The sequence below is a fragment of the Halichoerus grypus genome, chromosome 14 (genome assembly GCF_964656455.1).
Source record: "Halichoerus grypus chromosome 14, mHalGry1.hap1.1, whole genome shotgun sequence".
Lineage (NCBI taxonomy): Eukaryota > Metazoa > Chordata > Mammalia > Carnivora > Phocidae > Halichoerus > Halichoerus grypus.
This window is the reverse complement of record NC_135725.1, coordinates 25,733,417-25,855,312: the sequence shown is the minus strand read 5'-3', so window position 1 is coordinate 25,855,312 and position 121,896 is coordinate 25,733,417. Positions and strand designations below refer to the sequence as shown.

Here is a 121,896-nt window from a genome sequence, read left to right as displayed (position 1 = left end):
AATTCTCTCTCCTCACAAAGCTCAACTACCTGGATGACTTACTTAGGAGTCTCAAACCCTTATTTCAGATGTACAATATGTTCGGGTTTTAACACTTATGTGATGCTCACCCCCATCTAAGTAACTTCATGGGGGAGCTTCCAGCCTCCCTTTGCCCACTCAGTTTCCATTTCCTTGTCTGCAGCCTCAGGGACCACTTCAAATTTCCCTTGTCCCAGTATTCTCCCAAAGTTACAGATTTGCTGAAGAGCAGCTCCATCACCCATCTACATTTGAGCATTTTCCTTCTGTAAATTTCCCCTGGAACTACTATTGTTGAGATGTTTTTCTCCCTGCATTGGAAGTTCTTGGGAGCTCTTCTGTGAAAAAGAATGTTCTTTTCATGGTTGGGAGGGCGATGAATTAGCTGACAAGGCCCCACAGGGTGGGGTTAGGGGAGAGGATGTCAACTTATGCTGAGATTAGAATCTTAAATATTTACCAAATCTTTCCCAGAGGCAATGTCTTTGCTGGTGATTTCTTCTTTTTTTTTTTTTTCTTCTCTCTGGTGAAACTATAAATTCTGAACTGCCAATGCTGGATGTATCTGATGTTTCTACCTCCAAAATGGAAGAAACCTTTGTTTTACAAGAACATTTACAAAGCTTGTCATTCTGAGCATCAGCAACACTTGGGGCATTTGGTGGATTTTCTGACCAAGACTCTTCCAGCCACTTGCTTAACTCTGTAACAAAAGCAATGTGAAAAGAAAGGTAGAAGAGAATCAGACCAGAAAGGATAAGGTAAGTTGATAACTGAATGGTGAGGTCCATAATTTAATGATGTCCTACATTCATTTGTTCACAGGAGGTTTATAGCAGCTTTATTTATTTATAGCTATAGTTAATACACAATGTTATATTAGTTTCAGATGTACAACCAATTGATTCAACTTTTAACATACTGATTCAAGAATTCTGTACATTACTCAGTGCTCACCACGGTAAGTACAGTCACTGTCACCAATGTTATTACAATATTATTGACTATATTCCCTATGCTGCACTTTTCATCTGTGTGACTTATTTATAACTGGAAATTTGTACCCCTTAATCACCTTCATCCATTTCACCCATCCCCCCACCCAACTTACCTCTGGCAACCAAATGGATGAAGGTGTGTGTGTATGAAATATATACGAAATAGAATATTACTAGGCCGTAAAAAGGATGAGATCTTGCCATCTGCGACAACATGGATGGACCTCAGAGTATTATGCTAAGCGAAATAAGTCAGATAAAGATAAATACCATATGATTTCACTTATATGTGAAATCTAAAATACAAAACAAATGAACAAACAAAACAAACAAAAAACCAGAAAGACTCTTAACTCTCAGCAACTTGGCTTTAAACTTTCAAAAGATTGCATGTCCCAGGACAGAGAGGAGGTGAGAAGGTGCAGATGAATGTGCAGATGAATGGGGACTGTCAGGGACCACTCCAAACACTGGGGAAATGGTGTCCCAAGGGCTCTGCCCCGGGAGACCAGGAGAAATTAGGAGATTAGACTAGCCTAGCAAACCTCAGCCTGGTCTCTCTACAGTGTAATCCTCTCCTGAGGGGCCTGTCCTTGGTGACCACCTCCCTTGCTTCCCCACTCCCTAGGCTGGCAGGCTCCTCCACAGATGTGTATACTTTGCACTGATTGCCCAACCCTGGAATTTCCTCATCTCTGTTATTCATTTTTAAATGCTGCTATTTGATATGTTAAAACTCACATTACTTGGGGCACCTGGGTGGTTCACTCGGTTAAGCATTGAACTCTTGATTTTGGCTCACGTCATGATCTCAGAGTTGTGAGACTGAGCCCCAGGTGGGCTCTGTGCTGGGTGAGGAGCCTGCTTGAGAGTCTTTCTCTCTCCATCTCCCTCTGCCCCTCCGTCCCCTTAAAAAAAATCATATGTTACTTAAATCACTGGTTTTCTCCTTTACAACTGATTTTGATTACTTTTTTCTTATGTTCATTAGCAATTTATATTTCTTTGTTTCTGAAGTGTCTATTCTCTTTTGCTCATATTTCTGTTGGGGTCTATTTTGCTTTTTGGTTTGTAAGAGCTATTTACAGGTCAGTGATCTTAACATTGTCATTTTGGGGACAGTTTTTCTGTTGCTTCTCTTTTAAGTTTATTAATTAATAGTAAAAATATTGATCTGTTATGTGCTGATAAGCCTTTGATGGCTGTTATTTGAGGAAAATGACTCAGGAAAATGGCACACAAGGACTGGATCTAGAATTGAAACTGGGAAAATGGCAAAGACTGAACAGCACCCAGGAATCAGTTACTCCATTTCATGAGCAACATGTTCCCTCTCAAGATCCTTGTAGCCTTCTGCGTGTCCTGCTTTATTCCACAGCATTTGTGGGCAGGGTTGGTCTACCTACACACAGTTTACACTTCCTCAATTACTTTAATTTTCATGTGACTATCATTATCTCTGATTTTCCCAATTTGAATTAGAGAGAGAGAAAGTCTGCTCAGTCTGGTTCCTCTTAGGATAGGCCATGTCATATTTGCTGGCAAGTTTATGGATTGGGTGCCCTTGGGTTAAGTGTTTATTTCTAATCCAATCTGCAAAGATTAGGTGGTGAAGTGGCCAAATGCTCTAAAATTAGGCTGATGTGGCTGTGGATAGAGGGATTTTCCATAGGAAGGCTTTGGGTGAATAGATACCAAATGACATGGAATAACGGTTAATCAAGAGCATGGATCAATGAAGAAAGGAAAAAAAAATGTATGTATTATGTATACATTTGTAAAGATAAAAGGTAAAGTAAGCTTTAAGAAATCAAATAAAAACATGAAAATCGTATGTCTTAAAATGTATAACCTCTTCAGGTACAACTTGGAAGAATAATGTAATTTCTAATTTCTAATCTTAGGCCTGGAGCAAACATTTCAAGAAACAGAACAGCTGACACAGAGCAGGGCTAGCTAAGAGAATGTGATGTCAACAGTGCTTTGTTTCGGTTTATTGCTTAACTAAAAACCAGTCCTCTCTTTACCACCAGAAGCAGACTTACTAATGCCTTTAAATCTAATTAGACCAGAGAACTAAAGATCAGAAGAAACTCTAGAACCTTTGACATCAGTTTTGTCAATGATTTTTAGGATTTGACATTAAAAGCAAAGGCAACAAGGGCAAAAACAAACAAGGGACTACATTAAAAAAAAAAAAACAAAACTAACAAACTATACCCAAAACTTCTGCACAGCAAAGGTAACTATCAAAACATTGAAAAGGCAACCTAAGGAATGGGAAAAAATATCTGCAAATCATACCTGATTATAGGTTAATATCAAAAATATATAAAGAAGACAAACAGCTTATAGAAAAGAAACAATCAAATTTAAAAATGGGAAGCAATGTTGAATACACATTTTTTCCAAAGACATACAAATAGCCAACAGGTACATGGAAAGAGGCACAACATCACTAACCATCAGGGAAATACAAATCAAAACCACAATGAGATAGCACCTCGTACCTTTTAGAATTGCTATTATCAAAAAGATGAGAAATAACAAGTGTCAGCAAAGATATGGAGAAAAGTCAATCCTTGTGTGCTGTTGGTGGGGATATAAATTGGTGCAGCCACTACAGAAAACGGTATGGAGGTTTCCCCCCAAATTAAAAAATAGAACTACTATATGATCCAGCAATTCCACTTTTGGGTATTTATCTGAAAGAAACTAAATCACTATCTCAAAAAGATATCTGCACCCCCATGTTTACTGCAGCATTGTTTACATAGCCAAGATATGTAAACAACGTAAGTGTCCATTAAACTATGTATGGATAAAGATGCAGTATATATACACACAGTGGAATAGTATTCAGTCATAAAAGGAAGGCAATCCTACCATTTGCAACAACATGGATGGACCTTATGCTAAGTGAAATAAATCAGATGAGAAAGGCAAATACTGTATGATATCACTTAGACACAGGGAACAGATTGGCGGTTGTGGGGGGTTTGGGTGGGTGAAAGGTACAAACTTCCAGTTATAAGATGAGTAAGTCCAGGGATATAATGTACAGCATGGTGACCACAGTTAACACTGCTACAGGGTATATTTGAAAGTTGCTAAGGGAGAACTTAAAAGTTTTCATCACAAGGAAAGAAAAATTGTAATTGTGTGGTGATGGATGTTAAGTAGACTTATTGTGGAGATCATACCAAATCATTATGTTATACACCTAAAACGAATATATGTTATATGCTCATTGTATTTCAATTAAAAATTAAAATAATAATAATTAAAAAAAGAAAGCCCAGAACCAATTCGGGGAACCCATCCTTGAGGTTCTGTTCCTCTCAGGATCAGGCAGGGTTCCGCTAGGAGTCCTTAGAGGATTCGATGTGATGCAGCGGCCACTGTGCACGCAGGCTGGTCAGGATCGCTCTCTGCGTCTGACGCTGGAGCCGGAAGTCCTGCAGGCCAGTCAGGAAGACAACAGGAGCATAGAGCAGGGAAAAGAAGGGCAAGCTCGAACTCAGACCAGAACCTCCCATGAGGACACGCGGGGACCCTTGTCCCTTTGGGTTACCTTTGATATTGGTGGCCCTTTGTCAGGAAGCTAAACACACATGTGGCCCCGGAGTCAGAGAAGCTGAAGGAGGCTCCGGAGGAAGGAGGGGCCGCTGTAGGCCGGTCAGTGGCCTGCGGGCAGCGAGGTAACCCAGCAGGTAAGTGGGTGGGCACGTGGGCGAGCCACAACAAAGCACGACTTCTCTCCCTTCCTCCAAACCTCCCACAAGTCTCTTGTCTTCCGCCCTAACCGGAAATACCTGAGGAAGGGAATTCTGGGACTTGTGGTCCGGCCTAGCCAGCCAACACATTGCCAAGCCACCGCAGTCAGCATGGGATTTTCTTCTCAGATTCCTGTGAGAACAGGTCTGTGCTTACAGTATCTCAAGGAACTGATGACTGTTAATTTTTCTGCCGGAAGCTCGTAGAAGCAGGTAGGTTCCCTAATGGGTTCCCTTTGATTCTGGTCAATTTCCCCTTGCCCGCTTTTTCATTGAGCCACGTCAGGTGTCCTGGCTTTTTGCAAGGGTCTCATTTTCAGTGGATTCAAGGCCTTGTTCCCTTGCAGGTGGCTGTGATTCCCTGAGGCTCTGGGACCCTGACATCGGCATTTGCTCCCATTCCGGTGTAGCCTCACCTACCAAATTTGCTCTATTTTAAGCTTACAGGTGTTTTTTTTTGGGGGGGGGAGGCGGTGGTGGGGGTAGGTGGGGTGGAGATAAACAAAACTGGTATACTCTTTGCCCTCCTGGAGATTATATTCCAGTGTGGTATGGAGGGAGAGTAAATAAATTGGCAGGTAAATGAAATAATTGCTAATGGGATATGTGTCGTGAAGGAATTGAATGAGAGACTGAGTCAGCAAATCAGAGATACACCAATATATACATATTTATAGCAATATGGATGAAGATATAAAAAATATAAATATATGGCAATCCTTCCTTCCGTCCTTCTAATGAGCGGACAGAGGTGCAAAGAAAAGTAACACAGGAGAGAGAATGGATGAGAACAGCTTGGAAGAATAGACTAGGTCACTCTTATCTCCCTGGTTCTAAAGAGCCTGAGTCCTAACCCATTAGTTTGGCAGGAAGTTTAATCTTTTCTTGAGGCCACTTCTCCCCTGATTTTCTCAGAATCCCGCATCATGTTCCTGTCTCCAGATTTTCTAAGAATCACATTTGCTGGTGGATCAGGTGCCCCATGTTCCTCTGGAGGCCCGAGTCTCTGGTGCTGGTTGTTCAGGGTTTTTTGCTGCGACTGGTACGGCTGAGGATTGGCAGGCCCAGAAGTGGTGGGATTAAGAGGTTGTAGCTCTTCCCCAGTTCTACTGTGCTACAGTAAAGAGGGTATGCCTCCTCCTGTGGTTCGTTCGACCTTTAAACAGTGCGTGAGTGTGTGTGTGTGTGTGTGTGTGTGCGTGCGTGTGTGGGGGGGTGGTGGGGGTGGGAAGAGAGAGTGAGAGTGTGAGGGAGCTCGCTGCTCAGTCTTGCTGGTGATTTGCTTGTCTCCGTGATTTGCTTGTCTCCGTGGTTGTGCTCAGCGAAGTGGGAGGCTGGGCTTGGTGCTGGGGTCAGTGATACCCTGACAGGGCTGCTGGTGCCCAGAGCCTCTCTCTGACCATCTCTCTCTCAGTGAACCAGCAGAAATCTGGTGTCCTGACCAGCCTCAGTCATTCCTCAGAAAACGGGAGAACATTCCCATTCCTTCCCTCTGCGTTATGTTTAAGGGCAAGTAGTCTAGATCTCCAGGATTTCAGCTCCTTGGTCTAATGATTGTTGTTCTCCACAAGTGAAACATGCCCATTATAAAAAATTAACGTTTTTTTAAAACTACAAAATGAAGGTGACAAAGCACACTAAATCCAACTATCCCCAGCACACCTGTGTTAATATTTTCTAAACACCAAAATAGATACATTTCTGTGCATCTACAGGGGTGTGCACACACACACACATAAAGAAACAGTTTCAGAAGAGTGGGATTATACCATATGTATTTTTAAAAACAATATTTCTTAAGTTTAATATTATTTGAAATTATTGTAAAAGGCAGCTGAAATGAAACTGAGGGAAATACTCAGATAAGTATTTTTCTATCACAAGAGTTCTTTAAAACTTGTAAACAATTCTTTGAAAGTTGCAGTTCTTTAAAAATGATGAAGTATTTACACATGCAAGAAGTATAAATAATGTAACAATAACTGTTTCCACCACCACGCTCAGCTAGAAAGTGGAATGTTACTGTGGTTTGAATTCACCCTCTGCTCACCTGCTGGACTCCTTGGGCTGGGGAAGGTTCTGGCATCAGCTGGTTTGTGGACCTGGAGGGCATGAGCCCCTCCAAAGGGCCACAGTGCGGGTCCCAGAGCCTCACCCCTCATGGTGCATGGCCTTCTTTTAGCCAGGTGCATGGCTAGACAGGTGTGCTGGTAACTTGTCTTCTGGGTTCCAAGAGCACTGCCTGTTCCTTATAAACGTCAGCTTTGGTGGCCCCACCAACCACCCTGGGTCGCTGCCACATCAGAAGTGCATTTTCAGAAAGCTCTAGCCAATGATCAGATTTTAGCTTCTCAACAGCTCTTTCTCCAGGCCCTTGTTGCTGGCTTGGGTTTATTCAGAGGTTCTGAATAGTGATCCTCACTATTATTGGATGGCCCCTCTCTGTTGACTTTGGGTTTATGAGCTCTTCAGGTCCATTGAGTTTGGCATCTACTGTTTCCCTTCTGCTTTATCTCTAAATTTGTCGTTGTCTGGTCTTCTGGTGGCATTGCCCTGGTTTATGGGAATTGCTATGGATTTATTTTAATTACTACTTCTTTTATTGTTTCAGTGGGATTTGATTGACAGAAAAAGTAAATATTGGTATTGGTATTGGTGCCCAGAGTGGTTGTTTATTTTGAATGTAAAGTCTTATTCTATTATTTTAGAATAAGTATCTATAGATATAGATAGAACAATATAGATTATATAGAACAATGAGAAGAAAAAGTAGCAGAAGCTTTTTCAGTTTTTACTGGTGCTGCTCCATTTACTAATCATGCTTTTGACCCTGCATCTTAAATACATTTATTAAATTGTTACCAGTATCTTTATCTTTTCAGATGCCTTATTATTATTTTTCTATCTTTAAAAAATTATTATTCCTTTCAGCTTTATTGAGGCATACTTAAACAAATTGTAAGATATTTAGAGTATACAACATGAGATTTGATAGACATGCATTGTGAAAGTGTTTCCCACATGGAGTTAATGAACACATTCAGGTGACTTACTAAGGATGTCCATTGGCATTTGATGATACATGGCTAGAAAAAGGTCAGGGTGGGTCAGAAGGATGGTCCAGTTTGGACTGAGAATTTGCTACATCTGTTTTCTAATCACCTAGGGTGGACTGAGTTAATTTTAAAGTTGTTTGGGGGAACTCTTGGGAACTGGATGTCAGTTGTAGACCTTGGGTTCTGGGCTAGATGTTTTCTTTGCCCATATATGTCTACTCTACCTTGCTCTCCTCCTCTTGGTGATAATCCTGATGGAACCAATGGGCTTCCTTGCCCTTCAGCTCCACTTGGGGAAGGAGGGAGGGAGTAAAGGAGGGAGGTGGGGCTGGGGTCTTTGTTCTCCTGGATCTCTGCTCCCTGGGAGCTGGGCTTGGATGGCTGTGCCCTTTCACAGGAGGTCACAGCTCCTCATCAAATGGTATCCTCTGCATGACTTATACCTTCTTGTAGGTGACCACTCCTTCCCTCCCACTTTGAGTCTCAAGTGTCTAGTACCAATTCCACTAGTCTAGGGGACTGTACCCTTCCTTGTGATTTCCCTATGCAACTTAAAATTGTTCTTTTATTTAATATTTCTTGAAGTAGTCTCATTTCAATGTGTCATGTCTTTTCTGCTAGAATCCTAACTGATATAGGACCTATGAAAAATGATCATTAATTAAGCATGATAATAATGACCTAATTCTACGAGGACTAAGAAGCGTAGATCATATAATAGGTAATATAACATTTTCACATTTCAGTGGGTGTAGTCTTGATTTTACACTTGCTCTGACTCTTACAAACCTTGTAATCCTGGACGGGCAAGGTAAGTCTTGATTATAGCTGCAGAAGAGACAGAGCGGCATTGAATTTTCCAATTTGGGGTCACATTCCCTCCCTATGTTACTCCTAAGTCATTCCTAACATATAGTATAATTGAAGGAACTTCTAGGACGCTTAAAAAACCCCTCTTTGCTTCCATGCTGGCTGGCTAATAGAGAGCCAAGGGATCTTCTCGGGGAGGGCACAGATTCCAGGTGTTCAGTGATTTGGGCTAAATTACAGCCACACTTACACAGGCAGGTGAGTCTGAGAGATGCTCAGATCAGCAGGACTTTAAGGGAGTGACTTCCCCTTACCTGTTGGACAAACTGAGCTGTTTCAGGATTGTGCAAGCTGGAGTCCACCGGCAGATCGCGAGCTGCTGAGGGCAAGGATTTTAGTTGATTTACTCTGTACTCCTCATCTCATCAGTGTCTGGCAAATAGAGACACCCAATTAGTGCTTGTTGAATGAGCAGCGTAGACTTCGAGCTCCAGGGAGCTCAGGAGGCCATCTCTTCATCCCCCTGCCTCCAGTGGGTTTACAACAAAGCCAAAAGCTCTCCTGTGTGAGTGAGGAGGGGCTTCCAGAGCTTATTCATCCGCATATTTAAAATCTTTCTCTAACCCAATGCTGTTTAATTGCAACTTAAGCTAATTTTATTGGACATAAATATAAATGGATGGTAAGACTCTTACAGTAACTCTTTTTATATCTGAAGGTATTCATACCTTCCGTGGCTAATTTCTCTTTTTTCCTTTCTAGCCTAAGCTAACCCAATTTCTTAAAATTTCCCCAGGACTCAAACTCAGTAGATTATGATGAGATTGGCTAAAGACATTTGAATTTATACTATACGTGGTTTAGAGACAAATGTTTCCTACAGTTCAGCATGTTTAAGAACCAAAATAATTCGGAAGCTAGTCATTGAGATTGGGTTGTCTGCTTGAAGGCGCCTCATTTCCCTTTACTAGTGTTAGGGAAGATGGAAGGCAAGAAAGAGATTCACTGAAGATAAATCTTTTAATCCAACCTGGGATTATGGGTTTTAGAGAGTAATATAGAGAATTGGTGGCATCAAGCCATGCACGTGGGTAAAAGGGATTGGGCCACTCTACATTCTCAAATCATAGGCCGGTTCATTCAATTTCTCACAAAGAGAAAGAGGTGAGTTAGGCCCGGAAAGAATGAAGCTTTTCTTCTGCAGATATGTATCCAATCCCTTGAGTAAACCAGAAAAAGGCAGAGGAAAATAAGTAAGGCTTGCCTTTTAATCAGCTGAGCTGAATCAGGCAGGGGCTCTGTGCAAACATCAGCAAAACCAGCCTAGATTCCTAAGAGAAGCGAAGAAAGCACACTCATTGCTTTTCTGTCTGGTCCCTGGTTGAGGTGAGCCCTTGAAGATGATCCGACTGGGCGTGGCAAATACTGACTCCTAAGCCAGCTGTGTTCCTGGTCCTAGGGGTGGAGCTGGGAGAGCCTCGGAACAAGATTCTGCTATGGGAACCCCGCTCCAGACCCCCTTGACCTGGTGCAGAGGGCCTTAAATTAAAAGACATACTGAATTGTGGCTTATATCTATATTGAGGTAGAAAATAATTTATTTTATTAACAACAGGCTCTGGATTTACATCTTAGTTTTGGATAGAGGTCTGGATAGATGGTGAATTTCTAAGGGTCTTGTTTGGTGAAACCAAGGCCTTGGCTCTGCAAAAGAAGGGGGTGGTAGGTTGGAGGGGAGAGGCGCTCTTCAACAAGAGGCCAAGAGAGAAAGAAAAGGATGGAAAGAAGGGGATAGAGAGGAGCTAGCAGTTGGATCGGTTGAGGGGCCAGGGTCTACAAGGCCTGGGGTGGTCAACAGATATTTTAGGAATGACAACACCCAAAGTATGAGTTGTACAGGTTGTGCACAGAACAAATTACACATCTCAGGAGGGCAATTCACTTTGCAGGTAAGAGTATTTGAACTTGAGTATTTATTATGATGTTTATCCACCAGATGTCAGTAAAGTGTCTCATTCTAACAACATAAGTGTTAGAGGCAATTTTCCAACAGATGAAAGTATCATGAGGAAGGGGTGCTTTAAAAAAATTTGCACAAAGGAAAGCGTGTGCTAGCAAAGCCTTGATTTTTGGCCTTCTTCCACTTATTATTTAAAATGTCTTCCTCTTCCATGTCCCCCTTACCCCAAAAAAAGAATAAAAAGAGAAAAGAAAGAAGACACTGCCAAGATTTTTACCCTCTGTGAAGCCATCGTACCCCAAATCTACAACAAAACAACCTAACTGAATTGAACACAACTTTTATTACACTCAAGTGTGTTTGATTCTTTTAAGAACTTTTTCTGTGGTTTACTCATAACACATCATGCTTCACTTTGGGTTTTTATAGTATGTATTCTATAATTGTCTATGTTCTATCTACTTACTATCTACTTCTAGAAGCTTAGAAATCTCTTTTAAATCAATAATTTATATTTTTATTTAAATGATGCAAAAATATAGTTAAAAGGTAGGTATTACTTTTAGGCTTATAATGAAAACCAGCAGTCACCTACCCCACCCCACCCTAGTTCCACTCCTTGGATGGATCACTTTCACCTCTTTTACCTTTTTTTTTTTTTTTTTTTTTGCTATATACATCCATATATCTAAGTAATTTCTTCAATGTCTGTTTCTTGATTTATCGGATTTTTCATTGCCTTCCTATTACAGTGGTTGAGAATATTAGTCAGGCTAAGTAATGGTAACTCCTGTAATAAACAACCTCCCCATCATGCTGGCTTGACACAATTAAGATTTATTTCTTTCCCAGTGTAGGTCGTCAGGGACATAAAAGGTTGTTCTCTACACCTTCAAGGAACTCAGGCTCCTTCCATCTCTTGATGCCACCAACTTCAACATGTGGCATCCGAGTTGCCCCTGGAACAGGCAGAGAGAACAGAGGGTTAATGTGAGGGATGGGACCAGTAAGGTGGGAAAGTCAGAAGAGTGTGTTGTTAGAGAAGCAAAGGGAGAGAAGTGTATCAAGTCAGAGGGAGTGATAAATTGTGCCAGGTAAGGAAAGGAGAGAGTTGACTGTTGGAATAAGTAATGTGGACATCATTGGTGGCGTGCTAAGATTGTGGAGTGGGAAACTTGATTGGGGTGGTCCTAAATAGGGAAAGGAATTGGAATAAAATAGTGTGTAAGATGGCTTTGCAGACCTTTTGTATGGAGAAGTATGGAGGGAGCTGAAGGAGGAAGGAGAATTCCAGCTAGTTTGTATACAGACAGGATGGCCCAGGAGAGAGGGAACATGGTGGCGTGGGACACGGAGAATGTTGGAGTGGTTCCCTGAACTAGCTGGCAGCATGGGGAGCTTTACAACTGCAATGCAGTTGTTCATGCTTAGCTCGTTTTCAGGAAGAGGAAGGAAGAACACATGGGTGCAGATGCTGTGGCAGCTGGAGGGGGGTAGATGCGTTGAGCACTGGGGGCATTTTTTCTAATTGTTTCAGGTTTTTCATGGAACGTGTGGTGAGGTCATTAGCTGAGAGTGAGGATGAGGGTAAGCTGAGGCAGTGAGCTTAAACTGCATTTCTTCTTTTTGAGAAATTCTTTGAGTCATTTTAGAGGGGTTTGGGGAGAGAACACAGGTGTTCAGCCTGCCATGTGTAATAGGAAGCCCAATTATAAACTGTAAAATTCCAGTCCCACACTCGTTTGCATCTGCCAGGGCCTGAGCAAGCAGACTCCCAATAAATATTTGCTCAGCTGAAGTGAATTTTCTTCGTGGTCACAGTCAGCTTTCTGAATGCTTTTTTGATGTTTCTTCCTTACCCCTTTCACGAGCCTGAGAAAATTACAGTTTAGCATGTTAAATACAAACTTCTCCATCCTTTCTTGCGAGATTTTTTTTTTTTTTAAAGATTTTATTTATTTATGTGACAGAGAGAGACACAGCGAGAGAGGGAACACAAGCAGGGGGAGAGGGAGAGGGAGAAACACACTTCCCGCAGAGCAGGGAGCCCAATGCGGGGCTCGATCCCAGGACCCTGGGATCATGACCCGAGCCAAAGGCAGACGCTTAACGACTGAGCCACCCAGGCGCCCCGAGATTTTTTGTTTTGTTTTGTTTTTGGATGTTTTCAGGCATGTGCTCTGTAGACTCACATCTTCACAGAATATGGAGGGATGCGAAGCAATCAGGAAGCCAGGGGTTTCGGACCTGGCCGGTCCGTCCTCTTGGCGGTGTGCCCTGCAGCATCCAGCCTGCATTTCAGAACCGGGCCTCTGGGCTCCATGGTTCCCTGCAGTGTATAAAAGTGATGGGCATGGAATGCCAAGTGTGGGGGCTTGTTCTGTGATCTGGATGCAGTGGATTGAAGTATCACACACATTGCTGCTTTTGAATTGAGACTTAAAGCATTTACAGGATAATGAATTCAGAAGGTGGAGGGAGCTGGTTACTGCCATGAGAGAAAACAAGTATCCACTCAGTGAGCTTGTGAAATTTACTTAAAAACAGGAATAACATACATTTTTAAAAAAGATTTTATTTATTTATTTGAGAAAGAGAGAGAGAGAGAGAGAAGAGTAAGCAGGAGGGAGAGAGAATCTGAAGCAGACTCTGCACTGAGCACAGAGCCTGACGCCGGGCTCGAACTTACAACCCTGAGATCATGACCTGAGCTGAAATCAAGAGTCCGACACTCAACGGACTGAGCCTGAGCCACCCAGGCGCTCCTCGAAATAACATACATTTTTTGAGGCTGAATTAATCATGACAGCTTCTCTTTGAGGATTATTGTCCCCATTTAATGGATAAAGACACTGAGGCACAGAGAAGCCCAGGGACTTGCTAGGTCACACAGAAGGGAGAGGCAGGATTTAAACTGAAGCACATTGGTTCTGGAGCTCTGAGCTCCTAATCCTGTGCTAACTCCCTGAGCCTTTATTTTCCTATCTTCCGTACGGGAATAAGAGCATATACCTCATATACTTTGCAGGGTCCCACTGAGAATGAAATGAATGTATACAAAGTACTTGGCATATCACACAAACTCAGTAAGAGTGTTCTTAGCATTTAATTTAAACATTTTTTTTTTAACACAAGAAATATACTGTTAATATTATTTGAGCCATTTAGTCAGCAATACGTGAAAAAGCCCACTGATCTGCATAGTGACAGTTCTTACAGTTCTTTCCATTGTATAGTTTCAAGAATTGGTTTTTGGAGCGTAATGTATAATTGTAATTTATCTTATATATTTTATCATTTGCATGAAAGCTCACAATGCAATGTTTTTTAAAGAGAAGAAAAACTAGTCATATTCAGAGTAAAGTACCCCCTCATTTCTTTTACAGTTTTCATAAGGCATTTATTTTCCTGCTACAAGTCCCTCATTTTTTCATTAATAATTGACAAGACTATTGACAAGACTAGACTCATTTTCAACTGAAAAATCACAAAACAAGGAGAATGCATTTTAAATGAGAATTGGAAGGTTTCTTCTTCACTGGGCTTCTTTATTATTAACCATAAAGCGAGTGATGGAGAAATTATCATGGGAAGACCATGGATGTGGGTCAGAAGACTCGTTCTGCCTCTTACCACTGTGAAATCTTGCACAGGTTTTCCAGCTTCTCCATGGTCAACTTCATCATTGGAAACTGAAGATAAAGCTTCTCTAGTGTAGTCCCAGGAACACTAGTTCCATGAGATATTAGTAGGTGGCAAACAAACAAACAAAAAAAGGGTTTCATGGTCAAATACATTTGGGAAGTTCTATGTTAGGCAATTCTAATTTAGACAAAGTATTTACCTTGGACCTTCTCAGAACCTTTGATATGTTAAAGACATTGAATTTCCAAGAAAGATGTAGTATTTCCTAAGCTTACTTCATCACAGAACTGCTTTGTCGAAGAGTATCTCTCATGCTTTTATTATTTTTTTAATCTAAAATTCTAGTATAATTAATGTACAGTGTTATATTAGTTTCAGGTGTACAATATAGTGATTCAGCAATTCTATACATGACCCAGTGCTCATCACAGTAAGTGTACTCTTAATTTCCTTTACTTATTTCACCCATCCCCCCACCTACCTCCTCTCTGGTAACTACCAGTTTGTTCTCTGTATTTAAGAGCCTGCTTTTTTTGTTTGTCTCTTTTATTTTGTTCATTTGTTTTGTTTCTTAAATTCTACATATGAGAGAAATTATGTGATATTTGTCTTTTTCTGACTGACTTATCTCACTTAGCATTATACTCTCTAGATCCATCCATGTTGTTACAAATGCTAAGAGTTCATTCTTTTTTATGGCTGAGTAATATTCCATTGTGCATATATACAAATATATACAATATACATCTTCTTTATCCATTCACCTATTGATGGACACTTGGGCTGCTTCCATAGTTTGGCTGTTGTAAATAATGCTGCAGTAAACACAGGGGTGCATATATCTTTTTGAATTAGTGTTTCCTTTTCTTTAGGGAAATACCCAGTAGTAGAATTACTACATCATATGGTAACTCTATTTTTAATTTTTTGAGGAACCGCCATGCTGCTTTCCAGAGTGGTTGCACTGGTTTGCATTCCCACCAACTGTGCACGAGTGTTCCTTTTTCTCCTCATCCTCGTCAACACTTGTTGTTTCTTGTGTGTTTGATTTTAGCCATTCTGACCGGTGTGAGGTGATATCTCATTGTGGTTTTGATTTGCTTTCCCCTGATGATGAGTGATCTTGAACATCTTTTCATGTGTCTGTTGGCCATCTGTAGGTCTTCTTTGGAGAAATGTCTTCTCCCCATTTTGAATGAGATTATTTGTTTTTTGGGTGTTGATTTGTATAAGTTCTTTATATATTTTGGATACTAACCCTTTATCTGATATGTCATTGGCAAATATCTTCTCCCACTCCATAGGTTGCCTCCTTGCCCTGTTGATGATTTCCTTTGCTGTGTAAAAGCTTTTTATTTTGATGTAGTCCCAGTAGTTTATTTTTGCTTTTGTTTTCCTTGCTTTAGGGGACATCTCTTTAAAAATTGCTACAGCCTATGTCGGAGGAATTACTGCCTGTGCTCTCTTCTAGGGGTTTTATTCAGGACTCATATTTAGGTCCTTAATCCATTTCAAGTTTATTTTTGTGTATAGTGTAAGAAATGTTTCAGCTTCATTCTTTTGCATGTGGCTTACCAGTTTTCTCAGCATCATTTGTTGAAGAGACTGTCTTTTTCCAATTGCAGAGTCTTCCCTCCTCCCTCCTTTGTTATAGATTAATTAATAATATAATTGTGGTTTTGTTTCTGAGCTCTCTGTCCTGTTCCATTGATCTGTGTGTCTATTTTTGTGACAGTACCATACTGTTTTGATTATTATAGCTTTGTAGTATATCTTGAAATTTAGGATTGTGATACCTCCAGTTTTGTTCTTCTTTTTCAAGATTGCTTTGGCTATTCGGGGTCTTTTGTGGTTCCAACAAAATTTTAGGAATATTTGTTCTAGTTCTGTGAAAAATGCTGTTGGTATTTTGATAGGGATTGTGTTAAATCTGTAGATTGCTTTGGGAGTATGGACATTTTAACAATATTTGTTCTCCCAACCCATGAGCATGGAATATCTTTCCATTTGTTTGTGTCATCTTCAATTTCTTTCATCATTGTTTTATAGTTTTCAGAGTGCAGGTCTTTCACCTCCTTGGCTAAGTTTATTGTTTGATATTTTATTATTTTTGGTGCAATTGTAAATGGGATTGTTTTCTTAATTTCTCTTTCTGCTACTTCATTTATTAGTGTACAGAAATGCAACGGATTTCTGCATATTGATTTTGTATCCTGTGACTTTACTGAATTTATTTATCCATTCTGATAGTTTTTTGATGGAATCTTTAGGGGTTTCTATATATAGTATGTCATCTGCAAATAGTGAAAGTTTTACTTTCTTCTTACCAATTTGGATGCCTTTTATTTGTTTTTCTTGTCTGATTGCTGTAGCTAGGACTTCTGGTACTATGTTGAATAAAAGTGGTGAGAGAGGACATTTTTATCTTTTTCCTGATCTTTGGGGAAAAGCTTTCAGTTTTTCACTATTGAATATGATGTTAGCTGTAGGTTTTTCTTCTATGGCCTTTATTATATAGAGGTATGCTCCCTCTAAACCTATGTTTTTGAGAGTTTTTATCATGAATGGATGTTGTACTTTGTCAAATGCTTTTTCTGTGTCTATTGAAATGATCATATGGTTTTTATCCTTTCTCTTACTGATGTGATGTAGCACATTGATTGATTTGTGAATATTAAAGCATCCTTGCATTCCAGGAATAAATCCCACATGATCATGGTGAATGATTTCTTTAATGTATTGTTGGATTTTGTTTGCTAATATTTTGTTGAAGATTTTTGCATCAGTATTCATCAGAGATATTGGCCTGTAGTCCTCTTTTTTTGTAATGTCTTTATCTGTTTTGGAATCAGGGTAATGCTGGCCTCACAGAATGAATTTGGGAGTTTTCCTTCCTCTTCTGTTTTTTTTTTTTTTTGGAAAAGTTTGAGAAGAATAGGTATTAACTCCTCTTTAAATGTCTGGTAGAATTCACCTGTGAAACTGTCTGGTCCTGGACTTACGTTTATTGGGAGTTTTTTGATTACTGATTCAATTTCATTGCTGGTAATCAGTCTGTTCGGATTTTCTACTTTTTCCTGATTCAGTTTTGAGAGTTTATGTTTCTAGGAATTAATCCATTTCTTCTAGGTTGTCCAGTTTGCTGGCATATAATCTTTCATAATATTCTCTTACAATTATTTGTATTTCCGTGGTGTTAGTTGTTATTTCTCCTTTTTCATTTCTGATTTTGTTTGAATCATCATTGTCGTCTTCTCTTTCTTTCTTTCTTTTTTTTTTGGTGAATCTGGCTAAATCATTTGTAGATCTTTTCAAAGAACCAGGTTTCCTTGATCTGTTGTTGTTCTTTTAATTTCTTTTTCCTTTATTTCTCCTTTAATCTTTTATTATTTCCTTCCTTATTCTGGTTTAAGGTTCTAGCTCCTTTGGGTGTAATCTTATGTTGTTTATTTGCGATTTTTCTTGGTTCTTGAGGTAGGCCTGTATTGCTATAAACTTCCCTCTTAGAACAGCTTTTGCCACACCCCAAAGATTTGAACCAGTGTGTTTTCAGTTTCATTTGTCTCCATGTGTTTTTTGATTTCCTCCTTGTTTGCTTGATTGACTCATTCATTGTTTATTAGCATGTTATTTAACCTCCATATGGTTGATTTCTAGTTTTATAGTGTTGTGGTCAAAAAAGATGCCTTGTAGGACTTCAGTCTTTTTGAAGTTGTTGAGATTTGTTTTGTGGCATATGGAGTATGTTCCCTGTGCACTTGAAAAGAATGTGTATTCTGTTCTAGGATGGAATCTTCTGAATATATCTGTTAGATCCATCTGGTCCAATGTGTCATTCAGAGCCACTGTTTCCTTGATGATATTCTGTTTGGATGGTTTATTCATTGATGTAAGGGGGGTGTTAAAGTCCCCTGCTATTATTATATTACTATTGATTACTTCATTTATGTTTGTTAGTAGTTGCTTTATATATTTGGGTACTCCCATGTTGGGTGCATAAATATTTACAGTTGTTATATCTTCTTGTTGGATTGTTCCCTTTGTGATTATATAGTTTCCTTCCTTGTCTCTTGTAACACTCTTTGTTTTAAAGTCTATTTTTTCTAATATAAGTATTGCTACCCAGCTTTCTTTTCACTTCCTTTTGCATGATAAATACCTTTTCCATCCCTTCACTTTGATCTGCATATGTCTTTAGGTCTGGAATGAGACTCTTGTAGGCAGCATCCAGGTGGATCTTGCTTTTAATCCATTCTGTCACCCTCAATCTTTTGCTAGGAGCATTTAGTCCATTTACATTCAAAGTAACAATTGATAGGTGTGTACTTACTGCCGTTTTGTTACTTGTTTTATACTTGTTTTTGTAGTCCTTCTCTGTTCCTTTCTTCTTTTGCTCTCCTCTCGCAGTGCTTGCTGGCTTTCTTTAGTGATATACTTGTATTCCTTTCTCTGTATTTTGCATATCTATTACTGGTTTTGATTTGTGGTTACCATTGGGTTTACATATAACATCTTCTGCGTATAGCAGTTTATATTAAAATTGATGGTTGCTTAAGTTTGAACTCATTCTAAAAGTACTAAATTTTTACTCCCTCCCCCCACATTTTATATATATGGTGTCATACTTTACATTCTTTTTATTTTGTGAATCCCTTAACTGATTTTTATAGATATACTTAATTTTATTTCTTTTGTGCTTCCTACCTTTCTTATTCCTGCTTATAATCTTTCCTTTCCACTCAGAGAATCCCCTTTAACATTTCTTGTAAGGCTGATATAGGGTGATGAATTCCTTTAACTTTTGTTTCTCTGAGAAACTCTTTGTCTCTCCTTCTATTCTGAATGATAGTCTTGCTGAATAGAGTAATCTTGGTTGCAGGTTTTTTCTTTCAGCCCTTTGAATATATGATGCCACTCCCTCTGGCCTGCAAAGTTACTGCTAAAAAATCAGCTGATAGGCTCATCAGGTTTCCCTTTTATGTAATTGTTTTCTTTTCTCTTGCTGCTTTTGAAATTCTCTCTTTATCCCTACTTTTTGCCATTTTTTAAAAATTTTTTTATTGTTATGTTAATCCCCATACCTTACATCATTAGTTTTAGATATAGTGTTCCATGATTCATTGTGCATAACACCCAGTGCTCCATGCAGAACGTGCCCTCCTCAATACCCATCACCAGGCTAACCCATCCTCCCACCCCCCTCCCCTCTAGAACCCTCAGTTTGTTTTTCAGAGTCCATCATCTCTCATGGTTCTTCTCCCTCTCCGATTCCCCCCCTTCATTCTTCCCCTCCTGCTACATTCTTCTTCTTCTTTTTTTCTTTCTTAACATATATTGCATTATTTGTTTCAGAGGTACAGATCTGAGATTCAACAGTCTTGCACAATTCACAGCGCTTACCAGAGCACATACCCTCCCCAGTGTCCATCACCCAGTCACCCCATCCCTCCCACCCCACCCCCCACTCCAGCAACCCTCAGTTTGTTTCCTGAGATTAAGAATTCCTCATATCAGTGAGGTCATATGATACATGTCTTTCTCTGTTTGACTTATTTCGCTCAGCATAATACCCTCCAGTTCCATCCACGTCGTTGCAAATGGCAAGATCTCATTCCTTTTGATGGCTGCATAATATTCCATTGTATATATATACCACTTCTTCTTTATCCATTCATCTGTTGATGGACATCTTGGCTCTTTCCACAGTTTGGCTATTGTGGACATTGCTGCTATAAACATCGGGGTGCACGTACCCTTTCGGGTCCCTACTTTTGTATCTTTGGGGTAAATACCCAGGAGTGCAATTGCTGGATCATATGGTAGCTCTATTTTCAACTTTTTGAGGAACCTCCATACTGTTTTCCAGAGTGGCTGCACCAGCTTGCGTTCCCACCAACAGTGTAGGAGGGTTCCCCTTTTTCCGCATCCCCGCCAACATCTGTCATTTCCTGACTTGTTAATTTTAGCCATTCTGACTGGTGTGAGGTGGTATCTCATTGAGGTTTTGATTTGGATTTCCCTGATGCCGAGCGATATTGAACACTTTTTCATGTGTCTGTTGGCCGTTTGGATGTCTTCTTTGGAAAAATGTCTGTTCATGTCTTCTGCCCATTTCTTGATTGGATTCTTTGTTCTTTTGGTGTTGAGTTTGATGAGTTCTTTATAGATTTTGGCTACTAGCCCTTTATCTGATATGTCATTTGCAAATATCTTCTCCCATTCTGTCAGTTGTCTTCTGGTTTTGTTGACTATTTCCTTTGCTTTGCAAAAGCTTTTTATCTTGATGAAGTCCCAATAGTTCATTTTTGCCCTTGCTTCCCTTGCCTTTGGCGATGTTTCTAGGAAGAAGTTGCTGCGGCTGAGGTCGAAGAGGTTGCTGCCTGTGTTCTCCTTTAGGATTTTGATGGACTCCTGTCTCACATTGAGGTCTTTCAACCATTTGGAGTCTATTTTTGTGTGTGGTATAAGGAAATGGTCCAGTTTCATTCTTCTGCATGTGGCTGTCCAATTTTCCCAACACCATTTGTTGAAGAGACTGTCTTTTTTCCATTGGACATTCTTTCCTGCTTTGTCAAAGATTAGTTGACCATAGAGTTGAGGGTCCATTTCTGGGCTCTCTATTCTGTTCCATTGATCGCTGTGTCTGTTTTTGTGCCAGTACCATACTGTCTTGATGATGACAGCTTTGTAGTAGAGCTGGAAGTCTGGAATTGTGATGCCGCCAGCTTTGCTTTTCTTTTTCAACATTCCTCTGGCTATGCGGGGTCTTTTCTGGTTCTATACAAATTTTAGGATTATTTGTTCCATTTCTTTGAAAAAAGTGGATGGTATTTTGATGGGGATTGCATTGAATGTGTAGATTGCTCTAGGTAGGATTGACATCTTCCCAATATTTGTTCTTCCAATCCATGAGCATGGAACGTTTTTCCATTTCTTTGTGTCTTCCTCAATTTCTTTCATGAGTATTTTATAGTTTTCTGAGTACAGATCCTTTGCCTCTTTGGTTAGATTTATTCCTAGGTATCTTATGGTTTTGGGTACAATTGTAAATGGGATCGACTCCTTAATTTCTCTTTCTTCTGACTTGTTGTTGGTGTATAGGAATGCCACTGACTTCTGTGCATTGATTTTATATCCTGCCACTTTACTGAATTCCTATATGAGTTCTAGCAGTTTTGGGGTGGAGTCTTTGGGATTTTCCACATAAAGTATCATATCATCTGCAAAGAGTGAGAGTTTGACTTCTTCTTTGCCAATTTGGATGCCTTTGATTTCTTTTTGTTGTCTGATTGCTGTGGCTAGGACTTCCAATACTATGTTGAATAGCAGTGGTGATAGTGGACATCCCTGCCGCATTCCTGATCTTAGGGGGAAAGCTCTCAGTTTTTCCCCATTGAGAATGATATTCGCTGTAGGTTTTTCATAGATGGCTTTTATGATATTGAGGTATGTACCCTCTATCCCTATACTCTGAAGAGTTTTGATCAAGAAAGGATGCTGTACTTTGTCAAATGCTTTTTCTGCATCTATTGAGAGGATCATATGATTCTTGTTCTTTCTTTTGTTAATGTATTGTATCATGTTGATTGATTTGCGGATGTTGAACCAACCTTGCAGCCCAGGGATAAATCTGACTTGGTTGTGGTGAATAATCCTTTTAATGTACTGTTGGATCCTATTGGCTAGTATTTTGGTGAGAATTTTTGCATCCATGTTCATCAGGGATATTGGTCTGTAATTCTCCTTTTAGATGGGGTCTTTGTCTGGTTTTGGGATCAAGGTAATGCTGGCCTCATAAAATGAGTTTGCAAGTTTTCCTTCCATTTCTATTTTTTGGAACAGTTTCAGAAGGATAGGTATTAATTCTTCTTTAAATGTTTGGTAGAATTCCCCTGGGAAGCCATCTGGCCCTGGGCTTTTGTGTTTTGGGAGATTTTTGATGACTGCTTCAATTTCCTTAGTGGTTATAGGTCTGTTCAGGTTTTCTATTTCTTCCTGGTTCAGTTTTGGTAGTTGATACATCTCTAGGAATGCATCCATTACTTCCAGGTTATCTAATTTGCTGGCATAGAGTTGCTCATAATATGTTCTTATAATTGTTTGTATTTCTTTGGTGTTGGTTGTGATTTCTCCTCTTTCATTCATGATTTTGTTGATTTGGGTCATTTCTCTTTTCTTTTTGATGAGTCTGGCCAGGGGCTTATCAATCTTGTTAATTCTTTCAAAGAACCAGCTCCTAGTTTTGTTGATCTGTTCTCCTGTTCTTTTAGTGTCTGTTTCATTGATTTCTGCTCTGATGTTTATTATTTCTCTTCTCCTGCTGGGTTTAGGCTTTATTTGCTGTTCTTTCTCCAGCTCCTTTAGGTGTAGGGTTAGGTTGTGTACTTGAGACCTTTCTGGTTTCTTGAGAAAGGCTTGTATTGCTATATACTTTCCTCTTAGGACTGCCTTTGCTGTATCCCAAAGATTTTGAATAGTTGTGTTTTCATTTTCATTGGTTTCCATGAATTTTTTTAATTCTTCTTTAATTTCCTGGTTGACCCATTCATTCTTCAGTAGGATGCTCTTAAGCCTCCATGTATTTGAGTTCTTCCGACTTTCCTCTTGTGATTGAGTTCTAGTTTCAAAGCATTGTGGTCTGAAAATATGCAGGGGATGATCCCAATCTTCTGGTACCGGTTGAGACCTGATTTATGACCTAGGATGTGATCTATTCTGGAGAATGTTCCATGGGCACTAGAGAAGAATATGTATTCTGTTGCTTTGGGATGGAATGTTCTGAATATGTCTGTGAAGTCCATTTGGTCCAGTGTGTCATTTAAAGTCTTTATTTCCTTGTTGATCTTTTGCTTAGACGATCTATCCATTTCAGTGAGGGGGGTGTTAAAGTCCCCCACTATTATTGTATTGTTGTCAATGTGTTTCTTTGCTTTTGTTATTAATTGCCTTATATAATTGGCTGCTCCCATGTTAGGGGCATAGATATTTACAATTGTTAGATCTTCTTGTTGGATAGACCCTTTAAGTAGGATATAGTGTCCTTCCTCATCTCTTATTACAGTCTTTGGTTTAAAATCTAATTTGTCTGATATAAGGATTGCCACCCCAGCTTTCTTTTGGTGTCCATTAGCATGGTAAATGGTTTTCCACCCCCTCACTTTCAATCTGGGGGTGTCTTTGGGTCTAAAATGAGTCTTTTGCAGACAGCATATCTATGGGTCTTGTTTTTTAATCCAATCTGATAGCCTGTGTCTTTTGATTGGGGCATTTAGCCCATTTACATTCAGGGTAACTATTGAAAGATAGGAATTTAGTGCCATTGTATTGCCTGTAAAGTGACTGTTACTGTATATTGTTTGTGTTCCTTTCTGGTCTATGTTGCTTTTAGGCTCTCTCTTTGCTTAGAGGACCCCTTTCAATATTTGTTGTAGGGCTGGTTTCGTGTTTGCAAATTCCTTTAGTTTTTGTTTGTCCTGGAAGCTTTTTATCTCTCCTTCAATTTTCAATGACAGCCTAGCTGGATATAGTATTCTTGGCTGCATATTTTTCTCATTTAGTGCTCTGAATATGTCCTGCCAGTCCTTTCTGGCCTGCCAGGTCTCTGTGGATAAGTCTGTTGCCAATCTAATGTTTCTACCATTGTAGGTTACATATCTCTTCTCCCGAGCTGCTTTCAGGATTTTCTCTTTGTCTCTGAGACTCGTAAGTTTTACTGTTAGATGTCGGGGTGTTGACCTATTTTTATTGATTTTGAGAGGGGTTCTCTGTGCTTCCTGGATTTTGATGCCTGTTTCCTTCCCCAAATTAGGGAAGTTCTCTGCTATAATTTGCTCCATTATACCTTCTGCCCCTCTCTCTCTTTCTTCTTCTTCTGGGATCCCAATTATTCTAATGTTGTTTCGTCTTATGGTATCGTTTATCTCTCGAATTCTGCCCTCGTGATCCAGTAGTTGTTTATCTCTCTTTTTCTCAGCTTCTTTATTTTCCATCATTTGGTCTTCTATCTCACTGATTCTTTCTTCTGCCTCATTTATCCTAGCAGTTAGCGCCCCCATATTTGATTGCACCTCATTAATAGCCTTTTTGATTTCGACTTGGTTAGATTTTAGTTCTTTTACTTCTCCAGAAAGGGTTTCTCTAATAACTTCCATGCTTTTTTCAAGCCCAGCTAGTATCTTTAAAGTGATGATTCTGAACTCTAGATCTGACATTGTACTAATGTCCGTATTGAGTAGGTCCCTGGCAGTCGGTACTACCTCTTCTTCTTTTTGTTGAGGTGATTTTTTCTGTCTTGTCATTTTGTGCAGAGGAGAATAGATTAATGAGAGAACAAAATGCTAGCAGGGTAACAACGTCCCCAGAAAATATACTCTAAACAAATCAGAAAAGACCTGAAGCAGTGGGAAAAGAAAGGGAAAGAGAGAAAAAAGAAAAAGAAAGAAAAAAAGAAAAAAGATAAAGATAAAGATAAAAACAAACAAAAGCAGAACAAAACAAAACAAAACAAAACAAAAACAGAATGTGATCAAATATGATCAGGCTGGTTTATAGATCAGTGCCACACACTAGATTTTGGGTGTATTTGGTCTGTTAAAAGAAAGTCCCTCCCAAAATTTTAAAGAAAGAAAAACTTATATATGTACAAAAATAAGGGTTGATATGATGAAGGGATGGAATATGACTGTAAAGATGGAAATTATAAAAAATTTTATAAAAGGATTTGATAAGTTGTTTGAAAAAAGAAAGAAGAGGATTTAAAAAAAAAAGAAAGAAAAAAGGGAGAGAATGTGATCAGGTAGGGGAGTAGAAAAAAACCATACACTAGAGATTTAGAGTATATTTTGATCTGTTAGAAGAAACTATCTCAAAATTTTAAAGAGAGAACAACTTATATATATATGCCAGAAATACAGGTAACTACTATGAAGGGATAGAATATGACTTTAAAAATGAAAAATAAAAATGTTTTTTTTTAAAAAAAGGGATTGATAAGATGTTGGTTGAAAAAGGAAAAAAGAAAAATTCAAAAAAAAAGAAAAAAAGAAAAAGAAAAAGACAGTTAAAAAAAATAATTTACTTTGAAAGACTAAAGAATCATGGGGAAAAAAAGCAATGAATTCTGTGCCGTATCCCCCTAGCGCTGGAGTTCTGCCGTTCTCATTGATCGGTGAACCTGGTCTTGGCTGGCTGTTCTCGCTGATCTTCTGGGGGAGGGGCCTGTTGCGGTGGTTCCCAAATGTCTTTGCCGGAGGCAGAATTGCCCCGCCCTTGCCGGTCCGGGCTAAGTAATCTGCTCGGGTTTGCTCTCCGGAGCTTTTGTTCCCTGCAAGCTTTCCGTACAGCTTTGGAGGCGGAGAGTGAAAATGGCGGCCTCCCAGTCTCCACCCCGGAGGAGCCGAGAACTCAGGGTCCCGCTCCTCAGTGCGCCCCCAGAGAAAAGCAGTCAGTCACTCCCGTCTCCCCGGTCTCCGGCCACACTCCGCGCTCACCCGGCCTGTGACTGTGCCTTTCTATCTGGCACCCGACCCCGGGTGGAGTCTCCAAACCCAGCAGATCCCCGCGGTGCGCTCCCGCACCTCTCCTCCCGGGGGAAGAAGGTGAGTCTCCCCGGATCTGCCGCTTGTTGGGTCCCTGCTGGAGGAACAGGGGCCCGACTGTGCCGCGGATCACGGTTTATGGCAACCCCGAGCTGAGAGCCCGCGCCTGGGCTCCGTCTCTGCAGCCGGCTTCCCTGCTCCGATACCTGGGAGCTCTGCCGCACTCAGGCACCCCTGGTCTTTCTGTGACCCCGAGGGTCCTGAGACCACACTGTCCCGCGAGGGTTCCACCCCCCACTTAGCCACCGGAGTGACCTCCCTCAGCGGAGCCGACTTCTCAAAGTTCCGATTTTGTGCTCCCTGGCTCTATCACTTGCCAGAAGCTGCCGACGGAGACCCCTCCCCCGCCATCTATCCTCCCGAATATCGCCTCAGATTCACTTCTCCGCACGTCCTACCTTCCAGAAAGTGGTCGCTTTTCTGTTCAGAGAGTTGTTGCTATTCTTTTCTTGGATCTCCTGTTGAGTTTGTAGGTGTTCAGAATGGTTTGATCCCTATCCAGCTGAATTCCTGAGAGGAGACGATATCCAGGTCTCCTACTCCTCCGCCATCTTGCTCCGTCCCGGCACTTTTTGCCATTTTAATTTCTATGTGTCTTGGTGTGGATCACCTTGGATTGATTTTGTTGGAGGCTGTCTGTGCCTCCTGGATCTGGATTTCTGTTTCCTTCCCCAGATTCAGCAAGTTTTCTGCTATTATTTCTTCAAATAAATTTTCTGCCCCCTTTTCTCTCTCTTCTCTTTCTGGGATCCCTATAATGTGATTGTTGTTATGCTTGATGGTGTTGCTGAGTTCCCTTAATCTAGTCTCTTTTTTTATTATTCTTTTTTCTTTCTCCTGTTTGCCTGATTCCTTTCCATTACTCTGTCCTCCTGGTCATTGATCTGTTCTGCGTCCTCTTGTTTACTATTTATTCCCTCTAGTGTATTTTAAATCTCAGTTATTGAGTTCTTCATCTCTGATGGGTTCTTTTTTGTTTTTGATCTCTTTGTTGAGGATTTCACTGAGATCTTCCACTCTTTTCTCAAGTCCACTTAGTATATTTTTGACCATTACTTTAAATTCTCTATTAGGCATGTTACTTATCTCTGTTTCATTTAACTCTTTTGCTGTGATTTTGTCCTGTTCTTTCATTTGGGACATATTTCTCTGTCTCCCAATTTTGTCTAACTCCCTATGTATGTTAGGAAAGTCAGCTATGTCTCCTGCTCTTTGAAAGTAGTGGCCTTGTGAAGAGGAGGTCCTGTAGTGCCCTGCAGTGCAATGTCCCCTGTTTACCAGAATCTGGTGCTTCAGGGGTGTCTCCTGTGTATGTTGCATGTGCCCTACTGTTGTGGCTAAGCCTCGGTTGCCTTCATTCCAGTCATCTGCCATGGCTCTTTTTGCTTGTTGCATCTCTCATGCTTTTGGAAACAGTGGGATAATATACATAAAATGTAAAAGTTTTTACAAATATTAGTAAATGATAATCATTAACTATTCAGCCATTCATGTAATATTTTAAAAATTAGGCAAATATCTCTTAACTGGATACTTTTCCCCATAATTTCCGAGCTACTGTTGGGAAAAACACTGTTGGAAGTTATTAGTGCAATTCTTTTTTTTTTTTTCTTAAGATTTTATTTATTTATTTGATAGAGAGAGAGAGAGAGAGCACAAGCAGGGGGAGTGGCAGGCAGAGGGAGAAGCAGGCTCCCCGCTGAGCAGGGAGCCTGACATGGGGCTCGATGCCAGGACCCTGGGATCATGACCTGAACCAAAGGCAGACGCTTAACTGACTGAGCCACCCAGGTGCCCCTATTAGTGTAATTCTTATTCATAAGTCATCTTTGCCCATAATCCTTTCTAAATGTAACTGCCCTTACCATGTAATATAGGACTCACATATTAGCATAACTCACTATATGTAGATAGATAGATCTGTATATATGATTATTATTGTTATGATTACAAAATTGCTTTCCTTTGTCTCAAATCCTAGGTGCTTACGTTGAGAAAAATTTGTGACTTATAGAAGACATGAGCAGAAAGAAGTAAAGATCCTTCCACCCTATTATGTAAAGTGTAACATAATAGGTATTATGAAGATGATCTATTTTGCTTTATATTTTTCATAAGAGATAGGGAGCCTGTCAGGTAAAGAGGTGCTTCATTATGTATCAAAATGTTGCCTGATTTAATCATCCAATAGTGTTAGACTAGGGATATAGTTTGTTCTACTGACCTATTATAAGATTGCCAGGAGAATCATAAGGTGACAGATAATTTAACTACTGAGCAGGTGGTGTTTTCTACTTCTTCTCTTTTTAATAGGGAAATTCTCAGTAAAAATGTGAATAGAATGATTCTCTGAATTTATCTTGTGTTTTAATAAAGTGTTCAGTAATAAAAAGAGTGAATAAAAACATAGATTAATTTGCTGAATTTTGAACTGAATCATTGCACAAGATGATCCATTTATGGTGTAAGACAAACATTTCAAACTCTGATCCTTCAAAAATTATATTTTTTATTTATATTTCTCTATACATATGGTAGTACAATATTAACTTATTAAAATAAATATTTGTTAAACATTCAAAAGAATTATAAAACTCCTTATCTAACTTTTGTAACTCTGCTCATTTCTATGAAATTTTATAACTTGAGGGTTTTTAATAGAGAAGTGTTGCATAGAAAAGTTTTTGATGACTTGACTCGCATTCTGGATGTGAGTATGGATTGCGTTAATTCACTATTGCCCTCAAATCTATAGGATTCTACGTCCTGTGACTAAACAACCCTGGATTATGACAATGCCTACTATTACTTTTTCTTTTCCTTTCTTTCACTTTTACATTAATTGTTATGTCTCTTGACAACTGCATTCCTCTGCCTGCCTCCATCAGTATTTGTAATTTATTTTGGGCAAGGAAATAAGAGGAGCAGGTGTAATAGGACTGCATTTAAATGAACCCAGTAGACTCTAAATAACAGGCCATCCTTCAATTACGGTGAGTACAGGGCTGCAAAGCAGGCCTGGGGCACTTTCTGTGCTTCTCTGTAGAATTAGCATTTTGCTTTGGTGTGGATGTTTGCTGTCTGGATTAAGTGTCTGTGACTGCAGTGATTTAAAAAGTGACTTTCTAAAAATTACAGAATATGTAATACTCATTTTACAGAATTTAGAAAATGCAGAGAGGTATAAAAAGACAATTAAAAAATAACAATTTCTCATTTAGGAATAACTGCTATAAACATTTACATGTATTTCTCCCTTTTTTATTTGCATGTATATTTATTTTATGCATATTTTACAAAATTTGGTTTATACTGCATTTAGTTTTGTATTGCACATTTTCATTTGACAGTGTTAATAAGCATCTCCTATGTCATCACATTTTCTTCAAAATCCACATCCATTCATTGTATGAATGTGCAGTAATTTATCTAACTATTCGTGTATTACTGGAACTGTTTGATACTTCACAAAACACTATGATGAACACTTTGTAAATAAACATTTGTCGATATCTCTAATCATTTGTAGGCTAAATTCTCAGAAATGAAAATACTGGGTGGAAGATATGAATATGATGAGTATTCTAATAGCTAATTTGTACACATCCTTCATTATTTCTGTACACAAATTCTGTGAAGCACAATTGCTGTTCAAAGCATATGGAGGTTTGGTTTTATGTGCATGTGTTCGTAAAGTGATGGTAGGTCTTTTTCTTCTGATTGTAAAAGAAATAACGTGCTCATTGGAAAAAGTCTTCAGACACAGAAAAGCATAGAGAAGAAAATGAAAGCTACCTGTCTTTTGATAATTCCTATTGACATTTAGATTCTATACCTACATTCACAAACGTGCGAACAAATGGGAGAATACGTGCACACCTGCACCCAGTTACAAAAAATGGCATCCGTGCTCTATACACTGTTCTCTGCTGATATTTCAAGACACTTACATTAAAGCCTGGCACACTTAGTGAAATGTGCACAAAACCTAAGTGTACAGATGGGTGAATGTTCACAAATAAACACCTGGATTAAGAAATAGAAAGACTGTGGAACACTTCATGAGGTTGCATGTTGCCCTTATGCAGGTGGTATACTAACTCTGGATCATTCTGATTTTAGCATGTGTGCTGCTGAAAGGAAAACTTACAGTGTACAAGGATATCTTTCATGTCAACAAAGAAACTATATTTCATTGAATGTAAGATATCATTGATTGTTAGTGTCTATTTTATGTACTGCTGAGAAAGAAAGGAAACAAATCTGCCAATTAAACTATGGGACAATGCTTCATTGGTGGTCCTGTGTCATAACCAGGTTCTTTTTTTTTTCTTTTTTTTTTTTTAATTGAGGTGTAGAGGTGCCTGGGTGGCTCAGTCGGTTAGGGTCTGCCTTAAGCTCAGGTCGTGATCCCAGGGTCCTGGAATCGAGCCCCACGCCGGGCTCCCTGCTCATTGGGGAGTCTGCTTCTCCCTCTCCCTCTGCCCTTCTCCCCCCCACTCATGTTCTCGCTCGTTCTGCTTTCTCTCTCAAATAAATAAATAAAAAATCTTTATGAAAAATTGAGGTGTAATTGACATCAAACATTTTATTAGTTTCAGGTGTACAGTATAATGAGTTGATATTTGTATATATTGTGAGATGATCATCATGATAAGTCCCGTTAACATTCATCAGCACACATAGTTATACATGTTTTTTCTTGTGATGAGAACTTTTTAAGATCTAATCTCAGTAACTTTCAAATATATAATACAGTATTATTAACTGTAGTCACCATGCTGTACATTATATCCCCAGGACTTACTTGTTTTATAACTGGAAGTTTGTACCTTTTGACCCTGTTCACTCATTCTGTCTACTCCTCAGCCCCTGCCCCTGGCAACCACCTGTCTGTTCTCTGTATCCATGAGTTGTTTTTTTTTTTTAATTCCGCCTATAAGTGAGATCAATGTGGTATTTGTCTTTCTCTGTCTGTCAGAACCAGCTTCTTGATGCTTTAAAATTTCCTTCATCTCTTCTGAGTTTTGCATTTCTCCACCCTTCAGCTGGATTGCATGGTGTGTGATGGAAGTCTTTTTGTATTTTCTTATCTTCAGCAACTTCTGCGTATTTTCTTTCTTCGGACCCATTAAGCATTTGGTTGTGTCTTCTCCAGAAAAAATATGAAACTGTGTTCATTCTTCCAATGAAGATTATTTGCTTCAGTAATATTAAATTTGTTCCTTGCTTTTTTGTTTCCTTATCTTTCTGTATACATTATATAAGTTTGTTCTAATGAAGTTATAGTGAAATCTTTTGATGATATTTTAAATAACAAACTCAGTGGATCTGCTACCAATAAAGTGCGTAACTCAATTTGAAATGATAACTATATGGAAATTTTGCTGGAGTTTGTGCATGTCCAAGCAGTTAGGAGGACAGCGGGACCTATGTGAAAAATGTAGGTGTTTGAGTCAATAAAATGCAGTATATATGCACCATCTTTTTTTTTTTTTTTTTTTTTGAGAGAGAGAGAGTGAGCAAGTGCAAGGGGTGGTGGGGGAGGAGCAGAAGGAGAGGGAGAGAATCTTGACATGGGGCTTGATCTCAGCATCCTGAGATCATGACCTGAGCTGAAACCACGTTGGACACTTAACCGACTGAGCCACCCAGGTGCCCCTTTTTTTAAAAAAGATTTGTTTATTTGAGAGACAGGGAGAGAGAGAGAGCGAGAGCACGTGAGCGGGGGGAGGAGCAGAAGGAGAGGGAGAGAGAGAATCCTCAAGCAGAGCAGACTCCCTGGTGATTGAGGAGCCCAATGCAGGGCTCGATCTCAGGACCCTGAGATCATGACCTGAGCCAAAATCAAGAGTTGGCCACTTAACTGACTGAGCCACCAAGGAGCCCCTCCCTTTTTTTTTGTAATAATTGAGATATTAAGGCTTCTGCCTGATTTGTTCACAGACAGTATAAACAATCTATATACAATTCTTACATATAAGAATCTATATGCGTAAGAATCTATACATAATCCCTATGCAAGTATTAACAATCTAAAAAAAGAATGGTTGCAATCCTTTTCTAAAAAATTGCCCAGTCACTTCAGTGAAAGTCTAAAATTCCACTAATCCATGACTTAATATCATACTTGTAACATTCTAAAAAAAGTCCCATCTTTAGCAGTGTATTAGCAAAACTGTAAGATGAACTGGACTGCTGCTACTGGGAACGTCACAGGTGGCGCTCAGGTCTAACTGGGAGAGCCAAAGTCAGGGAGCAGGTGCCGTGAAAAAACTGGTCTACCAAAGAACATGGGGATAGAAGATTCGCAGTTTGAAATGTTGGAGACATGCTACATGCATGATTATGAGTGTGCATTGCACTTAATTATGCTTTGTATTATAGGCTCTAACCCTCCCCACCTCCCGCCTGTGGGATGGTAAATCGGTGCACATGATGTCAAAGACTTCTTTACTCCAATATTCCTGTAATTCCTGGTTGTGCAGAAACACCAGACAACAGGGCCTAATTTAACCTTTGAAGAAAAAGCATTTACACTTACCTAAATATGTAAAAAAGAAAAAACACCTCTTAATAATTATTTCCAGAGTTTCTAAAAATCTTGTCTTTACAAGACAGTTGAACAATATGGGAGGGATGGGAGGGGTGGGGATCATGGAGAAAACTTGGGATAGGATATTCATCACCATACTCAGCTTCTTTTGCTCCTGCTTCATCCGGGGCTGGGTGCTCCTGTTTGTCCTGTTTTCTGCAGATCAGTCTATGGTTTTTTTTTTGTGACCCACTTCAGCCTCTTCTTTTGCTCCTTTTTCTCCTTTATTTGTTTGTATTCTGAAGATTGAGTGTTCCCTGTTGCCTTTTGTGAGGGTGGAGGGCTGGTTTCAACTTTTGCAGAAACAGGTTTGGTGGACCATTTTGCTGATAGCTTGGGGTTGCTTTACTGCCTTTGGGCCGAATCACCCTTACTCATGGGCATCTTGGCAGTGCTTGTGGGGAGGGCAGGTGCCAGGCTGCTTCTGCTCCTGCTGCTAAATTCCTGGAGCCTGTAACATCATTTTTCACGACTGTCCATTAGTCCACCCTGCGATGCTTTATTTTAGCAGGCTGGGGCAGATGATGGACATTCAAGTTTTTTCTAAATTTTCACTTTTCATAAAGGTCAAGACAATCATTCTTTTGCTCAGATAATTAGACCCTTTGTATAACTATCTCCATGGAATAAATTCCTGAAAGAAAGACTATTAAGTCAAATGTTATGCATGTTTTATGGATTTATGTTTACTGCCAAAGCACTTTTCAAGTTATACAGGTTTATACCCATGATAGTGTATGAGAATGTGCCATTCCTGAATCCTTAAGAATACTTATAAAAAAATCTTTGGTGATCAAGGATAATTATCTTATTTTAAGAACACTTGCATCTTTGGTTACTATTGATGTTGGACAGTACATTTTTATTGGCCATTTGTGACCTGTTAATGTTCTTCACTTGTTTCTTTATTTCTACTTACATAATATTTTATTGATTAAAAATACCTCTTCCGAATATGTCAACTTTCTTCTGTTTTATATGTTGTAAATTTATTTTAGCTTGTCATCTGCCTTTTCATTTTCTTTTTCATAGCTTTTTTTTTTTTCCATGCAGAAATTCTAAATTTTTATGTGTGCAGTCTATTGAGAGAGACTTTCGGATTTTTGATTTTATTCTATGCTTCTGAGGCCTTCTTCCCTGCAAGATAATGTACATCTTTTATTATTCTATTTATTTTTATTGTTTAAAATAAAAAAACACAATTGAGAATTTTATTGGAATTGCATTCCATTAGATGCTAATTTGGTGATAATTGTCATCTTTACAATATAGAAGCTTATAGTCTGGACTACAGTGTATCCCTCTACTTTTGTAGCTTTCAGGTACCTCAATAAAAGTTTCCAATTCTTTTCATATAAATCCTGCACATGTTTTGTTGATTTGACTTCAGGTTATTTTGTCTTAGTTGCTATGTGAAAGAACAATTTTTCCTTAATATTTTCTAACAATTATTTATATGTAGAAAGAATTGGTGTTTGTGTATGTAAGTGAGGTGAAGTGAGGTGAAGTGTGTGTATGTAAGTGAGGTGAAGACTGTTTTAGAATCTCTGCCACTGATGTTAACTTTTGTTTATATGCAGGGCTTGGTTTCACTGCAAAAAGACTCCAAGAAGGTTGAGGGTAAAAGTGATCATGTGGTTGGTTTTTGGGTTTCATGAAAATAAAAAGAAGCTTTTCTGAGTATAATAAAAAGTAAAATAAGGGAGGCAGAGAAAAGTTGCATGGACAGAAAAGAAGAGAGAGAGTGGGTGAGGGACAAAAGGACAGTTTAGGACATGGGCTCTTGAGAGACAGCTTTTTGACTCTCTAGACCCCAACTCATGGGCATGGGTTCAGCTGGAAGAAGCCAGAATGTGGCCTCTTAATTCTGGGGCCAAGAGCTGGGGTCCTGGTTGTCCAAAGGAGTTGCCTGTTGGAAATAACATGCACTGTGTGATGCTCTTTAATTTTGAAACATAATTAGCAAATTCTATTTTTTAATTAATAAAATTTTTTATTTTTTAGAGCAGTTTTAGGTTCATAGCAAAATCGAATGAAAAGAACAGAGATTTCCCCTATACCCCAGCCCCCACACATGCAAAACTTCCTGTACTATCAATATCTTAGCAAATTCTAGTTTTTCAATAATATTTTTGGTGTGAGAGGATTATTTGTTGAGAGATAGGATTTGTAGCAGGGTTAAATTTTGTATCAAGCTCAGTATAAAGCAAAAGCAGAATCTGCAAATGGACACAACTGGATATCAAGGTTTTATTTATAATGATGTTAGATTATATATGCATTTGAAGTACATGAATTCAAATGCCTGCTCTGTCAGAAAAAAAAAATGGAGGAAGGAAGAGAGAAAAGAGATAATGATATAAATGTTAGACAATTCCATTCCCTCTTCCATCCAATAAAGTTATGTCTGGGAGTGAGCACAAGAAAGGGGAGGTGAGCTGGCTGTTTCCTCTAATGATGTGACCATTTTTTTCACGATGCCTGTGTCAATAGTTAACATTTTTCACACAACATGGATCATTAATGCCAGTCTTTTACTTAATCTCTTGCTTCACTAAAAACATTGTGCCAATACTCTAGGACAAATTGTCTTTGCAGGACACACTAGAGTGGTATGTTTATCTGTCTCCATTATGGGGAGATTTTTCAATGGTAAGTTTTACAATCTAAGGTTTTTAATCATGTGTTTTCTAGGTGAAAAATCACTTGCAAATCATATGTCATCTCTGAGTAATAACTTTTCTCCTTTTTAATTTTTGTCTCCTTTATATTTTTATCTCACTTTCTCTTAATACATAGACTAGAAATTTTAGTTTGAATAATGGATGTGAAAGCAAGCATTCTATCTTTGTTCCTAATTTAATGTGGATATTTTCCATCATGTTAAGAATCTCTTTATCTAGTATTGATTCATAAGGAGTTTTTTTTGAAAGAGAAATAGATTCTGAATATTATCCAATCTTTTTAATACTGATTGAGATGATCATATACTTTCATGTTTTATAGTTTGACTCATTTTATAAATTATATGAATTTTTCATAATATTTAGTCATGCATGCATTCCTGGAGTAAAGTCAACTTGGTATCTTATTATTATGTACTTTTACGTTTGAATTGCTTATATTTTACTTATGATTTTCACATCTGTATTCATAAGTGAGATTGATCTGTGTTTCTTTCCTATCCTTGTCAGATGTTTTGAATTATTAACTGGTTTTTTTAATCTCATCCTTTCTATCTTGTTTCGAGTCTGTGATTTTGACATCTAAAAAGTTCCTTTTAATTCTATTATCTATGTACTTAAAGTATACTTTTCATAAAGTTGAACATAAACACACCCTATAATTCAGCAATTCTCCTGTTAGGTAGAAACTCTATTTCAATGCTAAACCTATTGTAATCCAGGTTTTTATAGTTCTAAAATAATGTCCATGTGTATTAGGAGACATGCACAAGAACGTTCATGGTAATATTGTTTATAATAACACAATATTAGGAAACCACTTAAGCATGATTTGTAGCAAAATAAATAGATTGTATATGAAATATAAAACATCATCATGAATTACTTTTCAAAACAAAATTGTGTAAAGAACACATAAGGACAGGGGTGCCTGGGTGGCTCAGTCGTTAAGCGTCTGCCTTCGGCTCAGGTCATGATCCCAGGGTCCTGGGATCGAGCCTTGCATCGGGCTCCCTGCTCAGTGGGGAGCCTGCTTCTCCCTCTCCCACTCCCCCTGCTTGTGTTCCCTCTCTCGCTATATCTCTCTCTGTCAAATAAATAAATAAATAAAATCTTTTTTTTTTTTTTTTAAAAAGAACACATAATATATGAAGTATGACTCAATTTTTACAAAAGCTCAAAACAGGCATGTTATTTCGGGATATATCCATATATATATGAATAAAGAAATTACAAAGAAAATGAAAGGAATGCTTAACACAAAATTTCGGGTAATAGAGACAAGGGTGGGGACAGTGATCTGGGAAGGGCACTCTGGAGGGGCTTCGAAGCGAACAGTAACTTCTCTTTCATAAGCTAGGTTATGGATAAAGGGTGTTTATTTTATTGTTACAGATTTTGAACTGTCCATTTACATCAAATACCCTTTTTTGAATATCTCGCTGTATTAGTTTCCTAGGGCTGCTGTAACGAACTGGCACAAAGTGGGTGCCTTAAAACAGCAGAAATTAATTCTCACACTTCTGGAAGCTAAATCACAGTGTGGTCAGAGCCGCGCTCCTTCCGAAGGCTCTGGGAGAGAATCCTAGGAGAGTAGTACAGGGCTGCAGGTGTCCATAATAACTTTTCTGCTTATTTGCGTGTTTCTAATTTTTTTTAAAAAAGATTTTATTTATTTATTTGACAGAGCAAGAGAACACAAGCAGGGGGAACAGTAGAGGGAGAGGGAGAAGCAGGCTCCCCACCAAGCCGGGAGCCCAATGTGGGGCTCGATCCCAGGACCCTGGGCTCATGACCTGAGCCGAAGGCAGATGCTTAACCATCTGAGCCTCCCAGGCACCCCTCATTTTTTTTTTTTTTTTAATAAACATAGTGGATTTCCTCAGTAGTCTGAGTATACTGTTTCCTTTTTCTCTGGGCCTACTTTGTTTCCTTGGCTCCCCATTGCTCTTTTCCACCCACTTGACATTGGAGCAGTGGAGGGCTAGTCTGGCCTGGCTCACCCGGCTCTGGGTATGAGTTGGCCTTGACCCCCAGCTGTGCACGGTGCTGCCAGTGTCCTCCTCTCAGATCTCAAGGGAGGAGGATGAGTACCTGTGCATCTCACGCGGTTCACTGTTTGATGGGAGCCCCGGGAATCTTCTTTCCCCCAAAGGACTGCTGAGTAACTGGATACATTGTATTTCTTAACCACTTGAAACAATCTATCACTCTGCCTGCATCAGAAACAGTTAAGTAAAAAATTGCAGTCTTGGCGAGAATCCTCTCCAAGGGCCATTCCTGACTCTGTCCCTGGTGCCTCCCAATCTCACACTGGAGAAGCAAGCACCTACTGCCTTGTCCACTTCAGCTCCTAGCCATTGATTAGGATCTCAGAGCTGGGCATGAGGGAACGGTCAGTGCAGCTGGGGAGGGGATGCCAGGGTCCAGGATAGAATTAGGTAGCTTGGTGCTTCTGCTTTTTGTTTATTCAGTAAAAAATATTAAAAGAAAATTCATCGAAGTATCTGTCTTGATCATTTTAAATTTTCTTGGCCTCAATTTTCGGAAGCCTTCCTGGATAAAGCTGGAATATAATGTAATTCTAAAATGGCTAAAAATATGTTTTCTATATTTGTAAGGATGTAAAATACATCTATTTTTTGGTCATCGTTTATATATATTCAAACATACACATCACTTTTTTTTAGCTGTTGGATTTTAAAAATTTAAAATCTATGTTGTCATCATTTTCATTGCTATATATTATTCCATTATATGAGTATATGACAGTTTATCAAATCTACTGATAAATTTTTTTATTGTGGTAAAATATAAATAACATAAAATTTACCATTTTAGTCACTTTTAAGTGTGCTCTCAGTGGCATTAAGTATATTTACATTGTTGTGCAACCATCACCACCATCCATCTCCAAAAATTTTTTGTCATCCCAAACTCAAATCTATAGGCATTAAACAATAACTCCTCATTTCCCCGTTCCCCAGCCCCTTGCAGCCATCATTCTGCTTTCTGCCTCTAAGAGTCTGACTACACCAGGTTCCTCATATAAGTGGGATCATATCATATTGATCCTTTTGTGTCTGGCTTATTTCAGTCAGTGTAATTATTTATTTATTTATTTTTGTACATTACTCGTTCTTAAGAGTTTCTTGCCTTTATTTAAGCAAAATCATTCATTCTATTTTTTTTTTTTTAAGGTTTTAGAGAGAGAGCACAAGCAGGGGGAGTGGCAGGCAGAGGGAGAAGCAGGCTCCCCGCTGAGCAAGGAGCCCAATGCGGGACTCGATCCCAGGACCCCAGGATTATGACCTGACCCGAAGGCAGACACTTAACCGACTGAGCCACCCAGGCGTCCCATGTTCATTCTGTTTTTTAAAGTTAAGATTTTTATGTAAGTTGTGTTTTATAGAAAACAATGTTGAACTGGCAAACTTTCTCCCATCATCACTTAGTGTAATTAATGTCTTCAAGGTTCATCATCTGTGTTGTAGCATAAGTCAGATTTTTTCTTTTTAAGGCTAAATAACATTCCATCGTGTGGAATGTTTTTGTTTTTCCCATTCATTTTGTTTTCTCCGTGTTTATCCATTCATTTGTTGAGGGGCACTTGGGTCGCTTCTACCTTTTAGCTGTTGTGAATAATTCTGGTGGAAACATCAGTGTACAGCTATCCATTCAGATCTCTGCTTTCTGCTCTTTTGAGTGTATACGCAGAAGTGGAATTGCTGGACCATATGATTAATTTTTTGAGGAATCACCATAACATTTCTACAGTGGGTGTATCATTTACATTTCTACCCCTCCATTCTACTATTGCTGGACATCTGGGTTGTTTTACGTTTTGGCTGTTATGAATAATGCCCAAACCATTCTTACGTATGTCTGTTGGTCCACTTACGGACACGTTTCCATTGAGTGTATGCCGGGAATAGAATTGCTGGGCAGTGTGTATGCAGATGTTCACCTCTAACAGAGAATGCCAGAGTTCTGCAAAGTTCCTGTGCCAAGTGACGCGACTGCCAACTTTGTGACAGACCAGATGTCCCCATTCCTGCCAACTTGGGTTGTCAGTTGTTACAATGTTAGCCATTCTGATGAGTACATAGTATCTCATTGTGACCAATGATGTTAAATATTTTTCATATGCTTATTTATCATTTGGATAACCTCTTTTATGGACCGTCTGGTTTAAGTCTTTTGCCTTTTTTTTTTTTTTTTTAAATGGACTGGCTTTTTTTTTTTTTCTTATTGATTTGAAAGAATTTTAAAAAATATATTCTGGGGGCACCTGGGTGGCTCAGTCGGTTAAGCATCTGACTCTTGATCTCAGCTCAAGTCTTGATCTCAGCTCAAGTCTTGATCTCAGGGTTATGAGTTCAAGCACTGCATTGGGCTCCATGCTCGGCATGGAGCCTACTTAGAATATATATATATATATAACCAGAATATATATATTCTGGTTATAAGTTCTTCTGTTGAATATATGCTTTGCAAGTATCTTTTCCCACTGTGTGGCATGCCTTTTCACTTATGTCTTATAACTTTAAAAAAAATCACACTTGTTCCTATTTATTATATGGTTTTGATCACAATCTTGATTTTTTTCATGTATATTTATAATTGAATATTGTTGATCTGGATAAACAGTGTTAATTTTATGTATTTATTTTGTATTTAGCCCCATTACCAAATTAATTGTTTTCTATTAAATCTTAAGTTTTCTAGGAATCTGATAATGTCATCAATAAGGAAAGAAAGATATTTCTTTTTTTCCTTTTTAAAATGATTATTATTTCGATTTTATTTATTTATTTTTGTGAGAGAGAGAGAGAGAGAGCGAGCGAGCAAGCATGAGCGGGGAAGGGGGGCAGAAGGAGAAGCTAGACTCCCCGCTGAGCAGGGAGCCCCATGTGGGACTTGATCCCAGGACCCTGGGATCATGACCTGAGCCGAAGGCAGATGCTTAACAGACTGAGCCACCCAGGTGTCCCAAGATATTTCTTTTTCATATTGTGTTTGTCTTAGCGCATTAGCTAAAACTTTCTAAATGTTACTGGAAATTAGTGGTCATAGTAGACATTTCTATCTTGGTCCTGATTTTAATGGAAATGCCTTCAGTAATTTTTTCTTTTGTATACTATTTGTTGTGGTCTTTTCCATGTTTAGATTATGTCCTTCCATTTTACCTTATATGTAGTTATAGCCCCAGAATGATTCAGGAAGTAAAGTGCCTATTGCAGTTTGGAGAAGGGTTGAGTATTGAACTGGAACCAAATATTTGATGCCTCTAATTCCACTAAAATAAACTTCCTTTAAGACAGTGATTCCCAGGGCACCTGGGTGGGTCAGTTGGTTAAGCGACTGCCTTCGGCTCAGGTCATGATCCTGGAGTCACAGGATCGAGTCCCGCATCGGGCTCCCTGCTTGGCAGGGAGTCTGCTTCTCCCTCTGACCCTCCCCCCTCTCATGCTCTCTCTTTCTCATTCTCTCTCTCAAATAAATAAATAAAATCTTTTAAAAAAAAAAAAGACAGTGATTCCCAGTTTTTTTTTAATTTTTTTATTGTTATGTTAATCCCCATACATTACATCATTAGTTTTAGATGTAATGTTCCATGATTCATTGTTTGTGCATAACACCCAGTGCTCCATGCAGAACGTGCCCTCTTTAATACCCATCACCCAGCTAACCCATCCTCCCACCCCCCTCCCCTCTAGAACCCTCAGTTTGTTTTTCCCCAGTTGTTTTTGTTTCGACTTTTTTCACATTTCAGTCTCTTTTTTCACAAATATTTGCAAAAAAATATTTACCTTTTTATGTGTGATACAATCTGATGTTTTCTAATCTATTTTTTAAAGATTTTATTTATTTGCAAGAGAGAGTGAGAGAGAGGGGCTGTGTGTGCGCACATGAGTGGGGAGAGCAGAGGGAGAGGGAGAAGCAGACTCCCCACTGAGCAGGGAGCCTGATGCAGGACTCGATCCCAGGACCTTGGGAAACATGAACCTGAGCCGAAGGCAGATGCCCAACTGACTGAGCCACCCAGGCGCCCCTTCTAATCTATTTTTCATTTAAAATATCTTGGTTAAGATGTACTTAATCAATTTGGTGATCCATTAATGGTTGCAACCCATAGTTGGCAACATTACTTCTTAAGTTAAGAGGTGTCTGTTTTCTAGCCCTTGGACTGAGGTAATAATTCAGTGAAACATAAGGAATAGTAAAGGACACATCTGTTAGTATTTCAAAATACTACGCTGCTGCGCCATTTAAAAATTAGGAAAGTTAAGAAGTTTTTGAAAATGAGTTCCATGAAATTACTAGGCTTAATCACACTTGATAGGTGGGTTTATTAAGAGAGTTGAGACATTTTTGGGGTGCCTGGGTGGCTCAGTTGTTGGGCGTCTGCCTTCGGCTCAGGTCATGATCCCAGGGTCCTGGGATTGAGCCCTGCATCGGGCTCCCTGCTCAGTGGGAAGCCTGCTTCTCCCTTCCCACTCCCCCTGCTTCTGTTCCCTCTCTCGCTGTCTCTCTCTCTGTCAAATAAATAAAATCTTAAAAAAAAAAAAAAGAGTTGAGACATTTTTATTGAACTGATGACAGTTTATTTACAAACCATGATTTTTCATATGACAATGTAAAAAATATTTTCTGCTTAAGCAAGAAAAAATAGTAACATAAAGTAGTAAGTAATATAAAATGGGAAAAAATATAACATGGTAAATAATAGCTGTATTAGTCAGTTATAAATGTGATAATACTGCATAACAAATAACTCCAGAATCTCAATGGCATACGACAACAAACATTAATTTTGTCACCCACAGATCTGTAGATTGGTTGGAATCGTTGTGCTTTGGGTTCAAGTTCAAGTCTATTCTATGTGTTCTGCATCACAGATAGCAACTGCAAAGGGCCATCTTTCCCCATGGAAGATGGCAGAGTGCAAGAGGGGAAAACAAACTTGTGAGTGGTCGTTAAAACAGGCCTCTGCTCTGAAATGCCACACTGTCATTTCTGTTGACACTCCATTGGCCAAAACTGGTCTCTTGGCTGAGCACAACATCAGTGGGATGGGGAGGTGAACAGTGGAGAATGTTGGCAAGGATCAGGGAGGAAGAAAGAACTCTGAGCCAGTAATACACCCTACTACAATAGCTAGTAGTTCCAGAACCTTGTCTTTATTTTATTCTCTTATTTCTGTGCTCATTATATTCACTGCTCAAAATAAAATAAATTGGCCCTTTCTTTCATTTTGAGAAAATTCAATTCCTTGATAAAAATAATTGCTTTTTAAGAAAAGAGTTACATTTACATTGTACAAGCAATTGCTTTCCAGTGTGTTTGGTTGAAAATTTTACAAAAAGGACCTTTAAATATTTATGCAAGGTACCTAGGGAAATGCGTCCTTTGAGTAATTTTGTATATTGTATTTTTGTGGCTTCAGTGCATGCTGCATTTCTTGTAGTAAATATCCAGTCATGATGAAATCAGAAAAATTTAATGGCTCTCACTTAGGAAAAAAAAGATCTCTTTCCTAATTCCCTTTATGATGAAGTTCTTTCTTTAACTATACCATTTCTCTCCCTGTGGGGCCAGCACAGTTATTTAATTAACAGAAGCTCTAAAATTTTTGAAATTAATTCATTTTCAGGCTTTGATTCCTGTCCTGAATGCAGCTGTAGAAAGATTTTTCAGTGTAATGAACCCTGTGTTAAGTCAATAAATGAAGCCAAATGGTTGGGGAAGTCAGTACAAAGTTGATTCATTCTGTTCCCTCTTCAGTGATCTCTATCAGGCGTTGGCAAATCATGCCATGTGCGCCAAGTGTGGCCCACCATCTATTTTTATAAATAGATTTTTATTGAAACACAGCCGTGGATGTTCCCTTATATATTGTCTGTGACTGCTTCGTGCTACAGCAGCAGCCTTGGGGCGCCTGGATGGCTCATTTGGTTAATCATCTGTCCCTTGGTTTCAGTCAGGTCATGATCTCGTGAGTCATGAGATCAAGCCCCCTGTCGGGCTCCACGCTCAGCGGGGAGTCTGCTTGAAGATTCTCTCCCTCAGCCCCACCCACTACTTGCATACTTGTGCTCTCACTCTCTAAAATAAATAAATAAATATTAAAAAAACCCAACAACAATAGGGTTGAATATTTGCAATAAAGACCATATGTATGGCCCACAAAGGCTAAGATATTTACTGTCTGTTCTTTCACAGAAAAATTTGCCAACCCCTGATCTGTCATTATTATATAATAATCTGTAGTTATTATAAAACAGAAGAACCATTTTGAAAATGCAAATATTATAAAATGTAAATACTTTTGATTACTTAAAAATTAAATGTGTGTTTTTCACTCTTGCATCCACTGGGTTTTGATATGTTGTGAGCAGTATCTGGTGACCCCCGTTTAAGATATAGGAGTAGAAGTCAGCATGGGCTAGGTCATGCTGCAGTAACAAACAGCCCCCAACTCTCCATGCCTTGACATAATAGGTTTGTTTCTCACTCCAGGATCCAGGCTGTTGGAACAGCCACTATCTGGAGAGCTTCTGGTCCCCTTAGCAGAAGCCAAAGTAGTGTGGCTAATGTGCACTGGGTGTTAAAGCTTCCATCCAGAAGTGACACACATCACTTTTCTCAGGCAAAAGGGAGTCATAGGTCTATATCTAATCAAGGGATCAAGGAAGTGCAATCCTATCATATACGAAGGAGGAGAGAGAAAAATCCGTGTAGGCAGCACTAATGACTCCAGTACGAAACAAACGACAGTCGTTTTCAAAAAGTGGTTCTATTATAGTAGGACAGTGGCTACCAGCTATATGGGCAGCAAAGGCCTGATGTCTCTGAGTTAGAGTTTTTCACTCAAACGAGGGGTGCATTTTTACTTCCTTTCTCTGCTCCTCTGTTCTAGGGCTTCATCCATGCTTCAGTTAGTGTAAATTTCTCCCAGAGAACATTGGATTAGTAATTTCCTTTGTTTCTAGTGATATTGTGATTTTTTATCTTTCTACTTTCATAAGTAATTGATGTGCTACTTGCGACATTTGGATCCAGAGTCACTTAGCTGGCCTCCAACTTAACTTGAAATCTCTGCTATTCTTTTAAAACTCTCCATGTGCAAAATGAATAACATTGTGAAGTTTGTGAAAAAGCAAACCAACAAAACCCACCATCTGGCGGCTGATTTCCAAACTGTTACTGGAAGTGAAGCACTTTACTTATTTTTTAACTCCAAACTCTTGTTCAGGAACAGAGATAGAGCATCAGGTTTGCTAGGAATTGAACACAAGTAAATTTGGTGTTTCAATTACTTGGAACTCTTGCTTTAAAGAAGGTATTTTGTTTTATTTCCCTTCCTTAACCTTCTAAATGGTTCCAGAGAGAGTCAGCCGCATGAGACATAATGGACACATCCAAGATAATTTTAGAGGGAAAGGCACCCAGCCTGGGATATCTGTTTAGAAGAGGCCAAAGGAGCAAAGGTTACTTTGGCCAATTTCTATTGAGAATCCCAAAAGGAGGCTGTGGAAGTTTGTTTGGTAGTTTATTTGGTTTTCTTGAGCCTGGTTTCTAGAAAGTTCCATGGGCCATGTACTTCAGGTTCTCCTTTTCTTGATGACAGAATTAACAATTGAAGTTTGATGCCCAGGGAGCTAAACCGTGCCAGGTCCCGACATGTCAGAACCCATTTGAGGAAACCAAGATTCTAACATTAGGACTCAGGAGTAAACTAGACCATGAGCTTCAGGGAGCCACAGGTTTTTTGATGGTTTTGTTCACTGTGAACAAATAGTGCCTGGCACACAGCAAGCACTCGGTGTTTCCTGAATCAACGAGTCTCAAGGTCCAGAGGCAAGATTGCAGCTGGAATTGAAGAGCCAGGAGATCACTGGCAGGTGAAGATGAGACTCTGAGGAGAAAGTGGATGAGAGACAAAGAGCCACTCTGAGCACTTACTGTGGATGAATGGGGATGTCTGCAGCTTACCAGTGTGTTCTGTGACCTTGGTTCAGAGATCTGGCAGGTGCTTTCAGAGGCTAGAGACCAGGCAGATAAAATGGATTTTTTAAAAAATGGCAGTGAAATGGACTTTATTTTGAGAATTTATACTTGCGTAGGCAGCACTGATATAAAGTGAAAAGGGGCCATTTTATTTGTTTTTAAATGAAAAAAATGCAAGTTTAATTCATAAATGAAGGTAGATGTGCCCTTGCTGGAGCTTCATGACGTAGCTTCCCCAGGAAGAGAACGAAGAAGAGGAGATTTGGGATCTGATGCCGGCCCCATTTCTGATGGCTGATCTGCGATCTTTACTCTTGGTAGCAACTGGAAAATCCACTTAAGTAATCGCTTCTCCCGGAGGTCTGCTGGTATGAATTTCTTCATTTCAGTAGCTCTGTCTTTAATGCGTGTGCTTAGGATGCCAGCACCCTTCATCTTACCCATGGTTAAAAGCCTACAGTTTCAGAATACTTTCATATACTCACATCAAATCCCTGAGGTAGGTATTATTCTATTTTGGCAGTCAGCAGGGATGAGAAGGGTTTCATGACTTGAGGTCTCCTGGAGAGTAATGGAGCTGTGGCTTGAACCCTAATTCAGTATTATTTCCACAGTGCTAACTGCCATGATGCTTCTGGGGGGAGGAAGTCTCCCCGCTTAGCTCCTGAAGACCATACAGTGTGGCCTGGGTAAGACATCCATGTGGGGCTCTGTCAGCAGGCGAGGTGGCTCTTAGGAGACTGCTGTCCTGTGATTTGAGGAATAACAACAAAGTTTTTCTCAAGGGAGCCCCTCATGGGAAAGCAGGGATATTCTAGTGATCGTTGACTATGGCTTAATGATGAAAATGACTATGGCTTTGTAATGACTTGGGTGACTGAATTGGTATGTTTAGTCTTTTTGTTTTTCTCACTCTTGAGAGAAAAATGATGGGTGATGAGATTCTAGGTGCTGAGAACAGATCTGAATGATCCTGGCCAGCAGGACCTCGGCAGGGGGTGGAGGGAGGTCATTTAATGCGGTATACGGGGGCAGTAGCTAAAGGGTCAATCTTTTCTGGCAGGGGATACATTTGTCTAAGTTTTCATGAGTGATTACTTTGACCTGCTTTCCGTGATTCTTCATTGTTGGATGCTGAAGTGGCAATGCAGAGGGTTTTCCGGATACCTTCAGGGGGTTAACCCTCCTGAGATGTGTGAGTGTCCAGGTACCGCTCTCTCCTGGGTAGCTGTGACAGTCCTTGGGCTCACTTTTCAAGAGTCCTTCTTTTTCCTGCATCTGTTTTTAAAACTTTATGGTGGGGGACAGAAAGTCTAGTCTGATACTTTCCTGGGTGTTTGATGTCCTGCTGATTCAGAGGCCTTGATTTGGGCAAGGCCAGCATTTCCTGGAGGGTGCACAGGTCTGCCCTTTGGAGCTGTGGCTAGAGAGCCTGTTTCCTCAGGGAACGTAAGTGTATAAATAGAGGTGCTTTGGGGCTCTGGAAACTGCATGGGCAAAGGTACATGAGTGAGCGCTCAGTGACAACTGCTCTGTAGCTGTTTCCCAGGGAATTTGACCTGTTTTGAAAATCGATCATTGGAGCTTAGAGAACGACTGTTGCCGTGAATCCCTGTTGGCTTACCCTGTCTGACGTGCTCCCTGTTTGTAGGAACTGTCCTTTTCCTGCTCTGTCCATGGGGTTCAGCTGGCTAAGCCCACCTGGATACCCCTGATTAACACAGGGGTAGCATTTGGCTAAGCTGGACCACTGAATCTCTCCCCGGTGTTTCCTGACTTTGAACCAGAGAGCACATTTGGTCGCTCTCTCTCTTAAGTGGCTGAAGCTGTAGGATGGAAAGCTCTGAAGCTATTGGGCAGCTCCATTGTCCCCTCCATGGAAGAAGCAGGCCATCAGCAAGAAAGATACACATGCAGGGAAAGAACAAGAGCCTGCCTGGCTTTGCAGTACCTGGTTCCAGTCCTCCTGAGACCCACACATTCTCCTGTCTTAGTCTTCAGTCAGAACCCATCATCTTTCTAGTAAGTCTGCTTTTTTGCTTAGACCAGAGTGGGTTAAGTTTCTGGCTATTGTCAACCCTGGGCTTTGAGGTTGCCATAGGAGAAGGTAAGCTCCTTGAGGGTAGGAGGGTAGGAGTGGGGGTCAAAGTATACCTTCACTCCTGTAACGTGGCTGGGCATCCATAGGTGTGAGATGGTCTTTGCTTGGAGCTTAGTACAAGGGCTTCAGGTTAGCTCCTGACTCCGTACAATTGAACCTGTAGTTGAGGATGACCTCAAGTGTGTCACCTGGCAAAAAATGATGTGGAAGCAGAGTCAGAATGTGAAAAGCATGGTGGAGATTGCCGGTTGGCCCCTCATTTGCACCTCCCCTGCTTCCAGAACTCCTGACTTCAAGCCAATGGTATGTGAGCAAAATTGCTGGATGGAAGCTCCTAAGAACCTTCTTTAAAGGACAGGCAGCTCATACTCTGTCTCCTTTGTTTTTTGTCCCTTCTCCAGCTCTCTGGAATGCATTTGTTAGGGCCAGTGCCCTACCTGCCATGCTGGACCACGAGGATGAGGCCAGGCCATGGAGATGGCAGAGTGGTGAGGTAGGTCCCTGGGGACTCAATGAGCAGAGCCCCCATATCAGCCCTGTGCTGTCTACCACTGCAGCTTTACTTGAGAGATAAGTAAATTGTTCCTCATTTCAGCCATTTTTCATTAGGGATTTTATTACTTGGAACCATATGTAATCCTAACTGATGGCAGACACTGAGCAGTGAACCCTGTCTTCCTGCTTCCTGAAGTGATGGACCATCCATGGGAGTCATACATAGTGGGGGAAGCAGTGTAAGTGTGGTATTTCCCCCCTAAATATGTCTCTGGCTTTTAAAGAGTATTAATGTGGGACAACAGGCTGACTATGGTCATGAATAGAAGGAAGTATTCTCTATTCTTCTCACTCATTTCCTGCTCTTAGAGGGCAATTGGATGAACTCTATCGAGTTTGAATAGCTTTAGAAAACAGCTTCTGGTGATTTTATTGACTCAGTGCCCTTAACATACTCAGCCATACTTGATGCTGCTAGGCTTCAGTTTTTAATGACCATGACCCATTTTAAAAAAAGAAGGCCTTTTAGAAAAGAAGCTTTCCAAACTGCCTGGCCTTCCTTGTAAATGAATCAACACAGAGAGAGCTCACTCCAGTAAGGCAACATATAACTACAATAAAATATGGTGAAGACACTTATAAGCCATAAAATGCTGTACAAATGGGAGCTATTTATTATTATTATTATTATAAGGGGCATTTCTGTTCTCTTTAACATCTACTGTGGAATTATTGGTAAACTCATTCAACTGGAAAATAGGGGGTTTGATTTTTAAACGAAGGGTGATTTTCTCCCAAATCAAGTTTGGCTCAGTTCTTCAGAGAATCCAGCTGCGTGCAGCAAAGTTTCCACTTTGGCAAACATGTTCCCGTCATCTTCATGTAATCCCCCAAACAATCCTTGATCACAAAGAGAACGGAGGTTCAGAAAGCCTAAGAAATTTGCTGAAGCTCAAGCCCTGGGGGCTGGGAGGGCTGTGATCCCACCTGGAGTTGAAATCTGGGAAGGGGGGGTGGGAAGGCATGGAGAGGAAACAAAGAGACCCCGCAGATTGCCCTGGGGCGAGGGACCCTAGCAGCCCACCCTCACACAGGGGGTGCAGTCCATCCCGACACACCAGCACGGCCGTTTCAGCTCGAAGCTGCTTTTGCACGTGGTTGGCCCGCACACACCTTCCCTGTTCCCGGGCTCGGGCACGTTGCGTCCCGGGCGACCCCTGGCATTCTGGGCGCATCTGCTGAGCTTGCAGGAAGAGCCTCTCCAGGCAGTCTCTCCAGCACAGACGCCTTTTAGCAGATGGTGGTTAATAACAGGCTTTGTTCTCCAGGTTCTTCTATTTTCAGCCACCGAATACAATTTATAAAGGGAAAAAAAAAAAAATACACACCACCATCCCCCCCCCCCCAGTCCCCCAACCGCAGCCCTTATCAGATCTCTTATAATTATAGAATAAGGTGCCTGCAACTCCCCGGGAGCTGGTTTCCATGGCAATGACAAGCTATTATATTCTAAAGGCCAAGCTAGAACTCCGCCCCCTCGTCCTCACCACTGCTGTGTGTCTTGTTACTGCAGTGTTCCAAAATAAACTTGCTGCCTAATCGTAAATCCCATATAATTAGAGATGAGCTAACTGTTACCCCGCTACCTTTGTGCGGCCCACTCATCATGCTAACAGTTTCTGGAACAGCGATGCTGACGGACTGTTTGATGTCAGAACAGACCTTCCTCCCCCAGGAACTGGGTGCAGCATAACTCCATGTATGGCTGGGGACTCTCCAACCGGAAAGGCTCTCTGAGCTCGGTGACCTAGCCTGGGAGCCAGCCAACAAGAGGGGAGCACCGAGGCCGTGGCTGGGCCAGCACACTGGGGGCTCTCTCCAGCTCTGCATTAAGGAGGGGCAGAGAAATCTCCCCGGGGGTGGCAGAGAGCTGAGACTGTCATACTTTCTGGCCACCTGCTGTGACCAGGGCAGAACGTGTGACCCTCAGAAGGAAGGGAGTTTCCCTCTCTCCTTCCCGTTCTAGCTCCTTTATAGACGGGTGGTTGCTTTTAGCACAATTTGTGTCTCGGGCTTGTGTGTTTGGTTCTCATCCGTGAGCGATCATTGTCTAAGATGTCACCAGGTGAGGACCCCAGGAGGCATAGCTCTCAGTGCTGGGGGAACAGTGAACAAACAAGAGAGGTTCTCGGGGACACTTGCGCTCTCCCGGGGGCAGATGGTAAGATATGAGAAAGGGAACAGGATCATTGCAGATGATGCCGCGAGGGAAGTAAAACAGGGTTGATGTGTTAGAATGTGTTTGGGTTTGGGGGGGCAGAGACTTGGGGGACAGGAGGGCCGATTGTGGTTCACCTGTTCTGAGGCCTCATCGACTCCATTTCACCTAAACGTCCCTCACATCCAGCCAGAGTTGCTGTTGGCTCGCACCCCTTTGTCCCTCCCGATGCACTGTCTGCCCTTCTCCCTGCAGGTGTCTGGCGCTCACCTTTCTAGCCCCCAGTGGTTCTCTGCTCTCTGTTTGGCCTCAGCCATGGGAACCACTAGCACAAGCTTGGAGCATGATGGCAGGTGGCACTTGGTCAGACTGGGCGTCCCATGGCTCCTTCCCTTCGGGCTCTATGGTGGTGGTGGTGGTGGTGGTGGTGGGCGGCTGCTTTTCTTTACGAGGCCCAGGTGCTGCCTGTTGGCCTCCCCTGGAGAGCTGGCCTCTCTGGGTCCTGGTACTCACTCCTTCCCCTGGTCCCCGTAGGATCATGGCTACCATAGCTTCCCACTGTAGCTGGCCCACTGGCCCGAGGAGACCTCCACCCCTGTGTGGTTTCTTACACCTGCCTTCCACTCTGCAGACAACGTGGTTATTAAACTCTGTCTCTATGATGTGTTGGAGTGGCTTGCTTTTTCTTTCCTGGCCTCTGACTAATTCTGCCCCACCCCGTACCAGCCTCCTTTCTACTTTTTCTGTAATTACTCACCCACTGCCGAAAATGCTTTCCCTGGTCCCCTCTGCCTCTTTTAATCCTGCTCATTCAGTGCCCATTCCTTCCAGAAGCTTCCTCCGACCCACCTTCATTTTCCCAAACTCCTAGTTTTCTAAGAATCCATGCCCTCTCCCCCTCCCCATAGGTTCGTGCTCACTCCTTGTTCCCTCCTTGTTTCCCAGAAGTTGATTTTACTTCTCCAGCTGCACTTTCACCTTCTACGAGGACAGACCGTGTCAGCGTGTTCTGCATGACTCACAGAGTGCTAAGTGTGTCTCACCTGCCTGAGAAGTCCTCCGTGGTGACTGTGTTTGTCTGTGGCTGCCTGCGCCCCGCCTGGGGTATGGCGGGCTGTCCCATTGCCAGTGTCAGGGCAGGGAGATGCAGTGAGTGATTGCACCTGGTGTCCTGATGGGTGGGATCTTAGTGAGCTAGCACGGCATGGGTCATGCTTTCTTCTCCTTCCCCAAGACATGGTAGGTAATTCCAAGGACCTCATCTGCCTTCCTTCTCAAAATAGTCATTGAAACAAAAGAAGGAAGGCTCTTTAGGAAAATACATTGCAAACGCTGTCCACGCAGAAAGGAGCAATTACTAGGGTGAAGAACAGGGACTAGAAATCCCCAGCATGAAAGTGTGCATAGGACTAGGTAGTAAGTACAAAAGGGAAATGCAGATGGAGGAATACTTCCAAGAGATCATGACACCCAGCAGCAGGATCACAGGTAGGGCTTGCATCCAATATTTTTAGAGTCTTTAGAATCCTGGGAGACATAAATGAAACCAACAGATTTTGTTGCTTCTTTTGACTGAGAAAAAAAAAATGAGGCTGATTTTGTAAAGTGCTGTTAGAGAAGAGTCCATTGAAACAGAAGACTCGGAGGGTTGCCCAGGATTAGAATCAAGGGAGAAGAAACAAGGCAGAACTGCCCAAATCCCTCCAGACCAAAGAGTATAGCTTTACCATACACCAATACATTGATTTTCTAAAAAATTGATTGGCACAATTGTCTATTAATTGTCTTTGGAGAATACCTTTGCGCTTTGTTATGGGCTTTCCTAAACGAGACCCCATTAAGAAGGAGCTTTGCGGCATTCTCTCCTGTTCAGATCTCTGCCTTGTGCTAGGGTTCTCTAAAACAATGTCGGGTTAATTTCTCTGGCCTCTGGGGTAATTGGACGCTTCTCTGGAGTGGGACCGGTCACTGCAGGTTGAGCTGTAAAAGCAGGCTGTGGTATGATTTCGCTCTGGGTAACATACTGCAAAGTGCTTGGATGGTTTGTCCATCAAATGAAAAATGGCCCTTTGGTGATATTTCTATTTATTGAAGAATGACAACATGTTTGGTGGTCATTCCAGGTAGAAGATCTTGTTCAGATAAACATCCCTAGATTTAACTCTGGATTTCCTTCCATGGGGAGTCGGGAGGAAGGCAGGACTGATTTGGGACCTTCCTAACAGCATAGCACATGAAAGAGGAGGAGAACGCTCCCACTTCAACTTAGAATACGGTGCAGCTCTGGCCCTCCAGCTCTCTCTCTGCCACGTGCCGACAGGCGTCCCAGGGCAGCCCGCCATGTCCAAGGGACACGCAAGTACCTAAGAGCAGAGTGCCGGCTGGCAAAGGGAGGGCATGCTAGGGGCGGTGGTCCAGAGCAAAATGGCGCTTGTGTCCCAAGGATGAAGTGGAGGAGGTTGGCTGGAGCAGCAGAGGAAGAGAAAATGACAGATGCCCTGTGGCAGGCACAGATGATCTGAGAACTGACAGGACCTAGTCTCTGGGTTCTCCAGAAGTACTTGGAGTTCAGGGACTTTTCGAGGGGTTGAGAGCTATGTTAGCAGGTGGCAGGGGAGCCGGGGAACAGGGCCGACAAGCAGGCTAAGGAGATTAGAAAGGCAGACAGTCTGACCAGCGGGGTCATTGGTGGTGCGATGATGTTGGCTTTAGATGTTGCTTGTTGATTTTGAAGTCACTTGGACATCCAAAGGAAGTGGTCTGTCACGTTCTTTAGCAGAGAGGAGAGGATTGAATATTTGGAGTTTTAAAATTATGTATTTTCTTTAGAAGAGAGGCCCTTTAAACAAGAATCAGTCATTTATACTTGAGTATAAACAAAGGTCTGCAAATAGGTTTTGGTAGAAGGGAAGAACAAGGAGTCACATATTTCCCATATGATGGGAAAGTGGTTGTCCCTCAGGAGAGAAATTCAGCCACAGAGGGAGGCTGACATTGCCCAAGTCTGTCTTCATGATAAACCCTTGGGCCTGCTCTGCGGTGGGCAGTTATCTCTGCATCAGCTCTACCCTTAATTTTGTCCCCAGGTTTATGGGGAAACAAATCTATCTCCCCTAGACTCATATATCACATCATCAGCATCATCATCATTATTATTTTACTTATGGTTTCAATATATTATTCTTTTTTTAGGTTGCATTTTTTTGCATATCATTTTTATATTGCATTTTCTGTGCATATAATTTGCATATCAGAAATTTACCCATTTTAAATATACAATTCAGTGATTTTTAGTAAGTTTACGGAGTTGTGCAACCATCACCACAATGCAGTTTTAGAATATTTTCATTAGCCCAATGAGATACTCTAATGTGAATCCCCACTTCCAGTATTATTTTATTGTGCAAAATGCAAGTTCAAGACATGTTCCAAATTCTTCAGAGAAGTGAGTATCCGAGATTAGCCTTGAGTTCTGGAGTCAGGAAGGCTTGCGTCCTAATCCTGGCTTTCTCCCTTAATACTAGTGAGCTGATTTAACTACCCGGACTGTCAGTTGTTCATCTGAAAAGTGTGATTAGTATTTTCCACCTACAGGATTGCTTAGATGATTAGAGACAATGTATGTGAAGGGTCAGAGTCATAGTACGTGTTTAGTGAAATTATGAAATTACCACAAACATGCAGGTGCTTGCAAATGATAGGGATTGACTGGGCCTGAGGACCGAATTCTTGGATTCATCATTTTTCTGTTTTGTAATTTAATTCATGGGGTGGGGTAGGAAGGAGAAAACACAATTTATTTGTACTAGTTATTACCTGCTTTTAAAAAACCAGATGCATTTTAAGAATCTTAATTTCTTTTGATTTATGTAAATTTTTCCCTCTTAAAACTACAGAGATTTTCTTTCCAAATGGCCTGACTCCCCCTGACCTCCCCCTAACTCAACTCTGTGTTCCACAGTTTTGCCTTGCTTTCTTCTGAAATGGATTTGAAAAAAAAAAAGACCGGCTTCAGCTTCTCAGAGCCCGGTAGTGATTTTCTCTGCTGCTGTGAAATTTAAGACCCATAAAATGCTGTTGCCATTTCCTGTGGATGTTCTGCTTCTGTGTTTCGATTTCATATTTATTGCCATATGAGTCAAGATCACAATAAGTTGCTTCATTGCCCTGCGTTACTGATATAGTGCCATCCATTTATGTGGGCGCGGTTTAGCTACTGGCCCCGGGCCGGTTGCTAGGTCCCTGGAAAATTAAACACGGCCACCAGGGGGTGCCTTTCTCTCAGAGAGTCTTATTCAGGGTCCAAATTTGGGAACGGTGAGAGAAGTCCACCGGGAGGCTACTTCTGCCTTGCTCCTCTTTCACCCTGAGGGACGCCACAGATGGAAAGCCCACGATGTCCAAGCTCTCCCACTTCAGCCAATCCCCACACTGGGACAGCTTTCTGGGTGGGCAGAGGATGAATGGGAACTCCGTGCCACTTTGAATTTTGGGGTCCCTCCATGGATGCTTCTGGGGAAGGGTTTTTCTGTCTGTTTCATCAGAATGCCTTCAACGTGCTTGCTCAAGATATAGGTTCTTGGATTTCATTCTCTGGACAAAGTGAATCAGAATATCTGAGGATAGGGCTCAGAAGTCTTTGTTTTCTGGATGATTTTAATGCACACCAAAGTTAGGGCCTTGAAAAGGTAAGTTGTTCTTTGAACCGCCCCCCTCTTTTTTTAATTAACCTTTTCCCTTCAAAACTCAAACCCAGGGGTGCCTGGGTGGTCAGTCGGTTAAGCATCTGCCTTTGGCTCAGGTCATGATTTCAGGGTCCTGGGATCGAGCCCCACATTGGGCTCCCTGCTCAGCGGGAAGTCTGCTTCTCTCTCTGCTTATGATCTCTTGCTCTCTTTCAAATAAATAAAATCTTAAAAAAAAAAGCAACAAACTCAAACCCAAAACCTAAACAGATGTCTTCAGAGAATACGCCTTCACACTGGGTCTTCATGTTCATCTGATTCCACTCTGTGGGGAGAATCATGCTCCCATCTCTGCCAGCATTTGAGGGACCCTCAGGGACTCCTCTGAATTTCAGAAGTGGGTTAAGAAACACAATGTTGAAATCATTATCAATTAGGAGATGTAGCTACTTTTCTAAAAAAGAGACGGACATGGTATTCGTTTCTTGTGGCTGAAACTGGGTGGTTTCAAACAAGAAAGATTTATTCCTTCAGAGTTCTGGAGGCTGCACGTCTGAAGTCAAGGTGTTGGCAGGGCTGCACTGGGCCCCTGGGGCCTCCCTCTCGGGCTCTAGGGGAGAATCTGTTTCATGCCTTTCTTTTAGCTTCTGGCGTTCCTGGCAAATCCTTGGTGTTTCTTGGCTTCCAGCTGCATAATTTCAGACTCTGCCCCCATCACCACATGGCCTTCTCCTGTGTGTCTCTGTCTTCTCCTCTGCTTATAAGGACACCTTGGATTAGGGCCCACCCTGCTGACCTTATCTTAATTTATTACATCCACAAAGACCCTACTTCCAAAGAAGATCACATTCATAGGTACTGGGTGTTAGGATTTGGTAAGTCTTTTTGGGGACATAATTCAACTCATAACAGACTTATTTCCTATGACTGATCTATCTTCTTTTTAAGTTTCCAACGCACTGAGTAGCAAGGAAAAGCTAAATTTAGTCCAATCCAGTAAACTCAGTCCAATTGAATGACTTAAATGGTCTATTCATTCTCCATGGGCATGACTCAGATAGATGCTCAGTCTTTCTTACTTCCTTTTTCTTTTCCTTGTATCTCCACAGAATCTAGAGGTTAGAAGATTGGGTTGATGTGACTTCATGGTCATAGAGGAAGAGGCAGACATACTGTGACCTGGCTCCTTGCTGGTCTCTACTGTGGATGACAGCTCTGGTCTTGTGCCAGCAGTGGTTTCCAGTGATGCAGACTGGTTTTACCTGACTTTTTGGGATTAAATGCTGGCAGTCTCCTCTGGAATTCCATAATCTTGACCAGTAGTCCCTGAAATTCAGAGATCTTCCTCATCATAAGGTGGGCTTTCAGGCTATTGTTTTATTAAAGGAACTGAGAAAATCAGTTTTGAGACTGAGTTGATCAGTGGTTTTTTTGTTTTTATAGCAGCCAACCTCTTTATCCCAGAGGCAAGAACGCCCATGGTTTAGTCTCTGTCTGCAAGGGAATGAGATCTAAGAACAAACAAAAACCACGTGGTTATGTTAGCTAGCTATCACTGTATAACAAACCATCCCAAAGCACAGTGGCTTAGGACAGGTGGAGAACTGTGGCCAAATTTGGCCCACAGCATGTTTTTATAGGACTCACAGGCTAACAATGGTTTTATATTTTTAAATTGTTTAAAAACCAAAAATAAGAATATGCCCCAGAGACCATATATGGCCTGTAAAGCCTAAAATATTTACTGTCTGACCCTTTATGGAGAAAGTTTGCTGACCCTGCTACTTAAAACAATAAGCACTTATGATGTGCCCACAAGTCTGTGGGTTCTTCAGCTCCTGGATGGCCTCCTTCATGTGTCTGAAGTCAGCTATGGGTCAGTCAGGAAGCTCTGCTAATCTTGGCTGGTCTTTCTTACATGTTTGGTGGCTGGCTGGCTGTAGATGGATCTAGAATGCCCTTGGCTGGGCTCTTATCCATGAGATCTCTTATCATCTGGCAGGTTAGTCTGGTCTTGTTCACATAGCAGTGGGGATGTTCTGAAAGAGAGCAGACATGAGCAAGTTCTCTTGAGACCCAGGCTTAGAACCGACCAACCATTGTCACTTCTGCCACATTCTATTGGCCAAAGGTCCTGGCCCAGTTCTAGGGTGGAGAGCTAGACTTCACATCTTCATGGTAGGAGCTACAGAATCACGTGATAAAGGCTGTGGATACAGGGAGTGGTGAATAATTGAGGCGGTTTTTGTAATCAATCCACCACATATGGGTTATTATTTTCTAAATATTTCTCCAGTAGCAAAAACATTATATTTCTCTCTCTTTCCCAAATACTCCTTGTGATCTTAAGACCCACTATGTAGAAGCAGATTTGACTTGATTTAGAGCATGTTAGGATCTGGAAGCACGTTAGAAGGACTTGATCTAGAGCATGTTAGGAACTTGTGTCCCTTCTTCATAGATCTTTTAGGTTCTAAAACCCTAGGATTAAGATTTTAAAAATTTCATTCCAGGGCTGTCTTTTTTGCCTTCAATAATCTTTTCTCTTCCCATTCCCAGATTTCCTGCCTGAAGGAGAGGAGAGGTTAGTTTTTATTTTGATAGTTGTACTGATAGTTCCTGTCCCTTCAATTCATAACTTCTGAAATATGAGCTGGGTTGGGATGTCCTCAAGAGGCAACTACCAGGTACCAACCCATCACCCTCATGAGGCTGCTATTGAGGTACCTCTTCTCAGGAGATTAAAAAAACCCAAAAAACAAAAAACTTCTAAATTGCTATCCAGGAGAACCATCTAGAATTCCATCCCAGCCAAACACAAGGCAGGTTTAGCACTAAGCTTCCCTTAACCCAATTTTTAAACTCTGTGACTCATCTTTCCCTTTGTTGGGAGCCTCACAACTTTTTCTTGATGCTGTTTTAAGAGGGAAACTAAAGGAAGCCACAAAGATCCAAACCATTGACTTTTGGAGTCAGAAAGAAACGTCTGTCCTTTCTCTGATACCTAGCACACTCTGCTGCCTTTAAGAAGTGGCTGGCCAGCTTCTTGGCTGTCTCTCATATCAAGGAGCTCACTACCTATTAAGACAGCTTTAACTAGGTTATGTTAATGTAAACTGTACATATAGCTCCAAAATACTCAGAGAAATATCTAGGTCATTGTAGCCACTTTGTCTTTAAAGTATGTTTTAGGGACCAGCATTTGGTTGGCAAAATAAGAAAAGCATGCAAACCTGGGGACCTGCCTAAGGGAACGTTGGCCCCCACCATTGTGTTCTTGAGCATTCTTTCCAAAGTCCAGTTGTAAAAATCAAGCCCTGACTGGAGATCTAAAAATGAGTCCAGGGGTGTAAATTCTTTGGTGGTTTCCCCAAAAATCAGACAGCTAGTGGAGAGAATGGGGGGGGGGTTGTGTCCTGAGGACAGAGACCTGTGATTGTTTAGCATACTGTTGTGTGTATGGGGGATGCACAGGAGGAAGAAGCTAGGGCTGGATGGAATGAGTTTTGCTTGTTGGGAAGAGGCCCGTGTGCATAAAGCAGGTGGCCTAAAATTGTGTGGGGCCTGGTGGGTTTGAAAACGATTTTCAAGGTTGCCATATGTGATAGAAATTGCAGATTACCTGCCCATTTACCCTCTATCTGATTGTGCCGTCTTTCTCACCAGCAGAACCCCATTGGGTTTGGGGCAGCTCTGGGCTGAGCTGAGAACACTCATTCCCCAGATTCTCTTGCCGCTAACAGTGCTGTGGGAAGTAGTTAGAGCCAATGAGATGTGAGAGGATGTCTGCTGGGAATCTGGGGGAACGTCTTCGCCTCCTGTTACAGGTTTTGCCCCCTTTGTCCTTCGCCCTCCTTTTCTACTTGTGCTGTGGAGGGGACCCCAGGAGATGTTGCATCTACGGCAGCCACAAGGCAACAAGCACGGATGGAGTCAGCGTCTCAGGATTCACGCCCAGCAGCGGCACCAGCTCAGGACCGCGTCACTGGACTAATGCTGTGTGAAAATCAACCCCTGCATGTTGAAGCAAACATCAGCTGGGTTTTCTTATTACTTCCAGCCCTGTTCTTACTGATGGAGAACTTACACACCACAACATAGCTCTTTGAATGTTCTTATCTCAGTGTGACACCTCGGAGTCAAGAGTTGACATCAGACCTGGGTGACCTCAGAGTTGATCTTCTTCCCACAGTATTTTTCTATGGAAACTCCAGGGCTGGGACAAATGGGGACTGTCACGTCTGTGAGATCCTGGCTGGGGAGACTTCATCTGGGTCGGGAGAGCTGTGAGTGGGCCTGTAGGGCCCGAGCCTACAGGATGAAGATGGTATCAGAGATTGGTGGGGGACAAAGGTGTTCTGTGTTTCTCTGTGTCAAGTGACTCCCACACACCTCAACTCCCATCCTTGGCTGTCATGCATGTGTCCCATGTGGGTGAGGAGGCAGAAGAAGCTGTGCCCTTGGGTGGCTGCTGGGCCTCCAAAGGAGCTAAACATGCTATACCTGTATCCCCAGGTCTATATCCTTACAGAAAGCTGAGGAAACATGGTACCAGACTAAAGCCTCTTTGTCTTGTGAGTCTGCCTGCCAACCCAGACCCACAACCACTGCTGCGCCAGACCAAGACCCAACTGGCTTTGTTAAGACGAATGAGCAACATCTTGTTCCCCCATGAAAAATAATTATTTTAGGGATGTCTGGGTGGCTCAGTGGGTTGAGTGTCTGCTTTCAACTCAAGTCATGATCTCGGGGCCCTGGGATGGAGTCCCGCATTGGGCTCCCTGCTCAGCGGGGAGCCTGCCACTCCTCCTGCTTATGCTCTGTCTCTCTCTCTCTGACAAATAAATAAATGAAATCTTTAAAAAATAATAATTATTTTATTAACCTCTACATGGTCTTTTGCATTGCCTCAAATATTTTTTTGGATGGGTTGGAGTGTAAACAATTTTAATAGTAAAAAGCTTTCCTAATCAGTGGCAATCATCTTATTAGAACTGAAAATGTCGGCCCTTCAGGAAGGGTTGATGTGAGCCTGTGTGGCACGGGGAGTGGGCCTGGACGGAGGAATGAAAAGGGCACAGGCTTGGAAGTCAGGGAGACCAGTTGCTACCATGAGAGCTGCAAAGGCTTGAGGGATCTATTTAGACCTCTGGAGTCCCAATTACCTCATCTGTATACTGGGGATAAGCCTCTGTATAGATGAAATGAAACGATGTAGGTAAAATGTCAGGCATGGTCCTGACCCTAGCAGACACGGGCTTCCCACCAACATTCGTTCCCTCCTCTCTTTTGAGTCTATGACAATAACAAGAAGAGCAACAATAAGAACGAGAACAAGAACAACATCATCTGTGTCATGCTTCCCGCGCACAGTGCCGTGGGGTCAGCGCCTGGACTCTCGAGTCAAGCTGCTGCCTTTGAATCCACGGTCTGCCCCTTGGTAGCTAAATAACTTTGGGCAAGAGATTTCACTTCTTTGTGGCTCATTTGCTTCCCTTGTAAAATGGGGATACTACAAGTTCACAGGGGTGTTCTGAAGAGTACAGAGATGAATGCAAAGTGTTTGGCACGGTGTCTGGCACATAGTAAGGGCTCAGTAAACCATTAGGAAAAGGGGAATGTTGGCAAGGGCTCAGGTTTTGTCCGTTGGTTAGTACCACCTGCATGGAGTTGACGGAGCTGGGGCTCAAAGCCAAGCCCCCTGACGTTGAGCTTATTCTGGGCCCAGCACTGTGCTTGGCACAAGGGATGTATATGATGAAGGAGACACCACTTCAACATCTGTTTTCCAAGAGCTCAGGGTCCAGAGACAGTATGTGTTCAGGAAACGAGTATATTGAGGCTTCCACCCTCTTACTACCCTAAACTGTTTGAATGTCAGTCTCCCTAGGAGCAGGGAAGATGGTCGCTTGTGAAAAGGTGGTAGTAGCTAGAAGCAAATCTGTGAGATCCAGCTCATTGTTTTCCCATCTCGGCTGTATCTGTGTGCTCTGGTGAGGTTCTTTCTGCCACAGGTTTATGTAACTTATCATCACAGTCACATCTGCGTGTTTTGTTGATGCCATTTAAATTCTCTTACTATTTAATACCAAGAACATCTAAAAAGAACATTTTGAGGGACTTGAAAAATCCAATTGGTCTCTTGGTAATTTGATTTGTAGGAAATAGGAGAAGATCGTATTCTGAATAGAGTGCTTTTAAATGAATCATCATTGCTTTCTTGAACAGGCACTAGATGGGCTCAGATGGGGAGCCCTGCTAAGTCTCTCATTAGGTGGGAAGATGCAGCCTGTGTTGGTTAGGAAAGGCTTAGCTCTATGTGGCAGAAAATCCAAAATAATGATGACTTAAACAAGATGGATGCTATTTGTTGCTCGTGAAAAAGAAATGTGGAGGAGACAGTTCATGGCTGACCGGTGCCTTCATTGAGTCCCTGGAGAGCCAGACTTCATCTCTCCATTCTGTCATCCTTAGAACATGGCTTCCTCCTGATGGACAGAGAAGTCATCCAGACGCACCTCCCCCAGCCCCCCATCACCATTGTGGAGGACGGAGAGATAGGAAGGGAGTGCAGGCTTCCTTTAAGGCAATCCCCAGGAGCTACACATTATATTTTTGCTTGCACACTATTGATCAGTACTAAGTCACATGGCCACAGTTGCTAGGAAGGCTGGTATCTTGGTTCAGGCTGCTACAACAAAATACCTAGACTGGGTGGCTTATTAACAACAGAAATTTATTTCTAACAGTTCTGGAGGCTGGAAATCCAAGGTCAGTGTACCAGGTTCTGGTGAGCACCCTCTTCTGGGGTGCTGAATTCTCACTGTGTCCTCCCATGGAGGAGAGCAGAGAAAGGAAGCAAGCTTTCTTATGACTCTTATAAGGGCACTAATTCCATTCACTGAATTCTGCTTACTTCCCAAAGGTTGTGTCTCCTCATATAATTGCATTGAGGGGTAGGGTTTCAACATATGAGTTTGGGGAGGACACAAACATTCAGTCCATACTAGGTAGGACATTTATTCTTAATAAAGATTCCTAGGCTCTCAGCTAAAATAGAATTTTTTACTAGGGAAGGAGAGGAGAACGGAAACTGGAACTTAGCAGACATTTTGACACATATTTAAGACTTGGGGAACCTGACAACACCCCCTTCCCTGTGAGCAAAGGTTTATTGGTTTGGGAGTAATAGCAGGGACCAGGAACAGAGAAATCCCTAGTGCAGATGGGACAGCAAATAAGACCCATGGGACTAGAAAAAAACCAGATTGTTGTGAAGTGAGGTGTAAGACAGCATTTAAGAATGCTTGGAAATCACGCAGAGCTTGGTCACGCAGAGCTTGGTCAACTCCCTCACTTAATCTCTGAAGCCCCTGAGGGCCAGAGGGGTGAGTTGACTTGTGTTGGGGGGTCACTGAGTCTACACTCTGGCTTGATAGTTCATTAGAAGGTCTCACAGGACTCAGGAAAACTGGTGTACTCACAGTTACAGTTTATTACACTGGAAGGGTACTGATTGAAATCATAGGGTGGAGTTCAGGAAAAACTAGGTGTGACATTTCGGTGGCCATGTTCCTGTGTACTCGATGGGCAGTGCTGAATTTGCCCAGCTACAAGCTGTGACGACATATATGAAGTTTCGCTAACTGGGGAAGCTCTCGGGAGCCTTGGTGTCCAGGGATATCGCTGGGGAGTCAGTCACATAGGCACATGGCACCTGAGTGACTGACTCTAGTTACCCAGTCCCCAGCCTGCCACTCAGAGGTCAAACTGTAGAGCGGGGCCCAAGACTCCTACCACAAATCCCATGGTTAGCAAAAACTGTGTGGTGTGGCCCAAGCTCCAGGTAAACAGAGACACTCTGTCCAGCAGGATATTCTAATGGCTCAGAGGTGATCTCCCAGGAGCTGCTGCTCAAGGGCCAGTGTGAAAGACCTTCAGAATATGCAGACTCTGTGTAGCCCAGGCCTGCCGAATTGACTACTTACTGCACACTCGCCCAAAGTTACACACCCATGTGGAACTTTACCGAGAACATTCACCTCCTTGGAGGTCATCGCGGACAACCAGAGTGAGTGGACCAGCCCATGGCAGAGGAAGGTCTAGCATGCTTACCTCTTGACCCCCATCCAGTGCACCAACAGGAATTAAACACATGATCTGGGACAGACTCCTGCATTCAAGTTGGCTCTGACACTTAGTGGCTGAGTGACTTGAAAAAATTATATAAGCTCTCGGTGCCTCAGGTTGCCCCTCTGTGAATCTGAAGATGATTGGACTATCATCTACTCGTAGAGCTTCTGTGTGGGGTAAATATGTAATTAACACGAGGCTCTCAGAACAGTCCCTGGTGTTTGCTGTGTGCTCGGTCAGTGAAAGCCAGTGTTGCCATCACCATCCACAGCACATTGCTACGCCTCAGAATCTCTTCTTATACCTGCAGAAAGCCCTGGAGCCGGCCTAGAACCTGGCCTTGGACACACACATGCTCGGCCAAGGCAGAGTCTCCCTGGAAGATCAGCCATCCAGCAGCGAGCTGCCCAAGGAATTCTGGGGCCTCTGTGTCACTGAACACTAAAGTCTCATCCGTACTTACCGCCCATGTTACAAGGATTCCCTCAACCCTTCATTCACTCTAATCCTGTCTGCAGTAAGGTACAGCTGGCCCATTTGCATTCTTTAAAATCTGTTTTTAAAGTAGGTGATCTCTGATTGTTCCTTACTTCCAAAATCCTATCAGATAAACCTTTCTTCTGCCATTCTGCAGTATTCTCTGTGTTTCTCTAGAGAAAGGGTTCCCAGTTGGTTTTTGTTGTTTGGTCAGACTCAGCCCCAAAAGGCAGGTGCAAAAGATTCTGGGATCTCTTCCCCTATTTGTAAATATCAAACCGTGCATTTTTGGAAGTCACTCGACTTCTCTGGGCTTCAGTTTCCTGAGGGAAAAGGGAGAAATGGATGCTAAGATTCTTCAGATGCTGAATACTGAATACCAATGTGCTTAATCTGTGTCTTGGGCTATTTAGTCAACACAAGAATACATACAGTGTGTGTGTGTGTGTGTGTGTGTGTGTGTGTGTGTGTGATCCTGGGCAGGGGTCAAGGGAAGCTGGAGACAGGGACACAGCAGGGATTCAGTTAATGCTGTTTTTCCTCCAGATTTTATGTCGCTGAGTGATCCTGAATCACAGGCCCATCAAAGGGGAGACTGTGTTTGGGGTAAAAAACCCTCGGCCCTCCTCTGCCCTCTCTCCACGCTGTAGGTGGTTAGAGGAGAGAACCTCCAATATTTTGGAAGCTTTGGCGGTGCCTTGGGACAAAGACCCTCCTGCGAAGGCAAAACTGAGTTTTAACACAGGGCCACAGTGCTGGACTTCGAAGAAGCACATGCTAGGTGGTGTTTAAGAAGAGGATGACCCCAGCGAGGAGAAGCTGGGACTCCTGTGGGTCCCTCGCTTGCTCCCTCCCAAGCCTGCTGTTTTTGGAACCTGCCCCCCCCCTTCCCCCACTGGTTTCCTAAATTCTAGAGGAAGTGCCACCCCTGGCAGGTGCTGAGGCTGCCTGCCTGCCTCGGCATCCTGCACTGTCCCGAGCATCAGGCGCCTTGCTCAGGCTTCTTTTTAAAGCGATTTTTAAAAAGGAAACAGATGCTCCCCATGAAGCCTGAATTTCTATCATCGGTTGTCATGACATGGGCTGACATGGGAGCAGCCCCGGCAACGGGGCTGACAGTTTGATGGGTTTAATTTTGGTGCAGATTTCTGCAAAGAGGCAGCTGCCGGGAATGCGCCACTGGGGGCCGGGAAGGACAAGGGGGAAGCAGGTCTCACGGTGGCGCCTGGGGTGACAGCAGCAGCCCGGCAGGCGCCGCAAGGGCTGTGCCCACTGCCAGCGTCCCCGATGGCTGATTTCGGACTCTCGGGGGACGGACTCAGCATTCGCCCAACTCACCACGCCCACCGTGGAGGGGGCCCCTCTTTGGGCTCTCTCTGAGGAACAGAGGCGATGAGGAAGTTGGTCAAGGTGGCAGAGGAGCCTGTAATCCCTATTCCTGGTTCTGGATGCAAATCTCTCCAAAGCAGAGAATTTCATTGCCCCTCCATTCCTAACCCCACTTGGTGTTCTAACATGAAGTCCCAACGTAGGCGACAGAGGATTTAATGAGAAGAGAAACAAAACAAAGCAGGAGTCCTTCTTCCAGGCTCTGTGCTTCCGTTCCCCTGTGTCTTCTCGCCACGTGGTCCATGAGATCTCACTTGGCAAGAGATGGGATCGGTCAACCTTCACTGCCCTTCTCTTTCCAACCCCTGGCTTCCTATTCTGTTCCTTTCTGAGCCTTGTGGATTGGGAAACCCATGAACGGGCATCATTCACTCCACCACCATTAATTGGTCCTGTATGCTAGAAAGGGCTACGTGCAGAGGCCACAAAGCTGAATTCCGCATGCTTCCTGCTTTTTGGGATCTGGATATCTGGCAGTGAGGACTGACAGGCAAAAGAGTCATCTTTGGAAAGGCAAATGAAGGTCCAGCTTGCTCTGCCGTTTTCCATACCCAAGATGGGTAACATTTAGAAAGTCTGAACATATCAAGTGTTGTTGAGGATGTAAAGCAACCAGATCTCTTATACGCTGCTGTGGAGAGGGTAAACTGGTACACATGCTTGGAAAATAATTTCACATCATTTCATAAAAGGGAAGAGGCACCCGTGCCGTGCCCTGGGGGTCTGTGATTAAGAATGTGCTCAGGAAAAATTCTTGTGCACATACTCACAGTAGTAATATTTGAAAAGTAAAACACTGGAAATGTTATAAATACCCATTAAGACTAGGTGAATAGAAACATTTTGGAATACTGTATAGCCATGAAAATGAATGTACTACTACTACTACACACATCACCATGCATGAATATCACTAAAAAACTGTAGAATAAAAACAGCAAGTCACGGAAGAATATGCTGAACAGGACTTCGTTTCTATAAAGGTCAAAACCCAACAGAATTAAACTACATCTATAGTAAACATACTTTAAAAAATAGCAAGGGAGTGCTAACCACAAACCACAGAATAGTGCTTACCTCTGGGGGTGGGTGAGCTTGGGAGGGGAGCAGTCGTAAACGATCTCATGGACAGGCCTTTGCATAGGCAGGTGATTTCTGGAATGTTCCTGATATCCAAATATTGTTTTCTCTCATCAAAAAAAAAAAAAAAAAAAAAAGGCTTAATGAGAAATAGTAGAAATGAAACAACACATTTATTTATTTTTTTAAAGATTTTATTTCTTTGAGAGAGAGAGTGTGTGCACACATGCGCATGAGCGGTGGGAGATGGAGAAGCAGACTCCTTGTTGAGCAGGGAGCCCAACCCGGGGCTTGAACCCAGGACCCTGGGATCATGACCTGAGCCGAAGGCAGACGCTTAACTGACTGAGCCACCCAGGTGCCCCTAAAGCCACACATATCTAAAAGCACTGTACAATTTAATACTATTTGACATAGTTTTCAAACTTGTTTTGGCTGTTCTAAGTTCTTTGCATTCCTGTGTGGATTATGGGTTTCACGTCAGAGTTTCTTTTGTGTTGGCCTTCTCATTACACCGATTAGTTAGTGAGAGTGGAGCTGCAGCAAAGGGCAGCGGTAGAAACAGGATTTCTGATGCTAAGTAGGTTTTAGGACCTGTAGCGGCCTGATGCCATCAACTTTCAATGATTAGAGAAGGGTCAAATCCATTGCCAGCTTGGGCCAACATAACCAGTGGTGTTTACCTGTGAAATGTTGGGAGGTTCCCCAGGTGACCCATGACCTAGGCACTGCGTGGCACCCTTGTCCTGAACATTGTCCTAAACATTTTCTCTGCTGGCGTCTCGGTGAAGGTGGTGGTGACAATATATGGAGAGCCAGATAGAGCCAGTGAGGCGATCCCAATCTAGACTTCCAGACTTCTGAGTAGATTCTTCATGGCTATGTCTCATGTGAGAATGCCAGGAAAAATGACATGGAGAGCGATCTGCCCACCAGTGTGAGAGACCCCCTTGGGTTTAACTTCTCCCTGCCTAAGCCAGAATCATCTAGACAGCTGGGTGAAGGTTATGGGTCCTCTCTTCCCCGAAGATGCACATAGGCGCCCACACATTTGCATTGTGTGTCAGAGAGCTCGGGGACGCAGATGTGGAGGATGTGTGTCATCCAACATTTAAATCCCCTCTTCCATTGAGTACTCTCATTTCCTATTGGGGCAGTTTGCTATGTGTGTCATCTTGGTGGGTGGGCAATTCCCAGGGACACCACTTCCCGCTGCCTGCCTCTATGAAAGCTGACAGAGGCCAGATTCTTTTCTCTGTTTTGTTGAAGAGTCTGGGGACAAGCACACGACTTACGCTTGGCCTGGAGGACGCTGGCTCCTGAGACATTGAATCTGGAGCAATTGAAGCCTAGATGAAGAGAAGTATAGAAGTGAGAACCTGAGCTGTGGCAGAGGCTGGGGCAGGCCTATCTGCTTATGCGTGGTGACACTTGGTGTCCTTTACACAGTGCTTTCTACACAGAAGATGCTTAGTAATTGCTAACTGAATCAGTGCATGGGTAGTGATAATGCTAGCAGATCCCATTTCTCCTAAACAGAAACACTGCCTAGCATCACAGACTTGTCAAGCTGGAACAGAGCTTGGTTTTTCCTTCTCATCTAATTCAAACCCTTCATTTTGCTGATAGTAAATAGAGACCCAGGAAGTCCAAGGGCTGTGGCCAAAATTGCTCCCTCCTGCCTGCCACTCCTCAGATGCAGGCAGGGCTGGGTTCTAAATGTTCAGACTTCCGATCCATTTTTCTTTCGGCTACTCTGTCTCCCAAGCCTAACTTAATGCTACAATGGACACAAACATATTTATAGCAGAACCATTGAAAATGCTGACATTGAAGGGCAGCCTCGATACCGGCTCAGATTCAGAGAAGAGTGGTTCAAGGTATTACCACTAGGACGATGGTTGGTTAGTAGTCTGGGTGGGTTATATCTAGCATGGTTTTCAGGATCTCAAAGAATCTTTCATTAAAAAAAAATTTTCAGACCAGAGTTTTCTGTAAGTTACTTTCCTAAGTCACTTATGTCACCTCTTGGGAACTGGTCGACATGGCAGCCCTTTTGATGGGCCTACTGGATTTGTGTGGACTCTGGATGGTCTTCTAGAATCTAGAACACAAGTATGGCAGGTTTCTAAAAATGTGTGTACTGAATGCGGATTTGCTTCAGTGGATGTAACCTGAATGAAAAGGGCTTTGCAGTTAGTTGTTAAATAGCCTGATGGCCGGTGTCCGTATTTGTTATGAGGCACATAGGAGAGGAGCTTCAGAAATGACCAAGACTGTATTTACCTGAGGGTGTTGGCATTTGTCTTAAATAAACGAATTGTGTTTTGTTACATTTCCATGAAATTTGTAGGAGATTAAAAAATATTTTTTTTAAATTTTGGTACTGATTAGGGCAAGTAAAATACCAGTTGTTAGAGACAGGCAGTGTAGCCTGTATCCAGTGTATCCTCAGTGTGAGTATCTGGGTTTGCGTCCTTCCAAAAGCAGACCCTGAGATAAGGAGTTGGGTTCAGTGGTTTGCTCGGGAGATGGAATGAGGGTGAGGGGAGAGGCAGGAAAAAGGAAAAGCCAATAAAAGGCATAGTCATAAGCAGATTAGTGCTGTGGGCAACTGAGATTTCTTTCCACTAGGGACCCTTTGAGAGAGGGTGTAGATTACACCTCAGGTTCGTCCCACAGCACAGGAGCAAGATGCCATGTTATTCACCAACTCTTGTCTTTCTTCACTTGCGGGTTGATCCTAAAGTGTCCACTCCCCGGTATTTCTGTCTGCAGGTGACCGCTGAGGCTGGCCACACTATGTGGGTGGGGAACCAAGATATATGCTATACTCAGGAGATCCTATTCTAGCTCCTTGGAGAAAGTAGGATCTTTGTATAGCACTTTATGGTTCTCCCCTTCTTTAAACATCACCATGACAACCACCACAAAGTAGAACACCCAAAGTTAGGAGTAATTTAAAATTTCAGGGAATGTGGACTATAGGACAGATTTGTATTTCTATTGGATAGGAGAAACTTACAGGAAAAATACAGTACCGTAAGTTGATTCTAGTTCCTTATTGTCCACATATGTGCTGTTAGCATTGATCTCTCTCTCTCAACATCTTGCATAATCAATATCAAGAACAGGAAATTGATATTGATGAGATTGATACCCAGCAATCTTATTTGGATTTCACCAGTTTTGCATGCACTCATTTGTGTGTATGCAGTCCTATGTAATTTTGTCACCTGTATAGATTTGCTCACCACCGTGTTGAAAATCCAGGACAGTTTCTTTGCAAGGATCCCTTATGCTACTCTTTCTAGCTACAGCTACCTCCTCCCCCTCCCCCTGCCCCACCCCGACCCTGGCAACCATCAGTCTTGGTCCATCTCTGTAGTTTTGTCATTTCAAGAGTGTTGTGTAAATGAAATCAGATAGGTGTAACCTTTTGAGATTCTTTGTTTCATGCAGCTTGAGATGCATCCACGTTGTCATGTCTGTCAATTGTTTGTTCCTTTTTATTGCAGGGTGGTATTTCATGGTTTTGATATATCCATGTTTCTCTAACCAGTCATCTATTGAAGGACATTTCAGTTGGTTCCTGTTTTGGGAGATTGTGAATTGAGCTGCTATGAACATCTGTGTATAGGTTTTTGTGTGAACGTAGGTTTCCATTTCTCTGGCAGAAATGCCCACTAATGGAATTGTTAGGCCATATGGTAAGTGCATGTGTAGTTTTATGAGACACTGGCTCACTGTTTGACAGAGGGGCTGTGCCATTGTACATTCCCAGTAGTAATGTACAAGGGACCCTGTTTCTCCACACCCTTGCCAGCATTTGGAGTTAGTATTGATCTCTTTTGTCTTGGGTTGAGGGGTCAGGGAGATTGTCTTTGCTTTGGTTTGAGAATGGTGGTGGTGTTTGCCAGCTTTATAAGAAGTGAGTCCCATCCTTGGACCACCTGAGTGATACTTATAATTCTTGCCCTTCTGTTTTTTGACTGCCCCTCTCTTAACCTTGAAAGAACAACATCTGTAATAGGTTGTAATAGATTGAAGCCTTTCAAATGACTAACTTCCCTCAGGTTAAAAAAATAAAAGGCTGATCCCCAGTCGACAGAGATAAATAAGTGACTCACATGTAGCCTGAATCAACGAAGGAAGATGCAATAGGGCAGAACAGGAAGCCTGGAGAAACCAGTGGAAAATGACCAAAGCCATCTATGGTCATAAGATGGGATGAACGCTGGAATTGTGAAGTAGGCTAAGTATCTTCAATACCCACAGTAAGGAAGAATAATGGATCTGTAATGATCCCGGGCTGTGAGCTACTTTAAGGGGGATGTTGTCATTCTACAGAGTTAAATGACTTGCTAGAGAAGAGGGCATAAATGTCGGTCAGTTTGGTCATCACCTTAAAAATAATGCCATAGTTTTGGAAATGATGTAACTGAGGCCCAGAACAGGTGAACTGCTCGTCCAAAATCACACAAGTTGCCACCTGTGGACAGAGCCCCGAGCCCTGAGCCCTGCCCAGCACGGCCTGGGCTCAGTGTGCCTCCTGAGCAACCATGTGGGGTGAGGCATTTTTAGAAAGATTTTTGCCTTGACCTGTGTCTGGTATTTTTGTGTCACACCCGCCATGCTCTGCTTTCCTTGGCATGCTGCCCAATATAGGTTAGAAGCTTTGAGGTTGTTCCATTTTGCTTTGCACACCTGGAGGGCCGGTGAAGTATCTCCGTACAGAACAACAGAGTGACTTGTCTACAAACATTCTCTTGTCTTCGGATATTTTTGAAGGCTCAGAAGTAAAAAGAAGGGCTGATCGTTTAAAAAAACAGATTAGCCAGAGCAGGTTTTAAAATAGCAAGTCTTAAAGTGATTCAATGTTAATTGAATATTGAGTAAGGAAGAGGTAGGGAGTTAATTGAATGAGTGAGCTTGGGGTTTTGGATAATTTTTTCATGATGTGAAGGAAATTATTACAGAATTGGATGCAGATCAGGGGAGAGAGAGAGGCAGCGTGATCTTTGGAAGCAGTAAGTGAAAGCCATTTAGTTTGGTGGGAGAAACATAAGCCTGTTGTACTGTTGGGTTTCCCTTTAAAATTCTGTTTAAAAAAAAACAAGTTTTTTTTATTGTTATAAAAAATTACATGTTATCTGAAGAAAATTTAGGACCTATGGAAAAGCAAAAAGAGCAAAATAAATACCATCTATGATCTCATTATAGATAGCCACCACTGACATTTACTTCTCTTCTTTTAGTCTTTTTCTATGAGTACATGTTATTTATATACTTATGCATATATAGTGTATGTTTATAAGTGTAGGATCATATTGTTCAGAAACCCACCTTAAAACTTAACACCTTCCCAATGCAATTTTAAATCACTGCTCCATCCTCCATTGTATGTTCTTCAGTTAATGTACCCAGTATTATTTCTCTCTTACAAACAACACTGTGATGGATGTTGTAGCTTCATTTTTGTGCTTATCCACAGTTATTTATTTAGGTTAAGTTTGGAATTCCAATGTCAAATGAAGTGCAAATTTTAGGATTTTGATTCCTAGTGTCAAATTATCAACCTGGAAAAAATTTCATCAGTTGTCTTTCCCACCTGGTTTATGGGATTCCCCACGTTTTTTCCAAAAATGGGTTTCGTTATTTTTTTTTGAATGGCTAATCTGATAAATGAAAAATTATGCATATTTACATTTTTCATTTTTTTTTATTACAAAGGACATTATGTTTAAAAAATATTTGGGTTTCTATGTTTGTAAATTGCCTGATCATGTCCTTTGTTTATTATTTTTTCTTTTCTTTTTTTAAAAGATTTATTTTTTTATTTTAGAGAGAGAGATCATGAGCGGCAAGGGCAGAGGGAGAGAGAGAGAGAGAATGTCAAGCAGACTCTGCACTGAGCGTGAAACCCGACTTGGGGCTCGATCCCACAACCCTGAGATCATGACCTGAGCTGAAACCAAGAGTTGGGCACATCATCAACTGTGCCACCCAGGCACCCCCAACTATTATTTTTTCTATTGAGATGCTCATCTTTTTCTCACTGATTTTTAAAATTTATTAAAAAACAAGTTTATTTCACACATGTATTTTTGTCTCTCTACCATTTCCATTTGATCACCACAACTACTTTGTTCTGTTGAAGCCTTCCATACATATTTAAAACCAAGCAAAAGTTGGAGTTCTGCCTTTAAAAACTAAACAGGCATTTTGGGACAATACATTATTGGCCATGCAGCCTGGACCACATTTATCAGACACGGTAAGGAAAGTTCTCACTCTGCATTATAAAAAGGACAGCCAGAGATCAACTGTTACAGAAATAAAATGAGATGGAAAATTTTAATAAGCCATTTAAGCTGTTTTCTTTAGGAGACTTCCTCCACTCCAGAGATCTTGAATAACCTGTGGGTCAGTCATCCAGGAGCTGTGCTTCCTATGATTGATGAGCTTGGCTTTCCCTTCGGAAAGACAATCACCTTTTTCTATACTTGCTTGCATTTTTGCTTTAATGTCTTCTACAGGACTAGGTCCATTTGATGTTTTAGGAGTTTTTCTCTGCTTTCTTTCTTTCTTTTGAGGATTCTTGACCTTTTGATCTTGGTGTTCATGGTTTTGAATCTTTTTCATTCTAGTTTGATTTTTGTGCATTTGTGGCTGGAGTATCTCATATGGATTTCTTTATGGGAGTATTTTCTCCTCTATTCCTCTTCCTCCTCCTGCTCCTCCTTCTCTCCCTCCTCCTCCTTCTGCTTCAGCAGCAAGTTTGACTTTTTTTGTGTAGAACTTCCAAGGGCTGCTTGCTCTCCAGATATACTTAGGAATTTCACTTCTCTTCATCATCTGATTCTGTGTCTTTCTCCGGCACTAAGTGCCATTCATTAATATGGATGAGCCCCAAACCACCCCTCAACCACAAGCCACAGGGGTTGTTATTTCAAAGCCCAAGGGAGTTCATTGCCTGTACAGACCTTTTCAAAGTTGCTAATGTTATTGGACTGCCCTCCTAATTCCTTGTCTCTGCTCCAACAATGTGCAGCTCATCCTTTGCACCAGCCCTTAACCTGTTCTTCGAGATAACTGGTACTTATTTTATTTGTTATCCGCCTTAAAATAATAATCTGTGTCAGTCTTAATTTACAGCCAACACGATAGTTCTGGGGCCTCAGCCGGCTCATGTCCATCCCCATCACATCATCGGTGGGGTGGTGGTGTGCATGGAGGTGGGAGAGAAGTCAGGCAGAGGAGGTAAGCTACTGCTGCTCAAGAGAACAGTGGTACATCATACCAGGGTTCTTACTGACTTTTCTTTTTTTTTTTTTTTTTTTAAAGATTTTATTTATTTATTTGAGAGAGAGAGAATGAGAGACAGAGAGCATGAGAGGGAGGAGGGTCAGAGGGAGAAGCAGACTCCCTGCCGAGCAGGGAGCCCGATGCGGGACTTGATCCCGGGACTCCAGGATCATGACCTGAGCCGAAGGCAGTCGCTTAACCAACTGAGCCACCCAGGCGCCCTCTTACTGACTTTTCATTACTTTGTGTGCATTAAGCATACTTTGTTTTCTGTGTTATCAACATGTTTTTCTTCATTGGTTGTTGGCTTTCGATTTTGTTGGCGTACTGTTACGATAGTGACTAGTGACTTGTTGCAGTTCCTGTTTTTGTTTGTTTGATTGCTTTTATTTTGGAGGCAGTTGCCTCTGTTACCATTGTGATTTCTGTCATTGGTATCATACTTAGAGAAGCCACTCCTATCCTTAGGTCATATAATATTTGTCCGTATTTTCTTTTAGTCCTTTATCACTTAATCTTAAAACTGCAATTTATTTTACTTTATTTTAAATCTGCGGTTTATTTTGATGAAAAGTCTCACCTCAGGATACAACTTCAAAATATTTCAGTTTGTAAAGCAGCCAGGAGGATGGTTATTGACCAATACTGTCACTTTTCTATAGTGAATGCATTTGTGTGCATCATGTCTATATTGCTAAATATCATTATACATGTAACCGAGCCTGAGCTCATTCCCCTGGCCACATGACAGACCAGTGAGTCGAGGGGCAAGATGTTGGGGTAGGAAAGTGACTTTTTTGGAAAGTCAGCAAACAGATGATGGACTGTTGTCCTAAAGAACCATCTCTCCTCAGCATGAATTTTGAGCTGCTTTTATGTTTTAGGAAGAGGGGGAAGTGGGAGGGGGTTGGAGTCAAGAGGTGCCTGATGTCTGTAGACATTCAGGTGTCCAGAATGGTCTAAGGTAGGTTTTTGAAACCTTTTTGTCCTCAATCAGTTGATCTTGGAGTACAGGAATCCGGTCATGCCATTCTGTAAATCTTAAACATAGCATTGCTGTTTCTGTATATACTTACTTACCTCCTCGGGTGAGGTGGGTTTTGGGTAAAGAGTGGTTTTTGCAAATCTTGGCTTTAAGCAAAGTTCCTTTGATGATTAACATGCCTACCTGCAGGGCTAAAGAGAAGTTTCTAAGCTATAAGTCACAGCGGTAAGGGCAATAGAAGCAATATGGAGTCAGACATGCTAAATTCCTCCCTGTTACATCCACACCTGGACCTGAGCCTCACTATGAGCATCACCATTTAATTGCATGAAAGTCAGGGTGTAGGCCTTAACCATCCTGGCCTGGAAGAAGTAAGAAGGCCATTGGTGTAATGCTGGCTGGCACATTCAAATTTCGGGTTTGGGGCTTCTCAGAGACTTAAAATTATGGTCATGTTGTGTTTTCCTTGGGACCTCTGAGAATAATATGTATATTTCAATCATTGGTCAGAGAGTCCATAGTTTGTGAGGAGCTCCTGGGAAGGATAAAGAAGAGGAAGGCGGAGACCTGGTGGTTTAGCCTCCATTCCCAGTGCTCCCAGCTGGGCAGATTGCAGAGTCCTAGACACCTGTGCACACAAATAGCACTTCTTCCGTGTTGCCCGACTCTGAATGCCACCAGCTGCAGAACAGATTGTTTCCTACTTTAGAGTTAAACTTTCTCTTTCCTTTTTCTTTCTTTCGCAGAGCCTCCAATGTGAGAAAACATTCCAGTTGTAGACTCAGAGGACCCTTCCTATCACACACAAACACGTGCAGCTATACCAGATTTGCTAATAGACAAAAGGGGGCACATCTTGTTGTTCTTGGGTTTGAGGTTCCTATGCTTATGTCTTGCAAAGAAAAAATTCTGGTTATCAGTAGATAGGGGTGTTTGGCAGGCAGGTGACCCAGGTGAGGGGAGATGGGTGGGCAGAGAGAGGTATGAGGAATTCCCCCCACCTAGGAAATGCTTCCACTCATGTTTTTTATTTGTGTTTTAAATTTGGGAGTGACTCACAGGCACTTAGCAAAAGTAACTGATTAAATTAACCTTATCAGTAATGAGGTTGCCTGGCCTCTGTGCTAGCAGACAGTTTGGTGGCTGGTTGGTATTTAATTGGCTGCGTAGTGACTGGTGAAAACAATGTGGGTTGAGTCCCACTTAAACAAGTATATAGTGCATCAGTCTTGCTATATTATATCTAGATGTTATTAAAATTAAGAAATGGTATAATGAATTATTTGTTTCCCTTATTCACACAAAGCAGACGCTCGGAATTCACTTTACTTAGACATAGTAAATTGGGATTGGGTGCGTTGAGTGAAGTGAATACTTTGCCGGTTACAGGATAAATATTGTAGCAATTTTCCTGCTCTGGCTGTATTGAAAACAATAAATGATATTCTTAATACAATTTGATGTTCTTCAAATGCGTAGTTGAAGTTCAAGGGTTATAAAATCAGATTCTTGAGGGGTAGGATGCCAAGTGCTGTGGACTGAATTGTGTCTCCCCAAAACGCATACAATGAAGTCCTAACCCCTGATGTGATTGTATTTGAATACAGGGCTCTTAAGAGATAATTAGGGTTAAAGGAGGTCTTAAGGTTAGGTCCTAATCTGATAGGTTTGGGGGCCTTATAACAAGAGGGAGGAGAGGTCTGTCTCTTTCCACATGCATGAACAGAGGAAAGGTCATCTGAGAAGGTGGCTGAGTGCAAACCTAAGGAGAGAGCCCTCACCAGACACCAACCCTGCTGACTCCTTGATCTGGGATCCTTTTCCGAGAGAGTGATGCTAGCCAGCAGGAAGATATTGTTTGATCTCTCAACCTCAAACTCAAAGTTAATTTTGGAATGGGACATGGCCAGTTTAGGAAAGATCCTCCCACCTCCACACCTCTGAATTAGGAGCCTTCTTAATCAATACAGATGATCAAATTGTGAGATTTCTGGGCATCAGCATATGAGACTTGTGAGAGTTGGGTAATCAAAACACAACTCCGTCTGCATCTCCATTGTCCCCTCACCGTTTCTTCACTGGGGCTCTCCAAGAATTAATCTTGGTACTGTCTTTTCTCCAAAGTGGGAAGTTGAACACTTTGCAAAAAGATAGCTAATGCCAATAAAATTGCTTGACCAACTGCAAACATTCTAATACATCACACGTGTGTGCACATGCGTGCGTGCCCCTGCATTCACACTTGCATGCACACCCTCATCACTGTAGATCAGGGCCCCACACAGGTTTTTTTTTTTTTTTCCACCTTGTGGGAAAATGTGGGCCCTTTCAACACTCTCTGTGAGTTCCCTGGTTGTTGGTGGTGAGGATTGGGGTCTGTCTCCACATGGGGTGTCGTGTGACAACTGCCGGAGCCACATCTTTCCCTGGAATTGAGATCTTCAACCCCAGATTTGCCCACAAGATGCCCTGATCCCCTGCTCCGAGAAAGCCACTAATGCACCTCTCCCAGCCACAGTTAGCTTTGTATGAAAGCTCCTGGAGGTTGTATCATGAATAGCTAGTGCCTGTGAGTAGAAACTACAATTTACTTCTGGGGGTAACCTGATGCCTTCTTGTTCCACATGATACCACTGAATAGGGTCAGGGATGAACAGTTCTACAAGGAGCTTGAGGGAGTGTCCTATGAAAGAGGGAGGGAGCCAACAAAGAGGGTATGGAGTTTTGGAAAAGCTGGCCCAAGTTCAAGGTGTGGCCCTTGGGAGAATTATCTTCCTTCATCAGAGGTGAATAAACACATACGTCTAGGCTGTCTAAGTACAGTAAAGAGGGGAGCTAAAGAGAATCTCAATAAGCTGAATAAGCAATTTTTTATCAAAAAATTTTCAATATTCATATCTACTCTATTACATTTATAATCAACTTGAGTTTAATTATGGACAAATAAAATAATTTGAAAAAAATACAGTAAAGAGCATTTGGGGAATGAGAAGTCCAATCGAATTAGCTAGTGAGGATAAAAGCTTTGCAGTGCATAAATGGCTTTCACATACATGATATCATTGATTCTGGGCACAATTCTATGTTGGGTTCCATCTTTATTTACCAGTTGGGTTCCACCTACTATTTGCCAGTGAAAAAAATGTGAATCAGAGAGATTAAAGCTGCATGACAAAGCTCATCTGTGGCAGATTAGAGGCTTAAATCCATGGCTTCTGACCCCTAAAATTTTGTCCCTACAAGGAATGGAATAAAATTGAGTTTGGTGGGTTTGGGGGGAGATGGAGGAAGATGTTACATGCCATGCCATTCATCCTGTTTTTCTCCATTCCTTTCTGACCACCCTGATAGGGTCATGACATAAAGGTCTTGCTAAGATTCCAGGCACCTCCCAGGCACCTGTTTATTCTCTCACTCCCACAAAACACAGCCTCTCTCCCCACTCCCTGCTTCCTTTGGTTGTGTCACATGAATTAGATGTGAAGTGGGAACATACATATCTTGGTGATCCAATGACTGAGAAAACCAGTGAGGAAGGAAGAGCACCTCCTACTTGAGGAAAAACTTGATCTTTTCTGAGACCCTCTAGACCAAGATAATTTCTCACCTTTCTTGTCAATTTTTCCCCCTCTTTTCAATTTTCCCATTTACCATTTTTAAAGTCATCTGGTGAGGGGGGTTCTGGACTGAGATGGCAAGTTCCCATGCAGCCTCCTAGTCAGTGGTTTGAGATCCACACCCCATGTTTAGGGATGCTTCAGATGGACAGTTATTTGGGGTAAAGGAGAAAGGCCTCTCTCACAGCCTCTCTCTGCAATTAGAACATATTTGCAACACAACCTGTGAATCTGGATTAGGGCCTTGTCAGGCCCACCATTATCATAGCGTGGCCTCAGCTGCCCAAGCATGTGCCCACTCCACACCACTGCCTAACCTAGTCCATCCATGTATCAGACAACGTGGGGCCTGATATAGATACCACTAGTGAGATGGCAGAATTTGGTGATTCATCAAATATTTATGGCCCAGTAAAATATCTTTTTGGTATTATCTCAATCATATTTTTTAGTTACATTTTTGTTTAGATACTATAATGGTAATCATCAGTTATTTAGGGGATGGCTGACTGAATGGCCTATATGGCTTTCTTCCATTCAACCCTTGTTCAACAAGTTTTTATTAAGTACCTACTTTGTGCTAGGCATCATGTGAGGCTTGATGTGAATGCTCTGCAAAGATAAAATGGAAGTTCTCAAGGACTTACAATTAAACAACTAATCTCACTAAGGATGCATAATTACAACTAGAGAGTCTGCAAAAGGAAGGTGGTCAGTGGCAGTGTTAAACAAAGGATCTTTAACTCCTGAGCTGGGTCAGGGAAGAGTTCTCTGAGGTTGAGAAGCCAGGACTGTGTTCAGAATGAAGAAGAATTTTCCAAGAGTCAAATAGCAAAGAGTAGAGGCAAAAAAGAGTTTTCCATCCAGTGGAAAGAGTCTATGCAAAGACCTTGTGGAGGCAGGGTGTAGAAATGAAGGTCAGGAGGCTGAAACTTGGAGGAAGGCTGGCACAGGCTGGGGCTGGAGAGATGGGCTGGGGATAAACCCCAAAGGGCCTTTTAGGCCATGTTAAATATTTATATCACGATCACAGGACATATGGCGAGCCATTGAAGGCTTTTAAGCAGGAGTGTGTTTGTGTGTGTGTGTGTGTGTGTGTGTGTGTGTGTGTGTGTGTATGTGTATGTGTGTGAATGATTAGGTTTGTATTCTGAAAAGGAAACGCTACAGTGAGACCTTCACATGGACGGAGAGATAAGGAGGCTGTCACAGTCACTCTGAGGAGGGACAGTGGTATCTGGAACTAGCAGTTAAGACGGTGACTAGGGGTGGGACATGCAGACAGTGATGGATTGGATATAGGCCTGAGTGGGAACAGTGTCAAGGATAACACCTAGAGTTTTGGCCTATATGCTCAGAAGGATGGCCACGTCATTTACTGTGATAAGGACACTGGAAGAAGGGCCAGGTGGGAGAGGATTTCATTGAGGTCAGTCTGTCTTTTATTAATGATCAGCTGCATGGAACAGAAAGCCCTCTTGGAGTGGCTGAAACAGGTAGGGGTATGTGTGAGTCACAAGACCGGGAGGTCCGAGCTATGCAGTCTAAGCCTTGTGAGGCAGCTCAACAATTCAGGGATGGGAAGGCTCTTTTTGGCTTGCTGGTCTACTACCTACCTTGGCAGGTAGCCCTTTTGCCTTTTGCTTACTTCTTTATGGTTCAAGATGGCTGCTGTGACCCTGCCCTTGCATTCCAAGTAGAAAGTTGCATGGAGGCCCACAAGGTGAAGGGGTTTATCCTAGCAAAGATTTTCCTTTTTATTTGGCAAGGGATCTTTACCTAGGAATTTGGCCTACATCATATTGGCCCGAATTAAGGTTTGTGGCCACCCTTAGCTAAATGGAGATTTGAAAATACAGTGTTTTAGCTTTCTGGCCTCTACAGGTAGAGGAAAGCTAAGGAACAGGGGCATGTGAATAGCTTTCAGGACTAGCATATGTCTACCGCAGTCATGCTAGTGCTGTGTCATCCAGGTAGAGATTTCTAGGAGACAGTTAGGTATACTGGCCCAGAGCTGTTCTTCCTTCTCCTCTTCCTCTTGAGGTGAAAAGGTGACTTGATGACAGTTTTAAAATATGGCAATTAAGGCATTAATCCCATTTTTTTCCATCTCCTCAAAACAAAAGGAAATCAGAAAAGCTTTGGCCAAGAAATTTGATCGGCCAAAGGGTGATTTTAATAATAATTTTAATAATGATTTTAGTAATATTAACTACTGGATTATTGTAGGTAGGTAACTAAAGGGGCTTTAATAAGGACGCCCAAATTCTGTGTAGTCATGCTTGAAAATGGCAGAGAACGGGCTTCCTGACCTTGCATCAGCCAGCCAGCCTCTTTGATGGTGCATGAATCCATAGCATTAGCTTTTAATAATGTGGTCACTCTGGACCACATCATAAACTTTAATGCGCCAATTATAAGGATGGTAATAACCTTCTTGCTTCATGGAGCAAATCGCATTCTTTGCCATCCATCCTTTCCTTGAGAGGAGGTGATGAGGGCCAGGGTGGCGCCATTACATAGGGGATTGTCCCTGTGGGGGTGACAATTGAGCGGAGACTGATGAAAGCAGGAGAGGGTACCATGAGGACCTGTGGGGAGAGCAGGTCAGGCAGAGGCAGAAGCAGGCTGAAGGTCCCGAGTTGTGGTAAGCAGTTCGACACTGCACGAAAGAGGAGTATCCCAGGAGAGAAATGGAATATTAACACCAGACTCTTTCATTTTAAAATTTTGAGTGAACTCTGAAATGATACACAGGACATATGGGACTTTCTCTTTCCACTGCCACATTTGAGTCTTGTCGCCTGCAAATCATTCCATTTCATTAAGCTGGCTCCTAGAATTGCATCTGTATCAATCAGGATAAATTGGGTGTAGGTAACAGAAATCTTGGCTAACATTTATCTTACATAAATGAAGTCTGGAGGTAGGTGTTCTGAGGTTGGTTTAGCAACTCAAAAGCATTTCTCTCATGGGTTTAAGATGACTACACTTACTCCATGCATCACTCTATGGTGCTCCAAACAGGAAGGAAGGTGAAGGAAAAAAAGAGAGAGAGGATGAAGAACTCTTTTACTTTTCCAGCTCTCTGTTTATAGGAGGAAAAGAGTTCCTCAGCACATTCCTGCTTATGTCTCATGAGCTGGCATGCAATCAGCTATCCTCCCCCAAAGATCATCAGCAAACAGGAATGGGATGGTCATGCTTGACCTACACTGAGCTTGACTCAACCTCAGGGGCTGAGGAAGGGGCTTAGCTTCTCTGAGCTTGTTTTGGCCAAACCAAAATGGTTTCTATTGACTATGGAGGGAGGAACTATTGCTTCAGGTAGGTGACCAGCAGTGTCTGTCTCACCTGCATATCCATGAATCCTCTCAAGTTTGATCATAGAAGAGATCCCTATTTTCCTCTACACTGTCACTGATACATTTCCTGAGCACATGTAAAGGATGGACTCACTCTGTCCTCATTTGGGTTCACTCCAGAAGCTGACCTCAGGCAAACATTCAAGTGCAAAGAGTCTCCTCAGGAGGTGCAGGAAACATTGGCAGGGATACGGAAATTGATATAAGGATGGGAAGGCAGTAAATAAAGAGTGAATTAGTAAACTAGTTCTCAAGGTGAGCAACTGGAGCATAACATTGTAAGGGAAACTGAGAAATAGAAAACACAAGCCTCAAAATTATTCCACTTGAGAGATGAGGGAGCTGAGGTATTTATCCTCCAACTGCCATTGGTCATTGGTTGAGGACAGTTTCTTAGATGCACTAATTCCCCAGCACTCCTGGCCTGCACACATGAGCTGAGTGGTCTTCTGTGGCTCTGGAAGAACTCTTTGAGTCCAGAGATTCAGGTAATTTTTGGTGGAGGTCATCCAAAACACAAAGAGAAGGTAAGGTCTAAGGGACATAGGAGGGACACTGATAGCGTTTGCCACACGCCCTATGTCAAATGTGCAGGAACCCCTTCCTTGATAAGCACTCAAATGCTTTTGCACAATGCTTCAAACTTAGACCTGTAACATTATCAGTGTTGAAACTGTGTGCTCTTCAAAGTAAGGATGGCCCAGACTTAAAAAGTTTACTGACACAGCATCCTGTACTGTACTGTCTACAAGTAACTCCTCTCTCACATGCATTTTGATGGTGTCATATTGAGGATGTGAATGACTTCATCCATGCCACAGCATCTGGGCCGATAGTCATCATCATGACTAGTTTCTGTGTTGGTACAATTTTCTCCAGTCCAGCAAATACGTCAAATGGTAAAGTCCTTAAGGAGCGTAGCTTGTGTAACTCAGGGTGGACCAAAGAAGTGGAGGAAGTGGAGATTGGGTGGATGCCCATTAATTTGATTAGAGTAGTCAGCCCAGTGAAAAAATTCTGTACTCCAAATTATAGAACCATAATCACATTTAAGGCCTAGAGATTTCCTTCTGTCTCCTTTGAATACAAACGAAAAGAAGCATAACAATTTTTAAAGTCTTTATAGGGAGCATAAGCTGTTTTTACAAATGTGGAATAATTCATTGAGGATATAAGTTACGTTGAAGAGGCATCCTGAGAAAACCTTGCTTTTGATGTAATCTAGTCAAATGGATGATTTTCTTCCTCCCGCTCCCCGTTACCTCCCCTCGTTCATTTTTGCCAAAGTGAGTTTCCATATGTTTCATCTAAATGACTCACATTCAGAGAAATCATTCAAATTATCTGTGGGCACAGATACTTTTCTTTCATTTGTGGCTTGAAGGTGGGTGGTTGTAAGGAGTGGAAATGATGGTGGGCTCTTCTCCAAACCCCATCTCCTCTGGCTTGCTCTGATTCTCTGAGCTCTCTGCATCTCCAACTTCATTCTATACCGGAGGGAAATAGCCCTTGTAAATTGCAAGGATTATTCAATTTCAGTCCACTTTAAGTGCCCTTAAAGGGAGACTGCACTCATGACTTCTCAGGGGATAGGCAATGCATCTTGCCATGGATAAAGTGCTGGTTGAGAGGTTTTAAATCACATTTGTAGCTTGGGAGACTAATACTGGAGGCAGTCCTCTTCCTAAAAAGTAATGGCATCCATGTTACTGACTGTACAGAGCACAAAGGCGTTGGGGGCAGATAACTTGTTTAGAGGATGATAGAATCATTCAAAGGGTGTCTTTCAAGGGACATAAACACCATACACAGGTCATTGCATTTCACACTTTTAGCCTGAGGGATGCAACTGTTCTCTGGGTCTACCATATATGCCACCCTATATGCCACCGTATACTGGTCAACCTGAAATACACACAAATCTGAATTCACATGAGGCAATGCATTTGATCTATGCTTGTAAAAGAGATCCTCTTTGTTAACTGAGTTTAATGCTGTATTTGATTTTCACCCTTCTAATCAAAGGTCATCTTTATGAGTGAACATTTATAGAGCGCTCCCATCTGAATGGCCTAGATATGGAAGGTTTATTCTTGCCTCCCCCCTCCCCCCATTTTGTTGACATTTTCAAATGAATGGGTACACTGTCAAATGTTTTGTGGATTTCATTGCTATCTGGGTTCAATAATCTCTATGGTCTTTTGGAAAAGACTCCATTCAATTCCACATACCCTATTGAGCACTGACTTTGTGCCTGATGCTGGAATAATAAGCTGGCCAGCCTGTCTGGAATTCTGCAAAACTGCTAGGCTCTCATATAGACCACCCACAGCTTCCTCCCACTGATATTTGGCTCTGTCCCAGGAAAGAGAGAGAACGGACAGGGAAGGAAGGGAGGGAGAGAGGGAAGGTGGAAGGAAGAAAGGAAGGAAGGAAGACAAGAAGGGGGGGAAGGAAGGAAGAAGGGAGGGAGGAAGGAAGGAAGCGGGAAGGAAGGCAGGAAAGAGGGAGGGAGGAAGGAAGGAAGGAATGAGGGAGGGAGGAAGGAAGGAAGGAATGATGGAAGGAAGGAAGGAAGGAAAGAAGGGAGGGAGGGAGGAAGGAAGGGAGGCAGGGGAGAAAAGGGATAAAGGAAAGAATCGGGGCTCTAAAAGTTTCAGATCATTCCAAGAAGAAATCATGTCTGTGATCGGAATGCACTTGAAGTAGAGGCAAATGTCCTGTCTTTTCCTACTGCATCTGTGAACATCATTCTGTTGAACATCTTCCACACTGTGGGCCATGTGATATACCCAGACTCTTCAACTTCAGCTCTTTAAATGTTTCTAAAATTGGTGAATCTGAAGTCCTTCTATGCAGATGAGGTGGCTCATGTCCAACCCTGGCTGTTCCTTTCTGCTTCAACATCTACATTGGCTTGGGTGGAAATCTGTGTCTCCCTCTCCCTTCCTTCTCGTTCATTTCCCTTGCTGCGGGGCAGGGTTCCTACAGCAGCTACCCAGTTAGCCTTGTAAGGTTGCTTTATTTCATGGGCCCCAGTGTGTAGAAGCTGATTGTGGCCTGCATGAATATCAGAGCTGGGGAGCAGGCCGGGGTCACTGTGTTTCCCTAGATGGTAATTATTATTTTTTAATGCATTCATTATTTAGACCCTGCCTACTTCTAAAGTATCTTTGAGATGACTCACAATAAAAAAAGAGAAAAGTAATTAGGCTCTTATACCGTGGATAAAAATTAAAAACTTATATAATATATGAAATGATAAATGTAGGCTAATAATAGCTATTATTATTATAGCACTAATTTTAGTAGTGGTTCCTAGGCAGTTGAAATTTTAAAATGTAGTGAGGGACTGAACTTTAATTATCTGATGAGAAAAGGATACATGCTAATTCACCAGGAGGTAAGTTTTCTCCTTAAAGCACTGACTCTTAATTGAAATTTATTACCTGGGTCCTTGTATACAGGCAAGACTCACTAATGAACACTTTGCTCTCTTTTTTATTGAAGTATAATTCACATACAGTGTTATATAGGAACACTTGTAACGGTGTAACGGTGATAGTTTTTAAGGTGTAGCAATATCCTTAATGTGTCTCTTTCTCTTAGAGTGAAAAAAGGTGATTGGCTCCTACAGGGTGAGGGTACTTTCTAGCTTTTCAATTTTGCTTCATCTGAGCTGCCTCTTATTCATGCCAGAAATATGGACATGAGCTCTTTGGCAGGAAGCATGACCCTTGGCCCACTTTTTCTTGTGCCAAGGTGATTTATATCCCGCAGGCTTTCCCTGCAAGGGTATCTTGCCCCGGTTACATAGTTATTTAGTTACATGGTATAGTCTTCATTAGGAATTCTTTTATTTTTTTCCCCAAAGGAAGTTTACCTTTCTTCTCCCCCTTTTTTGTTGTTTTTCTCCCCCCAGCTTTTTAGAGATATAGTTGCCAAATAACATTGTGTAAATTTAAGGTATATGACTTACTTATTTGATGCACTTATGTATTGTGGCATGATTACTACAATAAGGTTAGTTAACATCTCCATCACCTCATATAATTACCTTTCTCTTTTTTATTTTGGTGGTGGTGGTGAAAATATTTAAGATCCACTCTCTCAGCAACTTTCAAGCATATCATACAGTATTGTTAACTATGGTTACTATAGTGAACTTGTTTATCTTATAACTGGAAGTTTGCCCCCTTTGACTGAGATCACCCCATTTCTCCCACTCCTCAGCCGTTGGCAACCACCCACTCTACTCTCTGTTTCTGTGAGTTTGGCATTTTTAGATACCACGTATAAATGAAATCATACAGCATTTGTCTTTCTCTCTCTGACTTACTTCACTCAGCATAATACCCTCAGATCCGTCCTTTTGCAAATGGTAAGATTTCCTTCTTTTTTAGGGCTGAATGATATTTCTTCGAGTATGTATACCACATTTTCTTTATCCGTTCATCTGTTGATGGGCACTTAGGTTGTTTCTGTGTCTTGGCTATTGTGAATAACGCTGCAATGAACATGGGCGTGCAGATACATCTTTGAGGTAGTGATTTCAATGAGCGATTCTTGAAGTTGCCTCTTTTGGCTCACCCTCAGAGGTCTTCGGAATAAGAATAGGTGATCCCTTTAGTGCTTACGTCTGTCCCTAAAAGTCTCTGATTCTTGTCAGAGAGAACTGCAGGCCTGCTTAACATCTTTTGCACTCTGGTAAGAGCAAGGCATTGTCTTACCTGAGAGATCACTCTTGCTGCTAATGCAGAGCACCAGCCCTCCCATCGTTTGGGAGAAGAGAACCAAGCTTGTGGACAGACCCTGAGAATTAGGTATCATTTCATTTCAGCAGTCGCTGCCACAACTCATTTTGGCCACTTTTGGTATTTGACCAAAAATGTTCTTCATCATGAATATTTAGAGTATTTAATTTCTCAAATTCTGCCTAGCGCAGACATCACAAATGAGTAATATTGCATGTCCCAGCTTCAAAGGCTGACAAATAGTTTGATGAAAGCAGCAAATTGTGTCTGGCTCAGAGCCATTTATGCAGCAGTCAGAGAACCCAGATGCCAAATGTCAAATATCATTTAAGAACAGAAGAGCACTAAAGCAACAGAACATTCTACCTGGATAGGTGATACTGTTCCTGTCCGCAAAGAACACAAGAAGGAAATGGTATCAGGGATAAAAACACATGAAAAACATTTAATAACTCTCAGAACATATGGAAATTAATGATATTCAGAGCTTGCAGAATAGCAAGATTTTTTTCAGCTTAAAATAATCTTCCTGCTGATGCGCAGTTACTGGAGGGTTCCCAAAATGCCACAGAGAAAATTAGATTCAAGCAAAAAAAAGCAAACCTCTGAGAATCAGAGAACAGGGTAGAAGTAAAGTAGAATTTGTGACACATCGAAGAGACAGTGATGGGGAAAGAGCACTAGATTGGGGCCCTGCCTCCTGCCCCAATTTCCTCCTTCACCATTCTGCTTGGTCTTAGACCAGATTCTTGTCCTTAATTTCTTTATTTGTGAGGGGGATTTTATTGGATTATGTTCTCAGATACTCGACGTCTTTAAAAAACTGCATCATTTAGACCCAGTAGCCAGAGTGACTTGTACCAGAAGAATCTGCCCTTGAAGCGGTTAGAGGTGCACCCGAGACCACTTATGTGTTGGGAAATCTAACAAGAATTCACAGCAGAAGGGGGCGCTGCTCAGCTTCCAACCAGGCTGCCTCGCACTGCCTCAAGAACAGAGCGTCCCCTGGGGGACGTGATGGGAGAAGAAAACGGCCAGCGGATCCACTGGAAGCATATTTAACCACATTACCCATTCATTCTCACCTAGTTCTGCTTGACATGGGGGTTAAACTGAGTAAAAGGGTTTAGTGCAATCCCACATCCCAGGAGCAAGATTGCTCCCATGGCAGAGTTCTCCAGCTTATTTAGGAAAAAAAAAATGTCCTTGAGGTCTGGGTGAATGCACTCAACAGTGACATATCTGATTCTCTTACCCTCATTTACTATAATTGAATCAGAGCTTCAGAATCCTCAAACTCTTGTCTTCCATTTAACCCCAAGACCTTATGGGCAAGCAGGATGCCTTCTAGAGAGAGGACAAAACCAGAAAACTTTTAGCTGACTCTGGATTCCAGAGTGACAGACCTTCTTCAAAGAGCTCTGAGGCCTGCAAAAATCACAGGAGTGTTGGGAGGTCACCAGTAGATTTTTTAATTATTAACACCCACTTAACAATTAAAGAAAGATGTATTGATAGGCTATCAAGGCAATTAATTATTTAGTTGTACCAAGTAAAGAGTGGGAAACAAGATGAAGTACAATGGGTGTACACTGTAGGCTCCAAAGGAATGCATGAAATAAATGCCTGTCATAAAATTTGACTTACCTGAAATCAAATCACATCCGACTCCAGGCCCCCACTCCACTGGGCTGGTGCAAAATTCAACCTCAGGTGTTACTAGCATTCTTTCCCCCACCCCTTCCAGAACCAGGCAAAAGTCCTGACGGGGCAAGGGTAGGTCTTACATGAAACTGGTGCTCCAGATGTCTCTCTGATGCTTGGAGTCCACGCCGACGCAAGCATGTCTGGCTTCCAGGGTTCCTGCTAAGTCTGAGGTATGCTTGGGGCAGGATAAATTTTCCCTAAGGGTTAGATTTCTGAGGTACCCTTCCCCTTAATTACCTCTCAAGGCACTCAAGGAAGCCAGCTGTGGATGGAAACCCAGCGGCCCTCTACCACTTGGGCCAACTCAGGGCCACCTCATTTGTTCTTTGTTGCCTTTCTTTTCCTGCAAAACATTAACTTCTCTCCAGTTGCCTTTGGAATGTTCTGACCATTCCCTCTGAACTGCCTACCTCAATCTCATTAATGACTCAGGCTTTCATAAAAGAATGAAAGAGAAGCTGTCTTCCAGAAGCTTCTTTTTTTTTTTTTTCCTGCCCATCTATACAAATTTCTCTCGATTCTGGAGGCACCAAAGCCCAGTTACTGCATGGAAAGGAGGTGAGAGATGGATGTGAGTGAAAAGATAGTGCCCCCTCAAGTAAATCTTTGGGTTCCTTCAGCCCAGATGTCCAGGGCTTTTTCCTAATTAAGTTGCACAGAGCTGGCTGGGTAGACATTCCCCAGTCTTTTCAAGGTCCAAGTATGGGATCCCACGTACAAGGCAGCATTTTTTGCCATTTGGAATGAAGAGGCAGCTCTGTGTAACAGTTAAGAGCAGATGTATTGATGGGGTATCAGGACAACTAGTTATTAATATGTACAATGTAATAGTAAGAAGGAAGACTATGGTTTCAACTCTCCTTGGTAAGGAGGACTCTTCATAAAAGAGTTTGTAAATAGCACTCCGGATGAACTGATGCAGAATGTTGGGAGTGCCGTGGTGGCCACCTTGGAGGTGACCAAGGGCTCCCTGGCTATTGCATGACCAAAGGGCATGAGGAGAGGAGTCACATGCTTTTGTCGTTACGACAGTTGAGTTACCAGGAAAACTGCGAAACTCAATCCCTAAGCTAGGAATGACCTCTCTTTTCATCCTTCTAAATTTCCTGACTTTGAGGGTTTTTTTTTTTTTTTTTTTTTTGAGCCTTTAGCAAAATAGCAATTAAATATTTATTGTGCTTATTTAAGGTTTGCCTTCCTTGCTGGCTCCATGAGTGCAGTGGCCAATATTTGATTTGTTCATGTCCACGTCCATGTCCTTGGCAGAGAGCCTGGTGCATAGTAGGTGCTCAGTAAATAATTGGGTTGAATGAATGATCCTGGGAGAGTGCATTTTTACTCTGAAGATGTCCCTAGCCATGTAGCCCAGAGAGCATCTTTTTTTTTTTTTTTTCCCTTTGAGTGCCCAGAGCACTAATTACATGTACCACACAGTTGTCACAGCATAAAGTGCTTGTATCCCTCATTTACCCGGCATAGGGACTCTGCAGGTTTTCACTGGCAGTTCGTAAAGTTCTAGGGAGTAGAGCTGGTAACTCACACTCCTCTGATTCTCTCTGGCAATAGCCCTGAGCTTTGATCTTAGTGCAAACCTGATATTTAGTACTTATTGACAGTTGTTTCGTTAAGAAATAAATGTTTGATACTCAGCCTTTTCTTGCCAATGGTGCTGTTTATGTAATGAAAATCCTTTTGCTGGAAATTAGTGGTAGGCTCTACTATAAAATAATGTATGCATTTCCAGAGAAAATGCATTTTGCAAAACTGTGCATTAAACATAACCAGGTTTATGAAGAAATTAAGATTAGGGGCAGGCCACTCAAAACCTATGCAGACTCTAACCACAGTCCTTATGAAAACAAGAATGGCCACCTTGAGAGAGAACTGAGAAGGGGTGGGGTTAGCTGGAGAAGGCCTCAGGAAATACTAAAATGCGCAAAACCCCTAGAGGTCAGCTGCTGGCCTGTGGGCTCTGAGATGGTGCAGATAGACGCAGCCCCGAGTGCACCTGTCACCAGCAGAGAGCGCTAAAGGCTAGTGGTGGGGGTGGGGGAGCCCTTGCTATAGGCACGCACTTTAAATTTTTAAAATTGAGCTGAAAGGGCTCCAGCCTATGCAGCAGCCAAACTTAGCACTTTTTCCTTTGCTGCTGGAGGTTCCTTCTGTTCTGTCCCCCTCGCCTAGGTGAACTCACCGATGAGCCAGTAGAGTTTGCTCATTACACAGATACCATTCCCTCATCTAACAACTGTGTGTGAGCTACTTGTCACGTGTGTGGTAGCAGGATAGACTGTACTTGTCTCTGGTCTCAATCTGCTTATCTTCCAATGTTCTAGAATGCAGTTCCACAGAATTATTGGTTTAAATGTTTTATTTTCACATCCTTTACTAAAAATGATAACTATGACAACAACAGCCATTCCTCTCACACCTACAGCCACTGTGGGAAACCGTTTATGGCCCAGAATGTGGTCTATGTTGGTGCATATTCCATGTGAACTTGAGAAGAATGTGTATTCTGCTGTTGTTGGGTGACATAGTCTGTGGATGTCCATTATGTCCAGTGGGCTGATGGTGTTGTTGAGTTCAACTGTGTCCTTCCTGATTTTCTGCCCTCTGGATCTGTCCACTTCTGAGAGAGGGTTGTTGAAGTCTTCAGCGGCAGTAGTGGATTCATCTGTTTCTCTTGCAATTCTATCAGTTTTGTCTCATGTATTTTGACACTCTGTTGTTAGGCACATACATGTTAAGGATTGTGATGTCTTCTTGAAGAACGGATCCGTTTATTATGTAATGCCTCTCTTTATCTCTCTGATAATTTTCCTTGCTTTGAAGTCTGCTCTGTTTGAAATCAATGCAGCCACTCCTGCTTTCTTCTGATAGTGTTAGTATGGTGTATCTTTATCTATTTACTTTTAAACTGTATGTGTCTTTATATAAGTGGGTTTCTTGTAGACAACAAATATTTGGGTCTTGTTTTTTGATCTACATTGACAATCTTTGTCTTTCAATTGGTGCATACAGAACAATAACATTCAAAGTGATTATTGATATAGTCAGGTTAATATCTACCATATTTGTTACTGTTTCTTATTTGTTGTCCTTGTTCTTTGTTCCTATTTTTGTCTTCCACACTTGTTCTGCCTCTTGTGGTTTTAACTGACCATTTTATGATTCCATTGTCTCTCCTTTCTTAGCATATCAGGCATACTTAAAAAAAATCGTTTTAGTGGTTTTCCTAGAATATATTCCCTCATAACAATATACATGTACAACTAATCTGTGTCCACTTTCAAATAACACTGTACCACTGGTGTTATGATATAAGCATACACAGTTGAATACATTGCTATTACTTCGAACAAACTGTTATCTGTTAGATCAATTAAGAGGAAGGAAAATAAAAGTTTTTATTTTACCTTCATTTATTCATTCTTCAATGCTCTTCCTTTCTTTAGGTAGACTTGAGTTTCTGATGTATATTAGTTCTCTTTTCTCAAAAGAACTCTTTTAGCACTTTTTTAAAAGAGGGGACAGGGCAGGAGGGGCAGAGGGAGAGGGAGAGAGAGAATCTTAAACAGGCTTCACATCCAGCGCAGAGCCCAATGCGGGGTTCAGTGTCATGACTCTGAGATCATGACCTGAGCTGAAATGAAGAATCGGACGCTTAACTGAGCCACCCAGATGTCCCTCTTTTAACATTTTCTGAAAAGCAGGTCTACTGGCTACAATTCCCTAAGTTTTTGTTTGTCTGAAGTCTTTATTTCTCCTTCACTTCTGAAGAATAATTTCACAGGATACAGAATTCGAGGTTGGTGGTTTTTTCTCCTCTCAATACTTTAAATACTAGACTCTACTCTCTTGTTGCTTGCATGGTTTCTGAGGAGAAGTCAGATGCAATTCTTATCCTCGTTCCTCTATACCTAATATGCCTTTTTTTTTTTTTTTTTTTTTTGCTTTGGTTTCTTTCAGAATTTTTTCTTTACATTTGTTTTTCTGTAGTTTGAATATGGTATACCTAGGCATAGTGGTTTTTGTTTTGTTTGGGTTTGTTTTTTGCATTTATTATACTCGGTGTTTTTTAAGCTTCCTGGATCTGTGGTTTGATATCTGACATCAATTTTGTGAAACTTCTCTGTCATTATTGCTTCAAATATTTAATTCTTTTCTTTCTTTCTTCTCTTTCTGGTATTTCCATTACACGTATTTTGCACTATTTGTTGTCCCACATTTTTGGATATTCTGTTCTCCGTGCGCACACATGCCCCCCACCCCTGACCCAGGTTTTATTCTTTCCATTTTTTGGTTTTGGAGGATTCTATTGATACATCCTAAAGCTTAGAGATTCTTTCCTCAGCTGTGTTCATTCTACTAAGTCCATCAAAAGTGTTCTCAATTTTTATTATAGTGTTTTATTTTTTTTAAAGATTTTATTTATTTATTTGATATATATAGAGAGAGAGCACAAGTAGGCAGAGCCGCAGGTAGAGGGAGAGGGAGAAGCAGGCTCCTCACTGAGCAAAGAGCCCGATGTGGGGCTGGATCCCAGGACCCTGGGATCATGACCTGAGCTGAAGGCAGACGCTTAACTGACTGAGCCACCCAGGCATTCCTATTATCTGTTTTAATCTCTAGGATTTCATTTTGGTTGTTTCTTAGGATTTCCATCTTTCTGCTTACATTGTCCATCTGTTCCTGCATGCTGTCTACTTTATCTATTAGAGTCCTAAGCATATTAATCATAGTTGTTTTAAATTTGGTCAGATAATTCCAACATCCCTGCCATGTCTGGTTCCAGTGCTTGTTCTGTCTCTTCAAATCGTCTTTTTTTTTTTTAAATAATTAATTTTTTTTGATGTGGTGTTCTATGATTTATTGTTTGTGTATAACACCCAGTGCTCCATTCAGTACGTGCCCTCTTTAATACCTATCACCAGGCTAACCCATCCCCCCACTCACCTCCCCTCTAGAACCCTCAGTTTGTTTTTCAGAGTCCACAGTCTCTCATGGTTCATCTCCCCCTCCGATTTTCCCCCTTCATTTTTCCCTTCCTACTATCTTCTTCTTCTTCTTCTTCTTTTTTTTAACATGTAACGTATTATTTGTTTCAGAGGTACAGGTCCGTGATTCATCAGTCCTACACAACTCACAGTGCTCACCACAGCACACACCCTGCCCAATGTCCATCATCCAGCCACCCCATCCCTCCCACCCCTACCACTCCAGCAACCCTCAGTTTGTTTCCTGAGATTAAGAAGTCCTCATATCATTGAGATCATATGATACATGTCTTTCTCTGATTGACTTATTTCACTTAGCATAATACCCTCTAGTTCCATCCATGTTGTTTCAAATGCAAGATTTCATCTTTTTGATGGCTGCATAATATTCCATTGTATATATACACCACATCTTCTTTATCCATTTATCTTTTGATGGACATCTTGGCTCTTTCCACAGTTTGGTGATTGTGGACATTGCTGCTATAAACATTGGAGTTCACGTACCACTTTGGATCACTACATTTGTATCTTTGGGGTAAATACCCAGTAGTGGAATTGCTGGATTTTATGGTAGCTCTATTTTCAACTTTTTGAGGAACCTCCATACTGTTTTCCAGAGTGGCTGCACCAGCTTGCATTCCCACCAACAGTGTAGGAGGGTTCCCCTTTCTCTGAATGCTCGCCAACATCTGTCGTTTCCTGACTTGTTAATTTTAGCCATTCTGACTAGTGTGAGGTGGTATCTCATTGAGGTTTTGATTTGGATTTTCCTGATGCCGAGCGATGTTGAGCACTTTTTCATGTGTCTGTTGGCCATTTGGATGTCTTCTTTGGAAAAATGTCTGTTCATGTCTTCTGCCCATTTCTTGATTGGATCATTTGTTCTTTGGGTGTTGAGTTTGATAAGTTCTTTCTAGATTTTGGATACTAGCCCTTTATCTGATATGTCATTTGCAAATATCTTCTCCCATTCTATTGGTTGTTTTGGTTTTGTTGACTGTTTCCTTTGCTGTGCAAAAGCTTTTTATCCTGATGAAATCCCAATAGTTCATTTTTGCCCTTGCTTCCCTTGCCTTTGGTGATGTTTCTAGGAAGAAGTTCCTGCAGCTGAGGTCAAAGAGGTTGCTGCCTGTGTTCTCCTTTAGGATTTTGATGGACTCCTGTCTCACATTTAGGTCTTTCATCCATTTTGAGTCTATTTTTGTGTGTGGTGTAAGGAAATGGTCCAGTTTCATTCTTCTGCATGTGGCTGTCCAATTTTCCCAACACCATTTGTTGAAGAGACTGTCTTTTTTCCATTGGACATTCTTTCCTGCTTTGTCAAAGATGAGTTGACCATAGAGTTGAGGGTCCATTTCTGGGCTCTCTATTCTGTTCCATTGATCGCTGTGTCTGTTTTTGTGCCAGTACCATACTGTCTTGATGATGACAGCTTTGTAATAGAGCTGGAAGTCCAGAATTGTGATGCCACCAGCTTTGCTTTTCTTTTTCAACATTCCTTTGGCTATTCGGGGTCTTTTCAGGTTCCATACAAATTTTAGGATTATTTGTTCCATTTCTTTGAAAAAAGTGGATGGTATTTTAATGGGGATTGCATTGAATGTGTAGATTGCTCTAGGTAGCATTGACATCTTCCCAATATTTGTTCTTCCAATCCATGAGCATGGAACATTTTTCCATTTCTTTGTGTCTTCCTCAATTTCTTTCATGAGTATTTTATAGTTTTCTGAGTACAGATTCTTTGCCTCTTTGGTTAGATTTATTCCTAGGTATCTTATGGTTTGGGGTGCAATTGTAAATGGGATCGACTCCTTAATTTCTCTTTCTTCTGTCTTGTTGTTGGTATTATAGGAATACAACTGATTTCTGTGCATTGATTTTATATCCTGCCACTTTACTGAATTCCTGTATGAGTTCTAGCAGTTTTGGGGTGGAGTCTTTTGGGTTTTCCACATAAAGTATCATATCATCTGCAAAGAGTGAGAGTTTGACTTCTTCTTTGCCAATTCGGATGTCTTTTATTTCTTTTTGTTGTCTGATTGCTGTTGCTAGGACTTCTAGTACTATGTTGAATAGCAGCGGTGGTAGTGGACATCCCTGCCATGTTCCTGACCTTAGAGGGAAAGCTCTCAGTTTTTCCCCATTGAGAATGATATTCACTGTAGGTTTTTCAATGATAGCTTTTATGATATTGAGGTATGTACCCTCTATCCCTATACTCTGAAGAGTTTTGATCAAGAAAGGATGCTGTACTTTGTCAAATGCTTTTTCTGCATCTACTGAGAGGATCATATGGTTCTTGCTCTTTCTTTTATTAATGTATTGTATCACATTGATTCATTTGCAGATCTTGAACCAACCTTGCAGCCCAGGAATAAATCCCGCTTGGTCGTGGTGAATAATCCTTTTAATGTACTGTTGGATCCTATTGGCTAGTATTTTGGTGAGAATTTTTGCGTCCATGTTCATTAGGGACATTGGTCTGTAATTCTGTTTTTTGATGGGGTCTTTGTCTGATTTTGGGATCAAGGTAATGCTGGCCTCATAAAATGAGTTTGGAAGTTTTCCTTCCATTTCTATTTTTTGGAACAGTTTCAAAAGAATAGGTATTAATTCTTCTTTAAATGTTTGGTGGAATTCCCCTGGGAAGCCATCTGGCCCTGGGCTCTTGTTTGTTGGGAAATTTTTGATTACTGCTTCAATTTCCTTAGTGGTTATGGGTCCGTTCAGGTTTTCTATTTCTTCCTGGTTCAGTTTTGGTAGTTTATACATCTCTAGGAATGCATCCATTTCATCCAGATTATCTAATTTGCTGGCATATAGTTGCTCATAATATGTTCTTATAATTGTTTGTATTTCTTTGGTGTTGGTTGTGATCTCTCCTTTTTCATTCATGATTTTATTTATTTGGGTCATTTCTCTTTTCTTTTTGATAAGTCTGGCCAGGGGTTTATCAATCTTGTTAATTCTTTCAAAGAACCAGCTCCTAGTTTCGTTGATCTGTTCTACTGTTCTTTTGGTGTCTGTTTCATTGATTTCTGCTCTGATGTTTATTATTTCTCTTCTCCTGCTGGGTTTAGGCTTTATTTGCTGTTCTTTCTCCAGCTCCTTTAGGTGTAGGGTTAGGTTGTGTATTTGAGACCTTTCTTGTTTCTTGAGAAAGGCTTGTATTGCTATATACTTTCCTCTTAGGACTGCCTTTGCTGTATCCCAAAGATTTTGAACAGCTGTGTTTTCATTTTCATTTGTTTCCATGAATTTTTTAAATTCTTCTTTAATTTCCTGGTTAACCCATTCATTCTTTAGTAGGATGCTCTTTAGCCTCCATGTACTTGAGTTCTTTCTGACTTTCCTCTTGTGATTGAGTTCTAGTTTCAAAGCACTGTGGTCTGAAAATAAGCAGGGAATGATCCCAATCTTTTGGTACTGGTTGAGACCTGATTTGTAACCTAGGATGGATCTATTCTGGAGAATGTTCCATGGGCACTAGAGAAGAATGTGTATTCTGTTGCTTTGGGATGGAATGTTCTGAATATATCTGTGAAGTCCATTTGGTCCAGTGTGTCATTTAAAGTCTTTATTTCTTTGTTGATCTTTTGTTTCAATGATCTGTCCATTTCAGTGAGAGGGGTGTTAAAGTCCCCTACTATTACTGTATAGTTGTCAATGTGTTTCTTTGATTTTGTTATTAATTGCCTTATATAATTGGCTGCTCCCATGTTAGGGGCATAGATATTTACAATTGTTAGATCTTCTTGTTGGATAGACCCTTTAAGTATGATATAGTGTCCTTCCTCATCTCTTATAGTCTTTGGTTTAAAATCTAATTTGTCTGATATAAGGATTGCCACTCCAGCTTTCTTTTGATGTCCATTAGCATGGTAAATGGTTTCGCACCCCCTCGCTTTCAATCTGGAGGTGTCTTTGTGTAAAATGAGTCTTTTGCAGACAGCATATTGATGGGTCTTGTTTTTTTATCCAATCTGATAGGCTGTGTCTTTTGATTGGGGCATTTAGCCCATTTACATTCAGGGTAACTATTGAAATATAGGAATTTAGTGCCATTGTATTGCCTGTAAGGTGACTGTTACTGTATATTGTTTGTGTTCCTTTCTGGTCTGTGTTGCTTTTAGGCTCTCTCTTTGCTTAGAGGATCCCTTTCAATATGTCTTGTAGGGCTGGTTTCGTGTTTGCAAATTCTTTCAGTTTTTGTTTGTCCTGGAAGCTTTTTATCTCTCCTTCTATTTTCAATGACAGCCTAGCTGGATATAGTATTCTTGGCTGCATATTTTTCTCATTTAGTGCTCTGAATATATCATGCCAGTCCTTTCTGGCCTGCCATGTCTCTGTGGATAGGTCTGTTGCTAGTCTAATGTTTCTACGATTGTAGTTACAGACCTCTTGTCCTGAGCTGCTTTCAGGATTTTCTCTTTGTCTCTGAGACTCATAAGTTTTACTACTAGATGTTGGGGTGTTGACCTATTTTTATTGATTTTGAGGGGGGTTCTCTGTGCCTCCTGGATTTTGATGCCTGTTTCCTTCCCCAAATTAGGGAAGTTCTCTGCTATAATTTGCTCCAATATACCTCCTGCCCCTCTCTCCCTTTCTTCTTCTTCTGGGATCCCAATTATTCTAATATTGTTTCATCTTATGGTATCACTTATCTCTCGAATTCTGCCCGCGTGATCCAGTAGTTGTTTATCTCTCTTTTTCTCAGCTTCTTTATTTTCCATCATTTGGTCTTCTATATCACTAATTCTTTCTTCTGCCTCATTTATCCTAGCAGTTAGAGCCTCCATTTTTAAAAATTTTTTATTGTTATGTTATTCACCATACAGCCTCCATTTCTGATTGCACCTCGTCAATAGCCGTTTTGATTTCGACTTGGTTAGATTTTAGTTATTTTATTTCTCCAAAAAGGGTTTCTCTAGTATCTTCCATGCTTTTTTCAAGCCCAGCTAGTATCTTTATAATCGTCATTCTGAACTCTAGTCTGACATCTTACTAATGTCTGTATTGATTAGGTCCCTGGGAGTCGGTACTGCCTCTTGTTCTTTTTTTTGAGGTGATTTTTTCCATCTTGTCATTTTATCCAGAGGAGAATAGATGAATGATAGAACAAAATGCTAACAGGGTCAACGACCCCTGAAAAATATACACTAAACAAATCATAAAAAACCCAAAACCGGAGGAAAAGAAAGGGAAAGAAAGAAAAAAGAAAAAAAGGATATGATCAAATATGATCAGGCTGGTGCATAGATCAGTGCCACACACTAGATTTGGGGCATATTTTGGTCTGTTAGAAGAAGCTGCCTCCCAAAATTTTAGGTAAAGAAAGACTTATATATGTACAAAAATAAGGGTAAATACGATGAAGGGATGGCATATGACTGTAAAGATGAAAATGATAAAAGATTTTATAAAAGGAATTGATAAGATAAAAAGTTGGTTGAAAAAAATAGAAGAGAAATTAAAAAAAAAAAAGGAGAGCATGTGATCATGCAGGAGACTAGAACAAAGCCATATACTAGAGATTTAGGGTATATTTTGTTCTGTTAGAAGGAACTGTATCCCAAAATTTTAAAGAGAGAACAACTTATATATATACCAAAAATAAGATTTACTACAATGAAGGGATAGAATATGACTCTTCCAGAAAGTGGTCGCTTTTCCATTCAGAGAGTTGCTGCTATTCTTTTCTTCAATCTCCTGTTGAGTTTGTAGGTGTTCAGAATGGTTTGATACCTATCTAGCTGAATTCCTGGGACCAGACGAAATTTAGGTCTCGTACTCCTCTGCCATCTTGCTCCTCCTCCCCCTGTCTTATCTTTTGATATACCTCATAATTTTTTCTTGATAGCCGGACATGATGTACTGGGTAAAAGAAACTGTCATAGATAGGCTTTTAGTAATGTGGTGGTGAGGCATGGGGGGAGGGGAAGCACTCTATATGCCTATAATTAAGTCTCAGTCTTCAGTGAACTTGTGTCTCTGGACCTTGAACTTCACAAGTGCTTCTCAGTTTTTTTTTTTTTCCACCTTTTAGGTGGAACAGGATGGATGAAGGGGGCTGGAGTTCAGTGTTTCCCTTCCCCCAGGTCAATTAAGCTCTCACAAGACCCCAGCAGGTTAAACTCTGGTTAAATAGTTTCTCTTGCAGGCAGACCTTGTCAAGAAGAACAGAGGACTCTGGCATATTTGAATATGGTTCCTTTACCTCTCCCCCTGCAAGAAGCATGAGGGAGTTTTTCTCTGATACTTGCCGTAAGAACCTGATGGAGCTCCAGTCCGTAACACTCACAGACGTGACTGGGTCCCCCTGGAGTTTCTATCTCTCCAATTTGTCCACACTGAGCCTCCAGCAACTCATCCCTTGCAGCTCTCGTTTTCCTGCCCATCACTGGTTCCCCTGGAGCTGTCAGTCATGAGTTTCTGCTCCAGTAAGTTGTGATTCTCTGTATTCACCTGTCAGTCTCTCCAGTTTTGCAAGACAGCGGGTGGCCCTGTGACCTTACTTCTTTTACAGATGTAAGAAGAGTTGTTGATTTTTCTTAAAAAAGATTTTATTTATTTATTTGAGATAGAGCGAGTGAGAGAGCACGAGAGAGCACAAGTGGGGGAGTGGCAGAGGAAGAGGGAGAAGCAGACCCTCCACTGAGCAGGGAGCCCGACACGGGGCTAGATTCCAGGATCCTGAGATTATGATCTGAGCCGAAGGCAGACACTTAGCCGACTGAGCCACCCAGGTGCTCCAGGTTGTTGAGTTTTTAGTTTGCTTCGTTTCTTACTTGTTAGGATGGCATGGCTACTTCCACACTTCTTGCAGGCAGAACCAGAAATCAGAACTGCTTGATAAGTATTCTACAGATTTTGTCTATTTAATATTCAAAGCCACCCTGCAATGAAGATAGGCTATGCTTTTGTTACTGAGGAGTAACCTTCCCCTTGGAGTGCACTGTGGTCTCATTGGGGGTCAGTGGCGGTGCCTGGATGTCAAGTCAGTCCACTGGTCCTCGAGCCAAGCTGGGTAGTGAGGATGGGCTGGAGAAGCACCCTCTGAGCTCTTCCCTCTTCTGGCTTCAAAGGGAAGAGTGGCCGGTCATTTCTTTTTGTTCATCACCCAGAGGTAACTGATTAGCACAATATCTTGCTCACAAGCAATCAGTAAAAGTCTTTTTAGTTTGGCAAGGTGAATCATCTGCTTCCAAGATGATATTTCCTCTCCTTGAAGTGTCTCCACCTCTTATTTTATAGTCAGTTAATTCTGTTGAGAATTTGCAAGAAAGACTTCTTCCTTTATTTATTCTGGAAATACTCTATCAGTCTTTTCCCCAAGCGCTTCTGAGCTCACCAGGGGCTGACAAAAATTAAACTTCTTGAAGGCAAAAGTTAATTAAGTTTCTCCTCTAATGCCAAAAATTTAATTGAAGATTTTAGGCAATGACTTACATTTTTTTCTTTTCAGTCAACCTATAACATCTATAGGAACATGGATTGTTTTTAATTGGATTATCACGTGATGCCAACCATTTCTAATACTTTAATGGGAAAACACTATAGATTAATATGTTTAAGATTGTCAGCTCTTCTGGTATTTACCGAAAGGTGTATTGATAGAATAAATGTGTTCAGTCAATAGCATCAACCAGAAGTATGAAATAGCAATTTGTAAAAATCTAATGGCATTATTATGTACAAATTCATCAGGTTTTGGAGTAAGAATGTCCAGAAAAGAGCTCTCGAAATTACTTAAGATCAGTCTTATGCCAATAAACTTTATCAAATTGCAGTGGGGAAAGAAAAGGTTGAATGCAAGTGTCAATCAATTGCTTCCAAAATCCTAAGCCTGCGAAGACATACTGTTAGTTTCTCATACCATAAAAAAGGGAAATTGGGGATACAGCAGGGATGAGTGATGTGACCTTGGTAGAACAATGAGGTAAGAGACCAGGAGCACAGGGGTGGCCTGGTTTCCTGAATTGGGCAGCTAGCACATGAATGAGTTAGTGAAACCCACTGAAATGCGTGCGGTGCACACTGGGGATCTATCTCTCTCACTCTGTGTTGTTGGTTGAAACTTGAAGCTGTAGTCTTTCTCTGAGTGTTACTGTAAAATAGTTCTTATGGACAAAGAAAAGCTCATAAGTAACCGTTCGAAAGCTCACTATTTCATCCATTCTTTTCCTGATCAAATTTGACTCCTGTGCTCTTTTTTCATGGGTCTGTTTGGTATTTATGACGGCAAACAGAGCATATTGCCTTTTGGGCTATCACATTGGAACTGAGATGTATATTGCACTAGAGGAAGGAAGATAAATATATATTTTATGGTGGCAATATGATGCCCTTTTGGTCTGGCTATTGGGAGAAATCAGGGCACATATATGTGGCTCTGTCTCTGAAAGACAAATTAGTTATATGGGTTGATAAATTATTATTTAACTTACAACATGAACCAACTGCTATCAATTTTTATGGCTAAGTGAGATGCTCTGGAGTGACATATGTCTCAAGTCTGAAAAACTGGACGTCATTAACTGGCAACCTGAAGACTATAAAGATGTGTTCTCAGACCCAAGAGAGCCTTCATGCAGTAGCAGATGCAACTTTACTTTGCTCTCCTCAATATTCCGTGTGGCAAAGGAAAATGACACACATAATTCATGCAGCGCTATAAAAATTCCCACCTTCTTATTTATTCTTGTTATTTTTTTAAGAAGGGCACATTTCAAGGCAGTTTTCTCTGGGACTGAAAAAGTTGGTCAGGACACCATTTCTTCTTCACAACTGAGTAAAACATGTTAAGATTTGTTCCACTTGTTGTCCTGAGAGACACGGCAGTGTAATGGTTAAGAACAGGGATTCTGGGGTCAGCCAAATAGGGTTCAAATTCCATCTCCACCAATAACTAGCTGTGTGACTTTGGGCAAGTTACTTTACTTCTCTGTGCCTCAGGTTAAATGGGTTTATATATATTTCAACTCTATATGTATGTACATATATATTATACAAAAATATATTTGTATATACACATGTATAAATATTACATATATATTTAGAACAAGATCTGGCTCATGGTAAATACTGTGTGTTTGCTATATATTTCAGAAGCAGAAGTAAAGTCTTATATTTTTACCCAAGAGATTTTAGGGACTTTGAGTCATTGTAAACAAGTCTGTGAGCAACAGTAACGACCACAAATAAAACAAATAACTCCCTACCTGGAAGCTAAACAAGCTGTGGAGATAAAATTTCAATGTCCTATTAGGTTGGCAATTCACTTCTGGATCCCTTGAAGAGATTTGCTTGTTTCTGATATATTTTTCTTCAGAGGAGTTAAATCTTTTCTAAATGTGGGTTCATAAACTTTGCTCTAATTACCAAGTTTATTTTCCAATTGCTACTGGTATTTCTCCCCCCCACCCCCCCCAGCTTTCAGGAAATTAACAGATGTTAATTTTATTGTGTTTCTCTGAGGTTGCTTAACTTTGCAAACCAAGAGTCGCTAAAAACAAACAAAAAGCACCACCACCACAAGACAGAAACAAACAGTTCTATTCCCTCCTGTTTTCCCTTCGCACATCTCTGTATTTTTTTCTCTCTCCCCTTGGTGTGTTAAATGCCTTGCACTGTGCAGATGTTGACCAAGGAACCACTACAGATGTTTCCTAGGAGCCTTCTAATTCAGTGCTCAAGCTATGAGATTACCTTAGGAAAAGAAATCTGGGATTTGATTTCCACAAGAAGCCACCATTCCCGGAGCATATGATAAGACACAAAATAAACAACCAAACAGAAAGCACATGAAGAGGCAAAGGAATGTCCAGGAATGTTAAGTTTCCAGTTTCATCTTAAAACAGAACACCCAAAAAGCCAGTGCTTTTAGTGTGGTAAAAATCGAGGATTAACTGAAATCCTATTAAAAAACGTGTGATGAATATATTAAAAATAGTTTTTAAGTTTATTCCCCAACATGGGTCCAGACCAGCTTATGAGGTCTTGATAAACTGGTGGGGTTTCACCCGGGATGATCAGCAAAGGTAGATTTGGAATCTCATCACAGAGGAAGGGGGTGGGGGAAGGAGCGATGTTAAGCCTGGTGAAGACGAGGGGAAATCAAAGCTGTTGGGCTATATTGGAAGTTATGACTTGGAAAAGAAGAAGTAAAATTGTTCTGTGTTACTTTAAAGAGCGTAATTAGCATATAGGTGGAAGTTACGGCAAATAAAATTTCAATTCAGTATAAGAAAGAACCAAGCAACAATTAGAGATATCCGGGAGGTAGATTGGGTTTGCTTTAAGACATAGTTAAAGCTTTTGTCAAATTAGCTTCTCTGACCGACACCATTTAATCATGTATCAGGGATTCCTTAGAAGATCATGTTGAATGGAAGAGGGATCTTGCTAATCTCTCAAGCCCCTTGCAACATTCTGTGAATTAAAAAATCACACTAAAAACAAATCGAGAAGGGCACTAGAAGTAATGAGCACGGGGTGTTGTATGCAATTGATGAATCACTAAATGCTACCTCTGAAACTTAATAATACAGCATATGTCAGTTAAATTGAATTTATTTATTAATTTTTAATTTTTTTTTAAAGATTTTATTTATTTATCTGACAGAGAGACACAGCAAGAGAGGGAACACAAGCAGTAGGAGTGGGAGAGGGAGAAGCAGGCTTCCCGCTGAGCAGGGAGCCCGGACGCGGGGCTCGATCCCAGGACCCTGGGATCATGACCTGAGCTGAAGGCAGACACTTAACCGACTGAGCCACCCAGGTGCCCCTAAATTGAATTTAGATTAAAAATTTAACAAAAACAAAACAAATCAAGATTTGGTTTCAGGAACAAATGATGGTAGCACAAGTCGCACAGAGGAAAAGAGTGTGTGTGGCTGTCCAAAATCAAAGAGAAAGAAAAAAATCGAGTGTATTCTCCCAGTCTTCGATGGGAATGTGTAGACTTTCTCTCTGAGCATTTACTAGGTACCCATTACGTGTATAGTACTATGCTGGACTATGCACAAAATGTCCAGCGGTGGGCAGGGGTCATGCTTTTGGGGCAAACCGGCATCTGAACTCCTTTCCTCCGTTTTTGGGAATTCCTTCACTTTACAAGCCTAGGGAGAGGTAGATCCCACTTTGTTCTATAGAAAGGTTGTTTTTGCATTTCTAAGACTTAGCTAGGTAAAGTCACGGGGATGCAGTCTGGGATCCACACATTAGAGGTGTCTGTTGGAGATTGTAAGGGTTGTGAGGATTGTCCTCCAGGGGAGTGCGGGTTTTGAGGAGAGTTCCAGGAGCAGCAGAAGTTGCAGTGCTCACGGTAGCTAGCATCCAGGATACAGGCTGGAGATGTCCATGGTACGTGATGTAGCATCTATTGCCTGGTGGCCTTGGCCAGGGGCATCCTCACTAGAAGTTCTGCAACATGATTTCAGACATTGTTCCTCATTGCATATCCTAAAACTTGTTCTCCAGCCTTCTTAAAAATTCTACGAGAGGGGTGCCTGGGTGGCTCAGTCGTTAAGCGTCTGCCTTCAGCTCGGGTCATGGTCCCGGGGTCCTGGGATCGAGCCCCGCATCGGGCTCCCTGCTCAGCAGGAAACCTACTTCTCTCCCTCTCCCACTCCCCCTGCTTGTGTTCCCTCTACGCTGTGTCTCTCTGTCAAATAAATAAATAAAATCTTTAAAAAAAATTCTACGAGACATGCAATATCTTTGAACAATTTTCTTTTGAACCTGTGTCAGTCAGGGTTGATACTTTGCTTTATATGAGAACCCTCAATGATACCTAAGTTGGTACCAGGAATGGCTGCAAGCACCTGACTTTCAAGGAAATAGAGGAGTGTGGAATTTTCTTATATGCCCTAGTTGGGGCTGAAGATGGTGAAAATCCAACTAAGTATTAAGGCCCAGACCACTGTACCTAATGACGCAGTGTTGCAAAAACAGTTACCAGACAGTTGTGAATCAAGTAATATCTGGGAAAAGCATTGAAAGACTTTGTCAAGTTATAGCTGTCTTTCTAAAGTCTGAGAATTGAGATAGGAGTGCATTCTCAGGCAGCTAGATAAAGGAAGAAAGAAGATCGTATTAAATAAAGTTGAACCTGTCAGCACAGGTATTCTTAGCAAGCGTTCTGGATTTCATGTGCTAGCTCAAGTGGTAGAGAGTGGTTCCAATTGTTTGCTTATGTTAGTGTCTGAAATCTGGACTCAGTGGTGGCCATACTAAATGAAGTTGAGATGCCAGGATTCCCATGGTATTATATAGAGGAAGAAATCCCAACTCTTTGAAGATGAGAATGTGGAGGGGATTTATCACTTTTAATCTGGATATATTAACTATATCCCATTGATAAATATATTGGAAAAGAAGCATCAACACTTTTGTAAAATCCTATGGTGTCTCTTCTCGATAGGCTGAGGATTTAGTGTAGGATGTGAAAGTGTAAATGTGTTTTCTATTTCGAGTGTGGAAATCAGAGGGTGGTTATATAGATACCACACTAGAAAACAAAGCTGAAATCTGAACCAGAATAATTTGATCCACAGGAATCTTCGATGATGGTCAATTAATCACAAAGCAGTAGGATAGAAATGGATGGGCAACCCATTAAAACATAATTTGATTTGTAAGACTGATAAAACAGTAAAGCTGGTTAATGGAGGCCTGATTTGAGCTACCAGAATAGAGACAGGGCTCTGTTTTGTGCCTGGGTCTTAATTTATAAAGCTGAGTAATGACACAGAGAAACCAATGCTATTTGAAAGAATTTTATGACATATTTCCTGCGAGAAGGGGGCATGCCACACAGGGCCACAGGGGAAGCACGAGGTTTTTGGTCAGGAGGCAGAAGCAGGAGGGAGGGGAAATCCTAAGCCGTGGCCTTTATTGAGGTTGCTGTGGGAAAGGCAGGGCGGGGTAAATGGTTTAGGATTGGCTGGTTGGAATAATGTTGGTGGACTCTAGGCTATACCGGTAGCCTCTAGTTGTCTGGTAAGTGGCCCTGGAGTGATTTAGGGCAGGAGCAATACTGGTTTGATGTGACAGATTTAGATAAGGGAGGGAGGGGGACAAATAGACTCCTGATTGGTTGTTTGCATATGAAAGATGTGCTTCTGGCTAAGCCCTGTGCTGTTTCTAACAATTAGCTACCCATCCCCACCCCCAGCAGGGCAGTCTGTCCCTGCCAGCATGGTATTTAAGATCTCAAAACATTATAAAGCATATAAGATACAGAAAAAAAAAACATGATTGATTCAAGACCCCCGTCCAATTTTCAGGCTTGAGTCTGTCTGTACACCAATATAGAGAGGTTAGGTACCCTCGAGGCTAAGGACCTGTTAAAGTTTGTATTGTGACTCTTCCTCTTAGATTTCACTGAAGGAACCAGTAGACATTCATCATGATAAATAGATTGTGGAAAGGAAACTAGCCAAACCTTTTGGGAGTTATTGGACATTGGATAAATAAAGTCAACACTAATTACTGGAGACCTAGAAAGCCATTGTCAGAATAGGGCTTACAGGGGTTGGAAAATACATAGAGTTTCTACCCTAGTTCTTCCCTACTATAGGCTCATGGATACCTTAAACACATTTTGTGGTTATGTCCCCAGTTATGAGAGTATATCTGTAATACACACATCACTTGGCAGAATCCATATATTGGCCTTTGGTCCTGGAGGAGTAGTGGCTCGTGTGGTAGGAAGAGCCAATAGAAGTCTGTAGAACTGTCTCTCCCTGCCAAAATAGCAAACCAAGAGCAGTGCCCCACTGCTGGGGGGAAATCCCAAAGTTAAAGGTTCTCATCAAAACCCTGAAAGATGCAGGGTTGGGGATAGGATGACATACCCATGTAACTCACTAGCTTGGCTTATGCTGAACCTGGTTTGCTTGATCAGGAAGACTATCTCCTTGCAGCTTCTGCTCCAAATGTGCTCTCCTAAGATAATCAATACATCTTCTAATTATAGGTATGCAACTATTAACACAATGAACTTTTTCTCTAGGGGTAGGCAAGCTTTTTTTAAAAGGACCATATAGTAAATATTTTAGGTGATCTCTATTGCAGCTACTTGACTCTGACCCTCTAGTGCAAAAGCAGCTATAGACAATACATAAGTGAATAAATAGAGCCATGTTCCAGTAAAACTTTATTTACAAGTACAGATAGCCAGCCCCTAGGCTTAGTTTGCCAACCGCTGCTCTATCTCAACAACCAGAAAACACCAAAAATAATTTGCTTTAACCAGGATGGGACAATGGCACATCTTTACCAGTGACTCTGCGTCAGAGGGTGTTCCAACAATATACCAGTCGAGTCTGGAACAAGTCTCCTCCAAGATAATTTTGGCTCTAAGATTTCATGGCTCTGATGCAAATACTCCCACCCCTTTTCCATCATATTCCAAGGGTACAGAAAGAGACACTGCAACACCTCATTTGCCTATTAAGAGTCTCAAGGGGCGCCTGGGTGGCTCAGTTGATTAAGCATCTGCCTTCAGCTCAGGTCATGATCTCAGGGTCGTGGGATTGAGTCCTGCATTGGGCTCCCTGCTCAGCGGGGAGCCTGCTTCTCCCTCTGCCTGCCACTCCCCCTGCTTGTGCTCTCTCTCTCTGACAAATAAATAAAATCTTAAAAAAAAAAAAAAAAGTCTCAAACTTCCACCGGAAACTAAAATATCCAATTACACACTTCTTTCAGGATAGTGGGTGAAATTTACATTGCATCCATATAATTAAAAGGTTCCATTTCAGTGACTTTCCCAAACAAAACATTTAATCTGGTGAAAGTTGACTCAGTAAATTCTCCACTAGAAACAAACTTCCAGCAATCTATCCCCCTCCAAGGAAAATAATAAAGTTCTGCACCGTCTAGCACTCTGCCACACCTACAATTCTTTTTCTTTGCTTTTCAATAGCGTAAAGACAGATCATAGTCTTTCAATCTGGTGTTTTCTCAGAGGACATTGGGTGTGCTATCTTATTAGCAGACCTTGAGATTCAGGTTTGAACGAGGGTGGAGTTGAGTTCGTATTTAGTGATGCATTTCTAAATATCAGATATGAGAGCCCTGTTTTGGAAAGGTATGCCCAGGCTGTCCCCACTTTCCTAATAACTTTGGCCCTAGTGAAATCTGATCCCTCCCCCGCAGAGACATCCCACGGGTTCTGAATTACTATGTGGCAATCCTATTAGTTACCATAAAACTGCTAATGTGCCCCGTTTAAACAGGTACATTGGATTTCAGACCACACAGTGATAGAAAGCAGAGCTGACAGCTACCTGGTCAATCATTTCTCTAGGCTGTGTCCTGCCACTGTTTAGCATTATCACTTCTTTACGGTTTAAAATAGACACTTCATAATAATAACTCAAAAGCCAACATGGCCACAAAGGGGAGAAAGGTGGCCCTTGAGGTCTGGGGAACTTTGTGGTCAGACATATATTTTAGCTTATGTTGTTTGAATACATCTCATTACTCCCTGTGAATGACCCTTCGTCTGTCACATGAAGGATCAAGGTAACCGCAGAGTGCCTAACTAAACGGAAATATACAGCCCATTTTACCTTTAAACCCTTCTCTGGAAACTAAGTGCTTAAATACCTAAGAGAGATTTCCCTGATTCAGGAACTCAATGGCTGTAGCTTGACTGGCTTAGCTTTCACTCTGAGTTCCTCTCTCCTAATTAAGTTTGCTGAATGCTGGATCCGTCCCTAAGAAAAAGTGTTGTGTCAACCCAGTGGATTTTTCTCTTAAGCCGGTGTTTGGCTTAAGAGATGCAGCAAGTGCATTATAAGGGAGAGAGAGGACGCTGAAGATGCCAATGATTTGGACTTGATGTAAAAATAAGCTGGTCTGGGAAATCTGAGCATTTCGGTCATTGTCATGACTGACATAAAGCAACAGGGGTGAGTAGACTGTGACGGGATCCATTTTGGTCATTAAAATGGCTGTGCCGTAGTCTAGCATTTCGCCCTTCGCCCCACCCACCTCCCCTCTGGCAACTACCAGTGTGTTCTCTCTGCATCCACCAGTCTGTTTCTCTCTGTTTTGTTTTGTTTTGTTTGATTCCACATAGAAGTGGAATCATACGGTATTTGTCTTTCTCTGTCTGACTTCTCTCACTTAGCATAATTTCTTTTGAAGGCGGACTTCTTAACAACGTAAACTACAACTCGGCCATGGAACCTCAAGTAAGATCATCGAAAGATAGCTTCTCATTTAACTGACCAAGGTAGGGCAAAGGGAGCATGTCATGGGAGAAAAATAGAGAGAAAATCTTTTAATGTCTGCTCCAGAGCCAAAGAGTGTTTCCCGATTTCTCTCAATGGCAGTCCAAGAGATTAAAGTGCACAAAATTAAGGCATCACCAGGCAGTCCACCTTGATCAATCTATGTGAACTATAAGAATAAGATAGGAATTTGGGGGTTTTATGTATAAAAATCAGCCATTTGTTATCTGAAAAATTATTTGTTAACGGGTCAGACAAGGATTTATGGTATCTATTACCTGCGAAATATGGTTTAAATTGCCTTCTGTTTTCATTTGAATGAGATATGTTTTATTTTTTTCAATGGATTTTGTTTCTATCAGATGGTTTTCTTTTTCACTCTGTGAAACTTGAACTAAAAAAAAATTGAAGGATGCTCAAGAGCTCTTTTGAAAGTTGAATATTTTTCAGATTAAATCTATGAATTATTTTCAGAAAGAGGAATTTTTTTAAAGTCCAAATGAAATAAACATGTTTAAATATCCAGAGTCCTAAAGCATACTGTCATTCAGTGACAGTCTGACATGCAATTAGATAAATACTCAAGCTCTTTTGGCTGGAGGTGTTGAGAAGCTGTGGGCAAGGGGCTCCTGGGGGTGGGGAGGGTTTCTGCCTGGCTTCCTCAAGCCTTGCACCATTTGCTCTCATGCTTCCTGTTGTGTTGGGAGTAGAACCATCAGGGGTTGGGGAGGAGCGCATGCTTGGAACTCTGCACTGAATACCCACCTTGAAGTGTGGTGAGGGGATTAGGGCTCTTGAGGGTGGGGGAGGATAGTAAGGTGAAAGAGTAGTGAAGCCATGTAAAAGGGGACATCTCTGTCCCCAAAGTCAGCCTGTCTGTGGGCTGGGGCCCTCACACATCAGATATGCGGGTTTAGTGCTCCAGTTAGGTCCGAAATGATCACGTGGCACGTTCAGAACACATGGACTCCATGGCCAGGTGTTCCATGAGCTGTGTGCACACAGGGCCATTGTGAGGCTGTTTGTCTGCCTCTGTGTGGAGAGGGCCTTGGTTAGGTTTGCAAAAATCAAACTACGAACACTTCATCTTTGAGCACCTTGGGAAGGTGGTGGGACGATGCCTGTTCACACAAAAGAAAACAAAGGCTCGGAAAAATGGCGCACCCCAACCTGACCAAGGGGGATGGAGAGGACTATTTGGGGAACCTGAGTCCCAAGCTCATTCCAAAGAAGGATGGCCAGGGGGCAGGGGCGCATGGGTTGGCCTAGGCTGTCTATTGTTCCTGGATTGGCCAAGACCCTTTCTCTTCATGAACCTCAGTCTCCTCTCTGCAAGTAGTTGATAAGGCTGGGGGCTTTCCAGAAGCTTGTCATTCCAAGAGGCCTGGAGGAAATAGCCTCAGTAAAGGCCTTGAGTGGGGATGGGGAAGGCCAGAACTGGGTTCAAATCACTTGGCATTTTCTCTCCACATCCAACCCCAGATCCCTCTCTCCTTGCTTCTGAAAGTGCTTTCAGGGCAACCGGACCCTGTGAGGTACACGGAGGTATGCAATTTCCTATAGGGCGTGGCTGAGGTTCCAGGCCACCCCTAATATTTGTGGGGTACCAGGCAAGAGTACAAATAGCAACCCAGTAATCAAATGCCTGCATGGTGACAATGTAAATGCCAAACAACTAACCTTTAAGTAAAAGACTGAAAATAAAATGGGTCAGGAGAAGATCTGGCTGTAGTCTGTCTCACAGTGCTGTGCTCCTGGGGAGGACATACTACCCTTCATCTCTGCGGTTTGCATATTACAGCATCTCCATCCCGATTGCAAATACGAATGAACTGGGACCATGTATGAAAAATACTGTTGCCTGGACCCCAATCCAGAACAAACAAAAATATTGTGGGTGGAGTTTATGTAAGGCAAGCATGATGAACTTTGATCCATAAAAGAAGGGATTTATTTTCTTGGAGCCCTTTTGGCTCTTCATATATCAGAGTCTATGAAAATTTCATTTCACTGTTCCAAAGTTTGATGTGTTCATATACTTCTCCCAATAGCTAAATCATTCTGTATTTCTGGGCCACTTTTGTGCTCTAAAACCTCGTAACTCTTTTGGAAGAATATAATGTATTTTATAATTTTCCTGCCAAAATTCACTACATCTACTTAGCATCAAGCCACTCTAAAGTCACTTAATATAGTTTTTTTTCCTCTCAATGTTATTTCTCATTCTGCCCTAAAAAGCATCCTTTACTCCTGTCTGGCCAATTTCCCCATTGTAAAACTATTAGTCAGTAAGATAAATTTATTTATTCATTATTCATTAGTTGAACAGATATTTATATTGGGTCCCACCTATGTTCATGGTTGTCTCTGGTTTCAAATACTTGCTACACACATATATCCACTTCATACTTGTAGCCTAGGATGCTAATCTGCCAACTGCTATATACAGGAAAATGGCTGGTATTTCCAGGCCAGAGTTGTAAGGGTGGTGTTTTGGCAAAAGAATAAGAGTAGAGAAGTATTATTCATCTGGATTCGTCTATGTTTTGGGTTAATGAAAGTTAACTTTCTAACTTCCATTCCCCTCTTGATTTCTAAGAATCAGAGGAATAATTCGTCATGGGCTCATGCACATTAATAAATCAGAGTCTGAGTGTCTTTGGATTGGCAGCTTCTGGTTCTCCTGAAACCACAGAAACTGCTTAATCACAAGAAATGGTTGCAGTCATCAGAGTCAAGGGCCAGTCTCTGAACTCCCTTCCCCATTTCAGCACTCCATTCTGAGATTCTCATTTGGCCGTCCTCTGTGGGATGGGTCCTGGTGATTGTACAACTGAGTCAAGAAGCAGCAGGAGCTTGGAGGGACACCGAACCTGCCAAAGCCACTAAATGGTGGGACCCAGTTTTGCCGATGCATAGTATTCCCATTGGAGCAACTATATTTATGGTTAAAGGCAATACATCTTTTTTTTTTACTTAAGTGGCAGTTTGTTGGCATTGTTTCTTTTGATTTCAGCAAATTCATAAGAAGAAAAGCAAACCCACATGGTCTGGAGAGGAGAGACTTCACTTACCGCTCGTATTGAGATAGAGAAACTTGGAAGGTCCATAGGAATTAGGAACTGAACGCAACACCTCCTCCCATGAACATAACATAGCAACTGTGTACAGAGATGATGCGAGCCAATAAGACAGAGTTCCCTGCCAGTGGAGGCCTTAATTTGCAGTGGGTGGAAAAAAAAACAACCCAAACTATCAGCTGATCCTCTCAGGACCTGGGAAGGGAGAAAATGAGGTGCACAGCGTACTTAGAGATGAAAGAAGTGGGTGCTTAGTCCATTGTGAGTCTTGAGGATTCAGTGGCTAGGATAGGGGGAGTGGTGAGGGCAGGGTAAAGGGGGTGCTCACTGCTACCGTGTGCGTGTTTTTGCTTCTGGGGCCTCTCAGCCACAGAGCAAGGCCATGTATGCGTGTATATAAACACTCATCTACAAGTGTTCCTGTGTGTGAACATTTGTTTCTGTATTAAACCAAACATGAGTTCATACTTATGTCTCCAACTTTGGTAGATTGCCACATGGATCAATGTAATCTTGTTTGTCTGTAACTTCCCACTCCAACAGGGAGAAACCTGGCTCCCACCATCTGCCAATCATTTGCTTAATTGCTCGATTCCAGTATGCACGTGCGGTACTCTCAGGATCGTTAACTCATCCCCCCGTGGGAAACAACTTTACCAGAGCGGAGTACTAATGTGCAGTTCCTTTTGCCTTTAGGCTTACAGACACCACTCATTTCCAAAGTGACTTAGGTCAGCACCTTTTATCCCCACACTTTTGAATGAAGTTGTTTCATACATTTTTAATTCAGTTATTTTGTCATGTTCTGTATTCCATTCTCATATCCTCTGACCACCTAAATGATTTTTTTATGTGTTTATATATTAAGGCTCACTCTTGATACTGTAAAGTTCTATGGGTTTTAACAAATGCACAGTGTCCTGTATCTTTCACTGTAGTAACACAGGGGATAGTTTCCCTACCCTAAAATAGCCTCTGTATTTTATCAATTCAATGACTCTTCTCCCCACCTCCCTGCCGCCCACCCCAGCCCTGGAAACTGGGCAATCGCTGATCTGGTTACTGGCTCACCAGTGTTGTCTTTTCCAGAATGACCTAGAAATGGAATCAGACAATATGCAGCGTTTTCAGACCGTCTCCTTTCACTTAGCAATGTGCATTTAAGATTCATCTAGGTCTTTGCATGGCTCAATAGCTTATTGCTTTTGATTGCTAAATAGTAGTCCATTGTATGGATGTACCAGTTTGTTTATCCATTCCCTATTGCAGGATATCTTGGTTGTCTCCAAGTTTTGGAAAGTATGAATAATGCTGCTATAAACATTTACATGCTGGCTTTTGTGTGGACCTGAGTTTTCAAGTCAGGTGAGTGAATACCTAGCAGTGTGATTGCTGAATTTTATGGTTAAATTATGTTTATCTTTGAAAGAAACTGCCAAAGCTGTCTTCCAAAGCAGCTGTACAATTTTGCATTCCCAACCGCAGTGAATGAGAGTTCCTGTTGTTGTAAATCCTTGTCAGTAATTGATATTAATAAGTTTTTTGGATTTTAGCCATTTTAATATGTGTGTAGTGGTATCTTATTGTGGTTTTAGGTGGCAATTTTCAAATTACAAATGTTGCTGAGCATCTTTTCATATGCTTTATTTGCCACCTGGATGTCTTCTTTGATGAAGTGTCTGTTCAGATCTTTTGCCCATTTTAGTTGCACTGTTTGTTCTCTTATCATTGAGTTTGCAAAGTTCTTTGTTTATTTTGGGTATGAATTCTTATCAGATATGTGTTTACAAATATTTTCTCACAGTCTGTGGCTTGTCCTTTCATTCTCAAAACCATGTCTTTCCTGGAGTAAAAGTTTTTAATTTTAATAAAGTCTATTTTTTTCTTTTATGGATTGTGCTTTTGGTGTTGCATATACAAATTCATCATCAGATCCAAGGTCATATATATTTTTTCCATCTTCTAGGAGTTTTACAGTTTTGCATTTTATATTTAGAATTATGATCTAGGTTGAGTTAATTTTGTGAAAGATGTAAAGTCTAAGTTCATAGTTAGGTCTCACATACATACTTTTGATGTTAACTCCAAACACATAAGCCATAGAGCTACCCTCTGGGCTTGAAATCTTATCAAATCACGTGGTCAGAAGTGAATTATGAAATATATTTTCATAAATGCTGTAATTATGTTGTGACTTTCATAATTATATTTTATTGTGATTTTTTTATTAGTGGGGTTCATGGTATTAATAGTGTTAATTTGCTAAGTGCCAACATTAAAAAATATTCTACCATTTTGTAAACTATTTGGAATTTAAAAAAATTTCTTAATATGACAGGAACTTAAAAAACTGGAAATGGATATTTCTTGACCACTGAGAGACATTGTGGTATTAAGATGATGTCTCTGATGTTAAGAACTGGCCACGTGGTTGGGTTTTAAGTGGTAAGTGACAAGAATCCCTTTGCATCTTTGCTGCATTAGGATTTGGCATGCCAACCATTTTCTCAAATGCCACTTGGAAAAATAAATAAAATCTGGGCTTAACATGTCTCTATTCTGTAGGATAAATGAAGCTTTTATGCTTTGTTGTTTTAACTCAGTTGTGTTCATTCCTTTTTTGTAACATACTGGACTCATTTTCTAGCAACACTGTTAGCCAGACAATGAATACTATTAATTTACCACCACTAGAGAAGAGAGGAGGTGCTGTGTGTATATCCAAAAATGGTAGCTACAGACAACCACATTGTTGGGGATTTGGTTTCTGCATTTCTGACTTCAAAGGCCTTAAGAGCAGATGAACCGATGGGATGAGAGTTTGTAGTCTGTGGTTTACAGAGAAAGAAGTTAACTTGCAGCTGCGCATTATCCAGTCATTTACCCTAGACTTCTCTCTTCCTTTCCCCTTTGTATTTTCCAATTTTTTTATTTTTATAGAAGTGCTGAGAAATAATAGAGCATAAATAAGTAGAGATATGGGTGGAAGAAGTCTTCTGTCAAGTCAATCAAATCTTTTGAAATCCTCTGGGTTTTATGATAAAAAGTACACAGTGATCTATTATCAAAAAATTTTTTGATTGTCACAAGACGGTTGGTCTTCAGTCAATTTGCTGAAAACAAATAAATGAGACCTTCTGATTTGCAAAATAAAGTTTTACTTCTGTCATTGAAGTCATTCACTTTCTCAGCCTCAATACCCATATTATGAATTGTTCTTTTGTTTATTTTCCCTGAGGGTTTTTTCTCCTTTCCTTTTTTTTAATCAAGGTGGTATAATTTACATACAATGAAATACACAGATGTTAAGCACACTGCTTCATGAGTTTTGACAAGTATATACACCTGTGTAACTCACAACTATGTCAACTTATGGGATATCACCCCAAAGTTCCTTTGTATCCTTTCCCTGTCAGTCCCCACACCGTGTACCAGGCAGCCATTGCTCTGATTTTTATAACCTTTGATTAGTTTTGCCTCTTTTAGAACTTCTAATAAGTGGAAGCATATAGTAAGAACTCTTTTGTGTCTGGATTGTTTTGCTCAGCTTAATGCTTTTGAGATTCAGCCATGTAAGAGATTACATCAATAGTTCATTCTTTTACTGTTGAACAAAATTCCATTGTTATAATAAATTACAATTTATTTATCTGTTTATTTATCTGCTGAAGATTTGGATTGTTTCCAAGTGAGTAAAGCTGCTATGAAAAATTCTTATACATATCTTTGGTGGACATATGTATACATTTCTCTTCAATAATAACCTAGCAGTGGAACTGCTGGGTCATAAAGTAGAGGTTATATGCAACTTTAAAATAATCACTCACACGTTTCTAAAGTGGCTGTACGATGGTGGATTCCCAACAGAAATGTATGAAAGTTCTCAAAAGAAATGTATGAAAGTTCTAATTACTCAACAGCCTTTTTTGGTGGTGGTGTTTTTAATTTTACCAATTCTAGTGGATGTGTAGTGGTATCTCATTATGGATTTCCTTTGCATTTATGTGATGACTTATGATGTTGAACATTTTTTCCTGCATTTATTAACTATTTGTGGATCTTCCTTTTGAAGTGTCTAAGTCTTTTGCCCATTCAAAAAATTGGGTTGTCTTTCTATTATTGAGTTATAAGAGTTCTTTATAAAGTGTATATATATATATATATATATATATATTCTTTGTCATATAAGATTATGTGTATACACATAGAGATATATACATAAATGTATACATACATATACATATATATACACAAATACACACAAATATTTACATATATTTATTTTTTTCTTCCAAACTTTTGTTTGATAATTTCCTTGATGGTGCCTTTTGAAAAGCAAAATATCTTAATTTTGATGAATCTAATTTATCATTTTTTTCTTAAAATTAATACATTGTGTATTCTAAAATTTCTTTCTCTATCCCAAGATTGAAATATATTCTCCATTGATTTTTTCTAGAATCTTTATAGTTTTAGCTTTTACTCTGCCTCACAAATCCCAGCTACCTAAGCAGCCATGAAATTCTGTTTTTTGTGCATCATGAAACTTCTGCTCTTTATTTGGTCTTCACTTCTCTGTGCTATGATTCAGAAAGTGTCACCAAATTGAAAGCTAGGGAGAATGTGAAATTTACCTCATGATTTTTACCTCTTCCAAGCTGTCTGGTATCTAAAGTCCAAAATCATTTGCTCCACATTGTTTCCTCATGAGGGTAAATCTAATACCTATAATTCTGTCATGGCTGGAAGCAGAAGCAGTCTTTCCTTTTATTTTTTATTGTTTTTTAAAAAGACTTATTTATTTTTGAAAGAGGGAGAGAGAAAACGCGTGAGCAGGGGGAGGGGCTGAGGGAGAGGATCCTAGGTGAGCGTGGAGCCCAACGTGGGGCTTGATCTCACGACCCTGAGATCATGACCTGAGCTGAAATCAAGAGTCAGTCGCTGGGGAGAGGAAAAGATGGCGGAGGAGTAGGGGACCCTATTCCAACCAGTCCCTGGAATTGAACTGGATATCTACCAGACCACTCTGAACACCCACGAAATCAGCCTGAGATGTAAGAAGATATATCTGGGTCTCTACAAACAGAATATTGCAGGTGGTTGGTTTTGAGTTATGAAGCGGGGAGCCATGATTCCGCGGGCACATAACAGAAGATAAACAGAAGGGGGAGGGAGCTGTGAGAATCCTGCTCTGCCGGGGAGGGATAGCCTCCTACGCTGGGGATGGGGCACAGACTTGCAGACCGGTAGTGGTGGGGAAAGGACTTTAGGGCAGCCCCCCAGACTGAAACCCGGAATGGCGGGGTTGTGCATGGGAACTGGGGGTGGATGGTGGTTTTAGATGCACAAAGGGCAAAGACGTGCCCCCATGCCCTGACCTGGAGGCGAGGACTGGGAGTACTGCTGAGGGGCGCACAACCCAGGATGCTGCAGTTTTTAGCAGCATTGACAGAAACGGAGATAGTGTGGCCTGGAGAGCTCACTGAAGAACAGACTGAGATCTCTCTGCTCTGAGGCAGAGGGTTAGAAACCATCTCTTCTGCTCTGACTCTCGGAAGAGATGCGGAAAGCCACCAGGGAAAGCCACAAGAGAACAAAGCCCCCCAAAACCGGTTTTCACTGAGCCCATCCCCCCCCACAGGGGGTAGGGCAACTCTGCCCAAACAGGGTTGCCTGACTAACAGTGCGCAGGCCCCTCCCCTGGAAGACAGGCTGGGACGACAAGAGGCCAACAACCCTAAGGTCCCTATAAAACAGGTACATCTTGCTTGGGTTGTGGTCAATAATTTGGACTCTGTGTCCCTCAACCACCCCTCAACAGAATGACTAGGAAGAGGAACCCACAAAATAGGAAAGACTCAGAGACTGTGACTTCTGCCACAGATTTACAAATGGACACAGATATAACCAAGATGTCGGAAATGGAACTCAGGATAGCAGTTGTGAAGACAGTAGCTAGAATGGAGAAATAGATTAATGGCAACATAGTCTCTAAGGGCAGAAATGAAAGCTGAACTGGCAGAACTTAAAAATGCTATCAGTGGGGTCCAATATAATCTAGATGATCTAACAGCTAGGGTAAATGAGGCAGAAGAATGAATTAGTGATCTAGAAGACCAATTGATAGAAAAGAAAAATAAAGAGGAGGCCAGGGGGGAACAACTCAAAATCCATGAAAACAGAATCAGAGAAATAAGTGACACCATGAAATCTTCCAATGTCAGAATTATTGGGATCCCTGAGGGGGTGGAGAGAGAGAGAGAACTAGAAGATATATTTGAGCAAATCGTAGCTGAGAACTTCCCTAATCTGGGGAAGACACAAACATTCGTGTCTTAGAGGCAGAGAGGACCCCTGCCAGGATCAAGGAAAACAGGCCAACACCCCGGCATGTAATAGTAAAACTCGCAAATCTTAGAACCAAGGAAACCATTTTAAGGGCAGTTAGGGGGAAGAGATTCCTTACATACAGAGGGAGGAATATCAGAATAACGTTAAACCTATCCACAGAGACCTAGAAAGCCAGAAAGGGCTGGCAAGACATATTCAGGGTACTAAAGGAGAAGAACATGCAGCCAAGAATACTTTATCCGGAAAGGCTGTCATTTAGAATGGATGGAGAGATGCAGAGCTTCCAAGACTGGCAGAAACTGAAAGAATATGTGACCACTAAGCCAGCCCTGCAAGAAATATTCAGGGGGGTTCTATAAAAGGAGAAAGACCCCAAGAGTGATATACAACAGAAATTTACAGAGATAATCTATAGAAACAAGGACTTCACAGGCAACATGATGACAATAAACTCATATCTTTCAATAATCACTCTCAATGTGAATGGGCTAAATGCTCCCATAAAATGGCACAGGGTTGCAGATTGGATAAAAAGACAGGACCCATCCATATGCTGTCTACAAGAGACTCATTTTGAACCTAAAGTACATCCAGACTGAAAGTGAAGGGATGGAGATCCATCTTCCATGCCAATGGACTTCAAAAGAAAGCTGGGGTAGCAATTCTTACATCAGACAAATTAGATTTTAAGCTAAACACTATAGTTAGAGACACAGTACACTTTATCATTCTTAAAGGGTCTATCCAACAAGAAGATCTAACAGTTGTAAATATCTATGCCCCCAACATGGGAGCAGCCATCTACATAAGCCAACTGTTAACCAAAATAAAGAGTCATATTGATAATAATACCTTAATTGTACAAGACCTTAATACTCCACTCTCAGCAATAGATAGATCATCTAAGCAGAAAATCAACAAAGAAACAAGAGCTTTGAATGACACACTGGACCAGGTGGACCTCATAGATATATACAGAACATTCCACCCTAAAACAACAGAATACTCATTCTTCTCGAGCGCACATGGAACTTTCTCCAGAATAGACCAGATACTGGGTCACAAATCAGGTCTCAACCGATACCAAAAGATTGAGATTATTCCCTGCATATTCTCAGACCATAATGCTTTAAAACTGGAACTCAATCACAAGAAAAAAATTGGAAGAAATTCAAACACTTGGAAGCTAAAGACCACTCTGCTCAAGAATGTTTGGGTCAACCAGGAAATCAAAGAAGAACTTAAACAATTCATGGAAACCAATGAGAACGAAAGCACATTGGTCCAAAACCTATGGGATACTGCAAAAGTGGTCCTAAGGGGGAAATACATAGCCATCCAAGTCTCACTCAAAAAAATAGAAAAATCCCAAATTCACCAACTAACTCTACACCTTAAAGAACTAGAGAAAAACAACAAACGATGCCTAAGTCATGCATTAGAAGAGAAATAATTAAGATTAGAGCAGAGATCAATGAATTAGAAACCAGAAACACAGTAGATCAGATCAACGAAACTAGAAGCTGGTTCTTTGAAAGAATTAATAAGATCGATAAACCACTGGCCAGACTTATCCAAAAGAAAAGAGAAAGGACCCAAATTAATAAAATTATGAATGAAAGGGGAGAGATCACGACTAACACCAAGGAAATAGAAACAATTATTAGAAATTATTATCAACAACTATATGCTAATAAACTAAGCAACCTGGAAGAAATGGGTGCCTTCCCAGAAACCTATAAACTGCCAAGACTGAAACAGGAAGAAATTGATAACCTGAATAGGCCAATAACCAGTAACGAGATTGAAGCAGTGATCAAAAACCTCCCAACAAACAAGAGTCCAGGGCCTGATGGATTCCCTGGGGAATTCTGCCAAACATTCAAAGAAAAAATAATACCTATTCTCCTGAAGCTGTTTCAAAAAGTAGAAACAGAAGGAAAGCTTCCAGACTTATTCTATGAGGCCAGCATTACCTTAATCCCCAAACCAGGCAAAGACCCCATCAAAAAGGAGAATCTCAGACCGGTATTGCTGATGAATATGGATTCCAAAATTGTCAACAAAATCCTAGCTAATAGGATCCAACACTACATTATAAGGATCATCCCCCATGACCAAGTGGGATTTATCTCCGGGATGCAAGGGTGGTTCAACGTTCGCAAATCAATCAGTGTGATAGAACACATTAGTAAGAGGAGAGAGAAGAACCATATGGTCCTGTCAATTGATGCAGAAAAAGCCTTTGACAAAATACAGCATCCTTTCCTGATTAAAACTCTTCGGAGTATAGGGATAGAGGGAACATTCCTCAAGTTCATAAAATCCATCTATGAAAAACCCACAACAAATATCATCCTCAGTGGGGAAAAGATGAAAGCCTTTCCCTTAAGATCAGGAACACATCAAGGATGCCCACTCTCGCCACTATTGTTCAACATAGCACTAGAAGTCCTAGCAACAGCAATCAGATAACAAAAAGAAATAAAAGGTATTCAAATTGGCAAAGAAGAAGTCAAACTCTCTCTCCTTGCAGATGACATGATACTTTATGTGGAAAATCCAAAAGACTCCACCCCCAAATTACTAGAACTCATACAGCAATTCAGTAATGTGACAGGATACAAAATCAGTGCACAAAAATCAGTTGTTTTCTTATACACTAACAATGCAATTATAGAAAGAGAAATTAGAGAATTGATTCCATTTACAATAACACCAAAAACCATAAGATACCTCAGAATAAACCTAACCAAAGAGGTAAAGGATCTATACTCTAGGAACTACAGAACACTCATGAAAGAAATTGAAGAAGACACAAAAAGATGGAAAAACATTCCATGCTCATGGATTGGAAGAATAAAAATTGTTAAAATGTCTATGCTACCCAGAGCAATCTATACCATCAACACCATCCCTATCAAAATTCCAATGACCGTTTTCAAAGTGCTGAAGCAAACAATCCTAAAATTTGTATGGAATCAGAAAAGACCCCGAATCGCCAAGGAAATGTTGAAAAAGAAAAACAAAGCTGGGGGCATCACGTTGCCCGATTTCAAACTATATTACAAAGCAGTGATCCCCAAGACAGCATGGTACTGGCACAAAAACAGACATACAGACGAATGGAACAGAAGAGAGAACCCAGATATGGACCCTCAGCTCTATGGTCAAATAATCTTCGACAAAGCAGGACAAAATATGCAATGGAAAAAAGACAGTCTCTTCAATAAATGGTGCTGGGAAAATTGGACAGCTATATACAGAAAATTGGACAGCTATATACTCGACCATTCTCTAACACCATACACAAAGATAAACTCAAAATGGATGAAAGACCTCAACGTGAGACAGGAATCCATCAAAATCCTAGAGGAGAACATAGGCAGTAACCTCTTTGACATCGGCCACAGCAACTTCTTTCAAGATACATCTCCAAAGGCTAGTGAAACAAAAGCAAAAATGAACTTTTGGGACTTCATCAAAATAAAAACTTCTGCACAACAAAGGAAACAGTCAACAAAACAAAGAGGCAACCCACAGAATGGGAGAAGATATTTGCAAATGACACTACAGATAAAGGTCTGGTATCCAAAATCTATACAGAACTTCTCAAACTCAACACCCAAAAAACAAATAATCAAGTCAAAAAGTGGGCAGAAGATATGAAAAGACACTTCTCTGAAGAAGACATACAAATGGCTAACAGACACATGAAAAAAATGTTCATTATCATTAGCCATCAGGG

At 41.3% G+C, this 121,896-nt stretch overlaps 1 long non-coding RNA gene and 1 pseudogene across 2 annotated transcripts; one reads left to right on the top strand and one right to left on the bottom strand.

Annotated features, from left to right (window-relative positions):
• Positions 1-5,785: 5,785 nt before the first annotated feature.
• LOC144380155 (uncharacterized) lies at positions 5,786-59,496 on the top strand. 2 transcript variants are annotated; one of them, XR_013443978.1, is made up of 4 exons: positions 5,786-5,923; positions 47,659-47,750; positions 55,765-56,011; positions 58,483-59,496. It is a non-coding gene; the product is annotated as an uncharacterized LOC144380155 (long non-coding RNA). The 2 variants fall into 2 exon arrangements; XR_013443977.1 differs by lacking the exon at positions 55,765-56,011.
• Positions 59,497-72,103: 12,607 nt separating this feature from the next.
• LOC118534382 (nucleophosmin pseudogene) lies at positions 72,104-72,963 on the bottom strand (annotated as a pseudogene).
• Positions 72,964-121,896: the final 48,933 nt, after the last annotated feature.